The sequence below is a fragment of the Aegilops tauschii genome, chromosome 5, assembly GCF_002575655.3.
Source record: "Aegilops tauschii subsp. strangulata cultivar AL8/78 chromosome 5, Aet v6.0, whole genome shotgun sequence".
Classification (NCBI taxonomy): Eukaryota; Viridiplantae; Streptophyta; class Magnoliopsida; order Poales; family Poaceae; genus Aegilops; species Aegilops tauschii.
In genome coordinates, this window is record NC_053039.3 from 515,338,513 (window position 1) to 515,482,691 (window position 144,179).

The 144,179-nt window shown below is 47.2% G+C and overlaps 1 protein-coding gene, 1 long non-coding RNA gene and 3 pseudogenes across 5 annotated transcripts; 4 read left to right on the forward strand and 1 right to left on the reverse strand.

The window, feature by feature from the left end:
• Positions 1–15,639: 15,639 nt before the first annotated feature.
• On the forward strand, positions 15,640–93,098 carry LOC120964997 (DNA (cytosine-5)-methyltransferase 1A-like; annotated as a pseudogene).
• LOC109741606 (uncharacterized) lies at positions 44,701–45,297 on the forward strand. The gene has a single exon (XM_020300687.1). It carries the CDS (start codon positions 44,701–44,703, stop codon positions 45,295–45,297), a length of 597 nt encoding a protein of 198 aa, XP_020156276.1.
• LOC109741607 (uncharacterized) lies at positions 45,726–49,763 on the forward strand (annotated as a pseudogene).
• On the reverse strand, positions 51,834–53,404 carry LOC109741608 (BTB/POZ domain-containing protein At2g46260-like; annotated as a pseudogene).
• LOC109741610 (uncharacterized) lies at positions 63,369–65,383 on the forward strand. Of its 4 annotated transcripts, none has more exons than XR_005758203.3 (3): positions 63,370–63,876; positions 64,092–64,194; positions 64,569–65,383. It is a non-coding gene; the product is annotated as an uncharacterized lncRNA (long non-coding RNA). The 4 variants fall into 4 exon arrangements; XR_012183310.1 differs by having other exon boundaries at positions 63,370–63,676; positions 63,787–63,876; positions 64,092–65,383; XR_005758201.3 differs by having other exon boundaries at positions 63,375–63,876; positions 65,046–65,359.
• Positions 93,099–144,179: the final 51,081 nt, after the last annotated feature.

Consider the following 144,179-nt stretch of genomic DNA (forward strand, 5'->3'; position numbering starts at 1 on the left):
TACTACTGCTGGCACCAGCTCTTCGAAATCCCTGCCTGTATCAGTTCGGCTTCTTGAGTCTCAACTTCAAGTTGAAAGACATCGATCATATGTTATGCGACAGGAAGCCGAAGGACTGAGGAAGTCCCTGCAGAATTCAGATGCATACTTTCTGGTGCAACAACAAGTGTTGGAGGATTTAAGCGCCAAACAAGAGGAAGTTAATAAGCTTGCTAAGCATCTTTCCAGCATTATGGGTACCGAGGATATTGTTTCTTGAGCTCTTCTGAAGTGGTTTCAGTTCTGGACTTGTTTTGCTGCGGTGTTTATATGCTGCTTTGTTCCCTATATTTGCACTGGTGGCGAACTTCGATGCCCAGTGGATGTAATATGTGTAATAGCCGTGATAGCCTAGCGTAAGTTGCTTGCTTATTTATTTCCTTATTGTCTTGTTTATTTGTTTTCTTGTAGTCAGTGCAGTTCTTTTTCCGTGGTTTGCTAGTGGCCGCAATAACCTATTTTTTAAAACTAGGCCACATTAACCATGGGCTACATATTTACTGTAGTTAACATGGGCCTCTTACGGGCCGTAGAAACAATGGGCCTTCTAAGGGCCGTAGAAACAATGGGCCTTCTACGGGGCGTAGAAACAATGGGCCTTATACGGGCCGTAGACACAATGGGCCTTTTTCTACGGGCCGTATCATCAATGGGCCTTCTACCAGCCGTATGATCAGTTGGCCAAACATGGGCCAATAACAGGCCACATTATGGTTGTAAATGGGCTAGAGTTGAAATCGTCCGTCATGGGCCGACCATAACGGGCCGTCGTTAATCGGCCGTATTTGATGATGCTATGAAAACGGCCCAACGTATTAACAGGCCACAAACGGGCCGACTGTAACCACGGGCTGAATTTGGCCCACAAGCAGAAATTGATAGTAACGGGCCAAAAGTAAACGAATGCTGGAAATGAGCACAAGAATAAATGGGCCCTGAGAAGGCCGAAAGATAACATGGGCTGGAAACGGCCCAACAGAATAATGAGCCGTTAATGGGTATAAAGTGATACACTGTTCATTACGGGCCAGTTTTACCACGGGCCATTAATGGGTCGAGGGTTACTAAGGACCTCATATGGGCCAAAAGACGTCATGGGCCATACAAGGGCTGGAAGTTAAAATGGGCTGGAATTATATTGGACGACCCAGATGACGCTACTGGGCCTAATTCGGATAGGCTGTAAACGGGCCCTGGGTTAGCGGGCTGTAAATGGGCTATATGTGAATAGGCCGTTAATAGGCTTGCCATGGGCCGGCCCGCCACATTTTGACCAAGTCAAAAGGGCCGGCCTTTTCACAGGAATGGGCCTCTGTTGGGCCGTGCCACGTGTCGACGTATCATATGCGCTTTGGGTCTAATGAGTGGATGACATCTGTCCCAACGGCGAGCCGACACGTGTTTCCTCTAGCCAATGATGATTTTACACGTGGAAAATCCCCATTGGTCGGGGCTGTTAACGGGTTATCGGATCCAAAACCGGACCCGATAGCTTAAAGGAGTTCCGTTACGGTGGATGCAACGTGTCGGTCACCCTTGACGAAAGCACTTCTGTGACGCACGATTTATCGTCATGGAAGTGGACACTTCCGTGATGATAATTTTGGTTATGTCAAGGAACACTTCTACGACAGCACAGGTATGACTATCTTGATTCTGTCATAAAATTGTCATTGATGTACATGCATGACAGAAAACGTGACCTACTGTGACAAACACGTATCATCACGGAAGTGTATATTTTTGTAGTGGTGCTTCGATTTCTGTTGAATAGTCTTTCCACTTGAGTCGACTAGGTTGTGTCGATTGAATCTTCGAATTAGTGGGGGCACGCTGAGTGCACCCACTGGGTGTAGTCCCCGAGACCGCCGTCGAATGTTTGATTCGGCAGGGGTCTGTTATCAGAACTTTTCCACTCGGTCTCAGCAGATCATGTCGAGTGGAACCTGAACCAGTGGGGGCACGCTTAGTGCACCCACTGGGTGTATTCCCCGAGACCTTAGTCGATTGCGAGCGGTCGACTATGGTCTGAAAAAGAGCAATAACTTCCTTCTTATTCCTTTTTTTACTCGGCCTGGACGGACCATGTCGAGTGGAAACTGGACCGGTGGGGGCACGCTAAGTGCACCCACTGGGTGTAGTCCCCGAGACTACTGTTAGATGTTTGATTCGGCAATAGTCTTAGAACTTTTTGTATTTGTCACTCTATTTCTCGGAAGCAACCAATTTTCGCGTCTGTCGACTGACTATCCTCTGACCACAGAAATCTTGTGAACTTGGAGCTCGGTTTGCTGACTTGGAGCAGAAGCAGATCTAGCCCAATCTTGATCTGGAGTTAGCCAAGACAAACTTGCAAAAGACTAAGGATGAAGCCACTGGTATGAAAAACTTGTCGACTGATTCTTTCCTGAACCGAGTGTTATTTCCTTCCTCTGAAACAATCATTATTTCTTTCAGAAACAATGAACCAGGCTCTAGCGAAGAAGGATATGGACCTCGCAGCCGCGCAGAAAACAGCAGAAGAAAAAACTGCACTCGCCGACCAGAAGCTGGCCTCAGTCAGTAAACTGGAGGAAGAGTACACCAAGCTGAAGGCTGCCCTTGATGAAGCCAACAAGGAGGCGACTCGTCTGGAGAAGGACAAGAGGACCCTAACCGACAAAGTGGAAGACATCGCTCGCAAGAGAGATGAGCTGGAGAATTATCTGGAGGGCTTGCCAAGAAGTTATTTGTTATGCTTGAAGGTACTTTTCCTTGTCCAACTGACTTGATGTTGTCAACTCGTTATATAGCTGCTGACTCATCGTTTTATTGTGTGTGCAGAATTCTGCCAGAACTTCGAGGAAGAGACTGGGCGAATTGAGACAGGCTTGGACCCCATCCTTTCTCTTGTTAAGGACGAAGCTGCCATGAACGTGCTCCGACTGGAATCTCGTGTTGCTGGCGTTGTTGACTACCTGGCTCGGCTGAAAGTTGCGGTGTCGCGAATCGACATAGCGCTCTAGCCAAGGGCGACGCTCCAGAATGACCTCGAGTCTCTGATGACTCGACTCAACGAGATCCCCGGTCGAGTGCAGGAATGGAAGAAGTCTTCTGCCCGGTGCGGCGCTGATATGGCTCTGTCTCTGGTTCGCGTCCATTGCAAGGAAGCTAAAGAAGAGAAGCTGGCAGCGATCAAGGTTGCCAATACAAAGAGGCTTGACTTCCGGTCCTTTATGGAGACTTTTATTGCTGCTGCCACTCGAATTGCAGATGGAATCGACTTGGACGAGTTCGTCGAGCCTGCCAGTCCTCCTCCTGCGGAGTGAACAAACTTTTATCATCCGATTAAATTTGCCACGGTATGCCGAGTGGTTTTTGTAACCGTTAAACTCCTTCGGGTCTGATGCCCGAGTACTTTAATCAGTGGTCTGGAACCTCGTGGGATTTAACTTAAACTTAGCCTTTCTCTGAATATGCTTGTGTTTGCCTTCGAGTGGAACTTGTTTCTTCACTCGGAACAGTCTTTGTACTTGTGATGCAGCTCTGACGAGAAGGTCGCAGTCAACCTGCACCTCATCATCCTCACGGACTAGGATGGAGCGCACATTGTATTTATGGCACAGCTCTGAGGAGAAGGTCGCAGTCGACCTGTGCCTCGTCGTCCTTGCGGATCAGGATGGAGCGCACGTTGTACCTGTGGCGCAATTTTGAGGAGAAGGTCGCAGTCGACCTGCACCTCGTCGTCCTTGCGGATCAGCATGGAGCGCACATTGTATTTATGGCGTAGCTCTGAGGAGAAGGTCGAAATCAACCTGCACCTCGTCATCCTTGTGGATTAGGATGGAGCGTGTGGCCAAGTCCCCGAGCAAGAAGATCATTCTTCACTCGGAACGTGTTTTGAACTTAGGCGAGTACTAGACTGCAACTAAGCCCCCGAGTGAGAGGGTTGCACTTCACTTGGTGGGGTTTTTGAACTTAGGCGAGTACTGGACTGCAGCTAAGCCCCCGAGTGGCAGGGTTGCTCTGCACTCGGTGGGGTTTTTTGAACTTAGGCGAGTACTGGACTGCAGCTAAGCCCCCGAGTGAGAGGGTTGCTCTTCACTCGGTAGGATTTTTCAAAGTTAGGCGATTACGGAACTGCAGCTAAGCCTCCGAGTGAGAGGGTTGCTCTTCACTCGGTAGGATTTTTTCAAACTTCGGCAAGTACGGAACTGCAGCTAAGCCTCTAAGTGAGAGGGTTGCTCTTCACTCGGTAGGATTTTTTCAAACTTAGGCGAGTATGGAACTGCAGCTAAGCCTCCGAGTGAGAGGGTTGCTCTTCACTCGGTAGGGTTTCTTCAAACTTAGGCGAGTACAAAACTGCAGCTAAGCCTTCGAGTGAGTGGGATTTCAAACACATGTATAAGCGACAACAATCATTTAGAAGACTGTAAAACTATGTCTTTGAGAAACAAACTAAAAAGATACTTCTTATTACATCTCAATAGTCTGAGCGCTTAAGTATAAAAACGACGGAGCAACTCTGCATTCCAAGCGCGTGGCTCGTCTTTATTGTGCTCCACATTATAGAGGTGATACGCTACATTGTGGAGCACCTTGGTGATGATGAAGGGACCTTCCCACGCGGGAGCAAGCTTGTGCGGCCGTTGCTGATCCACTCGGAGAACCAGGTCTCCCTTTTGAAACGCTCGACCTCACATGTTTCTAGCATGAAATCGACGAAGGTCTTGCTGATAAATGGTCGACCGGATTAGGGCCATCTCCCTTTCCTCTTCCAGAAGATCAACAGCTTCTTGTAGAGCTTGTTTTGCTTCGGCTTCTGAGAAAAGTTCCACTCGGGGTGCATTATGAAGTAGATCACTCGGAAGTACAGCTTCAATCCCGTAGACTAGGAAGAACGGAGTTCGACCAGTCGACCGATTTGGAGTTGTTCTCAATCCCCAAAGTACTGATGGTAGCTCATCAACCCAAGCACCTGCTGCATGCTTGAGGTCGCGCATCAAACGGGGTTTCATCCCTTTGAGGATCAAACCGTTTGCCCTTTCTGCTTGCCCATTTGACTGAGGGTGGGCGACTGAAGCATAGTCAACTCGAGTGCCTTGAGAAGCGCAGAAAGCCCTGAACTCTTCTGAATCAAAGTTTGACCCATTATCTGTGATGATGCTGTGTGGAACTCCATATCTGAATGTTAAATCTCTGATGAAGCTGACAGCAGCACTTGCTTCGAGGTTTTTGATAGGTTTAGCTTCAATCCATTTAGTGAACTTGTCGACTGCTACAAGCACATGGGTGAAGCCACTCCTGCCAGTCCTCAGAGGCCCGATCATATCTAATCCCCAAACTGCAAATGGCCAGACGAGTGGAATGGTTTTCAAAGCTGAAGCGGGTTTATGGGACATGTTGGAGTAGGACTGAGAGCCCTCACACTTGTCGACTATTTCCTTTGCCATCTCATTAGCATGTGGCCAGTAAAACCCCGCTCGGTATGCTTTAGCCACGATGGTCCGAGAGGACGCATGGTGACCTTAGGTCCCCGAGTGGATATCATTGGGGAACATTCGGCCTTCTTCTGGCGTGATGCACTTCTGACTGACTCCAGTAACACTCTCTCTGTAAAGCTGTCCACCCATCACAGTAAAGGCTTTGGATCGACGGATGATCTGACGAGACTCTTCTTCATCCTCTGGGAGTTCTTTCCTGAGAATATATGCAATGTATGGAACCGTCCAATAAGTAATGACGACAAAAACTTCCATGATCATGTCGACTACGGCTGGGATTTCAACTTCAGTCGGATCAGTAGGGCTCTTAGGCTATGGGGGCTCTTCTGTGAAGGGATCCTCTTGAACGGATGGTGTATGAGCATGTTCCAAAAACACATTGCTGGGAATGGGTTCCCTCTTGGATCCTATCTTTGCCAGGTCATCGGCTGCCTGGTTCTTCAGTCGGGGTATATGGTGAAGCTCTAACCCTTCAAAAAAATTTCCAGTTTCCTTACTGCATTGCAATAACCAGTCATAGCTGGACTCCTCATGTCCCATTCCTTCATCACCTGATTGACCACCAAATCTAAGTCGCCGTAGACCATTAGGCGCCGGACGCCAAGTGAAATGGCCATACGCAACCCGTACAAAAGTGCCTCATATTCAGCTTCATTGTTGGAGGAGTCAAAGTGAATCTGGAGAACATAACTGAGCTTGTCGCCTCGCGGAGACACCAGGACTACCCCAGCACCTGAACCATTCAACATCTTGGACCCGTCGAAGAACATAGTCCAATGTTCCGACTGAATCTGAGTCGGCAGTTGTTGTTCAATCCATTCGACGAGAAAATCTACTATTGCCTGAGATTTGATTGCTTTCTTTGCCTCAAACTTGATATCCAGCGGGAGGAGTTCAATCGCCCATTTAGCCACTCGACCAGTTGCATCTCTGTTATTCAATATTTCTGACAATGGAGCGTCGCTGACGACTGTAATTGAATGATCTGAGAAGTAATGTGCAACCTTCTTTGTGAAAAAGTAAATCCCATAGATAAGTTTCTGATAATGCGGATATCTCTGCTTGGATGGGGTTAAAACTTCAGAAATATAGCACACTGGGCGTTGAACCTTGTAGGTCTTGCCTTCTTTTTCCCGCTCGACCGTGAGTACTGTACTGACAACCTGTCCAGTGGCTGCAATATAAATCAGTAAAGGCTCTTTGCTGATTGGAGCAGCGAGCACCGGCTGGGTGGAAAGCAGGGTTTTGACCTCTGCAAACGCTGCATCAGCTTCAGGAGTCCACACGAACTTGTCAGATTTCTTCATCAGTCGGAAAAGCGGCAATGCCTTTTCACCGAGACAAGAGATGAATCGACTCAAAGTGGCCAACTGGTGCACCGGTACTGGTCAGAAAAAACGGGCTGTGACTGCGGTGGCTCTAGCGCGGCTGTGGCGGCTCAGCAATGGGCCGGCAGGGGCGGAGCCTATGGCTGTAGAGACGGAGGCGGGTCATGCCGACGAAGGCGGTGACTCGGCGCGAACCCGCGGCAGGGGCGGCCATCTGCAGGTGCGGCAATAACAACCGGCGGCTCGGGCACGAAGCTGAGCTTGGGGCAACCTGAGAACGACGGCAGCTCGCGGTGACAGGGCCGATTCAGCAAAAAATCCGAGGCGAAAACCTGGTCGCGGCAACTTGAGGCGATCCATCAACGAGGCGGAGACGAAGGCGGCTCGATAGTAGAGACCAAGCGCGTGTTCCAATCCAGTTCGGCCGTCGATGTTGCCTCACCCGTACACATAGCAGTGGGTACCAAACCTTGTAACTTGACGTGACGAGTACTAATCGAAGTACTAGTACTTAAGCCGATGAGCTACTTTACTCCAGCCAAAAAAGGTTCTTGCTAATACGGGGATTGATACCCCTGACGACTGCTGGCTGCCTTCATTTTTTTTATGATTGTGGAAATCTGAGAACAGACATAGTGATGCACGGGTGTGGCGGCGTCGTACAACAGCTTGTAGTACAAACCAATCTCCGATCGAAAAAATACTGACGGCGGCGGCGCACGGATGAAACCCTAATTTCTCTTGATCTCAATATCTTATACGCCTGGTTATCCAGACAACTACTCCGCGCCGGCTCTTCTTCATTTATCCAATCGCAAGCTTCTTGGTCCCTGAAGGGCTCCCTCCAAGAACTCAACACCACCGTGCGCAGGCCCCACGGTGGGCGCCAACTGTCGTGGAATTGTCACGGCAGATGTCTTAGTGTGAGGACTTAGTCGTGAGGCCAACGCATCTATGTGGTAGCTTGAGAGGGGTTGATCGGAATCGAGAGACGCAACACAAGACAAGGGTTTAGACAGCTTCGGGCCCCGGGAAACATCATCCGGTAATAACCCTACATGATGATTGTGGCTAGGTCTCATTATCAGCACGAGGGAGTCGCCGTAAGCCGGCTCTCCTAGTTGTGTCTAACCTTAAGGTTATTTCTCTCTCTCTCCCTCTCTCTTGGGGTGCCCTGCCCCTCCTTATATAAGTTGGAGGGGTAGGTTACATGTGGAGTCCTAATAGGACTAGGACTAATCTATTACAAGTGGAATCCTAGTCTTGCTTCCTTTGTAAGGGAATATTCCTTATGCTTTCCTCTTAAGCCGGCCCACCATACATGATCCGGCCTTCTGAGCCTTGGGCCTTGTCGTCCGTCTAACCCGCCCACTGGGTCACCAGTGGGTCGCCATGCTCGTGAGTCGTCAAACCAGTGAGCCGCCAAACTTGTGAGTCGCCAATCCTCCGGCGGGTTGTCAGTGAGTCGCCAAGCTCCAGTCGGGTCATACATCCGGCGGGTTACAACGCGGGGTATATCCCCGACATGCGGGAAGCTCTCTGATGCGATACGACTTGCCTGAAATCTGGCATGACACGCGAGGTCAGTACATTGAATGTACTTGCAAGCTCACAACAAACATAAGCACGACGACAAACAATATCATGAAAATTATTCAGGTTAATGCAATGCAAGTAATGCTACTAATGCGGTGAAACCAACATGTGCACTGAGTCCCTCGGACTCGCTTACCAGACGGGTTACCTCGTAACCAAACGGTGATCATACCCGGATCACAACTGAAACCAATCACTCATGATCAGCACATGATCCCATGAATCATCACAAAGCCAGTGCCAACAATAATTATTCAGTGCACAAGATTAATTATAAATGTTGATCCATGGTGTGACCTACTCCCTAGTTGTGTCCATAACCGAGGACGCGGCTATCGATAGTTGAATACACTATGCAGAGGTAGTGCACTTTACCCACACCATGGAACCCATGGCCTCGCACTCCCATTCGGGTGGACCAACGGCGTTCTGACGAAACCCTCCCCTTGCCATGACACTCTCCCGGCCACTCCGACCAATTTCCTCCCCGGGCTAAGTCATGGGTGGCCCCGTGCCTACCAAAGGCATCAACGGCCACCGACGTGGAAAAAATGGTCCCAAACAGGGACAAGGTACCATAAAAACAAACGGGCACACAAGTTGATGTCTGCTTACCGGGCCATGGTACCGCGCGCCCATAACCTTCCCTCGTGAGGCACCGGCAAGAGGCACGACAAAGGACCGAATCAAGACCCCCCATAAAGGTAAATGTGGTCGCGCTGAGGAAAAACCCGATTCAGTGGCACCATGACTTGATCAATGTTATATTCAAGTTGGATTATTATCACGTTTAACTTGAAAATAAAAACTATTCCAAGTCATACGATGCCATGAGCATGCAACTAATCGATATGCAAAACATGCAACTCACAAGAACGGATCAACCTTATCTATATGACATTCTTGCACTAACCCATTATTAAACTTTACTGGTTCTACCTCACTATTTATTACCATGCAATATCTTGATTAACTCATAATTTATATGAAATTCTCATTTAGCAAAAAGAACTATCATTATTCATCATAGCAATATAACTAGTCAAACTCTATTCTACTAGACCAAACTAGTCCATGCATTCAACCAGTAACTTAAACAAACATTTCAAGCATGGCGAAGTAACTAGCATTCAACCGTATTTATTTAACAAATTTTAAATGCATAAAAGAACTAATATTTAAGTAAGAAAAATCATAGATATTTAAATGACACCATCCAAATGCTGGTGTGGCTTGCCTTAGTGCAGAGGAGGTTCAGACTCCTCCTGGTTATCTTCAAGACAAGTCTCTCCCTCTGAAAATATTTAAAAACCACAAAACAAAATATCAAGAACCAATCTGAAAATCACCAGAAATTCTAGACAGCAAGGAAAATTCCACTCTTTGGTGTGCTGCTAGAGCTTTCTGAAACAAACACAATGCAAAAAGAATCAACTCATTTGGACTTATAGGCTAAAAATTATCACTGGTCAAAGTTGTGGTCAAAATTTTGAATTAATTTGAATAAAACAGAAAACCTGGGGGGTGACGTTGATGGCGTAAAGGCGGAATACGCCTCCACTCGTACCACTTCGGATGCGAGTGGAGAGGCTGACACCGGGCCCCACCAGTTGGGAGAGAGAGGGGGAGAGAGGAAACATAGCACGGCGGTGCTCCGCCGGAGCTCACGCCGGTGATGAGGAGTTCTTGGGTGAAGCCAGAGGGATAAAAGTGGAGAGTGGGCCACGGAGCACCTGCCTATACCCGTGGCTTTTCGAGGGATGGCCGGAGCTGCTCGCAACCAAGCTCGCAAGTGGCGGTGGCGGTCGGGACTTGCCAGAGAGTAAGAAGGCGACGACAAGGGGCGACTCCAGTGGCACTGCTGCTTCCAGGCGACACCAGTGGACCTCCAATGATGTGCCTGAGGGGTTGGTTGAGCTCGAGGGGCTCAGGAGCAGGGTGGCTGGGCTGCGGGGATCGCCGAGGAACTCTGGTCGTGGTCGACGGCCAGAGGCCTTCCCGACTTGGCTACGGCTATGCTACGTGGTCGTGGTGTTTGAGAAGTGCGGTGTGAGGCTTCGGGGTGGAGGGAGGGGCTCTATATATAGCCGGAGTAGGAGGGGGGGTATGTGGCACCGCCGGAGCTCTCTGGAAGCCGGCGAGCGACGACGAAGGGCGTCTGTGAGAGGGGGAAGAGCTCAGCAATCACGCGGAAGCTGTCCACGCTCGCGGACGAGCACAGGAAGCAGGGGAGAAGAAGACAAGGGCACGAGCGCACTATGGCTTTTGGCCGCGACTTGCCTGTGCTCGCTACGGCGTCTCCGATGTTGGCAAGCGCCAGGGAGATGTCAAGGGTGAAGAGTCGAGGCTGGTGGCGTGGCGCGGCAGTCGTCGGCAAGCTCTGGCTCGAGCACGCGCCAAACAGAAGCATTGGTGCGACGCAGAGCGCGTCGACCACATGCCAGAACCCGTGTCCACACGCGGTCACCGCCCTGGCATGGTCAAAACGACGCCCATGCTCGGCCAAACCTTGGCTGGGCTGTAGTTCACGCGGTGTTAGGTCTAGGGAGGCTGAGAACTCACTTCCAAGCCGACCAGACGTGACTCAAGCTTCTTGGCAAGTTTCTGGCCAGAAACTTGGCCGCTAGTTTTGGAGGGCTTCTAGAAGGCCATTAGGGTTGATCTCCTGGGGTTAAGGTTTACTTAGGAGGGTAATGTGTGGCTCAAGAAAAACCAAGACCAAAGGATCAAGGAAAAATACACTTGCTGAACAATGTGCATTTTTGGGCCAGAAGAGAAATGATTTTCTGTAGCAAAAATATTACAAAAAGTCATGCAATATTTTTGCTTGGGGAGGTGGGCCATGGTTCAAAGAATATTCAGGAATTATTTCAAGAATTTTGGAGCAATAAAAATGAGGGTTGCTTTGGAGCACTAATTTCTGAAATGAGTTTCAGAAGAGAAAATGAATATTTTTCTTTTATGAAAATATTCATTTTACCATTTTGGGATTTTTCAGAGAAATGAGATTGAATGAAAGGTAGATGGGTCACTTAGGTGAAAGTCAAGGGCATGCCCAAGTGATAAGTCCATTTGAATTGATTCCAAATACTCAAATCTAAGGCAAAGGCAAAATCAAGTCCGGAAAAAGAGAGAAGGCAAAATCCAGGCTGTCACAGACGTGCAAGAGGGGGACGAAAGGCCACGTACACATACGGTTAATAAAAAAATGGTTTGCGATTCAATTACCTACTATACCCCGTCCTGGTTTATAAGTATGATTTAACTAATAAAATACAAATGCATGTTGCCAAAGATTATATAGTTGGATTCGTATTTGAACATAGTTTCCAATTATATAATTTTTATAACATGCATTAACATTTTGTTGGTTAAATTTGAGGGCAAAGTATGGCACAGAATATAAAGGGGACTATAGACTAGACGGAGGTGGTAGCACACGGCCGCTCTCTACGCAGCAACGCAACTGTCAGCCGGCTTGTAGGCGACCATTTCCTGCGTGTTCAACTGCTCTATACGTGTAGTTGCTTGCGGTTCACGCACGTTCATGCGCATGCGGTTGCGCCGGGCGCAGCGCAATGATGCAGTTACCCGCTACAAAAACTGCAATGCGGACGCGCAGAGAATCCAGGCCGCCCGGCCCCCATTTATTCCCGCGGCCATTTACCTTCATCTCTCGCGTCACATGACACAATATGCACACCCACGACGACACATACAGAGAGGACATCCAGCGATTCCAATGGCGATCCCCGTGGCTCCAATGGCACTCCCAGCGGCCGACGACGACAACAGCGGGCAGTTCACCACGCATCACGTAGTGAACACCCACGTGAGGTAGAAGGCCCTCGGTGGTGTACACGAACGATCCAGTCTCGGTGGAGTGCTCCATTCAAATTATGGAGCAGTTCCTTGCCGAGGACAAGTACCGAGTGGTCGGCTTCGACCTCGAGTACACCATCGGTCGGGTCGGGCACGATCAGAAGGTTGCCGTCGCCCAGTTGTGCATGCGACTTGACGTCCTCATCTACCACTAGCACCTTGCCACAAGGCCTTGCGAGCGTTTCTCCAGGTTTATTAGCAGCAATAACATGTTATTCTACTGTAGACAGAGCACATCACACGGCTTATTAGCAGCAATCGTCTATGTTATTATTGGTCTTCGCACACATTTCTGATTATGGACCTGTTTGTCGCGTATCACACACATCTTGTTCAGTTGAACCGTTTCCATTGTGTTGCCCAATCACACACAGTTCATCCTAGTGAACCGTATGTTGTATATCGCACACGCATTCATCTGGCTGCCCGTTTCTTTTGTTCCTCCTTATCCCAAACAGTTAATTGAATTGAACCATATGCCCTGCATTGCACACGCAACTAAAATATAAACCGTATTTGATGCATCAGTCATTGCAAACGTTTTGCACCTTTTATGACGTTTTTTACACCACTGTTTGCTATTATGGCATCACACACGGTTTCGTGGAAGGGTCTCTGATCGTGGTGTCGCGTTTGGACCATCCTGCATTAGTGATTTACAATTAAATATAAGTGATTTACAATGAAATCGTACTGACGTACCACCAAATCGATCCGATCTTCCCTAAATCAAACCCTACACAGAAACCTAAATGCACTCCCAAACGGACAACCATATCAAGCCCTATCAAACCATAAATCAAAGCTCGGAGTCTAAATTTACCCCTACAACAATCCCTAAATCAGTCAGAGGAAGGGCTTATTGCCTTTGACTAAGGGGTGATGAAGCCGGTGGTCGTTGTCTATATTCCCGCCGCCGGTGCTTGCCATCCAGATGTTCCAGCCGCGGATGCTTGCCAAGATGGTGGTGATAGAGAGTGGCAGTGGAGAGAGAGAGAGAGGGAGGGAGAATGAGTGGTGAGAGAGGGGTGAGTGGATTTATGGCGCCACTTCAGGAAATAACATGATGTCTCAAGCAAGTCCCCTGATACGTCTCCAACGTATCTATAATTTTTTATTGTTTCATGCTATTATATTATCAATCTTGGATGTTTTATATACATTTACAAGCAATTCTATATCATTTTTTGGGACTAACCTATTAACTTAGTGCCCATTGACGGGAAAGGCTCTCAGGGCCACCCACCACTGACCTCCGGCCATCGCTAACAGGGCATTCCAGTGGTAAAGCCATAGCAGTGGCGGACATTACCTAGCGCCTGCCACTAGTAATGACCAATGACAGCACTAACCGCACAGACTACCAATAGCGGGCGTCAATATTCACCTGCCACTGGTACAATTTTATAAAATAAAATAAAAAGAATGCGCCAGCCGGCAGCACAGCAGCGGTTCCACCTCCATTGCCTCATGCATGCCTGCCGGTTGCGCCGCCACGAGCCAACTAGATCTGTTGTCGCAAGTGTTGTGCCTGCTAGATCCGCCACCCCGCCGGATCCCCCGCTATATCTTCACGCTGTCTAGCTCAGCCATATATGTCCTTGTTTGAAAATGTGTTACCGAATTGTTGCTTTGCAGTGTAACCGCTAAACTCTTGATTTTGTAATTTGATTGCTATATTTATCTAAACTTCTAATTGAAACATCTACTTGATTCTAAACTTTACAGGGGAATTATGTCAAACTCTCCACATTCTGCTGGTACTACAGGTATATGTGCTTACCTTGCTATTTTGGTTCCTAAATTTTAGATAAACTTATTCCTGGGGACGCTATAGTTTCCGCAACATTGCACTTCTCCATATTAGCAAATTACACGGTCATATTATTATTATTTTTATAAGTTTGATGTGCGGTGTAGTATATGAAACTATGGATTGGGACACCATTGTTATTTATTGGTACATTTGCCATCTCATGCATTTAACTTAACATTCAACGATATATTTTATAAGGCCATTGTGTGTAGTAAGAGAGCATAATCATATTGGGTCGATCAAAGAATGAGTAGTTACTCCGCCATTTTAATATTTTATGTATGGGATTCATCTGATGCATACGTATTTGCACTGCATTAAGTTCTTTCAGTGTGTCCAACATTTTTGTTGAAAAATGTGTCTAGCATTTCAATCAAAAATATGTCCAACATTTTTGTCGCTTTCAGGAACAAAGAGGCGCCAAGCAAAGCATAAAACCGACAATGAGAATATAATTGAGGAGAGCAATGTTACCACCAACATTGGTCACGATGCCATTGGCTGTAGGAGACCAAAGAGAGATGTTGCATGTTCGAATTTCAGTGGGAAGGCATTTGACTTATCGAAAGAAGATTCACTTATCAGAACTACGGAAATCAGAACAAAGGAGGAAACAGAGGCTGTTAGGATGACAAGAACAGCACCTGAAGATGGGCAATGCTGCAGAAAACTCATCAATTTCATCTTGTGCATGGTAAAGATGGTAATTTGCATCCATTTGAAATGTCTCAGAGTGATGGTGTCTCCATGACAGCTCTTGTCATGCCATTTGATGCTCATATCGAAAAGGATAGGAAAAAAGGAATATGATGTGTCAGATTTCGGCGGTTCAAGGGATGGGCAATTTCCGGCTATAAGGAAGGCGTCGCGGTAATTTGGCTCTAAACAGAACTAGCTAACTATATATGTGTGAAGCCCACAAGAAGCTACAGGTCTCATTTTGATCTTTTTAGCCAGAAAGCTCATGTTTGTGTTCAAGTTTACATGAAGCTAGCTAGATTGGTCGGCGAAAACCCTTTGCTGAGCCTAGAAGAGCTGCTTGCCAATGTTGTCCGTTCCATTAATTTGAGCAATTGCTCCAATGGAACAGTGAGAAAGTACTTTGTGATATCCATCGATGAGTTCGTACATAATCAGCTCACTGCACTGGATCATGCAGCAAACAACAATGATGAGATGTTGTCGACGCTGCCTGCTCTTGTGGCACTAAGAAATGAGTGTAAATCTAGTGTGGGATTCAGCAAGCCGGCAGCTTTGGCCTCACATGGAACTTTGACGATCAAGGATGGACGCGGTGCAAGGAGGTGCAGGTGATCAAGAACGAGGATGAAGAGAGAAACTAGCAAGGTTCTTGCAAGAAGAGGAAGAGTGGAAAATGAAGAAGCCGAGAGCCAAGAGTGGAAGTTCACACAAAAAATGCCTACATCAAGGTCAGTGAAGCTGAGATTGCCAATGACAATCACTGCCAGCATACTATACACCATGCCATATAGAAATGGATCAGTACTTGTTTGACAGTGAGGATGGCAGGCTGCGAGAAAGAATACTCAACAATTGGGCTCTATATAATTCAGATTCCAAATTCATGTCTTTGGAGCTCGTCCCTACGAAACCAAGTGCTGAAAATGGTACTGTTATCTTTGGGTCTGGTTGTATGAGAGACAATGATGGTACTTTCTGTTCAACAGCTGAGCCAGTAGAGTTATCTTCTTCCTCGAGTAAATCTGACCAGGAAGATGAAGGGATTCGAGTTTAGTCCAATCAAGGAATGGCTTGTAGAATTTGGTGGCTTGATGATCTGCATATCTATTCGAAGCGAAATAGCTTGGTAAGTACTCCTGCAGCTCTAATCCATTATGTATACTATATGAACACATGTTAAAATTGCTTGCCTTGCATTTCCGATCATGTTTTGAAATTTGCATTTTCTTTATGCATGAAACCTTGCGATTCCTTGATATTAGACCTCCCTCTAACTTACATATGAATTTCAATTATGTCAGGTACAAGTTACTCCAGCCAACAAAGTAGTATGCGCCATGGTGTGACACTGTCCTTAAAACAGCAAGATTGACTATTAGTATCATGGCCATTTTAAAAGAACAAACTCGCGCTTCAAAACTTTGTTTCGTTGATGTTATCAAGAGAGTAGCAGAATTTGAGAGAGGGCGCCATGCATTCATTTCAACAGATGCAACACGTGTTGAAAGATATGTTGTGGTGCACGGACGGATAGTCCTTCAACAGTTCGCAAATTATCCAGATGAGTGCATTCGACGGTGCGCCTTTGTCACAGGCCTTGCCAATAAGATGGAAGAAAGAGGGCACACAAAGCTAGCAATGAATAAGAAATCTCAAGTGGCGAAAGGAGAGAATCTGAACCAAAGTGCAAAAATGGCCCCAATATCAAAACAAAATCCTATGCGTGCGACAACCACAAAGCTGGTCAGCAGGATATGGGGTGATTACTATGCAACCCATTTCCCAGAGGATTCGAGGGGGAGGATAATGATGAGCAAAAGGTATCTGAGGAGGAACATGAAGAAAATGAAGAAGATGATTTTGAGGGACAGGTTGAAGTTGGCGAGGAACATGTTTCAAGGACCTCGCCATCAACAAGGTCTAGAAATACATCTTCAGATGCTTGTGAAGAAATAGAATGGGAATGTCAAACAGTTGGGAAAACACCATCTGGAGAAGCTCTGTACAGAAGTGTGAGAGTTGGAGATCTTAGTGTTGCTGTTGGTGGGTCACTCACATTGGAAAGTGATTCAGGAGAAGCCATCATGTGTTTTGTTGAGTATATGTATGAGACACATGATGGCACACAGATGATCCATGGTAGAGTTATGAAAAATGGTTCATACACTGTCCTCGGCAATGCTGCAAATGAACGAGAGGTGTTGTTTACCAATGATTGATTGGAGTCCAAAGTAGGTGACATGAGAGAATCATTGAGTGTCAATATCCAGCTGATTCCATGGGGCCACAAGTGCGGAAAAGAGCAGTTGGAAGCTATTAGGGTGGAGAGGGCCAGGGCAGAGGACAGGAAGAAGAAGGGTTTTCCATTGGAGTACATTTGCAAAAGCTTGTACTGTCCGGAGAAAGGTGCCTTTTTCTCCCTCCCTTATGAGAAAATGGCACCGGAACCGGCGCTTGCAGTTCTTGTGAGGAGCGAGAAGTGGTCCGTGATGAGTTCAAAATTCTGTCAGAGACCAACTTTGTCCTCAAGAATGTCACATACAATGTTCACGACTTCCTGTATATAAGGCCTAAGTTTTCTCTCTCGTCAAGGGTCGTGGGACCTACAGGGCTGGAAGAAATGTGGGCATGAAGCCCTATGTGGTATGTCGTTTGCAGAGTGTCAATGTTGCTACTGGATCTCATAAAGCTAATTGGAAATCAACAAAAGTCAGTGTAAGAAGGCTATACAGGCCCAATGATATTTCATCAGATAAAGCTTACTCTTTAGATATGTCAGGGAAAATATACAGGGGTATGCATTTTCCCCTGACTCGTGCACGGACAGGCACAAGAACAAGATTGAAGCACCAGCTTGAGTCAGAGATTGAAGGACCAAGAGATTTGAGGAACCAACATGCAGCTCAGAAGGATCAAGACCAAGCCAGAGGTACAACATATCGGCAAGAGAAGGGCCTCCCTTGCCGGGCAGGCGAGCTCAGCAAGGGGCGAGGCCACCGCCAGAAGCAGACAACCAAAGTGCCCCGGCAGGCCCTGCCGGGACTCGCGAGGGGAAAACCACCCCGCCAACCACTCAAGCATGACCCACGTCGTCAATCAGTGCGGTGTCAAGCCGCAAGGTGATTAAGTGGCAGCCATTCGCCACATGGCGGCCATTTCCTACAGAGGAAACCCATAGATGACACCCGTCCTGCGACCTGTCAAGGGAGCAGGCACGAAGCTGGCAAGATAGCCCGGCAAGCCTTGCTGGGCAACCAGTGATGTGACACTAAGCGGTGCATTTAATGCACCCTCTCAGCCCGCAGAGTTAGGTATGATAGCACTGTTTGCTATCATATCAGTCGATAATGACTACTTTGCCCTTGTGGTGACCCCTTGATCTATAAAAGGAGTCCCATGGCACTCGTAGGAAGGGTTGGAAAGTTGACGAACCCACACCCCCATACCCGCGTAGTCGCTGCTGCCCTACGGCGACCCCTGCCGGGAAAGTGTACTGCGTTGCCCCTTCCACATTCCACCATCAATCCACCAAAGCAGGAGTAGGGTTTTACGCCTCGCGGCGGCCCGAACCTGGGTAAATTGCTTGTGTGATCTCTGCCGTGCTGCGATGCGCTGGTCTACTCTTTGTTCAACGCGACGTCCCCCTGCCAAACCAGCAAGGGGCCTCCTGGTCCCACAGGTGGCCGTGTATATACCACGACAAGATATCAGAGAGGTTTGGCACTCTGCCTTACGTTTACCACATTGTTTATGTGCATCATTACCATCATATTGTGCCTGTGTTTACACCTAACTTTATGTTTTTTACACTTGGACTTTAATCTAGTTTTCTTTGTTGTTTCATCCAGGTGTACTACAGTGAAAATATAGTTAGTGTGCCTGTTGCAATGATAGAGCGAAAATGTGAGGTTTACAGCAAATTGTAGGAGCTGATCGCCAGCTCCTCTTCTTCTTCCTCTAGCTTCCTCTCAAAGCTCAAGGAAGAACACAAGAACACAGATATTTGGTGGCCGCTGTATCACATAGCCATTTTCTCTTCTCTGTATTCTCTTTCTCAAAGCAAACATGGCGTACAGCTCTTAAATAAAACACATACGCACGCATACAGCCGGGGCAAACCCGGCCCGATTTTGTGGCACTAACCCATGCACCAACGCACCACTAACCAACTAACCCATGCAACTAATCTTCTTCCTGGATTCTCTCCAGGGTCCTGAAGACTCGGCATACAATACTAACAAACTCACCCGTCTACTCCTCAGGGCCTTGGCTTCAGCTTGCCGTTTCACACGGCGGCGTGCCGATTCACACGTCACCACGCATCTCACCATCTACATCGCTTCACACGATCTGGTATCTCGCCTTGCACACTTGCTGCTCCAAGACTCCTACCCACGACTTAACTAATGAACTACATACAATACAAATGCAAAAACACATGCAGATATGAAATCAAGATTAAACCTAACAAGGATGACCTTCCAAATTCAATTACCCTCAGTTACCCCGTGTCCTTCCCTCAATCGTACCTGGGCTTGCCCCTCTCTCCCTGTTAATTTTCCTGTCTATGCCTTTCGTCCTCTTATCAGTTGATTCGATCGTTACCTCTTATGTGGCACGATCTCATGCTATTCTACGGCTGTCGTTTAAAGTTGTAAAATTCCATGCTCAATAATCTCCTTGCATATTTTATGTGCTCATTAATTCATTCTTCATGATGGTGTGGTTGAGGCTATAAATATGTGGCAATGTCTTTCTCTCGGACCGAGAAGGACATTTGTTTCGCATGCTATTTAATTGCTCCACACAAAGCTTTGTTGTCTAATCATGAAAGAATCTTCGGCAGCGCGTGCTTGCTCGCCATCTTTTGTCTTGGTTTGGTTGCCTTGTGTCGGGTGGTAGGTGCGACATATGCCAACGGGTGGCTTATCATTGCGGGAGCCAGTAAGACGTCGCCGGTGCCTGGAAACGGGATGAGGCGAAGACATGCACGCCGGCGAATCTTACCCAGGTTCGGGGCTCTCCGTGGAGATAACACCCCTAGTCCTGCTCTGCGGGGTCTCCGCATGATCACTAGATCAGAACGAGTAGCTACAAATGCTCCTTGAGCTGTCGGGTTCCAGGGGAAGAAGGGCAAGGCTAGCTCTCACTCCCCTCTCTATATGGTGTATGTAACTATAAGAAGCCAACCCTTTGCATGGGTGCCCCGGGGGGTTTATATAGGCCTACCCCCCGGGGGTACAATTGTAATCCAGCTGGGCGTGGGTCTCAGTCGTCAGTGTCTGCGCTCGCCGGCTTCTCCGCCGGCCGTCGGGGCCCGCCGACTAGTGGGTCCCGCCGGCTGCCGCCCTCTTGGTCGACAGACCGGCCCCAGCGCCTGGGGGTCTTGTCGGCGGCTGTTTACTGTAGCCTCGCCTCTGATGATGAGGGCTTCGTCACGGTAAGCGTGGCCAGCGTGTGCCGCCTCGAGGGTTCTCACTGTAGCCTTACCTCGTCTCATCTCCTTAATGTGGCACATGCTTCGAGGGAGGGGGTAGCCGTCTTCTGGGGGCCGGCTACGCCCCTGGCCGACTGAGGGAGGCCGGGCCGCCTTCGTGCCTCTCTCTGGCTAACGGGGCCCGCCGCCCGTGAGCCGTTCTGGCGTCAGTCGTGGATGACGTTGAGGCCGGCATGGCTACAGTGCCGGGCCGGACGGGAGATGGCTGACCCGTACGGCGTCCTGTGGCCATGCCTGCCTCGGGCTTCGGGGATAGTGGGCCATACTGTGGCCACACCCCGTCGTGTCACCGTTATGTGGGCTTAGTTTCGGTAGGGGTGGTCTTGGCCGGCTTCTTGGAGTCGGCGCTCTCTACAGCCGGCTTTCTGGAGTCGGTCGTCTCGTAGCTATCTTGGGGGAGGTCGCTGAGGCTGGGTCGCCTTCTGAGAGTCGGCTTCTGGGGTAGCCGACCGAGGGAAGGCGGCCCAGAGCTTTGAATGCTTGAAGGATCAAATGGCCTGATATGGATCTGAAGAGCCAGGGGTAGTCGGTTAGGCTACCCGTGGCCATTTACTCCGACAGTAGTCCCCGAAGCTGATTGAGCATCGAGGTTGGGTGGGAGTCAAGAAGCTCGGTCAGCTTCCTATCTTGATGAGCCGGCAGCTGGGAGCCGACTTTGGTTGGGCCGCCTTATCGGCGAAAAATCTTTTGGAGTCGGAGGGCGGGAGCTTGCCAGCGCACGCACCGGGCCGCGAGCCGGCCACTTGCCGCCTTCGAACCACGTGGCATCCCTTGGCTAAAAAGCCTGCCAGCCCACGCGCGCGACGGGACGTCGCCACAGGACGGGGGCCCGCCACGCCCATGCCTGGGCCCAGGCGCGGATTCTCTGCGGCCCGAAGCCGCCCGCACGTCTTCCTGCGGCGGTTTCGGCACGCTTTGAGGGCGTAATAATCGCGAGGCGTGGGGGGAGTGGGTGCAGTTAATCCCACGTCTCACCCCACGCCCTGCCTCCCTGGCTTCACCGTGTGAAGCTATAAGTAGGGGGAGGGGGAGAGCGGCAGGCGCTCGCACGCCCCTTTCCTTTCCGCCATCTTCTTCCTTCTGCCCTTTCTTGCAACAGCACCTCGCCGCCGCGCTGCTCCACCACTCGATCCTCCGCCGCCGCGCTCGTTCTTGCCAGCCCCACGCCACGATGCAGTATGGCGGGGATTGGGACGGCTCCAACATCCATGAGGACCACGTCGAGTTCCTCCGCAAGACGCGGCGGCTGCCCGGCACGGAGGTGGAGGTCCGTCTTGCGCCGGCGAAGGAGATCACGCCGGAGCCGGAGGAAGGCGAGCGGGTAGTCTTCCGCTTGCACTTCTTGCGCGGCATTGGCTTGCCCGTGAGCGCCTTCTTCCGCTCCTTTCTTGAGTTCTACGAACTCCAGCCGCACCACCTCACCCCGAACACGGTGGTGCTGCTGTCCGCCTTCTTCACCTTGTGCGAAGGCTACCTCGGCGACCTCCCCACCCTCGAGCTCTGGGGGGAGTTCTCCAGTCCAAGCTGGGCACGCGCATGCAGGGCGTGCCGGCCAGAGTGGAGCCTTCATCGCGATGCGGAGGGTGGCTGCCGACAACCCCTTCCCCGTCATCACACTGATCCAGTCGGTGAAGCTATGGCAAAAGTCATACTTCTACGTGAAGAACGTCGCCCCGCAGGGCGACTACGTCAATCTGCCGGCTTACGTAGCCGGCCCACCGGCGGGCAGGCGGCCCCAATGGTCCTATCGGGCCGTGACGCTGACGCCGGCTGGAGCCGCAGCTATCGCCCGACTGCGGGTGATGATCCAGTCGGAGGGCTTGTCGGGGCCCGACCTGCTGGCCGCCTTCGTCACGCGCCGGGTGCTCCCGCTCCAGAGCCGCCCTCATCTGATCTGTCAGATGAGCGGCCAGCTTGATCCGAGTCGGGTGTGCACCAAAGACATGCCGCACGACGAGGTGGCCCATATGGTGAACTACCTTGCGAACTGCAAGCTCTCCGCCGAGTGGCAGTTCGGCAAGGAGCCATATTGCCGAGTTCCCTTTGGCCGACTCTGACTAGTCGGCTTGTCTTCGACAGAGCCCTCTTCTTCGTCCTGCAGGCGGGTCGGACGCGGAGCGCCGATTCGTCCCCGACCGGACGGAACACGATCTGAAGGACCCCGACTTGGGGGCTGCCGCTATGGACGACAACACCGAAGTGGGCGGTGGCCAAGCCGGCGGCGAGGCAGGCGGCTCCGGGCTCGGAGTCAGCTTCGACGACTGGCCGGACGATGCCGAGGCCGAAGTCGTCCCACGCCGCCAGCCGGCGCCTGGCCACGGCGCGGGTTCCTCCGCCGCGCCGTCTGCTCGGGGCGGCGGGCAAAAGCGTCGCGCCGCGCCAGGCTTGTTCGGCAGTCGGCCGAAGAAGCCCAGAGGCGGGGCAGCGGCGACCAGGTGGGAGGAGGCGGCCGCGAAGGCGGCCCGCTTCCGCAAGGCGGTGAAGCAGCTCCAGACGGTGTCAGTGTAAGTATACACTCCTTTGTGTACTCTTTTTTTTCTTTTCTCTGGTAGCTCCTGAGTCCTTGTCTTTTCTTCAAAAAATCAGGGCTCCATTGTCGCTCGAGCGGGCTGCTGCAGCCTCCGTTGTTGGGTCGCCAGGAGGATCTGGGAGCACTACTCGCCGCGTGGACCCCCGTGCCGATCTTCTGGCGGCGACGGAGTGGAACGCGCGGGAGGAGCGGGAGGCGCGGGAGGCGGAGGCATTGAGGGCGGCTGCCGCCAAGGCGGCACAGGAGGAGGAGGCAGCGAAGGCGCGCGCGGACACCGCGGCCAAGGCCCAAGCGGAGGCTGCGGCTGCGGCGACGGCAGAAGAGGCCTTCCTGGTCACCCCACTGCACGTTGCGGCGCCTGGGGCCCCAGAGCCCTCGCCAGAAGAAGCCGGCAGTGACCGGTCGGGGCTGGAGAGGGATGACGACGTTGTCATCCTGGAGAGGGCAGCGGCACCGGCCCCGCCGACTAGGGCGGCTCAAGGTGGCCGGCCTGATCTGCCGCCTGCGCAGCCAGCCGGGGGCGAGCCGGCCGCGAGGACTGATCTGGCGGTCCGGTCGTCGTCGCGCCGGCGCACGGGAAAGGCCGCCTCAGAGCCGCAGAAGGCTGCATCGGAGCCGCAGCCGGCCGCAGGCTCCAGCTCGTCGGCCCAAGATATGGAGGCGGCCAGCGCCAGCTCGGGGTGGACGCCAGGCGGAGGGACGGCCGTGATGAATGTGGCCGCGCAGGACGTCCGGACCCGGCTCCAAGCCCAGGCTGGGGCGCTGAGGAGATACAACGACGAGTTCCTTGCGACGCGGGCGGCCATCCGGGTTAGTCTTCTTATGCTGCTTCTTTTTTATCTTGGTTTCTTCCGTGGGGGCGCGTCCGCGCACCCACTGGGTGTAGTCCCCGAGTTCCGAGTCGGCTGCTGAGCAGGCGGCTTGGAACTTCTTAGTGGATCTAGTTTTGCTATTCTTGTTCTTACTTCGCTCTTCTGCCTGTCTTGCAGGACTACCATAATCTTCGCGCGGCTGCCTTCAACTCCCAGGCTCGGGAGTTGACCCAGAAGACCGCCGACCTAACTGAGAGCCGGGGTAAGTGCTTCGTCCTTTATCTCACGTGGGGGCGCGTCAGCGCACCCACTGGGTGTAGTCCCCGAGATTCGGGCCGACTGCTGAGCAGTCGGGTCGGATCTTCCTTGACGACTTCTTCTTATTGTTTCTTCTTTCTCTGCCGTCCCTGCAGCGGCCAATGCCAGTCTAAGGGCGCAGCTGGGAGGGTCTCAGGCTGCCCTTCGTGCCAAGGAGGCCGAGTTTGCCGCCTTGGTGCAGGAACGTGACCTCCTGGCCAAGAGGTTGGCCGACCAGGAAGAGAGCCACAAGGCAGCTCTGAAGGCGGTGCAGGACAGCGAAGCCGCCCTCCAGGCCGAGTACGAGACAGAGGGGGGCTGGCTGGGCCGAAGAAAAGCAGACGCTGATCAATGGCTATGGCCAGATCAAAGATTTGGTTGACGGTAAGCCGCCTACTTCTTCGTCCTTTCTTGCCGCCTGCCGCTTTTGGCTCGTTTTCTGACTTGGTGTTTTCTCTTCTTTCTCTTTCTTTCTTGCGCAGAGTACTTCCCTGGCTACTCTACCGCCGCCAACCAGATCATCGAGGCCCGCCGCGAGGCACGGAGGCAGGCTGGCGCTGAGATTGCGCCAAACGCTAGCCGGTCACTGGAGGAGCAGCTCTTGGCGATCCAGGCCCGCCTCCAGCCAGCTCATCGACTGCTCCGCCGTCTTCAACGTGCCGGGGCGCAGGTGCTGGCCGCCCTCTGGCCTGGCGAAGTGGTTCCCCGCACCCCCAGTCGGACTGCCGACTGGCTGGAGGTGGCGGTCGGCCGCTTTGAAGCCTGGAAGGCTTCGGCGGCTCGGTCCGGCGCCAGGCGGGCGCTGGAGTTCGTCGAGGCCTGGTATCCCGGCCTGAGTCTGGACCAGCTAGCTACCTGGCGGCAGCAGGCCGACACGGAGCTGGAGCCGGCGCGGCCGGCTATCATCCGGCGGGCTTCAGCGATCGCCGACTACACCGACACCAGCGCCTTCGCCCCTGAGGTAGATGACAACGGTGTTGCCCAGCCGGAGGACTGGTTCGGGCTGAACCCAGCAGACGGCGAAGACTCGGCGGAGGAGATCGACTCCAGTGACGAGGGTGAAGAAGAGGAGGAGGAAGCTGAAGACGCCGGGCCGGACGGTGGGGCGACCGACCAGCCTCAGCCTGACCGCGCCTCCAGCAACACGTCGCGTGCGGGTGCGTCGCCTGCCACCGGTGGTGATCAGGCTGAGACCCGCCAGCCGGCCACTCCTTCAGCCGGCGACGCCGTCTCCATCGACCAACCCGGCTCCCACGTCGCACCTTTAGTCTAGTCTGCTATCTTTTATTTTCCTGTCTTGTCATTTTTGGAACAATATTCAGTTAAGTTTACACAATTCCACCCACTGGGGGTGTATTCGAACTATGTCGATTGCCGGCCTGTTGGGGGCCTTATATGTATATATGACTATGCATGTGTTTGGCTTTTCCTTGTTCTTTGCTTTTCATCCTTCTGCTGTTTCCTTTGCCGCCCTCCCTTGGTTGTCGCCTCCCCAGACAGACAGCTGCTTTGCAATCTGTAGCTGGAGAAGTACTTGCCCAATTGGGAGGGCAAGTACTCTAGCTTTGTTGGATTATAGCTAAATGTTTAGGAAGCCGGCCAGCCGGCTGTTCTGACAGCCGGCAGGCGTGGTTGGAGGCCATCTTTTCGCCATATAAGTTCCTTAGTCCTTAGCCGTTTTTCGTGTAGGCATCCTTTCTGCCTTGGCTCTTGCTAGTCGGACAGTCGGTTCTTCGAGCTGCGACTTTCAACAAGAGGGGACTCGGGAGCCGGCACACTACTTGTCTGACTTCAGGTAGAACTTTAATATAGCTTAAGGCGGCCAGTCCCCGGGCCGACTAGTCGAACCCGGTGCCAGACAGGAAATCAAATGTAGTAATACATTCATGGATATGACACTTGTCACTCATAGATAAATAAAGGCAGTCCCCGAGTGCTCCTCGGGGAGCCTGTTGTTTCATACTTAATACAAAAGGGTAGCATGATACATACTGCTTTCAACTGTAAAATCTTCTCAGGAGGTTCACGTTCCATGGTCGCTCCGACTCCTTGCCGGAGTCATCCCCCTTGCGTGCTCTTGGTTTTTGCGCGTCGATCAAGTAGTAGGAGTCGTTGCCTAGTGCCTTGCTGATGACGAAGGGGCCTTCCCAAGGGGCCGAGAGCTTGTGCTGACCGGCTGTTCGCTGGATCAGCCGAAGCACAAGGTCGCCCTCTTGGAAAATCTTGGCTTGACCTTGCAGTTGTGGTAACGGCGCAACCCCTGCTGGTAGATGGCAGACCAGCTGAGTGCTAACAGCCGGCCTTCTTCCAGTAGGTCGACACCGTCTTCTCTAGCTTCCTTGGCCTCCGCCTCCGTGTACATGGTGACCCGAGGCGAGTCGAACTCGATGTCGGTTGGGATGACAGCCTCGGCGCCATATACAAGGAAGAACGGATGAAGCCGATTGACTTGTTGGGGGTAGTACGCAGACTCCAGAGGACAGACGGCAGCTCATCGAGCCAGCAGCCGGCCGATCGCTCCAGTGGTACAACCAGTCGGGGCTTGATGCTGGAGAGGATGAGTCCATTTGCTCGCTCGACTTGGCCGTTTGACTGCGGGTGGGCAACGGACGCTAAGTCCAGTCGGATACCCTGCGTCGCGCAGAAACATGCCAGTGCTCCTTTGGCAAAGTTTGTGCCGTTGTCGGTGATGATGCTGTGCGGTACGCCGTACCGAGTAGTGATGTCGATGATGAATGTTACGGCAGTCGGCCCGTTCAGCTTCTTGATTGGCTTCGCTTCGATCCACTTTGTGAACTTGTCCACGGCGACAAGCAGATGTGTCAAGCCGCCGCGGGCTGTCTTGAAAGGACCCACCATGTCCAGTCCCCAGACGGCGAAGGGCCAGGTGAGGGGAATGGTTTTGAGTGCAGAAGCCGGCAGGTGTTGCTTGGAACTGAAGACTTGGCATCCTCTGCAGCTCTTGACTATCTCTTTGGCATCTTCCAAAGCAGTCGGCCAGAAGAAACCATGGCGAAAAGCTTTGGCCACAAGTGATCTTGAGGCTGCGTGGTGGCCGCATTCGCCTTGGTGGATATCCTTGAGGATTGCCACTCCTTTTTCTGGCTCGACACAGCGCTGGAAGACTCCAGTGACGCTGCGCTTGACAAGCTCTCTGTTGATTATTGCATATGCTCCGGCTCGTCGTTGCACTAGTCTTGCTGTGATCTCATCAGCCGGCAGCTCTCTGTTGACTAGGAATTTGAGGATGGGCTGGGCCCATGACGGAGCCCTGACTTCTTCTTCTGTTAGTGCGGCCACCATGACTCGGGTGGGTGGGTCGGGTGGCGTGGAATTGGGGTCGGCCACCGCTTCTTGTGTTGCTGCAGTCCCCGGGCCGACTGCTGCAGTCCCCGGGCCGGGCTCTGAAGTCCCCGGGCCGGGTGCGACTACGGCAGTCGGCGGGCCAGTTGTCGAAGTCCCCGTGCCGCCTGCGGGGTTCTTCCAGTCGGATCCGGCTGCCTCGGGGGCAGGCGGTACGAAGATAGAGTCCGACTCTGGAGACGGCTTCATGGACGGCTTGAGGAGGCGCTGGAGGGAGACGCCGGTCGGTATAGCCTGTCGGGTGGAGCCGATCCGTGCCAGGGCATCTGCTTGGTCGTTGTCGGCCCTTGGCACGTGAAGGAACTCGCACCCTTCGAAGTACCCACTGATCTGCTGGACGAGGAATCGATAGCTCGCCATGTTTGCGTCCTTGGCGTCCCAGTCGCCAGACGACTGCTGGACCACCAAGTCTGAGTTGCCATAACACAGGATCCGGCGTATGCCGAGCTCTTTGGCTAGCTGGAGCCCATGTATGAGTGCCTCGTACTCGGCGATGTTGTTGGAGGCGGCGAAGTGGATTTGCAGCGTGTATCTGAGTTTGTCACCTTTGGGAGAGGTGAGGACGATGCCGGCTCCCAAGCCGGTGCGCATCTTGGACCCGTCGAAGTGCATCCGCCAATGGGTAGAGTCGAGAGCCGGCGGTAGGTACTGGGTCTCCGCCCAGTCGACGAGGAAGTCGGCCAATGCTTGGGACTTGATGGCGGTGCGGGGCTGGTAGAAGATTGTGTATGGTGCCAACGCAATGGCCCATTTAGCTACCCGGCCGGATGCATCCCGGCTGCCTATGATCTCGGCCAGCGGGGCGGTGCACACGACCGTGATGGGATGCTCTTGGAAGTAGGGCTTCAGCTTCTTGGCGGCGAAGTATACCCCATAGCACATCTTCTGGTAGTGCGGGTAGTTTTGCTTTGAGTTGGATAGTACTTCGCTTAGATAATACACCGGCCTCTGGACTAGCTGGGCTCGGCCTTCTTTCGGGCGCTGGACCACGACAACTGTACTGACCACTCGGTTAGTCGCGGCAATGTAAAAGAGCATGGGCTCCTTCTCAGTCGGTGCCGCCAGGACAGGTGGAGTGGTCAGCATCTTATTCAGCTCATGGAAGGCTTGGCCGGCTTGGTCATTCCACTCGAAGTGAGCGGACTTCTTCATGAGTCCGTACAGGGGGAGAGCCTTCTCTCCTAGCCGGCTGATAAAGCGGTTTAGGGAGGCCAAGCACCCGGTGAACTTCTGCACATCCCGCAATTTGGTGGGAATTTCCATCCTCTCGATGGCCTTGATCTTCACAGGGTTGCACTCGATGCCGCGTTCGGAGACCAGAAAGCCTAGCAGCTGGCCGGCTGGTACTCCGAACACGCATTTCTCGGGGTTGAGCTTGATTTGGAATCGGCGCAAGTTGGCGAATGTTTCTTTGAGGTCTTCCAGCAGGGTGCCGCGCTTCTCTGTCTTCACCACAATGTCGTCTACATAGACATGGGCATTTCTGCCGAGTTGCTTGAGGAGGCATTTCTGCATGCAACGCTGAAAAGTGGCACCGGCATTCCTTAAGCCGAATGTCATAGTCAGGTAACAGAAAGCTCCGAATGGTGTGATGAAGGCAGTCTTCAGGCGGTCCGCTGGGTCCAACTTGATTTGATGGTACCCTGAGTAGGCGTCCAAAAAGCTCAACAGCTCGCATCCGGTTGTGGAGTCTATCACTTGGTCAATCCGTGGCAAGGCAAACGGATCCTTGGGGCAGGCCTTGTTAAGGCTAGTGTAGTCTATACACATGCGCCACTTGTTGTTCTTCTTCAATACCAAGACTGGGTTGGCAAGCCACTCTGGAAAAAATACTTCCATGATAAAGCCAGCGGCGGGGAGCTGGGCTATCTCTTCTCCTACGATTCTTCGCTTCTCTTCTGACAGTCGGCGAAGGGGTTGCTTGACTGGCTTCGCGTCGGCTCGGACGTGTAATTTGTGCTCGGCAAAATCCTTCGGGACACCTGGCATGTCCTTTGGGGACCATGCGAAGACATCTCGATTCTCACGGAGGAAGTCGACGAGCTCGCCTTCCTATTTACTGTCCAAGTTTGCCCCAATGACGGCAAACCTTTCCGGGTTCTCTGGGTCCAGGGGTATCTTCTTCGTTTCCTTGGCCGGCTGGAAGGAGCCCTGCGCATCATAATCTTTGGGGTTGGGGGACAAAGCCGGCTGCTTGCCGGCCATGGCCACAACCCGCTCCAGCATCTTCTTCTCTTCGGCCACTATGAGGGACTCGGCCAGCCGGCTGCTGGCCATGGCGCACTCAATGGACTTCTTGTAGTCGCCGGCTACAGTGATGATCCCCTTCGAGCTCGGCATCTTCATCTTCAGGTAGGTGTAGTGGGGCACAGCCATGAACTTGGCCAGAGCAGGTCGGCCAAGCAAAGCGTGGTAGGGGCTCTCCAGATCCACTACCTCAAACCAGATCGCTTCTCGGCGAAAATGATCCTTGTCTCCGAAGACAACATCCATCTTGATCTTGCCGATCGGGGAGCAAGACAAGCCGGGGACGATACCATGGAACACGGTCCGGCTTGGCATGAGCTGCTTCGCCTTGATGTTCAGCTTCTCCATGGTATCGCGGTACAGTATATTGATACTGCTTCCGCCATCTATCAGGACGCGGGAGAATCTGGCAGCTCGCCTCTCCGTCGCGACGGTGACGTCCAAGACTAGTGCATAGGAGCCAGGGGATGGCATCACCTCTGGGTGGTCGGCCTGGCTCTAGTTGATGGGCTTCTCGGACCAGTGCATGAACTCGGGGGCGCTAGAGGCGACTGCGTTGACCTCTTGATGCTGACGGCGCCAACTACGCTTGTCTTCGACTTGGCTTGTGAAGACGACGTAGGCGGCGTGCTCTTCGGGGAACTCATCTTGAATGGCTCCGACTGCCGGCCGAGCCGCCGGCTACTGGGGGGCTAGAGGCGGCGGGCCGGTAGGCGGAGGCGGCACCAGCCCCTCGCCCTTGGAGATTCGCGTGAGCCAGTGGCATTTTCGGGTCGTGTGGTTGGACGGCTTCGCGCCGCTGTGGAACTTGCAGGGGGCGTCGAGAGTCTGTTCGTACGAGAAAGCCGGCTGCCAAGCCGGCCTGCCACCCTTCTTCTTGGGAGCAGGCCGTTCTTCGGGTTGCTCATCTTCAACTGTGGCCACCTGTCGACTGGTGGAAGGCGGCATGGGAGCCTTGCGCTTGTGATCGTTCTGGTAGGGGCGCCAATTGGAGTCGCCTGCCGGCGTCTTGGGAGCCGGAGCGATCACCTTCCCAGAGGCGTCCACTCGAAGCTCGGTCTTCATCGAGGAGTCAGCCGTGGCGTACTTGTCCGCGATGATCAGCAGTTTCGAGGGTAGCTGGCTCATCGCAGAGGAGTCGGTGCTTGAGGAGGGTGCCCTCTCGGCACCCGGCGGTGAAGTACTCGATGGCCTGAACCTCGTGTACCCCCTCGCAGGAGTTGCGGAGCTCGGCCCACCGCATGAGGTAGTCGCGGGTCGACTCGTTGGGCCCTTGGACGCATAGGGAAAGCTGGCGAGGCTTGGGAGGCCGCTTGTACGTGCTAGTGAAGTTGCGGACGGAGACTTCCGTGAAGTCCAGCCAGCTGTTGATGCTGTAGGGCTTGAGGCTGTTGAGCCAGGTGCGCGCCGTGCCTTGCAGCATGAGGGGGACGTATTTCACGGCTACGCGTCGGTTGCCGTTGGCCATGCTGACCATAGTAGAATAGTCGATGAGCCAATCTTCCGGCTTCACAGAGCCGTTGTACTTGGGCGTGTCTCTGGGGAGCGAGAACCCTTTGGGGAAGGGCTCGTCGCGGATGCGAGGGCCAAAGCATGGTGGGCCGACATCGGCTTCTTCTTCCAGCGCCAGGGATCGAGCTAGGCGGTCGATCCGGTGGCGGGCGTCGTTCTCGCCGACTCCTTCGCGGCGGCCTAGTTGGCCACCAAGGGTCGGACGCGTGACAGGCGGCGGGGATGGACGTCTCTCCCCTCGAGGCGGGGGAGGAGGCGGATTTCCTTGGCGCTCTACCGCTCGAGGGCGGCCTTCCGCGTCGCGCTCGATGGTGATACGGGTCCGGCTGCGGCTAGCAGCCGGCTCCTTGTCTTTCCTCTGGCGGGCACCGCTCGTAGTCGGCGAGCGGGACGCCGCGGCGTGCTCCCGGCGCGGGGGATGACTATCAGCGCGGGCGCCGGCTTCGTGCCGTTCTGCAGCCGCGTCAATCAGCTGCTGGATCCGCCTTGTCATGTAGGGGAGCTCATCGGCTCCCAACCCATTTAGCTCTTCAGCAGCCGCCTGGGCGGCTCGTATATTCTCGAGCGGGGTGGCGTAGACGGGGCGATCTGCCCCCAGCATGCTGGCAATAGCCGCGCCGCGCTTCTAGACGAAGCCGGCTCGGCTCGGCCCGCTAGGCGGCGGCGTACCGAAGGCAGCGCGGTCGACTTCGCGCTGGTGGGCCTCGGTGAGGCGTCTCATGGAGGCTATCTTCTGGCCTTCCGCGATGAGGGCGAGGCGGCGTGACTCCAAGGTCTCAGCATCGGCATCGGCCGGGATGGGGACGGATAAGTCGTGCATCGCTGCTTGCAGGGCGTCGTGGGCGTTCTCGCCCGAGTTGGCGACGTGCTGATGACCAGCACTTCGGTGACGGCACTGCTGCCGCTGTCAGCTCGAGAAAGGGGGTCGTCGAAGACCACCACGTCGGAGGGGTAGGCGTCGAGCGATGCCGTGTCGGAATCGACAAGCATCGGGTCGGTGGAGCCGACCGACTCCAAGTCTACGGCAGGCTCGCTGGAGACCTGGAGTTGGTCGAGGAGGCTGACGAGGCGGCTCTCGGGGTAGTCCGTGCCTGCGTCGGACGCGGGCTCGTCGGAGATGCGAGCCTCGCCGAGCAGATTGGCGAGGCAGCTCGCTGCGCAGGCGTCGTCGACGCCTTGCAGCGCGTCGGGGCAAACGCCATCGGGCGCAGCAGGCTGGCTGCGCTCGCGGGGGAGGAAAAGGGTTCCCGTCCAGAACAGGTCTCCGGACGACGGTGCACCTGGCCCCATGGTGGGCGCCAAATGTCGGGTGGTAGGTGCGACATATGCCAACGGGTGGCTTATCATTGCGGGAGCCAGTAAGACGTCGCCGGTGCCTGGAAACGGGATGAGGCGAAGACATGCACGCCGGCGAATCTTACCCAGGTTCGGGGCTCTCCGTGGAGATAACACCCCTAGTCCTGCTCTGCGGGGTCTCCGCATGATCACTAGATCAGAACGAGTAGCTACAAATGCTCCTTGAGCTGTCGGGTTCCAGGGGGAAGAAGGGCAAGGCTAGCTCTCACTCCCCTCTCTATATGGTGTATGTAACTCTAAGAAGCCAACCCTTTGCATGGGTGCCCCGCGGGGTTTATATAGGCCTACCCCCCGGGGGTACAACTGTAATCCGGCTGGGCGTGGGTCTCAGTCGTCAATGTCTGCGCTCGCCGGCTTCTCCGCCGGCCGTCGGGGCCCGCCGACTGGTGGGTCCCGCCGGCTGCCGCCCTCTTGGTCGAAATGACCGGCCCCACCGCCTGGGGGTCTTGCCGGCGGCTGTTTACTGTAGCCTCGCCTCTGATGACGAGGGCTTCGTCGCGGTAAGCGTGGCCACAGTGTGCCGCCTCGAGGGTTCTCACTGTAGCCTTACCTCGTCTCGTCTCCTTAATGTGGCACATGCTTCGAGGGAGGGGGTAGCCAGCTTTTGGGGGCCGGCTACGCCCCTGGCCGACTGAGGGAGGCCGGGCCACCTTCGTGCCTCTCTCTGGCTAACGGGGCCCGCCGCCCGTGAGCCGTTCTGGCGTCGGTCGTGGATGACGTTGAGGCCGGCATGGCTACAGTGCCGGGCCGGACGGGAGATGGCTGACCCGTACGGCGTCCTGTGGCCATGCCTGCCTCGGGCTTCGGGGATAGTGGGCCATACTATGGCCACACCCCGTCGTGTCACCGTTATGTGGGTGTAGTTTCGGTAGGGGTGGTCTTGGCCGGCTTCTTGGAGTCGGCGCTCTCTACAGCCGGCTTTCTGGAGTCGGCCGTCTCGTAGCTATCTTGGGGGAGGTCGCTGAGGCTGGGTCGCCTTCTGAGAGTCGGCTTCTGGGGTAGCCGACCGAGGGAAGGCGGCCCAGAGCTTTGAATGCTTGAAGGATCAAATGGCCTGATATGGATCTGAAGAGCCAGGGGTAGTCGGTTAGGCTACCCGTGGCCATTTACTCCGAAACTTTGCCATGTTGTTTGGTTTTCGTTTTGGTTTTCGGACGAGGGATCGATTTGGACGTTTCGCTGAGGATTTGGTTTCTGGTTTGCTTTGCCGATCACGTCGGCGTGTAGTCCTTTGACGCCACGCGATTTCTCCAAATCTTTCCGGTGGGTTCGCAACTCTTGATCGTGGATCTTGCGGTCTTGGCTGCCTACATGGTGTGCGCGTAGCCAGCCGGTCAGTGGATCGTTTTGCCGATGATCTATGTGAGGCTCGACTAGGTGCTTCATCCGCGTCCTCTATCGGCCACCGGTGTTTTGTACCTTGCTCATGTGCTCCCAACCCGACACCGTGCTTTTTCCGTCCGGATCTTTGCTTTGGATGAATGATATAGATAGCCAAGACCAGGCAGGGGAGGCTGGAATCACGTTTTGTGTCTAGTTTTCTTCGATCTTTCTTTCCGTGAGTTTTGGTCGAGGATCTCGCGTGCGTTCTCGCCTCCATGGTGGGTGTCGATGGGATTCGTCCGCGTCCTGCTGAGGTTCTTCACACCCCGGTTTTACATGTGGTTCTCTACCTCCTTTACGTGCATGTGCCATATTTTTGTCCTTGCCTTGGATGGATCATGATCGCCAACCGACCGACCAGTCCTAGGATCATGTTTATATCTTGTGTTTTTTTCTTTTGGCTTGATCTTGCTTTGTTCTGTGGAGCCGTGTCACCGGCCGCCTACTCATAGGTTCCAATCACTCTCCGTACTTGCATCTATAAATGGTGGCATCGCTGTTTGTGTTTGTGTATTTTGTTTGGTTTGAATCCGGGTGACCGTGCTTCTGCGGGTTGATTTATAAATGCTGGCATCGTTGTTTGTGTTTGTGTATTTGAAACCATATGAACTTGCTTATATGTCCAATTCGTGGTTACATCTTTTTGTATTTGCATAGATCCATGTTTCGACCTTGATTAGGATGCTTCTGTAAGGTCTATTCCATAGTTTGTTGTGCAAGAGTTTCGACCTTGGTGGTGGATCTGTGGTCTGCCCTTGGTGGAGATGTAGATTGCACCACCGAGGTAATGAACGCCATCACTCCGTGGATGGTTGATATGGATACTTCTTGCAGATCTGTAGAACTTGCTTTCTTGTGTGGAGCATGTGTGCCCAATTGCCCATAGCTAGGTTGCATCGGCGCCTCTCTCCATTTTTCTCCATCTCCTCTTGGTTGCTTTATTTCTTCTGATCGCTTTGTGTACTTGGCATTTCATCACCCCTTTTGGTTTGAATCCGGCTTACTGTGATTCTATATTTGATTTATACATGGTGACGTCTCGTCACCTATTTGGTTCGAATCTGGGTGAAGCTTCTACGCTCAATTTATGGTGACATTTCTAGTTGTATTTGCGTAGTTTGAAGTTGGGTGGTCGTGCTTCTATTTGATTTATGGTGGCATCTAGTTATGTTTGCATAGATCTGTGTTTTCACATCTGAACTTCGAATTAGGATGTTTTTCTAATAGTCTAATCATTATGTTGTGCAGGAGTCTTGGTTTTGGTGGTGGTGAATCGTGATCTGACCTTGCTGGAGATTTGTAGATTGTACCGGGCAGGTAAGTTTTTTGCCCCCTCTCCACCCCATCATTTTTTGCGTTCACCATGTCTAGCTCTGCCATATATGTCCTTGTTTGAAAATGTGTTAACAAATTGTTGCTTTGCGGTGTAACCGCTAAACTCTTGATTTTGTAATTTGATTAATATATTTATCTAAACTTATAATTTACACATCTACTTGATTCTAAACTTTACAGGGGAATTATGTCGAACTCTCCACATTCTGCTGGTACTGCTGATATATGTGCTTACCTTGCTATTTGGGTTCCCAAATTGTAGATAAACTTATTCCTAGAAATGCTATAGTTTTGCAACATTGCACTTCTCCATATCAGAAAATTAAACGGTCATAATATTATTATTTTTATAAGTTTGATGTGTGGTGTAGTATATGAAACTATGGATTGGGACACCATTATTATTTATTGGTAGATTTGCGACTCATGCATTAACTAATCATTCAACAATATATTTTACAAGGCCACTATGTGTAGTAAGCGAGCATAATCATATTGGGCCAATCAAAGAATGAGTAGTTAAACCGCCATTTTAATATTTTATGTATGGGATTCATCTGATGCATGCCTACTTGCACTACATTCAGATTTTTCAGCGTGTCCAATATTTGTTGAAAAATGTGTCTAACATTTGTATCAAAAATGTGTCCAACATTTTTTGTCGCTTTCAGGAACAAAGAGGTGCCAAGCAAAGCCTAAAAGCGGAAATGAGAATATAATTGAGGAGAGCAATGTTACAACCGATATTGGTCACGATGCCATTTGCTGCAAGAGACCAAAAAGAGAAGTTGCCCGTTCGAATTTCAGTGAGAAGGCATTTGACTTGTCTGAATAAGATTCACTTGTCACACCCAAGGAAATCAGAATTGAGGAGTAAACAGAGGCGGTTATGTTGACAAGAACAGGAATCAATTCTGTACTCCACGCACACATGTTCAATCAATAGCTTGTCATGCAATTACGATCTTATGTCTTTTGCATTTTACTTAGGATCTTGCATTCCCTCACAACTAAACCTTCCTCTTAACTTGCATAAAAAATTAAATTATTCCAGGTAGAAGTTGCGCCAACCAATGAAGCAGTATGCGCCATGGTGTGACACTATCCTTAAAACAACAAGACTGGCTGTTAGTGTCATTGCCAATTTAAAAGAACAAACTCGCACGTCAAAAGTTTCTTTCACTGACGTTACCAAGAGAGTAGAAGAATTTAAGAGAGGGCACCATGCATTCATTTCAAAAGATGCAACACTTGTTGAAAGATATGTTGTGGTGCATGGACAGATAATCCTTCAACGGTTCCAAATTATCCAGATGAGTACATTTGACGGTGCGCCTTCGTCACAGGCCTTGTCAAGAAGATGGAAGAAAGAGGTCACACGAAGCTAGCAATGAAGAAGAAATCGTAAGTGGCGAGAGGAGGGAATCTGAACCCAAGTGCAAAAATGACCCCAATATCAAAACAAAATCTTATGCGTGCGACAACCACAAAGTCGGCCAGCAGGATATGGGTGATTACTATGCAAACCATTTCCCAGAGAATTCAAAGGAAGGGGGTGAGAATGATGAGCAAAAGGTATTTGAGGAGGAACATGAAGAAAATGAAGAAGATGATGCTGAAGGGGAGGTTGAAGTTGGCGAGGAACATGTTTCGAGGACCTTGCCACCAACAAGGTCTAGAGTGACATCATTAGATGTTTGTGGAGAAATAAAATGGGAAGGTCAAATGGTTGGAAAAACACCCGCTGGAGAAGCTCTGTACAGAAGTGTTAGGGTTGGAGATCTAAGTATTGCTGTTGGTGGGGCAGCCACATTGGAAGGTGATTCAGGAGAAGCCATTATGTGTTTTCTTGAGTATATGTATGAGACACATGATGGCACACAAATGATTCATGGAAGAGTTCTGCAAAATGGTTCACACACTATCCTCGCCAACGCTACAAACGAAAGATAGGTGTTCTTTACCAATGGTTGTTTACAGTTCAAAGTAGGTGACATGAGAGAATCAGTTAGTGTCAACTTCCAGCTAATTCCCTGGGGTCACAAGTGCAGAAAAGACCAGATGGAAGCTATTAGGGTGGAGAAGGCCAATACAGAGGATAGGAAGAAGAAAGGTTTGTCGGTGGAGTATATTTGCAAAAGCCTACACTGTCCTGAGAAAGGTGCCTTTTTCTCCCTCCCTTATGAGAAAATGGGTAATGGAACTGGCACTTGTAGTTCCTGTGAGGAGTGAGTAGCGGTTGGTAATGAATTCAAAATACTGTCAGAGACCAACTTTGTCCTCAAAAATGTCACATACAATGTTCATGACTTCCTGTATCAAGCCCAAGTTTTCCCTCGAGTCGAGGGTCGTGGGACCTACCGGGCTGGAAGAAATGTTGGCCTGAAGCCCTATGTGGTATGTTGTTTGCAGAGTGTTAATGCTGCTGCTGGATCTCATAAAGCTAATCGGAAATCAACAAAAGTCTGTGTAAGAAGGCTATACAGGCCCAATGATATTTCTTTGGATAAAGCTTACTCTTCAGATATCAGAGAGGTTTGGCACTCTCCCTTAAGTTTACCACATTTTTTATGTGCATCATTACCATCATATTGTGCCTGTGTTTCCACCTAACTTTATGTTTTTCACACATGGACTTTAATCTAGTTTTCTTTGTTGTTTGATCCAGGTGTACTACAGTGAAAGTATAGTTAGTGTGCCTGTTGCGATGATAGAGGGAAAATGTGAGGTTTACAGCAAATTGTTGGAGCTGATCGCCAGCTCCTCTTCTTCTTCCTCTAGCTCCCTCTCAAAGCTCAAGGAAGAACTCAAGAACACAGATATTTTGTGGCCGCTGTATCACATAACCATTTTCTCTTCTCTGTATTCTCTTTCTCACAGCAAACATGGCGTACAACTCTTAAATAAAACACATACGCATGCATGCAGCCGGGGCAAACCTGCCCCGATTTTGTGGCACTAACCCACGCACCAATGCACCACTAACCAACTAACCCATGCGGCTAATCTTCTTCCTCGATTCTCTCCAGGGTCCTATAGACCTGGCATGCAATACTAATAAACTCACTTGTCTACTCCTCAGGGCCTTGGCTTCAGCTTGCCGTTTCACGCGACAGCGTGCCGATTCACACGACACCAGGCATCTCACCATCTACATCGCTTCACACGATCTGGCATCTCGCCTTGCACACTTGCTGCTCCAAGACTCCTACCCACGACTTACCTAATGAACTACATGAAATACAAAAGCAAAAACACATGCAAATATGAAATCAAGAATAAACCCAACAAGGATGACCTTCCAAATTCAAATCTTCCAGTAGTAGTTGAGCACACCTTTTACTATAAACATTTATATGATCCTGGCACTGGAGCTCTCCAGCAGGTCAGAATGATATCGCCAAATTTAATTTTGTGTTCATCTCATCTTGTTGACAAACTTCTTCATATACTTGATTGAGTTTGCCTTGTCTATGAACCAGCTACCGACCAATGTTAAGCTCACCCTGGCAAGGAAGGCGCCTACTTCGAGAAAGAATAAAGGGAAGCAGATTTGTGACGATGAGCAAGCTGGTTCGGATAAACACAAAGATGAAACACCTGAGAACTGTCTTGCAAGCCTCATTATAAGTGTTACGGACAAGCAAAGCAACAAGGTTATGATAGTGTACTTGGTGACAATGTTACCCTCAGTTACCCTGTGTCCTTCCCTCAATCGTACGTAGGCTTGCCCCCCTCTCCCTGTTAATTTTCCTGTCTATGCCTTCGGTCCTCTTATCAGTTGATTCGGTCGTTACCTCTTATGAGGCATGATCTCATGCTATTCTTCGGTTGTTGTTGAAAGTTGTAAAATGCCATGCTCAATAAGCTCCTTGCATATTTTATGTGCTCATTCATTCATTCTTCATGATGGTGTGGTTAAGGCTGTAAATATGTGGCAATGTCTTTCCCACGGACCGCGAAGGACATTTGTTTCGCATGCTATTTAATTGCTCCACACAAAGCTTTATTGTCAAATTATGAAAGAATCTTCGGCGGCGCGTGCTTGCTCGCCGTCTTTTGTCTCGGTTTGGTTGCTTCGCAGTGTTGTTTGGTTTTGGTTTTGGTTTTCGGGCAAGGGATCAATTTGGAAGTTTCGCTGAGGATTTGGTTTCTGGTTTGCTTTGCCGATCGCGTCGGCGTGTACTCCTTTGACGCCACGCAATTTCTCCAAATCTTTCTGGTGGGTTCGCAAGTCTTGACCGTGGATCTTGCGGTCTTGGCTGCCTGCATGGTGTTCGTGTAGCCAGCCGGTGAGTGGATCGTTTTGCCGATGATCTATGTGAGGCTCGACCAGGTGCTTCATCCGCGTCCTCTACCGGCCATCGGTGTTTTCTACCTTGCTCACGTGCTCCCAACCCGACGCCGTGCTTTTTCCGTCCGGATCTTTTCTTTGGATGAATGATATAGATAGCCGAGACCAGGCAGGGGAGGCTGGAATCATGTCTTGTGTCTGGTTTTCTCCGATCTTTCTTTCCGTGAGTTTTGGTCGAGGATCTCGCGTGCGTTCTCGCCTCCATGGTGGGTGTAGATGGGATTCGTCTGCGTCCTGCTGAGGTTCTTCACACCCCAGTTTTACATGTGGTTCTCTACCTCCTTTACGTGCATGTGCCATACTTTTCTCCTAGCCTTGGATGGATCGTGATCGCCAACCGACCGACCAGTGCTAGGATCATGTTTATATCATGTGTTTTTTTTCTTTTGGCTTGATCTTGCTTTGTTCTGTGGAGCCGTGTCACCAGCCGCCTACTCATAGGTTCCAATCACTCTCCGTACTTGCATCTATAAATGGTGGCATCGCTTTTTGTGTTTGTGTAATTTTTTTTGTTTGAATCCGGGTGACCGTGCTTCTGCGGCTTGATTTATAAATGGTGGCATTGTTGTTTGTGTTTGTGTATTTGAACCCAGATGAACTTGCTTATATGTCCAATTCGTGGTTACATCTTTTTGTATTTGCATAGATCCATGTTTCGACCTCGATTAGGATGCTTCTGTAAGGTCTATTCCATAGTTTGTTGTGCAAGAGTTTCGACCTTGGTGGTGGATCTGTGGTCTGCCCTTGGTGGAGATGTAGATTGCACCACCGAGGTAATTAACACCATCACTCCGTGGATGGTTGATATGGATACTTCTTGCAGATCTGTAGATCTTGCTTTCTTGTGTGGAGCATGTGTGCCCAATTGCCCATAGCTAGGTTGCATCGGCGCCTCTCTCCATTTTTCTCCATCTGCTCTTGGTTGCTTTATTTCTTCTGATCGCTTTGTGTACTTGGCATTTCATCGCCCCTTTTGGTTTGAATCTGGCTTACTGTGATTCTATTTCCGATTTATACATGGTGACGTCTCGTCACCTATTTGGTTCGAATCTGGGTGAAGCTTCTACGCTCGATTTATGGTGACATCGCTAGTTGTATTTGCGTAGTTTGAATTTGGGTGGACATGCTTCTATTTGATTTATGGTGGCATCTAGTTATGTTTGCATAGATCTGTGTTTTCACATCTGAACTTCGAATTAGTATGTTTTCTAATAGTCTAATCGTTATGTTGTGCAGGAGTCTTGGTTTCGGTGGTGGTGAATCGTGATCTGGCCTTGCTGGAGATTTGTAGATTGAACCGGGCAGGTAAGTTTTTTGCCCCCCTCTCCACCACATCATTTTTTGCGTCCACCATGTCTAGCTCTGCCATATATGTCCTTGTTTGAAAATGTGTTAACAAATTGTTGCTTTGCGGTGTAACCGCTAAACTCTTGATTTTGTAATTTGATTGTTATATTTATCTAAACTTCTAATTGACACATCTAGTTGATTCTAAACTTTACAGGGGAATTATGTCGAACTCTCCACATTCTGCTGGTACTGCTGATATATGTGCTTACCTTGCTATTTTGGTTCCGAAATTGTAGATAAACTTATTCCTGGAAATGCTATAGTTTCGCAACATTGCACTTCTCCATATTAGAAAATTAAACGGTCATAATATTATTATTTTTATAAGTTTGATGTGCGGTGTAGTATATGAAACTATGGATTGGGACACCATTGTTATTTATTGGTACATTTGCGACTCATGCATTTAACTAATCATTCAACAATATATTTTACAAGGCCACTATGTGTAGTAAGCGAGCATAATCATATTGGGTCGATCAAAGAATGAGTAGTTAAACCGCCATTTTAATATTTTATGGATGGGATTCATCTGATGCATGCATACTTGCACTACATTCAGATTTTTCAGCGTGTCCAATATTTGTTGAAAAATGTGTAACATTTCTATGAAAAATGTGTCCAACATTTTTGTCGCTTTCAGGAACAAAGAGGCGCCAAGCAAAACCTAAAAGCGGAAATGAGAATATAATTGAGGAGAGCAATGTTACCACCAATATTGGTCACGATGCCATTGTCTGCAAGAGACCAAAAAGAGAAGTTGCCCGTTCGAATTTCAGTGAGAAGGCATTTGACTTATCTGAAGAAGATTCACTTGTCACACCCAAGGAAATCAGAATTGAGTAGTAAACAGAGGCAGTTATGTTGACAAGAACAGGAATCAATTTTGTACTCCACGCACACATGTTCAATCAATAGCTTGTCATGCAATTACGATCTTATGTCTTTTCCATTTTACTTAGGATCTTGCATTCCCTCGCAACTAAACCTTCCTCTTAACTTACATAAAAAATTTAAATTATTCCAGGTACAAGTTACGCCAACCAATGAAGCAGTATGCGCCATGGTGTGACACTGTCCTTAAAACAGCAAGACTGGCTGTTAGTGTCATTGCCATTTTAAAAGAACAAACTCGCGCATCAAAACTTTCTTTCGCTGATGTTACCAAGAGAGTAGCAGAATTTAAGAGAGGGCACCATGCATTCATTTCAAAAGATGCAACACTTGTTGAAAGATATGTTGTGGTGCATGGACAAATAATCCTTCGACGGTTTGCAAATTATCCAGATGAGTACATTCGATGGTGCGCCTTCGTCACAGGCCTTGTCAAGAAGATGGAAGAAAGAGGTCACACAAAGCTAGCAATGAAGAAGAAATCTTAAGTGGCGAGAGGAGGGAATCTGAACCCAAGTGCAAAAATGACCCCAATATCAAAACGAAATCTTATGTGCGACAACCACAAAGTCGGTCAGCAGGATATGGGGTGATTACTATGCAACCCATTTCCAAGAGGATTCAAAGGAAGGGGGTGAGAATGATGAGCAAAAGGTATTTGAGGAGGAACAGGAAGAAAATGAAGAAGATGATGCTGAAGGGGAGGTTGAAGTTGGCGAGGAACATGTTTCGAGGACCTTGCCACCAACAAGGTCTAGAGTGACATCATTAGATGTTTGTGAAGAAATAAAATGGGAAGGTCAAATGGTTGGAAAAACACCCGCTGGAGAAGCTCTGTACAGAAGTGTGAGAGTTGGAGATCTAAGTATTGCTGTTGGTGGGGCAGTCACATTGGAAGGTTAATCAGGAGAAGCCATTATGTGTTTTGTTGAGTATATGTATGAGACACATGATGGCACACAAATGATTCATGGAAGAGTTCTGCAAAATGGTTCACACACTGTCCTCGGCAACGCTGCAAACAAAAGAGAGGTGTTCTTTACCCATGGTTGTTTACAATTCAAAGTACGTGACATGAGAGAACCAGTTACTGTCAACTTCCAGCTAATTCCCTGGGGTCACAAGTGCAGGAAAGACCAGTTGGAAGCAATTAGGGTGGAGAAGGCCAATACAGAGGATAGGAAGAAGAAAGGTTTGCCGGTGGAGTATATTTGCAAAGGCCTACACTGTCCTGAGAAAGGTGCCTTTTTCTCCCTCCCTTATGAGAAAATGGGTAATGGAACTGGCACTTGTAGTTCCTATGAGGAGCGAGTAGCGGTTGGTAATGAATTCAAAATACTGTCAGAGACCAGCTTTGTCCTAAAAAAATCACATACAATGTTCATGACTTCCTGTATATCAAGCCCGAGTTTTTCCCTCGAGTCGAGGGCCGTGGGACCTACCGGGCTGGAAGAAATGTGGGCCTGAAGCCGTATGTGGTATGTCATTGGTAGAGTGCCAATGCTGCTGCTGGATCTCATAAAGCTAATCGGAAATCAACAAAAATCAGTGTAAGAAGGCTACCGAACAAAAATCAACAAAAATCAGCCAAATTTAATTTTGTGTTCATGTCATCTTGTTGACAAACTTCTTCATATAGTTGATTGAGTTTGCCTTGTCTATGAACCAGCTACCGACCAATGTTAAGCTCACCCTGGCAAGGAAGGCGCCTGCTTCGAGAAATAATAAAGGGAAGCAGATTTGTGACGATGAGCAAGCTGGTTCAGATAAACACAAGGATGAAACACCAGAGAACTGTCTTGCAAGCCTCATTATAAGTGTTACGGACAAGCAAAGCAACAAGGTTATGATAGTGTACTTGGTGACAACGCTACCCTCAGTTGCCCAGTATCCTTCCCTCAATCGTACCTCGGCTTCCCCCTCTCTCCCTGTTAATTTTTCTGTCTATGCCATTGGTCCTCCTATCAGTTGATTCGATCGTTACCTCTTATGAGGCATGATCTCATGCTATTCTCCGGTTGTTGTTTAAAGTTGTAAAATGCCATGCTCAATAATCTCCTTGCATATTTTATGTGCTCATTAATTCGTTCTTCATGATGGTGTGGTTGAGGCTATAAATATGTGGCAATGTCTTTCTCTCGGACCGTGAAGGACATTTGTTTCGCATGCTATTTAATTGCTTCACACAAAGCTTTGTTGTCTAATCATGAAAGAATCTTCGGCCTTAGAGACCTATTTGGTGGCAAAATAAATGCCTCCTCAGTTTTATTCACAAGCTTCACCAACAAAATAGTGTTGGGCAGTACACCGTGGAAAGAATGGTTTTGGTGCCACAACTCTAGGGATGTCGCTGACACCCCTTCGACACACCATCACTCCTCAACAAAATAGTGTTGCAATGTATCCTGCCCAACCGTGCCTTCACTAGGTGCTATGTTCAGTATGGGGCGTCCACCGTGTTGTGGATGGTTTTGGGGCCACAAATCTAGGAATCTGCGCTCCGACATCAACTTGTGTAAGCTACACTTTGGAGGAAACAAGCTAGCTCTTGTTCTTCGTCTGCAGCGTTTCCACCATGGTCTAGTCCTCTCGCACGTCTCAATTCTAGCTGAGTGTTTCTCGATCTAGGACCTAAGAGCATCTCCAACAGTCGCGCCAAAAGGCGCGCGCGGGGTAAATTTGGTTTTTAGCGCGTGCTGGACGGTTTCGCGCGCTCTAACGGTGGCTGGAAACAAGTGCGCGCGGGAAAGGGCGGCAGCTCGCGCGCTATTTTTGACGCGCTGCTTCTGGTGCGCCTATAAATTGCGGCGCTCGCCACGCGCCTATCCACACTGCCACGCGCGCCTCGTAGCTTCTTCGCCACTCCAGCGCCTCCACCGCTTCCTTTCCTCGCCGCTCCAGTGCCCCGCCACCGACGCGCAACAATGCCGCCGCGCCGCCGAGGAGCGTCGGGCTACCGCGGCGTCCGCCAGCGCCCCAACGGCTGGTACTCCGCCGAGATTCGGTCCGGCGACGTCCGGCTCGGCCTCGGTACGTTCGAGACCTCGCATGAGGCCGCACGCGCCTACGACGCGGCGGCGTGGCGCCTGAACAGGCCGCGCCGGCAGATGAACTTCCAGGATGTCCACACGTGCCAGCAGGCGCAGGACGTCGCCCCTCCACCTTGTCTTATCACGGACCAGGACCGTGCGGAGCACGCTCGGCGGCAGCGCCGCCTCCTCGTCGCCGAGGAGGAGGAGCGGGCCATGGCGGAGTGGCGCCGGCGCCACCCGGAGGACGTCGCCAACGAGGAAGCCTTCTGGGCAAGGCGCCGCGAGGAGCAGACGGCAAAGCGCCGCGCGGAGCGGTTGGACAGGCTTCGGCGGAAGGCCCTGGCGTTACCGCAGTGCGAAATCGTTCAAAATGGTGGGCAGACGATCTTTTCGTCTGATGATGACCGTTGGGAGGACATGTGGCTCGATACTTCGGACCAGACCAGTGAGGATGGCGATGATGATCATGACGACGACGACTGGGAGTAGGCTATAGTTGCAATATCTAGTAGTTTTTTATGCCGTTGCACCGTAGTTTTTTAATCTATCTATTATATGGAACTATGTAAAATATCTATATATCATTTTTATCTATGAATTTTATTTATCGTTTTTTTTAAATAAGCAATGTTTAGCACACGCTGCATTTTAGCGCGGCTGCTGGAGCCAGCACTGCCGGCCACGTCAAATCAGACGAAGGGCGTGCGTTGCGCGGCTGTTGGAGATGCTCTTAGCCCAACCAATCTGGAGTTCCAGACAACCCTGGTTCCCGGCCGCCGTGACCGTAAATGGTAGGTGGACCGCGCTACGAGTGAGGACATCGCTTACTCAGGACGGCTTTTTCCGAAGAGGAAATTCGCCCAGCAGCCTAGGATCGCCCCCCTCCCTGCTCAAGCCCTAGGGCCACCGTTCCCAGAATGGATCCACCGACGGGCGCCACCGCCATGCGGTGCTGGGAGAATCTCCAAGAAGACCTCGTCGGTTGCGTCGGCGACGGGGTCGAGGACCTCAAGTGCTACGCCAGCGCGCGTGGCGCCGGGCGCTCAAGTCGCCGTCCCCGCTCCTTCTCATCGGCCAGAACAGCGCCGCTGCTGCCGCCTCGCTCCCCACGCGCGCCGCTCCTTCGGCCTCAGGGCCATCCCCGGGCCCTGCTTCGGCTCCAACTCCAACGATGGATGGGTCGCCTACCTCTCCGATTGCTGGCCCTGGCCGTGGCCCGCCTCCTGCGTGTTCAGCCTCTTCAACCCCATGACCGTCGTCGATATCTCCCTGCTGCTGCTCGGGTGGGAGAGCAGGCTCGTCACCAAGGTCTTCTTCGCACCCAGCCCCGCCAAGGACGACTTCACCGCCGCCGCCATTTGTTGGGTCAATAGGCTTGGTTACATCGTGGCAGGGGACAAGGAGTGGACCATCCTCGATCCCCTCCGCCTTCACGCAAGATATCAGCTCACCGACGTCCTCTTCCATGGCAAAGGTACGGTATACTGCCTCACCTGGTGTGGAGATGTCCACGTGCTCCGCTGCTGGAGCACCACCGGATTGAACCGGCACCGGCGACCATGGTCGAGCCTTTGTTGTCTGCCAACAACTTTCCGTTTGACCCCGCCACCAGTTTTCCACCGTTCCACGGCAAACCGGCGGGTTTCACTAGCGTCAAGCACCTTGTCTTCTGCGAAGGCAACCTCTACCAAATCTGGAGGAACGCGAGCTGCAGGGTCAATTTGCGGCTGCCATCGGGCAGTGGTCGCCGCTGGGTAGAGCAGAATGAAATATTTGTTGAGAGGAACAACGCGGTGTCAATTTATGCCCAAGGTGTCCCCGGACTGAAGGGTAATTGGGTGTACTAGATCAGCGGGTTTAGAGGTCAAAGGCATGGTCTTCGATATGGGAACCGGGTGGTCTACACCCTGCCTTCCCATGACAGCTGGTGTTGTTTCATGGCCTCCACAAAGCTCAATTTGCTGGTACATTCTGCGCGACATAGAACATGTACAAGACATGGAACTGTGATCGCGATTGCGACATATGGTGAGCTGTGAGCAAGAGCCTGATATGAAGGCACTCAAAGTCTTGCACAATGTAATTGCTTGTCGTAGACAATATATACTTCGCTTTGATTTATCTGTTCCCTAAATTTTTTACTTTGCTATGTTGTTGGTTTGTAGTCCGAATCAACTTTTTATGTTTGTGTTGTGTATGGAAGCTAGACTTATGACTACTGCTTATGTTTCCTAGATGATTTGCTTCATTCTGGATATCCATGACTATATATGCTTGGTTGTGCTCATTTGGTTTAACTGGAAGGCAGGCTCTTGGTTTGGTTAACACCTTACACTAGCTAGTGTGTGATGGACACAATTGGGCAGGGAGTTGGACTACTACCTCTATACCAAAATATAATTAAGACCTTTCTCTAGGCTCGTAATACTATGCAAGTTCTAGGTTCTAGCTAGTTGTTGCTAGTATTCCATGGTGTACAGTTCATTTGGTTCATGGTCTCATGGATGGTTTGTGGGTATTTCTTGGAGATATGCAGATCTTGCTTGCTTCTGTAGAGTTGTGTGCCCATATGTTGCATTGGCGCCTGTCCCCATTTTTGTCCATATGCTATTTGGTTATCCTATCTGATCGCTTTGTGTACTTTTTTTCTTCTTTTTTTGCGGGTTGATCGCTTTGTGTACTTGGCTTATTCCGGTGGTCTGCAGGTGTTGATACCGGCCACCCGCATGAGTTCGAGTGTCCCTGCTCGCATTTTCATTTCGTACACACCATCCGCCATAAGCAAACGTCGTGCGATATGATTTTTCTTGGCATTTCGTCACTCGTTTTGGTTTGAATCCGGCTTACTGTGATTTTATGTTTGATTTATGCATGTTGGTGTCTCGTCACACCTTTGGTTTGAATCCAGGTGAAGCTTCTGCCCTCGATGTGTATATGATGACATTTCTAGATGTATTGAGTAGTTTGAATATGGTGTGGATGTGTTCCTATTTGATTTATGGTGGCATCTAGTTGTGTTTGCATAATATGTATTTTTGCATATAAACTTCTGATTTGGATGTTTCTCTAATGGTCTAATTTATGGTTCTGTTGTGCAGGACTCTTGGTTTCTGTGGTGGTGAATTTTTGATCTGTCCTTGGTAGAGATTTGTAGGTTGCACCGGCGAGGTAAGTTTTTTGCCCCCCCCCCCCCCGGCCCACCCCTCCCCATCATTTTCTATGTTCACCCGCCTAGCTCCGCCATGGGAACTAGGTCCATGAATGAAAATGCGTTAACAATTTTTGTTTTGCGGTGTAACCGCTAAACTCTTGATTCTGCAATTTGATTGCTACATTTATCTTTACTTCTAATTAACATATCTACTTGATTCTAAACTGTACAGGGGAATTATGCCAAACTCTCCACATTCTGCTGGTACTGCAGGTATGTATGCTTACCTTGCTATTTTTGTTCCTAAATTTTAGATATTAATAACTTATTCATGGAAATGCTTTAGTTTATGCAACATTGCATTTTCCACGTTATCAAATTACACGGTCATAATATTATTATTTTTATAAGTTTGATGTGCGGTGTCGTATTTTTTTTTTGCGGAAAAACTTCGGACCTATTCATCTTCAATTATGGTAGTACAACGAACACTAAAGAATAATAAAAATTACACCAGATCCGTAGACCACCTACCGACGACTACAAGCACTGAAGCGAGCCGAAGGCTCGCCGCTGTCATCGCCCATCTCTCGCCAGAGCCAAGCAAAAAAATTTGTAGTAGACAGTCGGGAAGTCGTCGTGCTACGGCCCCATAGGACCACCGCAACAGAACAACAACCACCGCCGTTGAAGAGTAGAGTTGATCAGAAGAATCCAACATGAAGACACAAGAACATAGCCAAATGACGACCAAATCCGAGCAAATCCACCAAATACAGATCTGCCGGAGACACACCTCCACACGCGCACCGGTGATGCTAGAAGTACCGCCGGAATGGGACCTAGGCGGGGAGAACCATATTTCATCTTCAGGGAGCCGCCGCCATTTCTCCTTCCTGAGCAGGACACAAACCCTAACAAAACTCAGAGAAATGTCAAAAAACGGAGCCCTCCCGCCGGCAAGGGTCAGGATCCACTCCGCTCCCATGGCCCTAAGGCCACCGGACACGAGGCGTACCAACGGCGGCGGCGGGAGGCAAAGGAGCCCTAGCTTTTTGTGCGGTGTAGTATATGAGGCTGTTGATTGTGACATCACTGTTATTTATTGATAAGTTTGCCATCTCATGCATTTAATAATCATTCAGCAATATATTTTACAAGGCCACTATGTGTAGTAAGCGAGCATAATTAGAATGGGTGGATCAAAGAATGAATAGTTAACCGTGTTAATATTTTTTATGTATGGGATTCATCTTATGCATACATATTTGCATTACATTCACTTCTTTCAATGTGTCCAACATTTCTTGTTGCAAAAAATGTGTCCGGCATTTTTTGTCAAAAAATGTGTCCAACATTTTTCTGGTTTTCAGGAACAAAGAGGAACCAAGCAAAACCTCATAAGAGGGATGATGAGATCGTTGAGGAGAGCAATGTTACCACCAACATTACTCATGGGGACATTGCCAACAAGAGACCAAAGAGAGCAGTTGCCCGTTCGAATTTCAAAGAGAATGTGTTTGACTTATAGGAAGAAGATTCACTTGTCACAACCAAGGAAATCCGAACTGAGGAGGAAATAGAGGCTGTTAGGTTGACAAGAACAGGACCTGAAGATAAGAAATGCCGCAAGAAACTCCTCCATTTCATCCTGCATGGTAAAGATGGTAATCTACAGCCGTTTGAAATGTCTCACGGTGATGGTGTCTCCATGAAAGCCTTAATCATGCCCTTAGATGATGATGTGGAAAAGGACAGGAAAAAGGGCATACACTTTGTTAGATTTGAGTGCGTCATGGGCTAGTCAATTTCTGGCTATAAAGAAGGCATTACAATAATTTAGCTCACAACTAAACTAGCTGACTACGAATGTGTGAATCCCACAAGAAATCATAGGTCTCATTTTGACCTTTTCAGCCAGAAAGCTCATGTGTGTATTGAAGTTTACAGCAAACTGGCTAGGTCGGTCGGCGGAAATCTTTTGCTGAGCATGGAAGATTAGTTCGCTAGCATTGTCCGTTCCATGAATTCAAGCAGAAGCTTCAATGGAATGGAACAGTGAGCAAGGACTTTTGATCTCCATCGGCGAGTTCATTCATAACCAGCTCACTACACTGGATCATACAGCAAACAACGATGACGAGATGTTTTCCATGCTGCCCGTTCTTGTGGCCCTAAGAAATGAGTGTAAATCTAAAGTGAGTTCAGCAAGTCGGTAGCTTTGGTCTCAGGTGGAGTTCTTGAGGTGACATCTGATCATGCCGCGAGGGGTGCCTGGCACAACAACGCCAAAGGGCCATTTCATGCACTGGTGTAGCGTCGGCAGGACCAAGGAGGGTCCCCACTTCCCTGTGAAATATTGCAAGGCTAAGCTTGTCCTAATGCTACACACCCTGCTGGTCTTCCGTCTTCTCTAATCTCCCTAGCACTTCTTTCCCCATAGATTTGGTTCACCCTTCGACATTGATTTCATGCAAGGAGGCGGCAGCTCTAAGGTCGGTGGTAGTGGTAGGTGGGGAGCCAATCGACCTAAGGAAGAAGAGAGGATCCAGATGTTCACATGACAGCGCGTGAATGAAACAGTCAATTTCATATTGCCATAATTGTTTTCCAAATATACCATATATATACTTTTCCTAATATAAATGCGCACCAAGTGGCACACCTTTTTGTGTTCGAGCGACGGGCAGCTTGGCACATTTGAACGGAGAGGGAGGATGGTCGCCAACAAGAATGGAAAGAAACCAGCAGTGTCACAACAAAATGGAAAAGGAGTTACTCCTCCGCGAGGTCGGTGCCGAGCGCGAGCCCAAGCCCTTCCCGGAGGAAATCGCCCTCCCGCCCAACGGACTCGCCCCAAAAATCCAAACCCGCGCCCTGTGCCCTCGGACGGACGGACGGACGGACATCTTTCCACTTCTCTCTCTCTCTCTCTCTCGCGTTAGACCGCGCCCGCCTCTATTTATACCCCTGCCCCGCCTCCATTCCAATCCTCACTCCCCCATACGCGTCTCCTCTCTCCTCTCACTCGTCGCTTCGTTCCGAACCTGCAAGGCTAGCTAGCTGACGAGACGCACCCTCCCTCCTCCCCCGCTCACGCACACACTTCCTTCTGTCACCACCGGAGGCCGGAGGGACCAGCCGACCAGCTCCTTCCTTGCCTGCCCCGGTAAGACATACATATGACCGTGTGGCGTGCGTGCGGCGCATGCTTGCTCTTCGTCTTTTTTCTCGATTTGGTTGCTTCGCCGTGTTGTTTTGGTTTTTGGGCAGGGATTTGGACGTTTTGCCGAGGATCGGATCTGGTTTCTGCTTTTTCTGTTTGCTTTGCCAATCATGTCGGCGTGTACTCCTTTGACGCCACGCAATTTCTCCAATTTTTTGGCGGGTTCTGAACATTTGATCATGGACCTTTGTGGTCTTTCCTAGATGGTGTGGGTCTAGCCAGCTTGTCGAAGCGTGTGTGTGCTCCCGGATCTTTGTTGGGGCATCGTAACCTTGGATGAATGATAGTCGATCGGGCAGCTGGCTGGAATCACATGTTGTGTGTGCTTTTGACTGTTCTTTCGGTGTGTTTTGGTCGAGGATCTTGCGGTCTCCTCTCCATGGTTGGCCGCTTCGCCCATGATCTGTCCTTGTTTGAAAATGTGTTAACAAACTATTGCTTTGCGGTGTAACCAGTAGACTCTTGATTTCGCAGTTTGATTGCTACATTATCTGAACTCCTAATTGACATATCTACTTGATTCCAAACTTTATAGGGGAATTAAGCCAAACTCTGCACATTCTGCGGGTACTGCAGGTACGTATGTTTACCTTGCTATTTTTGTTCTCAAATTTTAGACATTAACTTATTATTTTTATTAGTTTGATGTGCAGTGTAGTATATGAGGATATGGATCGAGACACCATTGTTATTTATTGGTATATTATCCATCTCATGCATCAACTAATTGAGCATAGTTAGATTGGCTGGATAAAAGAATGAGTAATTAAACATCAGCCATGTTAATATTTTTTATGTGTGGGTTTCATCTCATGCATACATACTTGCATTGCATTCAGTTCTTTCAATGCATCCAACATTTTTCTCCAAAAAATGTGTCCAACATTCCTATTATCAAAAAGTGTAGCCAACATTTTTTTGGTTTTCAGGAACAAAGAGGTGCCAAGCAATGTAGAACTGCACGCAAAAGCTCAAGTTGATGGGGAAATACGAGTTATGCATTTATACGTCCAACACTCCCCCTCACGTGTGGCTCCCTCGGGCCTAAATGCGGACCGAAAGTGGGCTGCAATTTTTATTTTAAAATTGCGCCAGCCAGATCTTAAACTCAAGACCTTTTGGTTCTAATGCCATGTAAACTGTAACATGTGGGCAGGGTCGACTGAACGCAACAACTTTCATGGTCCTCAACTCGTAAGTTTGCTCAGAAAATTGTGATGGGTTGCTACTTCTGCTGCAGGAGTACCTTCCATCTGTGTTGGATAAGCTTTGTATAGAAGTACCTCAGCAATACGTTGAGCTACTTGCTCATGGTCTATATCATCATCAGTGCATGCTAGGACATTCTGAAGTGACAAACCTGTCATATGACTGAAGCGTACCAGTGGAAGTAAACGACAACTCTAGATCTTCCGTCTTTCCTCAAATTCTGGGTATCGGAGACTGGCCCACTTGAGAAAGAAGTAATATGCCTCATCTTCAGATAGTAATATCAGGTCAGTACTCGAAAAAATGGCCTCGATCCCAACAAGAGTGATGTTCATCACTTCAGCTTCGAACTTACGAAAATCCTTGTATTTGTCAGCAAGGAATTCCTTGGCTACACGTACTACACTCTAAACTTCAGCAACCATTAAAGAGGATCATGGATGGTCTAGGTATAGAAATGCAAATTATGTGGTCATAGGCAGGCTTGTGAGAAACTGACTGTGCCTCATGCAAGCAAGAACCTCAAATTTATCAGCAGCCATCAAGATGTCGAGCAGAAGAGTGGGCTCAATTGTTGTCAACTTTCCACTATACATGAATCTTAGAAGCTCCATAAGGGCATTTTCCTCTGAATCAACAATCCTAATTCTTGGATGCGTCTCATCGGATTCCTTCATGCCATTAGTGACAAGCTTTACAAAGAAAGGACTTCTTCCAGTGAGAATAAGCAAATTCATAAGAATGCTCTTTAGGGTTAAAACAGGCCTGCCTGCCATTGTTGAGGAAGAGTCAATTGTATGTCCTTTATCAGCTTTCTCGTCGTTATTGCTCACGAAGTCGGGGACAGATCCTCCTCCGGCGAGGACCTCTATTTGCAACATCAAGTTGGAGAATTTCTCGGAGTCGAACGCGCACCCGATGTGAGGCCTGAAGCCAGGCATCCATGCCTCCGCCGGCACAGCCGCGGTCATCATCACTTCCATGTTGTCCATGTGCTCTGGCTCTGCCATCTCCAGAATAGGATGGATGCGCAGGGAGGGCGTAAAACCTGAGCTTGCCGAGGTTGAGGCGAGAGCGACCAGATCTGAATTTTTTTTCTACACCCGCATATATGCATTTATACGTCAACAAGCAAAGCCTCATAAGAGGGATGATGCGTTCATTGAGGAGAGAAATGCTACCCAAACATTGGTCATGAGGAAATTGCCAGCAAGAGACCAAGAAGAGCTGTTGTTTGCCCGAATTTCAAAGAGAAGGCAATTGACTTATCTGAAGAAGCTTCATGTGTCAAAATCAAGGAAATTCAGACTAAAGAAGAAATAGATGCTATTAGGTTGACAAGAACGTGAACTAAAGATAAGATATGCCGCAAGAAACTCCTCGATTTCATCCTACATGGTAGAGATGGTAATGTGCAACCATTTGATATGTCCCAGAGTGATGGTGTATCCATGACAGCTCTTGTCATGCCCTTTGATGATGAGATGGAAAAGCACAGGAAAAATGTAATACAAAGTGTGAGGTTTGGGCAGATGAAGGGTTGGGCAATTTCTGGGTACAAAGAAGGCACTTCGATAAGATGAGGAATGCAGTTTTTCATAGACCGAGCTACCTGGTACCCCATATCTGTACTGTTCAGTCTTGGATTACATACATGGGGATATGTGCAGACTTTTGAACAAGTGCAGCTGCGTCAGGGCGATTAAAGGTAATACCGCTACTGTGCATGACATGATGTGACATGCATGTGTCCTGACTTCTTAGACGAGACATGGTGGAGCCTTTTGTCTACAAGCTCTCTCACATGCGCTCTCTCTATCTGACAGAACACGTTATTTTTCTCTCTCTATCTCCTCGCTCTCACAGCACTAGTGCAGAATAGGCCTTTATCACTGGTTCGTAAGGGCCTTTAGTGCCGGTTCTGCAACCGGCACTATGGAGTGGAGACTAAAGCCCCCCCCCCCCTTTAGTACCGGTTTGGCACGAACCGGCGCTAACGTGCCACCACGTGGCACGAGCCAGGCCCGGGTGCGTGTAGGACATTAGTACCGGTTGGTAACACCAACCGGTACTAAATGTTTGGGTGTGTTTTGGTTTTAATTTTTATTTTTCCTTTAGTTTTGTGTTTTCAATTTAATTTAGTGATTGTTTTACATTATAATGAGTTGTTAAATCATTAGGTGAAAGTACCGCAGATTAGTTTCGACTGGATGCATGTGGATCCTAGCTAAGTGATCAAGTATATGCCATATCCATATTACTTGATCACTTAGTGATCAAGTAATATGGATATGGCATATACTTGATCACTACTTGATCACTTAGCTAGGATCCATCCAGTTGAAACTAATATGCGGTTTTCTTTCATAAATGATATAATAACTCATCATCATCATCACCATCATATTAATATAAAAACTCTTGCATCATATCATCACCAACAACAGTATATACTAGCTAGCAAAGATATCATCGAGTTCAACATGGTCATGATATTATAAGCGTTCATAACACCACAAAAGCAAATCACTCTTTGAGATTAAGTTCAGGACGAAGAACACGGACACGCATGAGAGGACAACAAGTACTAAGAGCATGGTAACTAGCTAAATCACTCCTGCTGCTCTCTCTCGGGTAAAATAGCATAGAACATGTATAGCTCTCCTGATTCATCATATTGGAGCATGCAGATGAACATGTCTCCTAATCATGGGCTGCGCTTCTGATTGCTGCCCCCTAGTACTTCTCTGCGATCGTTAACAATTTTGCTCCAATCTTTCACTATTAAGCATTCATCGCTTTCAGAAATCCTGAATGCACTCATGTGCACTGTAGGATATCTTGGCCGTAAGCTAACAATTGACATGCGACCTTTAGTCTCGATCCACTGAGGCACAACTGTCATCAGGAGTCCTTGTTGAAGAACATCGTATAGTAATTAATATACTTAGCAATGAAAGTTTAGCTTGAAAAATAATGTATGCAAAAGATGCACTGAGGACTAATAGTAAAAATCTTACCATCTTTCCTAAATACATGTGACCGTAGTTCAATACGATAACTATTGGTCGCACGTTTTGAGTACTAAGATTTTCAAATTCAGGAAAATGATTTCTCTTAACAGCATCAAGATCCTCAAGCCATGAAACATAATGACTTATCTCCTCACAGTTTAGTTCAGCTCCGGGACAGTAGTAGGTCCTGTCTACCAAGCGCCGGACATGTTTGCTTGAATGGAAATAAGCTGTCAATAGAAATTAGTTGTCAACTATTTTTGAATAAACAATATCAAAGACATAAATATGGTTGAGAAACTCACATAATGGTAGAACTGGAGGCGTCTGCACATCGACCCAGATGTCCCTATTACCTTCAATATCATCTTCCGGAAGAATATCAAAGGTGATAACCATATCAGGCTCAAATGCAAAAGCCTTGCATAGTGCTTGCCAAGTTTTGCATTCAAAATAGGTGTACGTGTCTGCATTGTATAATTTGACGTTGAAAGTATAACCAGCATGCTCGGTCTTCAGGTAAACTCTCTTTACCTCCATAGTTTCCATAGCACTGAAACCTATCTTATCCAAGACAAAAATTCTTGCATGGCAGGGGATGCGCTAGTAGAATAGTGAAAATTTAAAATTATAAGTTGAAGCAAATGAAGCATATATAAGTCATGCTTAATTACGAAAAAAGACTTGTCGTTGTGACTTACTGTATCAACTTCGAAGGTCTCATCCAGCTTGATGCTGAAGCGCCTATCATCAACAAGGAAATTTCTGTCGCACAAGCCGCGCTGGTCTTCACAGAATTCGCACTTAATGAAATCTTTTTCGTCGTCAGACGACATTTCCTATGTTCATATAGGTGAAACATTAAACACTTACTAGTTCTATTAATTCAACTACTTCTATTAGTTCAACTAGTTCTATTAATTCAACTAATTCAACTAAGCATTTAATAAAAATAAATGTGTTCTATTAATTTTCTTACTAAAATAAAGTAGCTAGTTCCATATAGTAATATTTTAATTAGATCATCAAATCTCAGATATCTAAATTTTGTTACTAAAAATAAACTAGTTCTATTAATTCAACTAATTCAACTAAGAATTTACTAAAAATAAACTAGTTCTATTAATTTTCTTACTAAAATATATAAAGTAGCTATATTATAGTAATATTTTAATTAGATCATCAAATCTCATATACCTAAATTTTCTTACTAAAAATAAACTAGTTCTACTAATTCAACTAGTTCAACTAAGCATTTACTAAAAATAAACTAGTTATATTAATTCAACTAGTTTAAATAATCTCATATACCTAAATTTTCTTACTAAAAATAAACTTGTTCTATTAATTTTCATACTAAAAATAAACTAGTTATATTAATTCAACTAGTTCAAATCTCATATATATACCTAATTAATATCTAGCTAATTCATCTAAAATTGACATTAATATTTAACATCTTTTCCATATAATTCATCTAACGTTAACATTCTAACATTCTTATCTACGTAATTTATCTAACATTAATCTAAACAACAGAAAACAAAAAATAAGTAAAAACAATATGTGTGTGTGTGTCTGTGTGTGTGTGTGTGTGTACGAGCGGGGGCGGCGGCATACGGGCGGCGGCGCGAGACGGCGATGCGACGGGGACGGCGCGACGACGAGCGGCAGGCCGGGGGCGACGGCGCGATCGAGACGGCGACGTGGTACGGGGCGGCGGCGAGAGGCGGCGGGGGCGACGGCGGTGACGGCGACGACGGGCGGTGAGGGCGACGGCGGTGACGGCGACGACGGGCGGCGAGGGCGACGGCGCGCGGCGGGGGCGGCGAGGGCGGCGGCGATGTCGCGCGAAGTACTTGGAGAAGAAGTGGTGGTCGATGAAACTGAATTTTTCGTAAGTGTCATATATATAGGAGGGGCCTTTAGTACCGGTTGGAGCCACCAACCGGTACTAAAGGCCAATTTTCGCCTGGCCAAGGGGCGGGAAACTGCCCCTTTAGTACCGGTCCGTGGCTCCAACCGGTACTAAAGGCCCCCCTTTAGTACCGGTTGGAGCCACGACCCGGTACTAAAGGTGTGCGCTGGCGCAGGTGCGGTGCGGGCAAGTTTAGTCCCACCTCGCTAGCCGAGGGGCGCCCGCACCAGTTTAAAAGCCCCGGCGCGGCTGCTGTCTCGAACTCCTCTCTATAGCAGGCTTCTGGGCCTAACTTTGGCGCGCTACCCGTTGAGCCTTCTAGCCCTTCTGGGCCTGTATTTGCAAACCCTAGGGTTGGCAGGCCCAGCGGGCAGCGCCCCAACAATTTTTTATATAATTTTCTTCTATTTATTTTCGAGTAATTTTTTTTGCTGTATTTAATTTCTTTGTGAATATAAAAAAAATTATATAGTTTTTTTTCTTTTCTGCATTATTTATTTTCTGCTATTCATTTTGTAGTGATTTTCAATTTCCCGTCATTTAGCTCTCTAAACAAATTGGTAAATAACTGAAAAACAGCAAATGATGTCAGAACGTGTTGGAAATTGATGACGTCGCTTTGAATGATGCATACTAAACGCAAAAATAGGCTGGAGTTCAAATAAGTTTAAAAAACATTGAAGTGCCCGTATAAGAGATGAGTTCTCGTCCGAAACCCTGATACTCCGAAAGAGATTGTCCAGTTTGTACACGAGGTGCGTCCAGTTTTCGCCGTGACCCTCTCTACTCTTTTGCACATGCTATGCGGGCGAAATGATGATACCATGCCAAGTTCCAACATTTTCAGAGTTCATTTTGTAGTGATTTTCAGTTTCACCGTCATTTAGCTCTCTAAACAAATCGGTAAATGACTTAAAAACAGCAAATGATGTTAGAACGTGTTGGAAATTGATGACGTCGCTTTGAATGATGCATACTGAACGCAAAAATAGGCTGGAGTTCAAATAAGTTTAAAAAACATTGAAGTGCCCGTGTAACAGATGAGTTCTCGTCCGAAACTCTGATACTCCGAAAGAGATTGTCCAGTGTGTACACGAGGTGCGTCCAGTTTTCGCCGTGACCGTCTCTACTCTTTTGCACATGCTATGCGGGCGAAATGATGATACCATGCCAAGTTCCAACATTTTCAGAGTTCATTTTGTAGTGATTTTCAATTTCCCCGTCATTTAGCTCCCTAAACAAATCGGTAAATGACTGAAAAACAGCAAATGATGTCCGAACGTGTTGGAAATTGATGACGTCGCTTTGAATGATGCATACTGAACGCAAAAATAGGCTGGAGTTCACATAAGTTTAAAAAACATTGAAGTGCCCGTGTAACAGATGAGTTCTCGTCCGAAACCCTGATACTCCGAAAGAGATTGTCCAGTTTGTACACGAGGTGCGTCCAGTTTTCGCCGTGACCGTCTCTACTCTTTTGCACATGCTATGCGGGCGAAATGATGATACCATGCAAGGTTCCAACATTTTCAGAGTTCATTTTGTAGTGATTTTCAATTTCACCGTCATTTAGCTCTCTAAACAAATCGGTAAATGACTGAAAAACAGCAAATGATGTCAGAACGTGTTGGAAATTGATGACGTCGCTTTGAATGATGCATACTGAACGCAAAAATAGGCTGGAGTTCAAATAAGTTTAAAAAACATTGAAGTGCCCGTGTAACAGATGAGTTCTCGTCCGAAACCCTGATACTCCGAAAGAGATTGTCCAGTTTGTACACGAGGTGCGTCCAGTTTTCGTCGTGACCCTCTCTACTCTTTTGCACATGCTATGCGGGCGAAATGATGATACCATGCCAAGTTCCAACATTTTCAGAGTTCATTTTGTAGTGATTTTCAATTTCCCCGTCATTTAGGTCCCTAAACAAATCGGTAAATGACTGAAAAACAGCAAATGATGTCGGAACGTGTTGGAAATTGATGACGTCGCTTTGAATGATGCATACTGAACGCAAAAATAGGCTGGAGTTCAAATAAGTTTAAAATACATTGAAGTGCCCGTATAAGAGATGAGTTCTCGTCCGAAACCCTGATACTCCGAAAGAGATTGTCCAGTTTGTACACGAGGTGCGTCCAGTTTTCGCCGTGACCCTCTCTACTCTTTTGCACATGCTATGCGGGCGAAATGATGATACCATGCCAAGTTCCAACATTTTCAGAGTTCATTTTGTAGTGATTTTCAGTTTCACCGTCATTTAGCTCTCTAAACAAATCGGTAAATGACTGAAAAACAGCAAATGATGTTAGAACGTGTTGGAAATTGATGACGTCACTTTGAATGATGCATACTGAACGCAAAAATAGGCTGGAGTTCAAATAAGTTTAAAAAACATTGAAGTGCCCGTGTAACAGATGAGTTCTCGTCCGAAACCCTGATACTCCGAAAGAGATTGTCCAGTGTGTACACGAGGTGCGTCCAGTTTTCGCCGTGACCGTCTCTACTCTTTTGCACATGCTATGCGGGCGAAATGATGATACCATGCCAAGTTCCAACATTTTCAGAGTTCATTTTGTAGTGATTTTCAATTTCCCCGTCATTTAGCTCCCTAAACAAATCGGTAAATGACTGAAAAACAGCAAATGATGTCCGAACGTGTTGGAAATTGATGACGTCGCTTTGAATGATGCATACTGAACGCAAAAATAGGCTGGAGTTCACATAAGTTTAAAAAACATTGAAGTGCCCGTGTAACAGATGAGTTCTCGTCCGAAACCCTGATACTCCGAAAGAGATTGTCCAGTTTGTACACGAGGTGCGTCCAGTTTTCGCCGTGACCGTCTCTACTCTTTTGCACATGCTATGCGGGCGAAATGATGATACCATGCAAGGTTCCAACATTTTCAGAGTTCATTTTGTAGTGATTTTCAATTTCACCGTCATTTAGCTCTCTAAACAAATCGGTAAATGACTGAAAAACAGCAAATGATGTCAGAACGTGTTGGAAATTAATGACGTCGCTTTGAATGATGCATACTGAACGCAAAAATAGGCTGGAGTTCAAATAAGTTTAAAAAACATTGAAGTGCCCGTGTAACAGATGAGTTCTCGTCCGAAACCCTGATACTCCGAAATAGATTGTCCAGTTTGTACACGAGGTGCGTCCAGTTTTCGTCGTGACCCTCTCTACTCTTTTGCACATGCTATGCGGGCGAAATGATGATACCATGCAAAGTTCCAACATTTTCAGAGTTCATTTTGTAGTGATTTTCAATTTCCCCGTCATTTAGGTCCCTAAACAAATCGGTAAATGACTGAAAAACAGCAAATGATGTCGGAACGTGTTGGAAATTGATGACGTCGCTTTGAATGATGCATACTGAACGCAAAAATAGGCTGGAGTTCATATAAGTTTAAAAAACATTGAAGTGCCCCTGTAACAGATGAGTTCTCGTCCGAAACCCTGATACTCCGAAAGAGATTGTCCAGTTTGTACACGAGGTGCGTCCAGTTTTCGCCGGGACCGTCTCTACTCTTTTGCACATGCTATGGGGGCGAAATGATGATACCATGCAAGGTTCCAACATTTTCAGAGTTCATTTTGTAGTGATTTTCAATTTCGCTGTCATTTAGCTCTCTAAACAAATCGCTAAATGACTGAAAAACAGCAAATGATGTCAGAACGTGTTCGAAATTGATGACGTCGCTTTGAATGATGCATACTGAACGCAAAAATAGGCTGGAGTTCAAATAAGTTTAAAAAACATTGAAGTGCCCGTGTAACAGATGAGTTCTCGTCCGAAACCCTGATACTCCGAAAGAGATTGTCCAGTTTGTACACGAGGTGCGTCCAGTTTTCGCCGTGACCCTCTCTACTCTTTTGCACATGCTATGCTGGCAAAATGATGATACCATGCCAAGTTCCAACATTTTCAGAGTTCATTTTGTAGTGATTTTCAATTTCGCCGTCATTTAGCTCCCTAAACAAATCGGTAAATGACTGAAAAACAGCAAATGATGTCAGAACGTGTTGGAAATTGATGACGTCGCGTTGAATGATGCATACTGAACGCAAAAATAGGCTGAAGTTCAAATAAGTTTAAAAAAGATTGAAGTGCCCGTGTAACAGATGAGTTCTTGTCCGAAACCCTGATACTCCGAAAGAGATTGTCCAGTTTGTACACGAGGTGCGTCCAGTTTTCGCCGTGACCGTCTCTACTCTTTTGCACATGCTATGCGGGCGAAATGATGATACCATGCAAGGTTCCAACATTTTCAGAGTTCATTTTGTAGTGATTTTCAATTTCAATTGCTCAGGATACCCTCTTTGAGCTGCTAGGTCTATTTCTTAGTTCAAGATCCCTCTTATTAACTGGAATAAAAGAATTAGTAGATCTGTTCCGCCCAAAATGGGAATGGGCCGTCATTTAGCTCTCTAAACAAATTGGTAAATGACTGAAAAACAGCAAATGATGTCAGAACGTGTTGGAAATTGATGACGTCGCTTTGAATGATGCATACTGAACGCAAAAATAGGCTGGAGTTCAAATAAGTTTAAAAAACATTGAAGTGCCCGTGTAACAAATGAGTTCTCGTCCGAAACCCTGATACTCCGAAAGAGATTGTCCAGTTTGTACACGAGGTTCGTCCAGTTTTCGCCGTGATCCTCTCTACTCTTTTGCACATGCTATGCGGGCGAAATGATGATACCATGCCAAGTTCCAACATTTTTAGAGTTCATTTTGTAGTGATTTTCAATTTCACCGTCATTTAGCTCTCTAAACAAATCGATAAATGACTGAAAAACAGCAAATGATGTCAGAACGTGTTGGAAATTGATGACGTCGCTTTGAATGATGCATACTGAATGCAAAAATTGGCTGGAGTTCAAATGACTGAAAAACAGCAATGATGTCAGAACGTGTTGGAAATTGATGACGTCGCTTTGAATGGTGTGTACGGAACGCAAAAAAGTCTGGAGTTGTAATAAGTTTAAAAAAATGAAGTGCTCATGTAACAGATGAGTTCTCGTCAGAAACCCTGATACTTCAAAAGAGATTGTCCAGTTTGTACATGAAGTGCGTCCAGTTTTTGCCGTAACACAAGAAGTCCGGAGTTGTAATAAGTTATTAAAGATAAAAAAGAGGCACAATGCTCGTTAATTAGCTTCAAGCCTTTCGGAATAGTGCAAACTGCACTGCACATAGCTCCGTGCAGTCTACACTATTCCTCAAGGCTTAAAGCCAAGCAACATGCAGATGAGCATTGCGCCTCTCCTTCATCGTCTCTGCACTCAGGGCTTATAAACCGCTCCTAGTGCCTCTCTCTTCGCGAGGTGGGACTAAAAAACAGCTTACTAAGAAACTATAGTACCGGTTCATGGCACGAACCGGTACTAAAGGTGCCCGTGGGGCCACAACCTGACCACAGCCTGACGCAGCATCATTAGTACCGGTTCGTGACACGAACCGGTACAAAAGGTTGCTCACGAACCGGTACTAATGATCTCCGCCCGCCTAGCCATTGAAACCGGCACTAATGGACACATTAGTGCCGGCTCAAAATCAAACCGGCACTAATGTGCTTCACATTTGACCCTTTTTCTACTAGTGCAGCCTCTCTCTCCTCCCATGATTTTCCCATCCGCTTTCTCTAATGGAACACAGTAGCTGTTTTTTTCCTATCTCTCTTGCATCTCTCACGTGGCAGGGAGAGAGAGGCTGTGAGAGAGGAGCGACAAATTGTTGTTTGTTTGTTTCTTAAAAAAATGTTGTGTTTACGCGATAGGAGAGAAAAATTGTTGTGTTCCATATATGAGAGAGAGAGCAGCACGAGAGGCAGTGATGTGACCTGTGACTGTGAGGAGACAGAGAAAATTGTTTCTTCCAATTAGAGAGGGGAGCAACTACAATAGAAAACAACCTTGTGGTAGAAGAATAGAAAAATCCATCCTGGACCGTCAGATCGAAGATGGATGGCCCATATTCTAGTGGTGGATCTGTCCGCTCTTTTTTGCAGAATAGTCCCTTACTTCTGGTTTTTTTTTTTTTTGCTTCGATCTCCTCTCTTCGTTTGATTTGTCATCTCCTTCTTCCTTCCGATGCGAGCAGCGGCGGCCGAGGCTCGAAAAAAAAAATCCCCAATCCTAAAGGCAAGCCCATCTCCCTCTAGCTTGCCAATGATGACGGGGGTGTAGATCCTGTACCTAGATCGGCGACCTTGGCCACTGTAGGCACCGTTCCATCTCCGCCCCAACGAATCCAGGTCGTCTCGTTGGCGGCGGTCGCCGGTCGGGCTGCCCGGGCGGACCTCTTCTGTGCTGCGCTGCGACGTTGGGCGAGCAAATCTCCAGGTATCGTTCTCCGACGTCTAGAGGACAACCTCGACCTACCATTGTCTTACCCCATCCAGTCATTGTCCACATGTGGCTTCTCGATCTACTATTTTTCTTGCCCCATCCAGCCATTCTCCACAGGTAGCCCGCCTACCCCCATGCCTAGCTCGGACATCTGCTGATGGCAAAGAACAGACCTCGGGTCTTCAGGAATGCAGGTTTGCCATGCGCCAAAATGGTTCTTTCAATTGAGATGAAATTAGGAAAACAGTACAATCAGCCACATTGCCCTTTTTCTTGTTCAATCATATAAGTATCTTGAGCTTTGGTGCGCACCTTATTAAACATGATCCATTATATGAAGTTGTAGAAAATGTTATTACTGACCCATTCTAGTTGTTGCGATAAGAAAATCACACTTGATTATTTTCAGGACCTCTGGAGACCCCTGGCACATGTGATCGAATGTAGATGAAAAGAGCGTAAAAACTAATAGAATGGAGTACCATTTCTGGGAATAAATGATCATTCAATGGGTAAGTATCTTCTAGTTGGATCTATGGTTATTTTTTCTTATTCCCAGAAAGCTATCTATATTTTGAGTTAAGTTTTCGTCATACATGAACAAACAGGGAGAAAATATTTTCTGTTTGCTTGAACCAAAAGATGCTGATGCATGTTCTTTCTTCTATCGCCTGTAGCCGAGGACAGTACAACGATTGTACCGCAACCTCACTCCTCAAACTCGCTGACTTGTTTTGTAGCTAGCCCTGACCTCTGTAGTTTAACTAGCAGCAGAACACCTGGCCTGTGTAGCAGCCATTCAAATATTCTGCTATCACTTGTTGCGTGCCTGCCCCAACAACATAACAGAAGCAAGTATATATCCTCTTTGTTAACATGTATACAGGTCAGATCGTTTGATGTATTGCTGTTGTTGTACAAAAGAAATATGTTGCCGATCCATTGCGAGAAGATTAACAGGTGAGTGAGCAGAGGGACAAGAAGGTGCCGTCGTGGTCGGGCATCGTTTTGTTTTAGTGAAACAATTTTGTTAGCTCTTTGCTCTTTCCTCATTTGGTTGTAATAACACTGATTGTAAAATAAAGGCAAAATTTTTACATTTTTGTATGCAAAAAATAAGCTCTCCCCTGTATGGCAGAATTTATACCTGACCAAATTGTTATTGCAAGTTTAGTGATGATATTAAGTGAAGTGTACAAATGACTATGCAGCGTACAGTTCTCTTCCTGCTAGTCAAATGATATTATTAATGCATACTCATTAGATTAGCTCAGGAGCAAATATTTTTAAGTACGGATGTGATATACATACATGGTCTCTTGTGCTCAAACTGATTCCTATATGTTTGGTGTCATCTTTCCAGCACATAAACCTTGATGAGCAAGAAGCACGAGCACTGGAGGCAAGGGCTACAACTTTTCTGTTCTCTGCATTCAAGATAGCACAACACTAGAAATGTCCATGCCATGTTATGTATTGCATGTCTCTTGTGTATCTTCTGCTGCTCCAGATTGATAATGTACTCGACATTAGTGAGTGAGATGGTCCAGACTCTAGAGTGACATGTACTCAAATATTTGTGCCTGAGATGGTTTCACATGTACTCAGATCTTTATGCCTGGGATGGTCTAACTAGACGTGTGCTCAACTATTTATGTGTGGGATGGTCCAGTTTCACATCTACTCAGATCTTCATGCCTAGGATGGTCTAACTTGACGTGTGCTCAACTATTTGTCTGGGATGGTTCAGTTTGACATACACTTGAATGAGATGGCATAAATTTAATGTGTTTACAAATATTGTGATGGATATTGGCAAAAAAATTAGGGGCCAATATGTTCAATTTTTGCTTGTAGAAGCCACTATTTGTACTCAAGTATACATGCAACAGATATGTGCAAAGATGGGGCCTCAACGTTGAGAGGATTTGAAAATTAGTCTTATTTACCGAGGACAAAACGATTAAATATGAGAAAGTTGAGGTGATTACTGTAAAAAATGTGTTTTATATCTACATATTAGCAGGGGGTTTTCCATAAAATGTCCATGAAGTGGACTGGGATGTCTCCACTAGAATATGGGCCATCCATCTTCAATCTGACAGTCCAGGATGGATTTTTCTATTCTTCTACCACAAGGCTGTTTTCTATTGTAGTTGCTCCCATTAGAGAGGGCGCCTGTGAGAATTGAGTGGGAAACCCACATGCGTGAAGAAACATGAGGCAGACAGCGCATGGTCCATGTCAGAAGGCTACAGTGGCAGAATCAGCAAAAAGTGACAGGATCTATAGGTGCAGAAAGAATACTGAAGTCAAAAACCTCATTTGAACGGTACGCATGCTAAAAATCTTCTGCCACAAGTCAGATGCAGTGCATGTGATCCTCTCAGCTGCACATATCACGAAGCAAATGGACGGTGTTGATAGCAGGTACCGGGTAGCTCGTCCTAGCAAAGAACTTACTGTGAAGTCCTTGAGGTCTTTATTAATTGAATTAATTTTAAAGTGTCTGCACCACACTTGAAATTGGCCAGGTTTTTTTCGTATTAACATATAGAAGACGTCGTAACTTTTACTCTTCTACATTTTCTGAGCATCAAGGTGCATACATTATTTATATATGTATGCAATATTTTTTAAGGAATGTATTGATCCTTCCCCCTTCGACAATTCTCTTTGAAACATTGCTTTCCAATATTTCCTTGCAATTGCATGTAGAGGTGGTCTAACCCCCATCCTATTATATGTTAGAAGACACTGTAGTGGTGCATGACATTTGTAAGTTTTCTTACTTTCTAAAGATAAATATTTAACTCTATATGTTTTTGCAGGAAACCTCTCTATATATTACTATACTTTGAATATAATTAACATCATTCTCTAAAGAAGCATATCTGATGCTATTACATCTGGTAGCCGAGACATAATCATGATGGCTAGCTTTCATGGCCTTTTATTCACAAGAAGGAATAAAGTCCTTCATCCCGGTAATCTCCGCCATGGGAATACTTATATTAGTTAAAGGGAAATTTTCATAATGGCAATACATACACTAATTAATGGTATTCTTATCCGATGGATGATTTTTGTGTAATCCTTTGATGCATGTGCCTTTTCAGGCTAGAGTAACCACACATTACATCTTCCCTTTGACTACACTTCAATCTGAATTTAGGGATGATGTGAACGACTACTTTTTCAGTTATTTAAGACTCCACTTCTCCTGTAATCAACAAACGAATTAGTTGCTTTTGGGGTCCTTAGTGTGTGGAATTGATTTGGATGTTTAAATGTGTATCTACCGAATATGAAGTATAAATTTGTGATTATCATCATGGTATATCTAAGTCATAAATCTACTGATTGGGTGTGTACATATTTACTTGACAGTATATAGACCATTGTCAATCTGCAAAACTCGCTTCTATTTATTATGCACAATAGTTAAAAGGGCCCTTGATAGATGATATTTGAAAAATACATTACTATATTGTTGCCTACAGGTCTGAATTCCAACTGTTCGAAATATTTAGAATACTTTAGGGAAAACGGATTATTCAGTTAGATAACAATTTTGTTTTATACTGAAGAAATCGTTATATGTAGCCAATCTTTTGTACAACATAGTACTCTAGATAGCAATCTTTATTTTTGCATAGGCTGCGACATTATTACAACCTAACAGACATATCTACCATGATATATTATAAACTATTAAACATATGGTCTAAAGAAATACGAGAAAAATTTATGCTATGTGAAATATTAAGGAAATATTTAATGTTAGACAAGATTACATAATCAGAAATATATATACATTGCCATTAAATTTACTTATTGAAACCACTGTTTGTGCTGAAGCTTCAGAAAAACGTAGCAAAAAACTTCTATGCCTATGGGTGATGACATATATTCTAAATTATTCATATAGTACCCGTGAAGCCTTTAGAATGTCCATGCATATGTGTATAACACAATTATGTCTAGCGGCCAGTTTGGTCCAAACTATTGATGGAGCTGAAAATGTTTTTTTGTCTTGCAGATTCTACTTGAGTATAGACTTATGTAGATTTGTAGGTAACTGATTTATCAATATGTATGTATCATTCTTATATAATAGAAAGATATCTATAGGTTAATGGAAATTATAAATGAAGATCATTTGTGTTTATGTATAAGATATAAATAAATCATGTTTGATTTTCAGAAGAGTATTGATTAAACTCATTTGGGGTATAGTTTCCTATCTGCAAATGGACATGTTTTCAAATGTGTTGTAATCATTCTTCTATTATTCCCATACTAGATCTGGATAACTAGAGTACTGGAATTTTGATTTCTCTTCACTTCGTATAGCACATAGTATGTCAATGTTGTCACTACGTATAACACATAGTATGTCAATGTTGTCACATAATTATTTTTTCTAAATGAATGTTGTTTTTGTTGGTTATATTGTCCAACTAAAACAATATATCAGACCAAGCTTCTGTTTGGTATATAATTTTGACTTAATAACTAAAAAATCCCATATTTTCAATCCCCACAGAACACTATACTAATGTGCAAAAGTAAATGTTCCTTGATGTAATGATTTCTTGATGTTCAATTACATACCAATAACACATACGTAAAAAAAATCTAGCGGCGCAACTGTGCGGTTAACACTGCTAGTTCAAGCCAAGGTGACGATGGACGCGCTGGGAACTGAAACTGAAGATTTCTCTTTGACTCTTTATTGACCGCTGGATCTAGGTTGGAGGGCAGATAAGTCCCCAGAGTCATTTCATTTCAACCCGAGCCATTCTCAGATCTTTCTCTCTCAAAAAAAGAAAAAAGGACATTGCCAGATCTCAGTTACTGGTAGCCTGTTTTATTTCCCCCCGACGCAGCCTCCTCTCGCTCGTCCGGTCGTCCCCTTTCTTTCTAGAGCGCCGTCGCCCCACCGCCGCACCGTCCGACGCGGCGTCGGTGCCCCCAGGACTCCCTCCCATCGCCGCAGTCTCCGGCCCTTCCTCCGACGTCCGACGACCCGGCGTCACTGCCTCCTCTGGTCACCGCATCCGGACTCCCGACCCGCCCTCGCTCCCTCCGTTGCTCGCCGCCGGATCCACGCCTGGTAACATGGAATTTCTTATTTGGTTGGTAAGGACGCTGCCTGTTGCTGCCCAAGAAGCCTGACGTTGAGAGCAGTTCGTCAATAAACAGGTACTACCCCGAAACCCGGCGAGACCAAGACAGAGCGCACTGACGGACGACCCCTGTTGCTACCGCCTCTCACCCTCGGTCCTCGACCCTCGCCGCGCGCGACCGACTCCCACAGCGTTAGCATGGTGACCGCCGAGGCCGCGATGGCGGTCCCGAGGGCTGTGCGCCCCTTCTTCCGTGGTGCCCATGACGGCCTCGCGTTCGCCGCAAATGCCGCGTTCCTCGCCGACGGATACTCCTTCTGCGCCGTCGGTCCTTCCGCGCTCAACGCCCCACTGCCCGCAGGTGCGTTCCGCCTTAGGCCCTTAGCCCTAGGGAGTATGTGTTTTCTAGTGTGAGCGTAAAGTAGCCTGCTAGTTAGGATTAGACGGACCCCATGTTTAGGACTCCTGTTGCATATCTGATGATGATTCTCGGGTTGAGTTCCCGAGTGGATAGATGTAGATCAATGGTTGGCGCAAGGTCAGTACGAGTTTCTTCTATTTGAGGCGTGGTTGATTTGGGAGATGTGTTCCTGAGTCAAACAGTTTAAAGGCTTAATTGTCAATTTAATTAAGTGAATCAGTCCCTTCCCTAGATTTATCATCTATGATTTGATCTGGACTTAATAATTTATAGTGAAAAAATTCCTATTTCGGACTTCGTAATTTAAATTTGCCTGTGTGACTGAACTTAATAATGCACTGTATGTTACTATGCTAAATTTCGTTATCTGTATTGAACCTCTGAATTCAGACTTGGATCACTGGATTATTATTCAATTCTTTGTATGCTACGGAGCTACATAAGTATTACTTGATCATTGCAGTGTCATATGTGTTCTATGTATAATAACATCAATCTCTATTACTATAATAAATACACCAGTTTTGAATTTCGAGTTACCACCCCACCTTCTGTTTTTCCGCCTAAAGATATAGCGTGTCAATCATAGTTTTAAGTAGCGCGTTATCTCGGTGCTATTGTGTTTGCAGGGGCCTCGCGCTAAAGCTATGATCTTAATATCCACCATTGAATTTACAACCTCTGTTTATCTCTACCCTACATAAATCACATAGCCGCCGAATCGGACGGCCAAAGTCAGCTGGATTCACTCGGCTTTCCTGGTAGCATCTAGTTGTGTTTGCATAGATATGCATTTTCACATATGAACTTCTGATTAGAATGTTTCTCTAATGGTCTAATTTATGGTTCTGTTGCGCAGGACTCTTGGTTTCTGTGGCGGTGAATTTTTTATCTGTCCTTGGTAGAGATTTGTAGGATGAACCGGCCAGGTAAGTTTTTTTGCCCCCACCCCTCCCCATCATTTTCTATGTTCACCCGTCTAGCTCCGCCATTGGAACTAGGTCCATGTATGAAAATACGTTAACAATTGTTGTTTTGCAGTGTAACCGCTAAACTCTTGAATCTGCAATTTGATTGCTACATTTATCTTTACTTCTAATTAATATATCTACTTTATTCTAAACTGTACAGGGGAATTATGCCAAAAACTCTCCACATTCTGCTGGTACTCCAAGTATGTACGTTTAACTTGCATTTTTTGTTCCTAAATTTTAGATATAAATAACTTATTCATGGAAATGCTTTAGTTTATGCAACATTGCATTTTCCATGTTATCAAATTACACGGTCATAATATTATTATTTTTATAAGTTTGATGTGCAGTGTCATACTTTTTTGCGGAAAAACTTCCGATCTATTCATCTTCAATTATGGTAGTACAACGAACACTATAAATAATAGAAATTACATCCAGATCCGTAGACCACCTAGAGACGACTACAAGCACTGAAGCGAGCCGAAGGCGCGCCGCTGTCATCGTCCCTCCCTCGTCGGAGCCGAGCAGAACTTTTTGTAGTAGGCAGTCGGGAAGTCTTCGTGCTATGGCCCCATAGGACCATCGCAATAGAACATCAACCGCCACCGATGAAGAGTATCGTTGATGAGAATAACCCAACCTGGAGACATAAGAAACATAGACAAACAAAGACTAGATCCGAGCAAATCCACCAAATAGAGATCTGCCGGAGACACACCTCCACACGCCCACCGGTGATGCTAAAAGTACCACCGGAACGGGGCCTAGGCGGGGAGAACCTTATTCCATCTTCAGGGAGCCGCCGCCATCTCGCCTTCCTAAGCAGGACACAAACCCTAACAAAACTAAAAGAAATATGAAAAACGGATCCCTCCCACCGGCAAGGGTCGGGATCCACTCCACTCCCATGGCCCTAAGGCCACCGGAGACAAGGCGGACCAACTGCAGCACCGGCGGGAGGCAAAGGAACCCTAGCTCTTTTGTTTGGTGTAGTATACGAGGCTATTGATTGTGACATCATTGTTATTTATTGATAAGTTTGCCATCTCATGCATTTAACTAATCATTCAGCAATATATTTTACAAGGCCATTATGTGCAGTAAGCGAGCATAATTAGATTGGGTGGATCAAAGAATGAGTAGTTAAACGTCAACCATGTTGATAGTTTTATGTATGGGATTCATTTGATGCATACATACTTGCATTACATTCACTTCTTTCAATCTGTCCAACAATTGTTTTTGCAAAAAATATGTCCAACATTTTTTATCGAAAAGTGTGTCCAACATTTTTCTGGCTTTCAGGAACAAAGAGGCACCAAGCAAATCCTCATAAGAGGGATGATGAGATGCATGGACAGATAATCCTTCAACAGTTCGCAAATTATCTAGATGAGTATATTCGACGGTGCGCCTTCGTCACAGGCCTTGTCAAGAAGATGGAAGAAAGAGGTCACACGAAGCTAGCAATGAAGAAGAAATCTCAAGTGGCGAGAGGAGGGAATCTGAACCCAAGTGCAAAAATGACCCCAATATTAAAACAAAATCTTATGCGTGCGACAACCACAAAGTTGGTCAGCAGGATATGGCGTGATTACTATGCAACCCATTTCCCAGAGGATTCAAAGGAGGGGGTGATGAAGGAAATATGCCCTAGAGGCAATAATAAAGTTGTTATTTATATTTCCTTATAGCATGATAAATGTTTATTATTCATGCTAGAATTGTATTAACCAGAAACTCAGAAAATAGAGTGTCCCTAGTATGCCTCTACTTGACTAGCTCGTTCATCAAAGATGCTTAAGTTTCCTGACCATAGACATGTGTTGTCATTTGATGAACGGGATCACATCATTAGGAGAATGATGTGATGGACAAGACCCATCCGTTAGCTTAGCATGTTGATCGTTCAGTTTTATTGTTATTGCTTTCTTCATGACTTATACATGCTCCTCTGACTATGAGATTATGCAGCTCCCGAATACCGGAGGAACACCTTGTGTGCTATCAAACGTCACAATGTAACTGGGTGATTATATAGATGCTCTACAGGTGTCTCCGATGGTGTTTGTTGAGTTGACATAGATCGAGATTAGGATTGGTCACTCCGTGTATCGGAGAGGTATCTCTGGGACCTCTCGGTAATACACATCACTATGAGCCTAATGAGTTAGTTACGGGATGATGCATTACCGAATGAGTAAAGAGACTTGCCGGTAACGAGATTGAACTAGGTATGATGATACCGACGATCGAATCTCGGGCAAGTAACATACCGATGACAAAGGGAACAACGTATGTTGTTATGCAGTTTGACCGATAAAGATCTTCGTAGAATAGGTAGGAGCCAATATGAGCATCCAGATTCCACTATTGGTTATTGACCGGAGATGTGTCTCGTTCATGCGTACATAGTTCTCGAACCCGTAGGGTCCGCACGCTTAACGTTCGATGATGATTTGTATTATGAGTTATGTGATTTGATGACCGAAGTTTGTTCGGAGTCCCGGATGAGATCACAGACATGACAAGGAGTCTCGAAATGGTCGAGAGGTAAAGATTCATATATTGGAAGGCTATATTCGGACATCGGAAAGGTTTCGAGTGATTCGGGTATTTTTCGGAGTACCGGGGAGTTACGGGAATTCACCGGGAGAAGTAATGGGCCTTATTGGGCAATACGGGAAAAGAGGAGGCAGGCCAAGGGGAGGTGGTGCGCCCCCCCTATGGGTCCGAATTGGAGTACAGGAAGGGAGCGGCGCCCCCCTTGCCTTTTCCTGTTCCCTCTCTCTTTCCCTCTTTCCTTCTCTCCTACTCCGAAACGGAAAGGGATTCCTACTAGGACTTGGAAGTCCTAGTAGGACTCCCTGCACTTGGCGAGCCCCTAGGAGGGCCTGCCTCTCTCCCTCCCTCCTTTATATACGTGGGCAGGGGGCACCCCAAAGGCACTCCAAGATTTGTCTTAGCCGTGTGCGGTGCCCCCTCCACAGTTACACACCTCGATCATATCGTCGTAGTGCTTAGGCGAAGCCCTGCGCCGTTAACTTCATCATCACCGTCACCACGCCATCGTGCTGACGGAACTCTCCCTCGTCCTCAACTGGATCACGAGCTCGAGGGACGTCATCGAGCTGAACGTGTGCTGAACGCGGAGGTGTCATACGTTCGGTGCTTGGATCTCGAAGACGTTCGACTACATCAACCGCGTTACTAAACGCTTCCGCTTTCGGTCTACGAGGGTATGTAGACACACTCTCCCCTATCGTTGCTATGCATCTCCTAGATAGATCTTGCGTGATCGTAGGAAATTTTTGAAATATTGCGTTCCCCAACAGTGGCATCCGAGCTAGGTCTATGCGTAGATGTTATATGCACGAGTAGAACACGAAGAGTTGTGGGCGATAATAGTCATACTGCTTACCAGCAACGTCTTACTTTGATTCGGCGGTATTATTGGATGAAGCGGCCCAGACCGACATCACATGACCGCGTTCATGAGACTGGTTCTACCGACGTGCTTTGCACACAGGTGGCTGGCGGGTGTCTGTTTCTCCAACTTTAGTTGAATCGAGTTTGACTACGCCCGGTCCTTGTTGAAGGTTAAAACATCACACTTGACGAAAAATCATTGTGGTTTTGATGCGTAGGTAAGAACAGTTCTTGCTAGAAGCCCGTAGCAGCCACGTAAAACTTACAACAACACAGTAGAGGACGTCTAACTTGTTTTTGCAGGGCATGTTGTGATGTCATATGGTCAAGAGATGATGTGATATAATTTGTTGTATGAGATGATCATGTTTTGTAAAAGTTGTCAGCAACTGGCAGGAGCCTTATGGTTGTCTCTTTATTGCATAAGATGCAAGCGCCATACAATTGCTTTACTTTATCGCTATGTGATAGCAATAGTTGCAAAAGCAATAGTTGGCAAGACGACCATGTGACGACACGATGATAGAGATCAAGATGATGGAGATCATGGTGTCAGGCTGGTGACGATGGAGATCATGACGGTACTTTGGAGATGGAGATCAAAGGCACAAGATGATAATGGCCATATCATGTCACATATTTTGATTGCATGTGATGTTTATCTTTTATGCATCTTATTGCTTAGTACGGCGGTAGCATTATAAGATGATCCCTCACTAAATTTCAAGGTATAAGTGTTCTCCCAGAGTATGCACCGTTTCTACAGTTCGTCGTGCCGAGACACCACGTGATGATCGGGTGTGATAAGCTCTACGTTCACATACAACGGGTGTAAGCCAGTTTTGCACGTGTAGAATACTCGGGGTAAACTTGACGAGCCTAGCATATGCAGATATGGCCTCGGGACACTGAGACCGAAAGGTCGAACGTGAATTATATAGTAGATATGATCAACATAGAGATGTTCACCATTGAAAACTACTCCATCTCACGTGACGATCGGACATGGTTTAGTTGATATGGATCACGTGATCATTTAGATGACTAGAGGGATGTCTATCTAAGTGGGAGTTCTTAAGTAATATGATTAAATTGAACTTTAATTTATCATGAACTTAGGCCTGATAGTATTAGCATATCTATGTTGTAGATCAATACCTCGCTTATAGCTTCCCTGTTTTATTTTTAATATGTTCCTAGAGAAAACTAAGTTGAAATATGATAGTAGCAATTATGCGGACTAGGTCTGTGATCTGAGGAGTATCCTCATTGCTGCAGAGAAGAATTATGTCCTTGATGCACTGCTAGGTGATTGACCTATTGCAGGAGCAGATACAGACGTTATGAACATTTGGCAAGCTTGGTATGATGACTACTTGATAGTTTAGTGCGCCATGCATTACGGCTTACAACCGGGACTTCAAAAATGTTTTGAACGCCAAGGAGCATATAAGATGTTCCAAGAGCTGAAATTGGTATTTCAGACTCATGCCCGAGTCGAGAGGTATGAGACCTCTGACAAGTATTTTGCCTACAAGATGGAGGAGAATAACTCAACCAGTGAGCATGTGCTCAGAATGTCTGAGTACTACAATCGCTCGAATCAAGTGGGAGTTAATCTTCCAGATAAGATAGTGATTGAAAGAGTTCTCCAGTCACTATCACCAAGTTACTGGAACTTTACTAGTGTTCATAGTAGCCCCTGGGTATTTGATACTGGTTCAGTTGCTATGATTAGTAACTTTAAACAGGAGTTACAAAATGAACAGAGACTAGTTGAGGGCGAGGTGACGATGTGTGTTGGAAGTGATTCCAAGGACATAATATTTTTTTTATAAGTTTGATGTGCGGTCTAGTATATGAAACTATGGATTGGGACACCATTGTTATTTATTGGTACATTTGTGACTCATGCATTTGAATCATTCAACAATATATTTTACAAGGCCACTATGTGTAGTAAGCGAGCATAATCATATTGGGTCAATCAAAGAATGAGTAGTTAAACCGCCATTTTAATATTTTATGTATGGGATTCATCTAATGCATACATACTTGCACTACATTCAGTTCTTTCAGCGTTTCCAATATTTGTTGAAAAATGTGTCTAACATTTCTATGAAAAATGTGTCCAACATTTTTGTTGCTTTCAAGAACAAAGAGGCGCCAAGCTAAGCCTAAAAGCGGAAATGAGAATATAATTGAGGAGAGCAATGTTACCACCAATATTGGTCACGATGCCATTGGCTATAAGAGACCAAAAAGAGAAGTTGCCCATTCGAATTTCAGTGAGAAGGCATTTGACTTATCTGAAGAAGATTCACTTGTCACACCCAAGGAAGCCAGAATTGAGGAGGAAACAGAGGCAATTAGGTTGACAAGAACATGAATCAATTATGTACTCCAGGCACACATGTTCAATCAATAGCTTGTCATGCAATTACGATCTTATGTCTTTTGCATTTTACTTAGGATCTTGCATTCCCTCACAATTAAACCTTCCTCTTAACTTTCATAAAATTTTAAATTATTCCAGGTACAAGTTACGCCAACCAACGAAGCAGTATACGCTATGGTGTGACACTGTCCTTAAAACAGCAAGACTGGCTGTTAGTGTCATTGCCCTTTTAAAAGAACAAACTCGCGCTTCAAAACTTTCTTTCGCTGATGTTACCAAGAGAGTAGCAGAATTTGAGAGAGGGCACCATGCATTCATTTCAAAAGATGCAACACTTGTTGAAAGATATGTTGTGGTGCATGGACAGATAATCCTTCAACAGATCGCAAATTATCCAGACGAGTATATTCGACGGTGCGCCTTCGTCACAGGCCTTGTCAAGAAGATGGAAGAAAGAGGTCACACAAAGCTAGCAATGAAGAAGAAATATCAAGTGGCGAGAGGAGGGAATCTGAACCCAAGTGCAAAAGTGACCCCAATATCAAAACGAAATCTTATGCGTGCGACAACCACAAAGTTGGTCAGCAGGATATGGGGTGATTACTATGCAACCCATTTCCTGGAGGATTCAAAGGAGGGGGTGAGAATGATGAGCACAAGGTATTTGACGAGGAACAGGAAGAAAATGAAGAAGATGATGCTGAAGGGGAGGTTGAAGTTGGCGAGGAACATGTTTCGAGGACCTTGCCACCAACAAGGTCTAGAGTGACATCATTAGATGTTTGTGAAGAGATAAAATGGGAAGGTCAAATGGTTGGAAAAACACCTGCTGGAGAAGCTCTGTACAGAAGTGTTAGAGTTGGAGATCTAAGTATTGTTGTTGGTGGGGTAGTCACATTGGAAGGTGATTCAGGAGAAGCCATTATGTGCTTTGTTGAGTATATATTTGAGACACATGATGGCACACGAATGATTCACGGAAGAGTTCTGCAAAATGGTTCGCACACTGTCCTCGGCAACGGCGCAAACGAAAGAGAGGTGTTCTTTACCAATGACTGTTTACAGTTCAAAGTAGGTGACATGAGAGAATCAGTTACTGTCAGCTTCCAGCTAATTCCCTGGGGTCACAAGTGCAGAAAAGACCACTTGGAAGCTATTAGGGTGGAGAGGGCCAATGCAGAGGATAGGAAGAAGAAACGTTTGCCAGTGGAGTATATCTGCAAAAGCTTATACTGTCCTGAGATAGGTGCCTTTTTCTCCCTCCCTTATAAGAAAATGGCTAATGGACCTGGCACTTGTAGTTCCTGTGAGGAGCGAGTAGAGGAAGGTGACGAATTCAAAATACTGTCAGAGACCAGCTTTGTCCTCAGAATTGTCACATACAATATTCATGACTTCCTGTATATCAAGCCCGAGTTTTTCCCTCGAGTCGAGGGTCGTGGGACCTACCGGGCTGGAAGAAATGTGGGCCTGAAGCCCTATGTGGTATGTCGTTTGCAGAGTGTCAATGGTGCCTCTAGGTCTCATAAAGCTAATCTGAAATCAACAAAAGTCAGTGTAAGAAGGCTATACAGGTGTGATGATATATCATCGGATAAAGCTTACTCTTCAGATATCAGAGAGGTTTGGCACTCTGCCTTATGTTTACCACATTTTTTTATGTGCATCATTACCATCATATTGTGCCTGTGATTCCACCTAACTTTATGATTTTTTACACTTGGACTTTAATCTAGTTTTCTTTGTTGTTTGATCTAGGTGTACTACAGTGAAGATATAGTTAGTGTGCCTGTTGGGATGATAGAGGGAAAATATGAGGTTACAGCAAAGGATGACCTTCCAAATTCAAATCTTCCAGTAGTAGTTGAGCACGCCTTTTACTGTGAACATTTATATGATCCTGGCACTGGAGCTCTCAAGCAGGTCAGAATGATATTGCCAAATTTAATTTTGTGTTCATCTCATCTTTTTTTTCTTTTTTTTGCGGGAGTGTTCATCTCATCTTGTTGACGAACTTCTTCATATAGTTGATTGAGTTTGCCTTGTCTATGAACCAGCTATCGACCAATGTTAAGTTCACCCTGGAAAGGAAGGCGCCTGCTTCGAGAAAGAATAAAGGGAAGCAGATTTGTGACGATGAGCAAGCCGGTTCGGATAAACACAAGGATGAAACACCAGAGAACTGTCTTGCAACCCTTGATATTTTTGCTGGCTGTGGAGGTTTGTCTGAAGGGCTACACCTAGCCGGTAATGTGTTTTCCATTTGCATGTTCATCTTATGTCAGGCGAAGTTGAATTCATCAATGGTGGCCCTCCATGCCAGGTCAGATGCCTCACCTATACACCAGGAGAATGCTCAACGTTTTGTCAATCCTCTGCGTTGTTACTTCACACTCTATGTGCATCTTTTCTCAGGGGTTCTCCTGGATGAACAGATTCAAGTAGAGCCCATGGAGCAAGGTTCAGTGCGAGATGATTCCGGCATTCCTGTCCTTTGCAGAGTATTTCCGGCCTAGGTTCTTCCTTTTGGAAAACGTCAGGAACTTTGTTTCGTTTAACAAGGGCCGGACCTTCAGACTGACACTAGCATTGCTCCTGGAGATGGGGCGCCAAGTGAGTGCTTGGCGCTTGCTCTTCTCTGTTTATCCTATGGCCTTCCTTGACTTCCATATGTTCTGAACTCGTCTGCATGTTCATAGGTTCGATTCGGTATTTTAGAGGAAGGTGCTTATGACATCTCGTAGTCTAGAAAAAGTTCGTTCATCTGGGCCTTCGCGCCTGGGGAGACTCTTCCTAACTGGCCTAAACCAATGCATGTCTTCGCTAGCCCTGAGCTGAAAATAAACCTGCCAGGGGGTAAATACTATGCTGCTGCCAGGAGCACAACTGGAGGAGCTCCTTTCCGCTCTATAACAGTCAGGGATACAATCGGTGATCTACCACTAGTGGTGTTGAGGATATAGACCTTAGAGTCACCCGCCAGGAGGGGCCGGGTTACTCGTAGGGTCGTTGCCAGAAGCCCGGAGTCAAGTTTCAAGATAATGGGCCAGAGATGGGCCGAGACCCGGATATGGCTTAAGGCCTGTAGCACAATCATTATTGTTATAGTAGAACTTGTAGTGTAAGGCAAGTATTGTTTAGAGTCCGAGCCGGACACTCTTATGAGCCGCCCGGGACTATAAGGGCTGCTGGGCGTCAGCCTCCCTATATAAAGGGATGACCCGGCAGTGGTTTAAGGGCAACAACAATCTCATCGAGAGCCGGGCATAGCTGTTTAGCTCCCTGGCGATCGTAACCATAATCAATAACATCTCAAACTGGACGTAGGCTTTTACCTTCACCGTAAGGGGCCGAACCAGTATAAACCCTCGTGTTCCTTGTCCCGCATAACCCCTTCAAGCTTCCTAGTTGCGATGGCTCCACAACTAAGTCCTAGCTCAAGGACATATGCCGTGACAATTCCACGACAGTTGGCGCCCACCGTGGGGCTCGCGCACGGTGGATTTGAGTTCTTGAAGGGCAGCTTCGAAGGGCTCAAGGGATACGCTGTGGGCCGGATGACCAAGAGTCGTCGCGGCAAGCTCTACATCGACGACGCGGACTGGGGCCCCGACGCCGGCTCAATTGAGTACGGGTACCGAGTCCCCTTTGGCGGAATTCATGTCTTCATTGGCAAGATTGGTGAGCCGGGCCCCGAGCCGGACCTCTGCGCCGATCTCATCGAAACGGCTCAGTGCGCACGACCCGCCCGGGCCCGGCCTACCTTAAGGCGCGCTTTTGTGGGATGCATCCATGGAGGGCCCTCTGATCCGTCGGGGTCTGGTGATGAGGCGGCCGCCGGCTCTGACGGCGAGTCGGCCACTGATGAATCAAACTCGTTGTACCAACTCCAAGATAGCAGGCTCATGGGTTGTTCCGATGGCGACAGTATTCCGGACCTTTTTGAGCCGCCAAGTCAGGTTGGAGTTTTTATGGCTGGTGCGCAGCCTGTTCAGAACCCCGCGGCCGGATCGGGAAACCCGGTGCCTTCCCCGGCTCAGGTGCTGATGGATCTCACGGACAGGATGACGGCCCTGTTAACCGCCGCAGTTGACCCGGCGGATCAAGTTCAGCATGATGCGGAGGTGGCACAGTTAAAATTGGATCTGATAAAAGCTAAAGAGGATCTTGCAGCGGAAGGGATCAGGCTGGCTGCGGAGCGGGCGGCTCTCGACGCCCGGACTCAGCTGATTCAGGCGCAGTCCTTCCAACTCACGATGGATCAGAACGCGGCCAACGAGGTCATGAGAAGGAGGCATCAGAAGGCCCAGTCTCGACTCCCACCGGTTTACGATCCACGCAATCTCTTCAACACGCCGGGTGCAGGGTCTAGTAACCCGCCAGGGGTCGTTGCGCCCGGGTCAGGACCCCTTGTTCAGCCACGAGTGATGGGGCCTCCCCAGGTGCCCCCTGCCCCGCCTCAGTATGTGCCCCCGGGTCATTACGACAACCCGCTGGAGAACATGGTGGCTGCGGCAGCACGACTGGCGGCTCTCCCCGTGGACAGCGACTCTCCGGCGACCATCGAAACCCGCCGGGTCAGGGAACTCCTGCAGACGGCTCTGGCACAGCAAGAGGCGTACTCCTACAGCCGGGACAGGATCCACTCGACTCCTCGTCCAGGCCAGAGCCCGAGTTACAACCGGCACATGGTTTCAGCAACCGGCTCAAGTAATGTCCGACGCCATGACCCGCCCCCTGGCCATGGCCCGGCTCATATTGGAGCCTTCTACGCAGCAGACCAAGCGCGGCAAGAGGCGGAGCAGGTGCCTCAATTGACGGCTTACCAGACCCCCCCGGCTTATCCGACGGCATCCATTGATGTGGGTGTTTCTACCAGGACCGGGGGTGTCCCTTGTTTGGTGCCAGCTATCCGTAATGAACGTCTACCTAAGGACTTCAAGGGCCCTAGGAAGGTGCCTAACTACACAGCAGACTTACAACCTGCAGCTTGGATTGAGAGTTATGAGATGGCTATGGAATTGCTAGAGGTCAGTGAGGCGGCCATGGCCAAATATTTCACCATGATGTTACATGGAACTGCCCGCACGTGGTTGAAAGGGCTGCCACCGAACTCCGTTGGGTCTTGGGCTGAGCTGAAAGCCCGGTTCATTCAAAACTTCAAAGATACCTGTAGGCAGTCTATGTCAATTGTGGATTTGACTAACTGTAAGCAGCAGGAGGGTGAATCCACGACCCATTGGGTTCGCCGGGTCAAGGAGATCATACATTCATCAGATAAGATGGATGCCGGCTCTGCAGTCTTAATGTTGGAACAAAACTGTCGCTTTGTGCCCCTAAAGATGAAACTTGGGCGGCTTAAACGGGACTGCACTGATATGGGTATACTAATGGCGGCTCTTGTCAAGTACGCCGATTCTGATGGTACCAAGGATCCCCCTTCAGATGATGAAAGGGCAGGGAAGGGAAAGAAGAACGGCAATGGCAAGGGTCCTCAGTTTAACCCGGGGAATCAAGGAGGAGGCAAGCGCAAGGCCGATGGCAGCCTGGAGTTCGTAGCCAACACCCAAGGTAACAACCAGCGACGCAAGGGGAGGCCCCCTCCCCGAGGCGGCGGGTCAGGACCTTCTCTGGAGCAGCTGTTGAATGAACCTTGTCCGAGACACGGCTCTAGAGAGAAGCCAGCGACTCATCTGTGGAAGGATTGTGCTATCATGAAGGCCTTTAAAAACTACAATGGCCTGGGTGGCGGCTCAGGTGCCGGCGGCTCAGGCGCCGGTGGCTTTCATGGCCCGGGCGGCGGCTCAAATTCCGGTCCTCAGAACGGTCAAGGGGGATTTAATCAACAGTCTGGTCAAGGTCACCAACAGCAGCAGGGGGTTATCAGACCAACCCAAAGCAGCTTAGCGGTGGACAGTATCATGTGTTCACCACCAGTTTGTGCAAACGAGATCAGAAGCTTCACAAGAGGGCTGTTAATGCCATTGAACCGGCAGTTCCACGCTACTTGCGGTGGTCTGAGCAGCCTATAGTGTGGAGCAGGGAGGATCACCCTCCCCGGGTGGATAACCCGGGCCACTTGGCCTTAGTGGTGGCTCCTCAGGTGGGAGGTTACAAGTTCACAAAGGTACTCATGGATGGAGGCAGCAGCATCAACATCCTCTATTATGAGACTTTTCGCCGTATGGGGCTGGTTGATAAGAACCTCAGCCAGTCAAACACTATTTTCCATGGCGTGGTACCTGGTAAGTCGGCTTATCCAGTCGGCAAGATCGAGTTGGAAGTGGCTTTTGGTGATGAGAACAACTACAGGGTGGAGAACCTGACCTTTGAGGTGGTTAAGATAAGAAGTCCATACCATGCTATATTTGGACGGCCGGCTTATGCCAAGTTCATGGCACGGCCGTGCTACGTGTACTTACAGCTCAAAATGCCGGGTCACAACGGGACTATTACGGTTCACGGCAGCCGAAAGGTGGCTCTGGAGTGCGAGGAAGGCGACGCGGCTTATGCAGAGTCTGTTTGTGCTACAGAGGAGTTGAAGTTTTACAAAGACAATGTTGACCCAACAGATATGACCTCTCTGAAAAAGCCAACCACGGAGAATGAACCAGCAATGAAATTTAAATCAGCTGATGAGACTAAACTTGTTGATTTTGTTCCAGGTGACTCGTCTCAGCAGTTTAGCATCAGTGCAAATCTGGACCCGAAATAGGAAAGCGCGCTCATCGAGTTCATCCGTGAGAATAGGGACATCTTCGCGTGGAAACCTTCTGACATGCCAGGTGTACCTAGAGAACTCGCTGAGCACATTCTCAATGTTGATCCAAAATTTAAGCCGGTTAAACAGTTCCTTCGACGGTTTAACGAAGAGAGGCGGAAAGCCATTGGTGAAGAAGTGGCCCGGCTCCTGGCGGCCAGGTTCATTGTTGAGGTTTTTCACCCGGAGTGGTTGGCCAACCCGGTGCTCGTACTCAAGAAGAACGGCACCTGGCGGATGTGTGTGGACTACACGGACTTGAACAAGGCGTGTCCGACTGATCCTTTTGCTCTCCCCCGTATTGATCAAATCATTGATGCTACGGCAGGTTGTGCACGCTTAAGTTTCTTGGATGCTTATTCCGGGTATCATCAGATTACGATGGCAGTTAAGGACCAGGAGAAGACGGCGTTCATCACTCCCTTTGGAGCCTTCTGCTATGTGTCTATGCCCTTTGGACTCAAGTGTGCACAGGCGACTTACCAGCGTTGTGTACAGAATTGTCTTCATAAACAGATCGGGCGCAATGTTCACGCTTACGTGGACGATATTGTGGTTAAATCCATCAAGGAGGAAACCCTGATAGATGACTTAAGGGAAACCTTCGACAATCTCCGGGTCTACAAGATGATGCTTAACCCGGCCAAGTGTGTTTTTGGTGTTCGTGCAGGCAAACTATTGGGCTTCTTGGTTTCTGACAGAGGCATTGAGGCTAACCCGGAGAAGATCAAGGCCATCACTTCCCTGGCTAAGCCGGCGTGTGTAAATGACGTTCAGCGTTTGGCGGGTCGCATCGCTGCTTTAAGCTGGTTTATAAGCCGTTTGGGTGAGAAGGCTATGCCCTTATATCAGTTGATGAAGAAAACTGACAACTTTGTCTGGAATGATGCAGCTAATACCGCTTTTGAGGATTTGAAAAAGCAACTGGCAGAGCCCCCCGTCCTTGCTGCTCCGGTTGATAAGGAGCCCTTGCTACTGTATGTGGCGGCAAACGCACGAGCCGTCAGCGTGGCTATTGTGGTGGAGCGCAAGGAGGCGGGTAAGGAGCATCCGGTTCAGCGGCCGGTTTATTATGTCAGCGAGGTGCTCATTGAGTCCAAGCAGCGGTACCCGCATTGGCAGAAGCTCGTATATGGGGTGTTCATGGCGAGCCGGAAGCTTAAGCATTATTTTCAGGGTCATCCCATCACTGTGGTCAGTTCCGCCCCTCTTGGTGATATTATCCAAAACAGAGAGGCTACAGGGAGAATTGCTAAGTGGGCTATAGAACTTGGACCTCATGGCCTTAAATATGTGCCACGCACTGCTGTTAAGTCTCAGGCCTTGGTGGATTTCATCAATGATTGGACAGAGTCACAAGTGCCCGAGCAAAAGCCGGATAACACTTATTGGACTATTCACTTTGATGGGTCCAGGCAGCTGGAGGGCTCGGGGGCTGGTGTTGTCTTGGCTTCCCCTAAAGGTGACAAATTCCATTATGTGCTACGGTTGATGTTTCCTTGCACTAACAATGCGGCTGAATACGAGGCTTTGCTCCACGGTCTTCGGGTGGCTAAGGAGATGAGCTTAAGCCGGGTGAGGTGCTTTGGTGACTCAGACTTGGTGGCTCAACAAGTATCAGGCACCTGGGATTCTAAGGATCCTCTAATGGCGGCTTATCGCCGCGAGGTTGATGCCATTGCTGGGCACTTCCAGGGATACCAAGTGGAGCATATTGATCGCAGGAGGAACGAGGCGGCTGATGCGTTAAGCCGGCTAGGCTCTCAGCGAAAGCTGGTGCCGCCTAACACTTTCCTGGATGTCCTGTATAACCCTTCGGTCAAATTGCCTACAGAGGAGGACTTGGCTATCCCTGACCCGGAGGCGCGACTGGTGGCGGCTCTTCATGTCATACCAGACTGGACAATGCCATATCTGGCTTATATAACCCGGGGAGAATTGCCTGAGGATGAAACTCTGGCCAGGCAAATAACCCGGCGGGCTAAGTCAATGATTGTTATCAACGGCGAGTTGCATCATCGCAGTGTTTCAGGGGCATTTCAGCATTGTATCTCCCCTGAGGAAGGTCAAGAGATCTTGCGCGAGATCCATGAAGGGGATTGTGGCCATCATGCCGGTTCAAAATCTCTTGTGGCCAAGGCTTTCCGTCATGGTTTTTATTGGCTGACGGCTCACGCGGATGCAGAGGACTTGGTCAGTAAATGTGTTGGCTGCCAAAGGTTATCACGACGGGCTCATGTGCCGGCTCAGGAGTTGAGGATGATCCCAATCACTTGTCCCTTTGCGGTCTGGGGGCTTGATATGGTTGGGCCTTTTAAACGGTCCAAGGATAAGAAGACCCACCTCTTGGTGGCAGTTGACAAATTCACGAAGTGGGTGGAGGCTGAGCCAGTTAGCAAGTGCGATGCAGCCACGGCGGTTCAATTTATGAAAAAGGTGATTTTCCGCTTCGGCTTTCCGCACAGCATCATAACTGACAATGGCACCAATCTATCCAAGGGCGCTATGGAAGAGTTTTATCAACGAGCGCATATCCGACTTGATGTTTCCTCAGTGGCTCATCCCCAATCCAATGGTCAAGCTGAGAGAGCTAACCAGGAGATTCTGAAGGGCATCAAACCCCGGCTTTTGGTCCCTTTACAACGGACGCCGGGTTGTTGGGTGGAGGAGTTGCCCTTCGTCTTATGGAGCATCAACACTACTCCTAACAGGTCTACAGGCTTCACGCCTTTCTTCATGGTTTATGGAGCAGAAGCAGTCCTCCCCAGCGACATCCGTCACGATTCACCTCGTGTGGCGGCTTATGTTGAGACGGATAATGAACAGGCGCGCCAAGATGCTCTGGACTTGTTGGATGAACAACGTGATGTGGCAGCAGCCCGTTCAGTGATTTACCAACAAGACCTGCGCCGTTATCATAGCCGCCGGGTCAAGTCCCGGGTCTTCCAGGAAGGCGACCTTGTGCTCCGGCTCATCCAGGATCAAACAGATGCACACAAGTTATCCCCACCTTGGGAAGGGCCCTTTGTGGTCAGTAAGAACTTGCACAACGGGTCATATTACCTCATTGATATTCGGGAACATAAAGATTCGTGTAAGTCTGAGGAGGAGACCCGTCGGCCGTGGAACATAGCTCAGCTTCGGCCTTACTACACTTGAGCTACCGGCTCTCGTGGTGTACATATTTATCTCAGACATGTATATATTATGATAAGCAATCAAGCAGGACCTCTGTCCTTTTCTCTCCTCCAAATATATGTGTGTTGTTTTTTACATGCTGACTTAAAGAGGATCCGGCTTATGATCGCATTCGAATCTAGCCGTAAGCAGTAAAGTCACTTGGGGGCTTCCTGTTCAAACATGGGTCATATTCGAACCAAAGAGAGCATAGCTGTCGATACCCATTTGATTGGCAAAGTGCCGAGCTCATTGGGAGGTTACCTTTGGTCATATTTGAATCATAGCGTAACCCCTCTGAGAACCGACGTGGATCGTATCCGAATCAGCGTCGTTAAACAATTTTAAGAATCACTTGGGGGCTTCCTGTTCAAACATGGGTCGTATTCGAACCAAAGAGAACATAGCTGTCGGTACCCTCTTGATTGGCATCGCCACACCCACTGGGGGCTATATGATCGTATCTGAATCTTGGCTTAACCCCTTTGGGCCGGGTCTCTGGTCGTATTCGAACTAGAAGCCCCTAAGTTCTGATTTATCACAAGTTTGCTCTGATTATGACAAAGTGTGCATGGCCGGGTCTCATTTGCCGGTTTAATTTTGGTTTATCTTGTTAATTGAACATCGTGGATGTCATCAAGGCAAGTAAATTAGAGTTAAGGTACCAACCGTGCTACCCGGGTTATTTAATCCGGAGGTATGCTTATAGGCCGTTAAGTGTGTTATCACGGCTATGTTCAGAGTATAACTAAGGACCAGTCTGTTTTGATTCATATTCCAGGTTATCCATCTCAAACACCTGATTCTCAGGGTGGTAAGCCGCCTTGAGACTTGTGATTTGCCTTTCTATGCAGATACTTAAAGGCACCTTTTAAGGTTGAGAAGGACAAAGGGATAATTATGACCCGGAGAAACACCAAAAGGATAACTTCAAGGGATTTCAGCATTCATTACGTGCACGATGGCACGACAGAGATAAATTGTTGCACCTATTCTATTACAAAATTCATCAAGTCTCAAGGATGGAGCGTTGCTCGATGAACCGCCAGCTTCTTTATGATGCCTGCTGAGTTGAAGTCCCCGGCTCGTTCCCGTCTTCTGCTCCGGCTGATCCCAAGACCTCGAAGGTTGTCGACTTCCAGTTGATGCCGCTAAGAGCTTCAAACTAGGCTTCTTCGTCAATTAACCCGGCCGGGTCAATCTCCGAGGCGAAGGTGTGCTGACGAGCTGGAGGAATCAGATTGAGAGCTTCATAGCGAGGGGTTGGAATCCTCTGATTCTCCGCATTGTACCCCGGCTGATACTTGTTTAAGTCGGTGTCATTCCCGATGAGGGTGGCCACCGGGCGTACAGCCTTCACACATGCCGCGAAGTCCTTCTGGTCGAAGGCTGAGCCGTCTTCCTTCAGGCTTGGGTAACCCAGGGCGATGTCTGCCGGGTCTAGCTCCGGCAGGAATGCTTTGGCCCGGCTCAGTGCGGCAATTGCTCCGGCTCTTGCGGAAGCCCGGCGTAGCTCCTGGATCCGCTGCGGCAGAACAGCGAGCCGGCGCAGGACTTCGGCCAGATGGGTTGTCACCTCGTTGGATAGGGCCACCACAGCTAAGGCACGCTGTGACCCGGTGTAGAGCTGTTCCACCAGGGTATACACGGCCTTTAACTTGGTGACCACGCTCTGGTTGAGGTTGGCACTCCTGGGACCTGTTTAACAAGATCAGATAAGTCGGTGACAAGGATGAATCATGACATATACAGACTTGATGAAAGCCGGTGAGGCGACTTACCGAAGATGGCGGCTGCCATTTGGGAAACCTGGCGCTTTAGGCCGGAGAGCTGGGCGGTCTTCTCAGAGAGCGCCTTCTCCGCCTGTTCCACCCGGGTCACCAGTGCGGCCTTCTCCTCAGCCCAGGCCTTCCGCTCAGCATCGTATTCGGTTTTCAGCTTCTCTTGAGCGGCGATGCTGGAGACAAACTTGGCGTTTGCCTTCCGGGTCTCCATCTCTTGTGCCTTCAGCCGGCTCTTAAGATCCGTAAGGTCCGACTCTAATTTCTTGCCAACAGCCTGCATATATTTCTGGGTTATTGACAGTTATTATATAAGTCCCAAGCGCTTTCCAAGCAAAGACACTTGGCACTTGGGGGCTAATGCATATTGAACGTATCTATCTATGTACTGCCGGCTCAGTTGAGTAAGCCGGAATCTAAGTCTACAACATATTCAAGTATAAGTCCTAGACTTGGGGGCTAGCATGACAAGGGTCACTATGCAGAAAGTAAAAAGACAGCAGAAGGATACCTCAGATTTTTGTTGGATCTGGTTGACCATGGTGATCTCGGCGTCCCGGCTCTTGTGAACTTGGCTGATGTAGCCAGAGACGAGCTCTCCAATGCTCAAGTCGGTGTACCTGGAGAGGTCCAGATTCACCCGGTGGGGCTGCAGCAACTCCCCCTTCGCGGAGCATTTGGCCAGCACGGTCGGTCTCCCCGGCTCAACATACTCCGTCCGGGTAATTACCACGTCCGGGTTGTCAGCTGGTGGGGCTGAGCCGGAGGCCTCCGGGTTAACCGACGCTTCGGTCGTTGTCTTGGTAGTCGGGGCAGGGGCTTCAGGCGCCGTGTCCATGGGAATAGTGGCCTCGGGGGCGGAGGCAGCTGGCGGCTCTTGAGCCGTCGCCTCCGGCTCAGGCAAGTCTGGCACTCCGGCTGACCTGGTCTTCTTTGCTCTTTTGGTGAGCTTTGCCTGGGCACTGAAAAGGCAGAAGTGTTAGGCATACAAAGAGTAAGTACAGATAGATAATGTAAGGAGATTGTTATTACCCGGGTGCAGTCTTGAAGGCCGGCAAACTTGACTGCATGGAATCACCCGAAGAGGGGGAGGTCTCCTGATAATTGGAGTCAGAAGAGTTGAGTGGCTGACGGATAACACCCGCCAACGGATGAAAAGGGTACAGATGAGAAAAAACCTCAGTGCGACGCTTCCGGGTTGCGTCGGGTAACCCGGCGGAGAGGTCGGTGTCCTTGTGGGCCCGGGTGTGACGCCGGCTTTCGTGAACCTACTGCTTCAAAAGAAATTGAGGGTCTTGATGAGCTAATGGATGAGAAAAGCTTACTTTCCGGGTTACTCTTCGGACTTTCAGCTGTGGCAAAGGCTCCGAGTCGGAGGAAAGTGACATTACCTCTTCAACCACCGGGTTACTGGCGCCGGTGTCATCTTGTCGATGAGCAAATGTTGATAAGGCGGACAGCAACAAACAACAAATATGGCAAGAATTTAAAGGTTTAAGGGTTACCTCTGACTCGGAGCTGTCGCTTAATTGCAGTAGCTCCGAAGCAGTGGGTCTGCTTCCCTTTTTGCGAGGGGCGGCTTTCTTGGCAGCTTTCTTCGCCTTTCTGGCCTTCTTGGCCGCCTCATGGTCATACTTGACCCGCCAGAATTTATCATCAGCCTGAGAAATACAGCAAGGAATTCTTAAAATGGTTCAGATCGAGGTGACATGCAAAAGAAGTTGAAAGGTTAAAGTCAGCGGCTTACCGCTGGGGCTGGATTGACTTTGCAGAAGGGGGCTAGCCCGGTCCTTCCGCAATCTGCCAAGCTCTCGTTTAGAAGAGCCTTGGTCTCTTCCTCAGCAACGTCTTCTGGAAGATCATTGTGACTGTGCCTCTGCGGGTCATCCTTTCGCCCGGTGTACTCACACATTAAGCCGGGGCGGCGGCTTAATGGGATCACCCGCCATGAGATCCAGACCCGGACCAGATCAATTCCGTTCAGACCGTTGCCTAGCAGGGCCTTGATCTTATTGATTGTTGGAAGCAGAGGCTGGCGTTCCGTGGCAGTCAGTTTGTCGGATAGCGGATGAGTCGGCTCTAGGCGCGTTGGGCGAAAGCCGGGCAGCGGGTTCTCATCAGCCGGGGACGTATCTTGGCAGTAGAACCAAGTCATATTCCAGTCCTTAGGGTGGCTCGGCGGCTCTGCGTAAGGGAACAGACAGTCCCTACGCCGCTGGATGGAGATGCCGCCTAATTCCAGACTTGGCCCGTTGGCACACTCATTTTGGCGGTTTAAATAAAACAGCTCTCTGAAGAGCAGCAGACTCGGCTCTTCTCCAAGATACACTTCGCAAAAGACTTGGAAGTTGCAGATGTTGGATACGGAGTTGGGTCCTATATCCTGAGGCTGAAGGTCAAAGAAGTTGAGCACGTCCCGGAAGAATTTTGAGCCGGGCGGTGCGAAGCCCCGGCTCATATGGTCCGCAAAGATCACTACCTCCCCGTCCCTCGGCTGTGGTCTTTCTTCTGACGGATCAGGGGCACGGTAGGACATCACTTCCTTTTTGGGCAGATATCTGGACTTAACGAAGTTGTCCAGGGTCTCGTCCGTGACGTTGGATCTCATCCAGTTGCAAGTGATGGGAGCCTTGGGAGGCATGGTGAAGGTTGGTGGTCTATGATAAGGAGAAAAGTATCCGGGTTAATTATAAGCCGGAGATCTATCGTTCAAACTAAGGTGGCAGCTTATGAAGGGGACTAATGATATATATATATATATATTCAGATACGGTGGGTTATTTAAGCCGTAGGGGCATTCAGAATAAGTTGGTCATCTACGGCTTACCACAGTTAAGCCGGAGGATTCTACAGAGCATGGTTCTCTTTAAACCGGAAAGTTCTACGGCGCATGTTTTCTTTAAGTCAGAAATATAAGCTGCCAAGATTCAAGGACTGCAGTTTTTACTAAGTATGGTAAAACAGGTTTCACATATTGCAGTAACTTTTTTTGATCAAAATGGTCGGGTGAAATGAAAATTTTCTAGACCTAAAAAACAGAGGCAGAAGAAGTTCTTGAGGTTGAACACAGTTCTTATGCAATAAAAAGAGGGTTTCTTGCAGATGAAATGGGTCTCAAACATCTACCGCAGTGGTTCTACGCAAGGTTAAAGATCAACCAAGTACAGTGGCAACAAGGACTACCGAAGCTTGTGGCTATGATGATGAACATGAAGAACACAGACGAACTCTACCATAGATCTGTTCTAGCAAGGCAGAGGAGACTCACCGGAGTTGGGGAAGAGCGGAAGTCGCTGCCGTTATCTGGTCCGAATCAGGGTGATGCAGCAGCCGGGTTGATGAAGATCAAGGGCGCGATGGCGGCGGCAGTGGCAGAGCTCGGGCAGAAGAGCGACGGCGCGAGGAGGAAGAAAGAGAGCGTGGGAAGAGCACGTTGGGCCGGCCTATTTATAAGGCGAAGTCATAAGTGGGCGCGAGATTCAAGGAGACCACGGCGTGGTTATCTCCCCCTCACGACGCCTCGATTTTCGGAAGGACAGTAAAAGCAAAGATCCGTTGCGGATCTGGCGGAGTAAAAAACGGACTTAATGGAGGATGACGTCACGGCGGATTATCCGGAGTCTAGAGGATGACGTCACTCCGGGTTATGGCCTTCACACGAATGGTAAGCCGGAGATTTTTTCTGTCGGCAGAGTTGAAGATTGACACGAGCTGGCTCAAATCAATCTGGGGCCTAATGTTGAGGATATAGACCTTAGAGTCACCCGCCAGGAGGGGCCGGGTTACTCGTAGGGTCGTTGCCAGAAGCCCGGAGTCAAGTTTCAAGATAATGGGCCAGAGATGGGCTGAGACCCGGATATGGCTTAAGGCCTGTAGCACAATCATTATTGTTATAGTAGAACTTGTAGTGTAAGGCAAGTATTGTTTAGAGTCCGAGCCGGACACTCTTATGAGCCGGCCGGGACTCTAAGGGCTGCTGGGCGTCAGCCTCCCTATATAAAGGGACGACCCGGCAGCGGTTTAAGGGCGACAACAATCTCATCGAGAGCCGGGCATAGCTGTTTAGCTCCCTGGCGATCGTAACCCTAATCAATAACATCTCGAACTGGACGTAGGCTTTTACCTTCACCGTAAGGGGCCGAACCAGTATAAACCCTCGTGTTCCTTGTCCCGCATAACCCCTTCAAGCTTCCTAGTTGCGATGGCTCCACGACTAAGTCCTAGCTCAAGGACATCTGCCGTGACAATTCCATGACAAGTGGAGAATGGCGCCAGCAACCCAACAAATAGAGGTGTTACAATCTGAATTTCTTGTGTCAGTCAATGCTCTTGATCAGTTCAAGCTGAATTTTCTTTCTCCCTTGTGTGCTGTAGTATGGAGGCGAGCCCATCTCCTGGTCCAGAAGAAGATTCGAGGCGATACGCTTTCGTCGAGTGACCACATATCCAAAAAGATGAACGAGTTAAAGCACATCCCAAAACGCCCTGGCTGTGACTGGCATGACCTGCCAGATGAGAAGGTAGCATTCAGTTTCAGCCATCTTATTCACATTCTCTGCTGCTCTCTACATTCTTGGTAAGCAACCATGTGATGTACTAGCAGCTAATTTTCATCATGTGAATACTACAGGTGAAGCTATCCACAGGGAAAACGGTGGATCTGATCCCTAGGTACTTGCTCAACACAGCCAAGAGGAACAATCAGTGGAAAGGCCTGTATGGGAGGCTGGACTGGGAGGCAACTTCCCCACATCAGTGACAGGTCCCCAGCCAATGGGGAGGGTCGGCATGTGCTTCCACCCTGATCAGGATAGGATCATCACTGTTCGTGAATGTGCGCGATCCCAGGTAAGCAAGTACTCTTGCAGATATCCCTATCAACACTCTCGAAATTGCTCCTATATAGTGGGTAGTATATTGTAATGCATCCACTTGTGCCTCGGTAACTACACTTGGCTAAAATGAAGCATAGTTGACAGTAGATTTTGTTCCCACCAATGCTACTAGAGTAGATTGAGCTATTTTATCAGAATCAGATCATAGTTCTATGCTCGTGCAAGAGCAATTGCCTCGTTTGCCGTCTGGCTTAACCTCCAGGGCAGGCACAGGCAGATCAGAATCCAATGCACATTGCCATGAATCGGATCTGCTGCTATCTTTTTGAATATCTTTGATCTGATCCCACGGCATGACATGAATGCAGGGCCTCCCTGATGGCTACCGTTTTGCTGGCAACATCCGGAGCAAGCACAAGCAGATCGGGAATGCGGCACCACCTCCCCTTGCATACGCGCTAGGGAGGAAGCTTCTAACCGAAACACCCCCCTCCAAAGCGAAATAAGTTAAGCCCAAGCCCATAACTCAAAAACGACTTATTTAAATCTTTTATGGCTTATTTTGACAATAAGCTCTGAAAAGGCTTCATAGAACTAGCCCTTAACCTGCAATTCAATTGTGCGTGCAATGATGAATCACTCCTGCATGCTATAGTTGACATTTAGGCATCATCATACATGGCATAACCTAATACATGTGCATTCCATTGTAGAATCTGGAATATGCAATGTTTATGGTAGTTCATACGTTGCACATGATGTTTAAGTGCCCCTTAAATCTGATCAGTCATGTGATGGTCTTTAAGCCTCCTTCTTTGCTTCTTTTCTTGATATGTAAGATTTGTTCACACATCTGTTCAATTGCTTGTTTGTATCCGCCAGCCATACTAGGACTGTTTGCTTTGATTACTTCTTGTTTTTGACCTAACACTCTAACAGAGCTTGACAACGATTTAAACACTAAGGGCTGCTGTAGTGGGGGCTTGTCTAAGCCATAGGTGACATAAAGGTTTGGCTGTCCACTAAAGTAGGCTCTCCAAGAGTACCTGGAAATCCAGTTCAAAGGTATACCTAGTTTTTAAATAGTGCACACATAGTAAATGCTCATTTCATTGTGTGCAAGAGATGTGGCATGTTTCATTATGTGGTGTTGTTTTGTTATAATCTCATCCTTTTGTGTTGTTCACAGACTAGAAAGTATGCATATTTATCTTCCAAGGAGACGAGTAACTAGTTTGTGTCACCTTGCAGAGGGGGTACAATGAACATAAGATTGATTATTTCAAAGTACAAGATGTTAGGAAGGAGCCTTGCAAGAGAAGGAGGAGCAGCGCTGAGCCTGTTCAACCAGTTAAGGTAAGTCACTGTATCCAACTCAATAGTTCAATTGCTTGTTTATTTCAGGCATAGTTAAATTGCTCTTTTCAATTGCTTTATTTATCTTCAGTTAATGAGATGCCCAAACAATGATGCCTGATGTTGGGTACTTGTATAACTATTAGTTGACATAATTAAAGGCCTTACCATTTAATTACTCTGGCGAAGTGTGCCTGAAGCTTTGAAGTCTATTAACCAACTATTACTGCATGAGGCTCACAATCTAGTTTATACTAGGCTAATGATTGCATAGTTTTGCTTGCTGTAGTAGGTTTGTACGAATCCCTTTACTATTCATTATGCTCCCTAAGACTTTAATTGAGCTACAGAATGGCCAACTGTTTGCTTACTTATATGCAACGTGTTGTCTAAATTTGTAACATGCCTGTGTTTTGGATTTGGCCCCAACATCATGCTCCTCTGGTGAGCTAAGAGAGATTTCTGTATGCGGGCTGCATAGACTACCATTTTTATAATTTTTACAATATCACCTGCTTATGCTGCATGACGTGTAACATTATTGTTAGTCCTGTTTTTCCATGTACAAAATAGTTTGTCTTGCTCCCTTCATTGTTGTAACTATATTTTTGCCCTAGTCATGTGTACTTACAAAAATATTTCAGGATGAAGTGACATCAACACAAAGATCTGCGAGCAGTGCGGTATGGTCGTTACCAAATGATTATGGATTGCAATTGGAATGTGCTAATGTTCTTGAGCATCAACTAGAGGTGGCAAGACAATGTGTACATGATTCTCAACGTGCAATCAACAAGTTGAGACTAGACTTGCAGGTATTAGATGCAGGAGTCAAAAAAATAAAACGAGACACTGAGGTAACCACGAAGGAATTGGAGATTTTGCAGACTAAAATTTGTGCTATCTGAATCCGGCCAATCCTATTTTCTGAAGAGATTATAGTTCAAATGGTAAGTTCTGTTGATGCGTGTCCATGATGTATGAGCTTTATTTGTCCAGTGTATGTAATTTGATGTTTGTGTACGCTTTATTATCACTGGTGCCGAACTATAATGCCCAGGGGGTATATTCGGCTGTAATTTCTTTATTGTATAGTGTAGGATTATTCTATGTTTCTATGCCTTAGTCTTTTAATTGTATAGTGTATGTTTTTTAGAGGCGGTAGTATAGAGTAGGATAATTCTTTGAATATGCTATATCGTTGAAATGGGGGCCAACACGCCCAAACATTTCTTGGACGCCATACAAACGAACAAACATGTGTAGTCAAAATGGGCCTTAATTGGGCTGGTCAAAATAATATTTAGTGGATCACAAATGATGTGGCCCACCGTAACAACGACTCTTAGCAGGCCGTTAACAGGCCAAAAGCTTGATAGGGCTGTATAAATGGAAATGGCCCACGGGCCTCTAGCAGGCCGAAATAAATGTCAATTTTGTCTCGGCCCTTTTACTTTACGGGCCGGTAAGAGGCCGAAAGGGTTATGGGCCAGAAGAGGCCCAATTTGCAAACTAGGCTTTTAACAGGCCGAAAGTCGCGTCGGGCTGAAATTTTGCCATGCAGAACATAGGCCCCTAATGGACCCAATGTCAAAGGCCCAACTATTGTGCGGGCCGTTAACAGGCCGAAAGACAAAATGGGCTAGCAATTGGCCCATTTGCCGAATGGGCCAAGGACAGGCCTAAAGACACAACGGGCTTGAATTGGCCCAACTGCAGAATGGGCCGGGAAAAGGCCGAAAGACGTTCCGGGCCGTTAACGGGCTGGAACTAACGATGGGCTGCTAACAGGCCGAAAGAAGCTCGGGCCGTAATTGGGCCCAAAGACGTAGCATGTCGTTAACGGGCTGAAACTGATGATGGGCTGGAAATTTTCAAATCTATAATGAGCCTTTGATGGGCCGATTCAGTGTAACTTGTATGGGCCATGCTTGTGAATGGGCCTGACTCAAGTAGGCCGCTAATGGGTCGGCCCGCTTATTTTGATAGGCCCGGCCTTTTAACCTGAATGGGCCACTGTTGGGCCGAGACACGTGTCGACGTATCATAGGCGCGTTCCGTCCATTCGCTGGATGACAACTGTCCGAACGCCGGGCCGACACGTGGATCTGCTGGCGAATGAGAATTTTACACGTGGAAAATTCCCATTGGTTCGGGCTGTTAACGGTTTATCGGATCCAAACCGGAACCCGATAGCTTAATGGCGACCCGTTACGGTGGATGCCACGTGTCGGTTACCCTTGACGAAAGCACTTCTATGACGTGCGATTTATCATCATGGAAGTGGACACTTCTGTGATGATAATTTAGGTAATATCATGGAACACTTCTACGAAAGCACAGGTATGACTATCTTGATTCTGTCATAATATTGTCATGGATGTACATGCATGACAAAAAACATGACCTACTGTGACAAACATGTATCATCACAGAAGTGTATTTTTTTGTAGTGTGATGTAAGATCCGACAGACCTATATAGCATCGAATGCGACTTATAGCAAGACTGATGAATATAAGGACGATGACAGTGCATAATAATTGTCTTACATAATTAGGAAGATAATTAACAAAGCCACATGCGGCTATGCCCGAAATACACAAGGGAAAAAGAAGAAGGAAGACGCATAAAACGATCCGGCTCGCTGATATCTACTTTCTTGATGCACTGCAGGTCGCGGAGACTAGTTCCTGTGGCGAGCGGCGATGATCTCTTTCATCAGTTTCATGTCCTTAACACGCTGCTTGGCAGCATCCACGGATTCCTTCACCAGCCTTTCGCGCTTGATGCGGAGCAAGGCATTCTCGTCCATAAGTTTCTTAACGATGACGCCCGTCCTCTTCAACAAGGCAGCGGTCTCCTCCGCCTGCTTCGCCCTTCTGGCCCGGAGCTTTGCATTGCCATCCCGTAGTTGCCGGATGACGCCGGTAGCTTGTTCAAACGAGGCTTTCATGTCGTCCTACACCCTCGCCCAGCCGGAGATCTGATCCATCCGGCTATGGACGATCACATGCATGCGCCTGTAAGAGTCGTCGCCTACCCGCGAGACATTTTCCCAGGCCGACACGGCGCGGCGGGACATCTCTGCTGCATTCGCGGTGCGGCGGACATCTCTTTTACTTCCGCGGCGCGGTCGGACCAGTCTGCTGCATTGACAGCGCGACGGGACCTCCATGCTGCTTCGGTGGCGCGGCGGGACCTCTGTGCTACTACGGCCGTGCGGTGGGACATGACGGTTGCTTTCGCGGTGAGGCGGGACATCTCTCATGCTTCCGCTTCCATGCTCGCCTCTCCCTGGTGGGAATCTCTCGACCCAGAACTCATGCTGGCCATGGCAGACGCAAGGGAACGATGATGAATGACTTGTTTGTTTTTGTGGATGAGGAGTTGAGGAGGAATGTGCAGTCATCTTGGAGTAGTAGTATTTATAACCGAGTACTAATACGCTACTAAGTGGGAAACCGTTTAGGTTTTGATCGGTGTGAACAGGTTTGCAATTAAATATAGCATGGTAGTAATTTGGAATATGACGGGATGCAGGCTCAAAATTTATTGACGGTTCTAAGTGCGGCAGTATTCCCGGAAGGCGTAACGTGGGCACGTTTTATCGGTCGCGTACATGGCGTTTGGACCATAGGGTGCACCGCAATAGGCAATGTCAGCACATGTCTTGTTCCAACAACCGTGCGCGCTTGTTATTACCATCAGGCACTCTTCTTTTAATTAGCATGTGTGCCCGTCTAGCGCACACATGTTGATCTGTCTAACTGTTTCTGTTTGTTGTGGCTAATCGCAAACGGTTCATCCGCGTGAAGTGTATGCCATGAATCATAGACACTTTGATCTGGCTAGCCGTTTCTGTTCTGTTGCCTAATCGCAAACAGTTAATCCTTCTGAAGCGTATGCCCTCAATCGCACACACCTTTATCTAGCTGCCCGTTTTTGTTGTTACTCCTCATCACAAACAGTTCATCCGAGTGAACCGTATGCTATATATCGCACACACCTTCATCTGGCTGCCCATTTCTTTTGTTCCTCCTCATCGCAAACAGTTAATTGAACTGAACCATATGCCCTACATCGCACACGCAACTAAAATCTGAATGGTGTTTGATGCATTCGTCATCATAAACGTTCTGCACCTTTTTTGACGGGGTTTTTACACCACCGTTTGCGATTATTGCATCACACATAGTTTCGTCGAAGGGTCTCTGATCGTAGTGTCGCGTTAGCAGCATCCTGCAGTAGTGATGGATCCAAATCAGTCCCTTACGGAATATCACATAAACTAGGGTTTAAGCTTCTGTCACTCTAGCAATCCATCATCTAATAACTACTCCACAATGCATTCCGTTAGACCCAAAGACGATGAAGTGTCATGTAGTGGACGTTCACATAACACCACTAAGGGAATCACAACATACTCCCTCGGTCTCAAAATAAGTGTCTCGACTTTGTACTAACTTTAGTACAAAGTTGTACTAATGCTAAGACAGTTATTTTGGGACGAAGGGAGTACATATCATCAAAATATCAAACAAATATCAAATTCACATGATTACTTGCAACATGACTTCTCCCGTGGCCTCAAGAAAAAGGGCAACTACTCACAAATAATATTCATGCTCAAGATCAGAGGGATATTAAATAGCATAATGGATCTGAACATATAATCTTGCACCAAATAAACCATATAGCATCAACTAGAAGATGCAATCAACACTACTAGTCACCCACAGGTACCAATCTGAGGTTCCGGTACAAAGATTGCACACAAGAGATGAACTAGGGTTTGAGATGAGATGGTGTTGTTGAAGATGTTGATGAATATTGGCCTCCCAAAGATGAGAGGGTTGTTCGTGATAACAATGGCTTCAATTTCCCCCTCCGAGAGGGAAGTTCCCTCGGTGAAATCGCTCCACCGGAGGGCAAAAATGCTCCTGCCTAAGTTCCGCCTCGAGAAAGGCACTCCGTCCCAAAAGTCCTCTCCTTATTATTTTTTCTAGGTCAAAAGACGTTATATACGAGAAGATGGGCACCAAAGGTGGTCCAGGGTGCCCACTACCCACCAGGGTGTGCCTGGAGGGTCTGGAGCGCCCTGGTGTCTTGTGGCCACCTGGTTGCCCCCCTCTGGTAGTTCTTCTCTCCAATATTTCTTACATATTCCAAAATAATTCTCTGTAAAATTTTAGCTCATTTGAAGATGTGCAGAATAGGTATCTCTGACATAGCTTTTTCAGGTCCAGAATTCCAACTACCAGTATTCTCCCTCTTTGTGTAAACCTTGGATATTATGAGAGAAAAGGCATTAGAATTACTCCATAAAGTGTTATAAAGCATAAAAACATTATAAATAACAGTAGGAAAACATGATGCAAAATGGATGTATCAAGGCCCGATGAAATTTCATCAGAGAAAGCATACTTTTCAGACATCAGAGAGGTTTGTCACTTTGACATATGTTTAATACATTTGTTCATCTTTATCGATGCCATCATACGCCTTTGATTCCACATTTTGTGTTTTATACATTTTGTCTTTCATCTTTTTTTTTTTCCTTTTTTTGTTCCAATCCCAGTATACTACATTGAAGATATAGTGAGCGTGCCTGTTGCAATAATAGAGGGAAATTGTGAGGTTACTGTCGGTGTCAAAACCGGCAGATCTCGGGTAGGGGGTCCCGAACTGTGCGCCTAAGGATCAAAGGTAATAGGAGACAGGGGACACGGTGTTTACCCAGGTTCGGGCCCTCTTAACGAAGGTAATACCCTACGTCCTGCTTGATTGACTTTGATGAGTATAGGGGTTACAAGAGTTGATCTACCACGAGATCGTAATGGCTAAACCCTAATTGTCTAGCCGGTATGATTATGATCGCCTCTATGGACTAAACCCTCTGGTTTATATAGGCACCGGAAGGGGCTAGGGTTGTACAGGGTCGGTTTACAGAGAAAGGAATATTCATATCCGCATGCCAAGCTTGCCTTCCACGCAAAGGAGAGTCCCATCAGGACATGGGGGGGAGGTCTTCTATCTTGTATCTTCTCGGCCCATTAGTCCGGCCCATGTTGCATAGCCCGGACGCCCGAGGACCCCGTAATCCAGGACTCCCTCAGTAGCCCCCGAACCAGTCTTCAATGACGATGTGTCCGGCGCGCAAATCATCTTCGGCATTGCAAGGCGGGTTCCTCCTTCACAGATCTCCAAGCATCTGAACCAAAGGACTGTATTCGGATTCACATCTTCGGTCTTCGGCTTTACATTAAATGTTATATCCTTCGGCTTCTGCGCCATCGCCGCTCCAGCTCCCACCTGTCAGACGAATACGAAGGGTCCAAGCATTTTTACACATAACACCTGGGCCGTGTAAGGAAGGCGTCTATTTAAGGAGATTGAATCTCAGATGTCATTCCACACCAGGCGGAAAATCCTTAGAGCTTGTCACAAAAACCCACGCAAACCTGGCCAGCGCTCCCAGTTCTTCTTCCCGCCCCCACGGTCCGCAAAAGGGCGATTGGGAGAGCTGTTCTATATCCCACGCCCAGCTGACCAAGCTCCAGATGCAGGGATATCTCCCCCCTGTGGATCTAGTCCCCATTCGGGCGGGATTAACCTCTTTTACTACCGAAGCCTTGGCAGAAAATTTCCCTAATCCTTCAGGAGGGGAGCGAATGTGCTTCGTTTCCTTTTTATTAAGAGGCGTTGGATTTCCAATCCATCCTTTCCTTTGAGGTCTCCTGGAGTACTATGGCCTCCAACTGCACAACCTCACGCCAGGCTCCATTCTGCACATCGCGGGCTTCGTCGCTCTTTGCGAGCTGTTCCTAAGCCGTGAGGCCCATTTTGAATTATGGAGGAAGCTTTTCTGCCTTGTCCCTCGCTCCCAAAAGGGATCCATATTCGAGGTGGGCGGCGCCGAAGTGTGGCGTATAGCCGGGACAGGATACCTATCCGGCACTCCAAAGAAGGCATCCGAAGAGTGGCCCTCGGAGTGGTTTTATATTGAAGATGTCGTTCTATCTAACCCAATCCGACGAGGCCTACCTGCCTTTTCCAATGCTCCGTTAAAGAAGCGCCATAGCTGGCGCCCCCGAAGCCTCGAGGAGGAAGACAGTGCGGAGGTTCAGAGGCTAATGGACAAGATAAAGACACTCGCCCAATCCGGACTGTCCATTATTGAGGTAATGGCGATTTCAATAACGCGGGGCGTTCAGCGACTCCAATCCAGAGGACTCTCCATGTGGCATTACAACGGAGAAGACGACGCATCACGATGCGGACGTAAGGGTCCAGACAACTTCACCGCCTTGGCTGCCATGTTGGCTGATCTTTTAAAGGGGGATAAAGAGGAATTCACTCGCCTTAAGTGCCGAGATGGCTTTTCCATGTACAATCCTCCCAGCTGGGTAAGCCTTCACTCAGTAATTTTACTTAATACTCCTCCTAGGTCATACCCAGCTGAACTTAACCCCACCATTTCTTGACAGGAATGGAGGAAAGTTGTCGCGGAGATCTATAGCCCCGCCCCGCAGCAGGAGGACCATAATCGGGACCTGGATCCTGGATTCGAAGAGGATCCGGATATATCCATAGAGATCAAAGAGGGCGTTTTCTATCAAGCGAGTTATGATGGCACGGAAGTGGCCATTATAGCCGATTACCCCGGCCTTCTCCCTTCCTCCCACGTAAGTACCCTGAAGATGTCTCCTCAAAAAGAGTTTTCTCACTGCGCTTCACCCACTGCAATGTCTTGTGTTTTAAAAGGGGCGGCGCTCGTCTCGCCACACCGCATCGGGGTCATCCCTTAAGAAGGGTATGCCAACACAAGGCGGATCTTCAAAAAGAAAGGCGGACAGCGATTCTTCCAAGCTCCGACCTTCATCAAAAAGGTACAGCTTTTGATACGCCCTACGGCAAACATGCCGAACTGTGATGTTTTTCTCCTCCCCCCTATTCCAGGAAGAGCACTCACCGGACTATATCCAGAGACCTCGCTGGACATACGTCCATCAATCCGACCCCGGACCCTGCCTCTAGGGCGAGAGTCGATATGGGTGCCAAGTCGGATTTTCCTCTCTCCGATGATTCAGATAATGTATCCGTTACCAACTCCGAGGTGGAGAGTGCCATGAACCATCGACGTCGGAGGGCGGCTATGCGCGATCCTAATTTTACTAAAGAGGCATTCAATGCATTCAGTTCGGCGGATGCATATCTCCGAGCTGCTCGAGATGGGCTTGCTGGGGCCACTCGCCAGCTTTCAAAGGATATGCGGGTAAGATCATTTTGTGTAGATTTAATAGCCATATACCAGTAGCCCCCGGGACTTAAAAATAGTTGAAGCAACTGATTTTAAGGATCGATGTATAATCAGATACTTACGGAGAAGAACAGCATGCTATATCGGGAGCTGGAGTAGTGTCGGACCCAGCTGACTGCTGTTACTGCCGAACTGGAGAAGTCCAAGGAGGCACCAACCGATAATGTTTCCTTCTGTCCGGAAAAATAATCATGTGCTAGTCATGTTTACGCAAATGAACACTGTTGCGTTTTACAATGGCAGGATCGGTGGCACAACTGGAAGAGAAACTTAAGGCCGCGCAGGCAGACAAAGAACATGCCGAAAGGCAAGAGGCCACTGGTCATCATGTACTGACACGGACCAGGGACGAGAAGAACAAGCTGCAGGGCGCCAACACCCAGCTCGGCGAAGAACTGAAAGATGTGCAAGCCCAACTAGCGGACGCCTTGAAGGAGAACAAAAAGCTGAGAGGCGGCATATTCAGTATGCCTTTTAACTTATTGTCCTTATAGTTCACTGATGCGAAGCCTAACAAGTTTATGTCTGTAGGTGTGTTGACTGGGCGGCCCGAAGAAGAGGTGTACGGATTTCAGGGCGACCTGCTACAAGAGCTGTCCAAGGTGCATGAGCGAGCGCGGAAGGCAATGAGGAACATCGCTAAGGATTTATGGCCAGCCGATTCTCCTCCAGGAAGTATGGAGGAGCTGGCGAATTTATTCAAGGGAGCTCGGCGCCATTTTGGGCTATGGAAGATATTGGCATGCCGAGAAGGTGCTCGGGAAGCCTGGGCCATGGTAAAAACACGATACACCGGACATGATCCCAATCATATGGCCCGGGTTGTACCTTGAGGATCCGACAGACAGGAAATTCCGGTCAGCCTGGTGTACGACCAAGTGAAGGTGGCCGCCAAGTTCTTCCAACAAGATTGTGAACTAGACAGCCTGTTAGAGGGTCTAGAGGAAGAAGAAGTTTTTTAGTCTAAGTAGCAATGTACTTTTGTCAACAACCTTGTCTCCAGACGAATTTGTAAAACGATTGTCATGGCAGACTTTCTGCTTCGACCTCCGAAAACCCTAGGTTAGGAGTGTTTCCGAATACTATACCATAGGTAAACACCAAAGTATGTTTGGAAACCAGGCAGTCCGGTCATCGTTGCTTGAACAGACAAGTTGTATTCGAGGAGTTATGTTATATTACATTTGATTGTAAGAAACATCTTCCAGAGAGAATAGTTCCGTTAAGGGTTCCTTTCCCTGGGCTAGTATGCGGTTCTTTGTGCATACCAAAGTTGTGACGCTGAAAAATCACAATACGCGTTTATACTCTGGGGTTTTGTAGTGCCACGAGGGCAGTTCGTCTTTTTCTCACCGACCAATTATTCCCTTAAGAACACTAGCTTTCGGCTTCACCCGTCTGAGGTACATGTCCGGATGACCCGGCTGTAACAATCGCAGAGGTGCTCCCTTTATGCCCTAGCCGAACAAGCGGGAACGTAGAGCATAAGCACAGGAGCCAGGCAACCCAGCTTGGCAAAAACTTAAATCATAAAGGTGCATATAATGGTGAAGAAAAGACATATATGGATAGATGACACATATATACGGTGAGCTTGATGCTCGGAAAATAATAACAAGAATAAGCTTCTTGTGAAAAGAGCCCCCAGGTATTGTGGGGTATGTACATTTGAGGATGTCTACCCTTCAGGTGTGCGGTTTATCCGAACACGAGCTAGAAATCGTATAGAAACGAGGCAAAATAAGGAAAATTTGTAAGAGGGAGAAAACAAAGAACGAGAAAAAAGGTATATGTGCGGACTTAGGCGTAGAATCTTCGGAGCCTTGCAGCATTCCATGGGTTTGGCTCCAAGCGATTGTCCGAAGCATTGCGAAGACAATAGGCTCCTCCAGTGAGAACTTCATCTATAATGAAGGGACCCTCCCATTTGGGCTTGAGCTTGTCCTTTTTCTTTTCTGGTAGGCATAAAACTAGTTCATCGACATTGTAGGTCTGTGCCCGTTGATGTCTACTATACAACCTTCTTCTTGTAGACGTTGTTGGGCCTCCAAGTGCAGAGGTTTGTAGGACAGTAGCAAATTCCCCTCAAGTGGATGACTTAAGGTTTATCAATCCGTGGGAGGCGTAGGATGAAGATGGTCTCTCTCAAGCAACCCTGCGACCAAATAACAAAGAGTCTCTTGTGTCCCCAACACACCCAATACAATGGTAAACTGTATAGGTGCACTAGTTCGCCAAAGAGATGGTGATACAAGTGCAATATGGATGGTGATATAGGTTTTTATAATCTGAAAATATAAAAATAGCAAGGTAACTAATGATAAAAGTGAGCACAAACGGTATTGCAATGCTTTGAAACAAGGCCTAGGGTTCATACTTTCACTAGTGCAAGTTATCTCAACAATAATAACATAATTGGATCATATAACTATCCCTCAACATGCAACAAAGAGTCACTCCAAAGTCAATAATAGCAGAGAACAAACAAAGAGATTATTGTAGGGTACGAAACCACCTCAAAGTTATCCTTTCTGATCGATCTATTCAAGAGTCCGTAGTAAAATAACACGAAGCTATTCTTTCCGTTCGATCTATCATAGAGTTCGTACTAGAATAACACCTTAAGACACAAATCAACCAAAACCCTAATGTCACCTAGATACTCCAATGTCACCTCAAGTATCCATGGGTATGATTATACGATATGCATCACACAATCTCAGATTCATCTATTCAACCAATACATAGAACCTCAAAGAGTGCCCCAAAGTTTCTACCGGAGAGTCAAGACGAAAACGTGTGCCAACCCCTATGCATAGATTCCCAAGGTCACGGAACCCGAAAGTTGATCACGAAAACATACATCAAGTGGATCAGTAGAATACCTCATTGTCACCACGGGTATCCCACGCAAGGCATACATCAAGTGTTCTCAAATCCTTAAAGACTCAATCCGATAAGATAACTTCGAAGGGAAAACTCAATCCATTACAAGAGATTAGAGGGAGAGAAACATCATAAGATCCAACTATAATAGCAAAGCTCGCGATACATCAAGATCGTGCCGAATCAAGAACATGAGAGAGAGAGAGAGATCAAACACATAGCTACTGGTACATACCCTCAGCACTGAGGGTGAACTACTCCCTCCTCGTCATGGAGAGCGCCGGGATGATGAAGATGGCCACCGGTGAGGGTTCCCCCCTCCGGTAGGGTGCCGGAACGGGTCTAGATGGGTTTTCGGTGGCTACAGAGGCTTGCGGCGGCGGAACTCCCAATCTAGGTTATGTTCTGGGGGTTTCTGTATATATAAGAGGTTTTGGCGTCGGGAACAAGTCAGGGGGTCTCCGAGGCGGCCACGAGGTAGGGGGCGCGCCCAGGGGATAGGGCGCTCCCCTCACCCTCGTGGGTGCCTCGAGACTCCTCTGGCCCATCTCCGGTGCTCCGTGGGCTTCTTCTGGTCCAAAAATAATCTCCGTCAATTTTCAGGTCAATTGGACTCCGTTTGGTTTTCCTTTTCTGCGATACTCAAAAACAAGGAAAAAAACAGAAACTGGCACTGGGCTCTAGTTTAATAGGTTAGTCCCAAAAATCATATAAAATAGCATATAAATGCATATAAAACATCCTAGATGGATAATATAATAGGATGGAACAATCAAAAATTATAGATACATTGGAGACGTATCAAGCATCCCCAAGCTTAATTCGTGCTCGTCCTCGAGTAGGTAAATGATAAAAACAGAATTTTTGATGTGGAATGCTACCTAACATATTTATCAATGTAATCTTCTTTATTGTGGCAAGAATATTCAGATCCATAAGATTCAAGACAAAAGTTTAATATTGACATAAAAATAATAATACTTCAAGCATACTAAGCAAGCAATTATGTCTTATCAAAATAACATGGCCAAAGAAAGCTCATCCCTACAAAATCATATAGTTTGGCCATGCTCCATCTTCGTCACACAAAGTGCTCTCATCATGCACAACCCCGATGACAAGCCAAGCAATTGCTTCATACTTTAGTGTTCTCAAACTTTTTTCAACTTTCACGCAATACATGAGCGTGAGCCATGGACATAGCACTATGGGTGGAATAGAATATGATGATGGGGGTTGTGTGGAGAAGACAAAAAAGGAGAAAGTCTCACATTGACGCGGCTAATCAATGGGCTATGGAGATGCCCATCAATTGATGTCAATGCAAGGAGTAGGGATTGCCATGCGACGGATGCACTAGAGCTATAAATGTATGAAAGCTCAACAAAAGAAACTAAGTGGGTGTGCATCCAACTTGCTTGCTCACGAAGACCTAGGGCATTTGAGGAAGCCCATTGTTGGAATATACAAGCCAAGTTCTATAATGAAAAATTCCCACTAGTATATGAAAGTGACAACATAAGAGACTCTCTATCATGAAGATCATGGTGCTACTTTGAAGCACAAGTGTGGAAAAAGGATAGTAGCATTGTCCCTTTTATCTTTTTTTAATTTTTTTATTTGGCCTTTCTCTTTTTTTCCTTTTTTATTTGGCCTTTCCTTTTTTGGCCTTTCTCTTTTTTTATGGGACAATGCTCTATTAATGATGATCATCACACTTCTATTTATTTACAACTCAAAGATTACAACTCGATACTAGAACAAAATATGACTCTATATGAGTGCCTCCGGCGGTGTACCGAGATGGGAAATGAATCAAGAGTGACATGTATGATAAATTATGCATGGTGGCTTTGCCACAAATACGATGTCAACTACATGATCATACAAGGCAATATGACAATGATGAAGCGTGTCATAATAAACGGAACGGTGGAAAGTTGCATGGCAATATATCTCGGAATGGCTATGGAAATGCCATAATAGGTAGGTATGGTCGCTGTTTTGAGGAAGATATAAGGAGGTTTATGTGTGATAGAGCGTATCATATCACGGGGTTTGGATGTACCGGCGAAGTTTGCACCAACTCTCAAGGTGAGAAAGGGCAATGCACGGTACCGAAGAGGCTAGCAATGATGGAAGGTGAGAGTGCGTATAATCCATGGACTCAACATTAGTCATAAAGAACTCACATACTTATTGCAAATTTCTACAAGTCATCAAAAACCAAGCACTACGCGCATGCTCCTAGGGGGATAGATTGCTAGGAAAAGACCATCGCTCGTCCCCGACCGCCACTCATAAGGAGGACAATCAAAGAAACACCTCATGCTTCAAATTTGTCACACAACGGTTACCATACGTGCATGCTACGGGACTTGCAAACCTCAACACAAGTATTTCTCAAATTCACAATTACTCCACTAGCACAACTTTAATATTACCATCTTCATATCTCAAAACAATCATCAAGTATCAAACTTCTCATAGTATTCAATGCGCTTTATATGAAAGTTTTTATTATATCCCTCTTGGATGCCCATCATATTAGGACAAAATTCATAAACAAAGGAAATTACCATGTTGTTTAAGACTCTCAAAATAATACAAGTGAAGCATGAGAGTTCATCTATTTCTTAAAAATAAAACCACCGTCCTGCTCTAAAAGATATAAGTGAAGCACTAGAGCAAATGACAAACTACTCCAAAAGATATAAGTGAAGATCAGTGAGTAGTTGAATAATAATTTAACTATGTGAAGACTCACTAACATTTAAGAATGTCAGATCTTGGTATTTTATTCAAACAGCCAGAAAAACAAAAGAAAATAAAATGACGCTCCAAGCAAAGCACATATCATGTGGTGAATAAAAATATAGCTCCAAGTAAAGTTACCGATGAACGAAGACGAAAGAGGGGATGCCTTCCGGGGCATCCCCAAGCTTAGGCTTTTGGTTGTCCTTTAATATTACCTTGGGGTTCCTTCGGCATCCCCAAGCTTAGGCTCTTTCCACTCCTTATTCCATAGTTCATCGAATCTTTACCCAAAACTTAAAAACTTCACAACACAGAACTTAACAGAAAACTCGTAAGCTCCGTTAGTATAAGAAAATAAATCACCACTTAGGTACTGTTGTGAACTCATTCTAAATTCATATTGGTGTAATATCTACTGTATTTCAACTTCTATATGGTTCATACCCTCCGATACTACTCATAGATTCATCAAAATAAGCAAACAACACAATGAAAACAGAATCTGTCAAAAACAGAACAGTCTGTAGTAATCTGTATCAAACGTATACTTCTGGAACTCCAAAAATTCTGAAATAAATTGGTGAACCTGAGGAATTTGTCTAATAATCATCTTCAAAAATAATCAACCTAAAAGCACTCTCCAGTAAAAAATGGCAGCTGATCTCATGAGCGCTAAAGTTTCTGTTTTTTACAGCAAGATCGCAAAGACTTCGCCCAAGTCTTCCCAAAGGTTCTACTTGGCACAAAAACTAACTAAAACATAAATCCACATCTAACCAGAGGCTAGATAGATATTTATTACTAAACAGGAGCAAAAGTAAAAGAACAAAAATAAAATTGGGTTGCCTCCCAACAAGCGCTAATGTTTAACGCCCCTAGCTAGGCATGATGATTTCAATGATGCTCACATAAAAGGTAAGAATTGAAACATAAAAGAGCATCATGAAAAATATGACCAGCACATTTAAGTCTAACCCACTTCCTATGCATAGGGATTTTGCGAGAAAACAACTTATGGGAACAATAATCAACTAGCATAGGAAGGCAAAACAAGCATAACTTCAAGATTTTCAACACATAGAGAGGAAACTTGATATTATTGCAATTCCTACAAGCATATGTTTGATGACCCACAAGTATAGGGGATCTATCATAGTCCTTTCGATAAGTAATAGTGTCAAACCCAACGAGGAGCAGAAGGAAATGATAAGCGGTTTTCAGCAAGGTATTCTCTGCAAGCACTGAAATAATAGGTAACAGATAGTTTTGTGATAAGATAATTTGTAACGAGCAACAAGTAACAAAAGTAAATAAAGTGCAGCAAGATGGCCCAATCCTTTTTGTAGCAAAGGACAAGCCTGGACAAACTCTTATATGAAGGAAAACGCTCCCGAGGACACATGGGAATTATCGTCAAGCTAGCTTTCATCACGTTCATATGATTCGCGTTCGGTACTTTGATAATTTGATATGTGGGTGGACCGGTGCTTGGGTGCTGTTCTTACTTGAACAAGCATCCCACTTATGATTAACCCCTATTGCAAGCATCCACAACTACAAAAGAAGTATTAAGGTAAACCTAACCATAGCATGAAACATATGGATCCAAATCAGCCCCTTACGAAGCAACACATAAACTAGGGTTTAAGCTTCTGTCACTCTAGCAACCCATCATCTACTTATTACTTCCCAATGCCTTCCTCTAGGACCAAATAATGGTGAAGTGTCATGTAGTCGACGTTCACATAACACCACTAGAGGAAAGACAACATACATCTCATCAAAATATCGAACGAATACCAAATTCACATGACTACTAATAGCAAGACTTCTCCCATGTCCTCAGGAACAAACATAACTGCTAACAAAGAATATTCATGTTCATAATCAGAGGAGTATTAATATGCATATAGGATCTAAACATATGATCTTCCACCAAATAAACCAACTAGCATCAACTACAAGGAGTAATCAACACTACTAGCAACCTACAGGTACCAATCCCAGACTTAGAGACAAGAATTGGATACAAGAGATGAACTAGGGTTTGAGAGGAGATGGTGCTGGTGAAGATGTTGATGGAGATTGGCCCTCTCCCGATGAGAGGAGCATTGGTGATGATGATGGCGATGATTTCCCCCTCCCGGAGGGAAGTGTCCCCGGCAGAACAGCTCCGCCGGAGCCCTAGATTGGTTCCGCCAAGGTTCCGCCTCGTGGCGGCGGAGTCTCGTCCCGAAAGCTTGCTTCTGATTTTTCTTCACACGAAAGACTTCATATAGCAGAAGATGGGCACCGGAGGGCCAACAGGGGGGCCACGAGGCAGGGGGCGCGCCTAGGGGGGTAGGGCGCGCCCCCCACCCTCGTGGCCAGGGATTGGGCCCCCTCTGGTATTTCTTTCGCTCAGTATTTTTTATTATTTCCAAAAACAACTTTCGTGGAGTTTCAGGACTTTTGGAGTTGTGCAGAATAGGTCTCTAATATTTGCTCCTTTTCCAGCCCAGAATTCCAGCTGCCGGCATTCTCCCTCCTTATGTAAACCTTGTAAAATAAGAGAGAATAGGCATAAGTATTGTGACATAATGTGTAATAACAACCCATAATGCCATAAATATCGATATAAAAGCATGATGCAAAATGGACGTATCAACTCCCCCAAGCTTAGACCTCGCTTGTCCTCAAGCGAAAGCCGATAACGATAAATATGTCCACATGTTTAGAGGTAGAGGTGTCGATAAAATAAAATACGGACATGAGGGCATCATGATTAAACTCATAACAGCAACATATATGGATATTGTCATATGATTTCTTATGCTCAAGTAATAATCTATTCACAGTGCAAAGTATGAATCAGAAACTTCATTGAGAACTAACAAACTATAATCTCAGTCATTGAGGCAATTGCAATTTATCATAACATCAGAAAGAGTCTATGTCAGAGCTTTTTAGCAAGTCCACATACTCAACTATCATTTAGTCTTTCACAATTGCTAACACTCACACAATACTTGTGGTTACGAAGTTTTAATCGGACACAGAGAAAGATAGGGGCTTATAGTTTTGCCTCCCAACCTTTTACCTCAAGGGTAATGTCAACAATAATAGATCATGCTAACTTACATCCAATTAGATATATATATATCAAGATCTTTCCAACACACTGTGCTTGCCAAAGGATAAAATATAAAAAGGAAAGGTGAAGATCACCATGACTCTTGCATAAGGTAGAAGGTAATAATAAAAGATAGGCCCTTCGCAGTGGGAAGCAGAGGTTGCCATGCGCTTTCAGGGTTGGATGCACAAAATCTTAATGCGAAAGAACGTCACTTTATATTGCCACTTGTGATATGAACCTTTATTATGCAGTCCATCGCTTTTATTTCTTCCATATCACAAGGTCGTATAAAGCTTATTTCCTCCACACTAATCAATCATACATTTTTAGAGAGCAATTTTTATTGCTTGCACCGATGACAACTTACTTGAAGGATCTTACTCAATCCATAGGTAGATATGGTGGACTCTCATGGCAAAAATGGGTTTAAGGGTATTTGGAAGCACAAGTAGTATCTCTACTTGGTGCAAAGAATTTGGCTAGCATGAGGGGGAAAGGCAAGCCCAACATGTTGGATGATCCATGACAATATACTTTATCTCAGATATAAGAAAACATAACCCATTACGTTGTCTTCCTTGTCCAACATCAACTCTTTAGCATGTCATATTTTTAATGAGTGCTCCCAACCATAAAAGATGTCCAAGATAGTATATTTATATGTGAAACCTCTCTTTCTTTATTACTTCCTATTAATTGCAACGATGACCAAAACTATGTTTGTCAACTCTCAACAATTTTTAATCATCATACCCTTTCTATGTGAAGTCATTACTCTTCATAAGATCAATATGATCTCTTTGTTTCCTTTTGTTCTTTTTCTTTTATTTTATTCACTCAAGATCATAGCAAGATAATCAAGCCCTTGACTCAACACTAAACTTTATTATATAGCTCATGGACTCAATTACATAAAGGGATCATAAAGCAAAACTCAAAGCTAGATCATACTAAAACTTTATTCTACTAGATCAAGATACTATTAAAAGGATCGAACTAAGAAAAACGGTAAAGATAGAGATGCGATGGTGATACAATACCGGGGCACCTCCCCCAAGCTTGGCAGTTGCCAAGGGGAGTACCCATACCCATATGATTATGTCTCCTTCTTTGGTGGTGGTGATGGTGGGGTTGTTGATGAAGTAAATTGTGCTTTCAGCTTCTTCATATTGTAATTGAGGAGAGCAATTTCCTCCTTTAAATCATCAACCTCCGATTCCAGCTTCAAGATCTTGTCACATAAATCTCCTTTGCTTTTCTGTCGAAAACGATAAGGAATAGATCGGTTGTTAGATACTTTAGCCCTCTTAGGGAGACTAGATTTCTTGAACTTCACGTGCATATCCCCAGGTTGAGGTAGAGGGACATCCTCCTCTTCCGAACTTGAGTCATTGATCCTCATCAAATGAGCATCCTCCTCCTCATCTGTAGTTCGACCACAAGGAGATAGATCCCCATAGGTCTTTGGGTCAGCAATGAGGTGTGAGACATAGCTCTCTCCGTCGGAATCCTGAGGTGACATCTTGCTCCAAATCTGCTACAGAAATAGCTCAAAACAAGAACAGAGGATATTTGCGTGATACAGGAATCAAAACCTTCGGGAGATTATACAATGAATTTTTACCGACCAAAATACGTATCGTGCAAGAAAACGGAGTCCGGAGAGCACATGAGGTGCCCACGAGGTAGGGGCGCGCCCTCCACCCTCGTGGAGGCCTCGTGTCCTTCCCGGACTGCTTCTCATTTTTCTATTTTTCTAAAAATATTCCAAAACAGAGAAAAAATTGCCATTAGAACTATTTTGGAGTCGGTTTACTTACCGTACCACATACCTATTCCTTTTCGGAGTCTGAAACGTTCCGGAAAGTGTCTCTTATGTATTCCTCCGGTGTTACGGTTTCAATAACATTGGTTTCAACATTTATAGGAATACCTGAGATATAATGTTTGATTCTTTGACCGTTCACCACCTTCGGATTTGTGCCTTCGAAGTTGTTGATTTTTATGGCACCAGAACGATAGACCTCCTCGATAACGTAAGGACCTTCCCATTTAGAGAGAAGTTTTCCTGCAAAAAATCTTAAACGAGAGTTTATAGCAATACATAATCACCTACATTAAACTCACGCTTTTGTATTCTTTTGTCATGCCATCTTTTAACTTTTTCTTTAAACAACTTGGCATTTTCATAGGCTTGGGTTTTCCATTCATCAAGTGAGCTAATGTCAAATAACCTCTTCTCACCGGCAAGTTTGAAATCATAGTTGAGCTCTTTAATATCCCAATAAGCCTTATGTTCTAGTTCGAGAGGTAAGTGACATGCTTTTCCATAAACCATTTTATACGGAGACATACCCATAGGATTTTTATGTGCAGTTCTATAGGCCAATAATGCATCATCAAGTTTCTTGGACCAATTCTTCCTAGATCTATTAACAGTCTTTTGCAAAATTAATTTAAGCTCTCATTACTCGATTCTACTTGACCACTAGACTGTGGGTGATAAGGAGATGCAATTCTATGATTAACATCATACTTAGCAAGCATTTTACGGAAAGCACCATGAATAAAATGTGAACCACCATCAGTCATTAAATATCTAGGGACTCCAAACCTCGGAAAAATAACTTCTTTAAGCATCTTAATAGAGGCGTTATGATCAGCACTACTAGTTAGAATAGCTTCTACCCACTTAGTAACGTAATCAACAGCAACTAAAATATGTGTATATCCATTAGAGGCAGGAAACAGTCCCATATAATCAAAGCCCCAAACATCAAATGGTTCAATAACAAGTGAATAATTCATAGGCATTTCTTGACGTCTACTAATATTACCAATTCTTTGGCATTCATCACAAGATAAGACAAACTTACGAGCATCCTTGAAGAGAGTAGGCCAATAAAAGCCGGATTGCAATACCTTATGTGCGGTTCTATCTCCAGCGTGGTGTCCTCCATAAGCTTCGGAGTGACACTTGCGTAGGATCTGTTCCTGTTCATGCTCAGGTAAATAACACCATCTACTCCTTCTTTATAAAGACGTGGGTCATCCCAAAAGTAAGGTCTTAAATCATAGAAAAACTTTTTCTTTTGCTGGTATGTGAAACTAGGTGGTATGAATTTAGCAACAATATAATTACCATAATCAGCATACCATGGAGCAGTACGAGAAGCATTTATGACATTTAATTGTTCATCAGGAAAGCTATCATCATTAGGTAGTGGGTCATCAAGCACATTCTCTAACCTAGACAAGTTGTGTGCAACGGGGTTCTCAGCTCCCTTTCTATCAATAATATGCAAATCAAATTCTTGTAGCTAGAGAACCCATCTAATAAGTCTAGGTTTAGCATCTTTCTTTTCCATAAGATATTTAATAGCAGTGTGATCAGTGTGAATAGTTACTTTAGAATGAACAATATAAGGTCTGAACTTATCACAAGCAAATACAACTGCTAAAAATTCTTTTTCAGTAGTAGCATAATTTCTCTGGGCATTGTCTAGAGTTTTACTAGCATATTGAATAACATTTAATTTCTTATCAACTCTTTGCCCTAGAACAGCACCTACAGCATAATCACTAGCATCACACATAATTTCAAAGGGTAAATTCCAATCAGGTGGCTAAACAATAGGTGTAGAGATCAATGCTTTCTTAAGTATTTCAAATGCTTCTACACAATCATCATCAAAGACAAATGGTATATCTTTTTGTAATAAATTAGTCAGAGGCCGTGAAATTTTTGAGAAGTCCTTAATGAACCTCCTATAAAATCCGACATGTCCAAGGAAACCTCTTATACCTTTGATGTCCTTGGGACATGGCATCTTTTCAATAGCATCAACTTTAGCTTTATCAACTTCAATACCTCTTTCAGAAATTTTATGCCCCAAGACAATACCTTCATTAACCATAAAGTGGCACTTCTCCCAGTTCAAGACAAGGTTAGTTTCTTCACATCTCTGCAAAACTCGGTCAAGGTTGCTTAAGAAATCATCAAAAGAGGATCCATAGACAGAGAAATCGTCCATGAAAACCTCACAAATCTTTTCACAAAAATCAGAGAATATAGCCATCATGCATCTTTGAAAGGTAGCAGGTGCATTACATAAACCAAAAGGCATGCGTCTATAAGCAAAAGTACCGAAAGGGCAAGTAAATGTGGTCTTTGATTGATCATCAGCTGACACAGGTATTTGAGAGAAACCAGAGTAACCATCTAGAAAGCAAAAATGTGTATGTTTGGATAATCTTTCTAGCATTTGATCAATAAAAGGTAAGGGGTAATGATCTTTTTAGTAGCTTCATTTAATTTGCGGAAATCAATTACCATCCTATAACCTGTAATAATTCTTTGCGGAATCAATTCATCTTTATCATTAGGAACGACAGTAATACCTCCCTTCTTAGGAACACAATGGACAGGACTTACCCACTGACTATCGGCAACGGGATAAATAATACATGCCTCAAGGAGCTTTAGTATTTCCTTTCTTACCACTTCTTTCATTTTAGGATTCAGCCGTCGTTGATGATCAATAACTGGTTTGGCATCTTTCTCCAAATTTATTTTGTGTTGACATAGAGTGGGACTAATGCCCTTAAGATCATCAAGAGTATATCCAATAGCAGCACGGTGCTTCTTCAGAGTTTTCAATAATTTTTCTTCCTCCTTCTCTGAAAGATTAGCACTAATAATAACAGGATATATCTTCTTTTCATCAAGATAAGCATATTTAAGAGTATCAGGCAAAGGTTTAAGCTCAAACACGAGATCACCCTTGGGTGGAGGAGGATCCCCTAGGATTTCAACAGGCAAGTTATGTTTCAGAATAGGTCTCTGTTTAAAGAACACTTCATATATTTCCCGTCTTTCATTCATAAACATATCATTTTCATGGTCTAGCAAATATTGTTCTAAAGGATCACTAGGAGGTACGGCAATAGAAGCAAGACCAATAATTTCATCTTTACTAGGCAATTCCTCTTCACGGTGTTGTCTACGAAATTTAGAGAAGTTAAACTCATGAGACATATCACCTAGACCAATGGTAACAACATCATTTTTGCAGTCTATCCTAGCATTAACAGTGTTTAAGAAGGGTCTACCAAATATAATGGGACATAAGCTATCTTGTGGGGAACCAAGAACAAGAAAATCAGCAGGATATTTAGTTTTCCCACACAAGACTTCAGCATCTCTAACAATCCCAATTGGTGATATCGTATCTCTATTGGCAAGTTTAATTGTGACATCAATATCTTCTAACTCAGCAGGTGCAATATCATGCATAATTTCTTTGTATAAGTCAAGAGGTATTGCACTAGCACTAGCACCCATATCACATAAGCCATGATAACAATGATCTCCTATTTTAACAGAAATAACAGGCATGCCTACCACAGGTCTATGTTTATCTTTAGCACAAGGTTTAGCAATTCTAGCAGTCTCATTACAGAAATAGATAACATGCCCATCAATATTATCAGCCAAGAGATCTTTAACTATAGCAATGTTAGGTTCAACTTTAACTTGCTCAGGAGGTGTATAAGTTCTAATATTGCTTTTACGAACCACAGTTAAAGCTTTAGCATGATCCTTTATTCTAACAAGGAAAGGTGGTTTCTCAACATAAGCAGTAGGAACAATAGGATCATTATAAATGATAATATTTTCTTCAACTTTAATAGGTGCAGCTACTTTTACTTCTATGGGAGGATGATATTTAAACCACTTCTCTTTAGGGAGATCAACATGAGCAGCAAAAGATTCACAGAAAGAAGCTACTATCTCAGAGTCAAGTCCATATTTAGTGCTAAATTTACGGAAAACATCGGTATCCATAAAAGATTTAACACAATCAAACTTAGGTGTCATACCTGACTCCTTACCTTCGTCGACGTCCCAATCTTCAGAGTTGCGTTTAATTCTTTCCAATAAATCCCATTTGAATTCAATAGTCTTCATCATAAAGGAGCCAACACAAGAAGTATCGAGCATGGTGCGATTGTTATAAGAAAGCCGAGCATAAAAATTTTGAATAATCATTTCTCTTGAGAGCTCATGATTGGGGCATGAATATAACATTGATTTAAGCCTCCCCCAAGCTTGAGCGATGCTTTCTCCTTCGCGAGGCCAAAAATTATATATATAACTGCGATCACGATGAACAAGATGCATAGGATAAAACTTCTGATGAAATTCCAATTTCAATCGTTTGTAGTTCCATGATCCCATATCATCACATAGCCTATACCATGTCAATGCATCTCCCTTCAAAGATAAAGGGAAGACCTTCTTCTTGATAACATCATCGGGCATACCTACAAGCTTAAATAATCCACAAACTTCATCCACATATATTAAGTGCTCATCAGGATGTAATGTTCCATCTCCGAAGGAATTTCAAAGTAGACATTTTCATTTTCAGTAGGTTCAGTAGGTTGGGGAGCAACTCTTTGCTCTACTAGTCGGGGTGAAGATACCCCGAACAAGCCCCTCAGAGGATTACTTTCCATAGTAACAAGTGACAGTAAATTTCAGCACACTATATAAATTTTTTCCTTACCAAATTCCACCTACCAAAGGCGCTTCACTCCCCGGCAACGGCGCCAGAAAAGAGTCTTGATGACCCACAAGTATAGGGGATCTATCGTAGTCCTTTCGATAAGTAAGAGTGTCAAACCCAACGAGGAGCAGAAGGACATGATAAGCGGTTTTCAGCAAGGTATTCTCTGCAAGCACTGAAATAATAGGTAACAGATAGTTTTGTGATAAGATAATTTGTAACGAGCAACAAGTAACAAAAGTAAATAAAGTGCAGCAAGATGGCCCAATCCTTTTTGTAGCAAAGGACAAGCCTGGACAAACTCTTATATGAAGGAAAACGCTCCCGAGGACACATGGGAATTATCGTCAAGCTAGGTTTCATCACGTTCATATGATTCGCGTTCGGTACTTTGATAATTTGATATGTGGGTGGACCGGTGCTTGGGTGCTGTTCTTACTTGAACAAGCATCCCACTTATGATTAACCCCTATTGCAAGCATCCGCAACTACAAAATAAGTATTAAGGTAAACCTAACCATAGCATGAAACATATGGATCCAAATCAGCCCCTTACGAAGCAACGCATAAACTAGGGTTTAAGCTTCTGTCACTCTAGCAACCCATCATCTACTTCTTACTTCCCAATGCCTTCCTATAGGCCCAAATAATGGTGAAGTGTCATGTAGTCGACGTTCACATAACACCACTAGAGGAAAGACAACATACATCTCATCAAAATATCGAACGAATACCAAATTCACATGACTACTAATAGCAAGACTTATCCCATGTCCTCAGGAAGAAACGTAACTACTCACAAAGAATATGCATGTTCATAATCAGAGGAGTATTAATAGGCATATAGGATCCGAACATATGATCTTCCACCAAATAAACCAACTAGCATCAACTACAAGGAGTAATCAACACTACTAGCAACCTACAGGTACCAATCCTAGACTTAGAGACAAGAATTGGATACAAGAGATGAACTAGGGTTTGAGAGTAGATGGTGCTGGTGAAAATGTTGATGGAGATTGGCCCTCTCCCGGTGAGAGGGGCGTTGGTGATGATGATGGCGATGATTTCCCCCTCCCGGAGGGAAGTGTCCCCGGAAGAACAGCTCCATCGGAGCCCTAGATTGGTTCCGCCAAGGTTCCGCCTCGTGGAGGGCGCGCCCAGGGGGGTAGGGCGCGCCCCCCACCCTCGTGGCCAGGGTGTGGGCCCCCTCTGGTATTTCTTCCGCTTAGTATTTTTTATTATTTCCAAAAACAACTTTTGTGGAGTTTCAGGACTTTTGGAGTTGTGCAGAATAGGTCTCTAATATTTGCTCCTTTTCCAGCCCAGAATTCCAGCTGCCGGCATTCTCCCTCCTTATGTAAACCTTGTAAAATAAGAGAGAATAGGCATAAGTATTGTGACATAATGTGTAATAACAGCCCATAATGCCATAAATATCGATATAAAAGCATGATGCAAAATGGACGTATCAATGTTCCTCCCTCATAATAATTTTCAGTAGCATCATGAATGAATTCAACAATATAACCATCACATAAAGCATTCTTTTTATGATCTACCAGCATAGAAAATTTACTACTCTCCACATAAGCAAAATTCTTCTCATTCGGAATAGTGGGAGTATCATAAGAAACTCGAATAGTATAAATTGTTTCCATATTAAAAGAGTAATGTCGAGAAAAAGGGTAATCATAATCATGACAAGTTTTATAAATATAATCATCACTACTTTTTATAGCATAAGTGTCATCACAATAATCATCATAAGTAGCAGCTTTGTTCTCATCATAATTAACTAAAACCTCTTCCAAGATTGTGGAATCATTACTAAATAAAGTCATGACCTCTCCAAATCCACTTTCATCAATATAATCATCATAAATAGGAGGCATGCTATCATCATAATAGATTTGCATATCAAAACTTGGGAGGTTAAAAATATCATCGTAATAAAACATAGCATCCCCAAGCTTGGGACAAACATTAATTGCAGCAAATAAATTCTCAAACATGTCATTCTCATCAAACATAGCATCCCCAAGCTTGGGTCTTTTCATATCATAAGCATAATCACTCTCATCATTAATAGTATGGATAGCACCAATGAAGGAAATATGCCCTAGAGGCAATAATAAAGTTATTATTTATTTCCTTATATCATGATAAATGTTTATTATTCATGCTAGAATTGTATTAACCGGAAACATAATACATGTGTGAATACATAGACAAACAGAGTGTCACTAGTATGCCTCTACTTGACTAGCTCGTTGATCAAAGATGGTTATGTTTCCTAGCCATAGACATGAGTTGTCATTTGATTAACGGGATCACATCATTAGGAGAATGATGTGATTGACTTGACCCATTCCGTTAGATTAGCACTCGATCGTTTAGTATGTTGCTATTGCTTTCGTCATGACTTATACATGTTCCTATGACTATGAGATTATGCAACTCCCGTTTACCGGAGGAACACTTTGTGTGCTACCAAACGTCACAACGTAACTGGGTGATTATAAAGGTGCTCTACAGGTGTCTCCAAAGGTACTTGTTGGTTTGGCGTATTTCGAGATTAGGATTTGTCACTCCGATTATCGGAGAGGTATCTCTGGGCCCACTCAGTAATACACATCACTATAAGCCTTGCAAGCATTGTGACTAATGAGTTAGTTGCGGGGTGATGTATTACGGAACGAGTAAAGAGACTTGCCGGTAACGAGATTGAACTAGGTATCGAGATACCGACGATCGAATCTCGGGCAAGTAACATACCGATGACAAAGGGAACAACGTATGTTGTTATGCGGTCTGACCGATAAAGATCTTCGTAGAATATGTGGGAACCAATATGAGCATCCAGGTTCCGCTATTGGTTATTGACCAAAGAGGTGTCTCGGTCATGTCTACATAGTTCTCGAATCCGTAGGGTCCGCACACTTAACGTTACGATGACAGTTATATTATGAGTTTATATGTTTTGATGTACCGAAGGTTGTTCGGAGTCCCGGATGTGATCACGGACATGACGAGGAGTCTCGAAATGGTCGAGACATAAAGATTGATATATTGGAAGCCTATATTTGGACATCGGAAGTGTTCCGGGTGAAATCGGGATTTTTCCGGAGTACCGGGAGGTTACCGGAACACCCCGGTAACTTAATGGGCCTTAGTGGGCCTAGGTGGAAGAGAGGAGAGGAGGCCAGGGCAGGGCCGCACGCCCCTCCTGTAACGCCCACGATGCGGCTATATCTCCCACGTGTCGAGGCGCGACTTAGAGGCATAACCGCATAGTGGTTTTGTCGCAAGAAGGGTCATCTTCACACAATCCCATGTAATGAAGAAGAATGGGATAAAGAGTTGCCTTACAATCGCCACTTCACAGAATACATAAATATAATTCATACATCATCCAAAATACAAACATATAGACCGACTACGGTCAAAATCCAGAAGAAAATAAGACAACCCCAAATGCTAGATCCCCGATCGTCCCAACTGGGCTCCACTACTGATCATCAGGAAAAGACACATAATAACGACCACGTTCCTCGTCGAACTCCCACTTGAGATCGACCCCATCATCTGCACTGGCATCGTCGGCACCTGCAACTGTTTTGGTAGAATCTCTGAGTCACGGGGACTCAGCAATCTCACACCCGCAAGATCAAGACTATTTAAGCTTATAGGAAAGGGAGGTGAAAAGGGATGGAGCTGCAGCGGCAATAAGCATATATGGTGGCTAACTTGCGCAAATGAGAGCGAGAAGAGAAGCAACGGAGCGGTCGTCAACTAGCAATGACCAAGAAGTGATCCTGAACTCCTACTTACGTCATACATAACACAGACCGTGTTCACTTCCCGGACACCGCCGAGAAGAGACCATCACGGCTACACACGCAGTTGATGTATTTTAACTGGGTCAAGTGACAAGTTCTCTACAACCGGACATTAACAAATTCCCATCTGCCTCATAACCGCGGGCACGGCTTTCGAAAGATAATACCCTGCAGGGGTGTCCCAACTTAGCCCATCATAAGCTCTCACAGTCAACGAAGGATAAACCTTCTCCCGGAAAGACCCGATCAGTCTCGGAATCCCGGTTTACAAGACATTTCGACAATGGTAAAACAAGACCAGCAAAGCCGCCCGAATGTGCCGACAAATCCCGATAGGAGCTGCACATATCTCGTTCTCAGGGCACACCGGATGAACACTACGTATAGCTAAAACCAATCCTCGAGTTTCCCCAAGGTGGCGCTGCAAGTGGCTCTAGTTTGGACCAGCACTCAGAGGAACACTGGCCCGGGGGTTTAAATAAAGATGACCCTCGGGCTCGCGAAAACCCGGGGGAAAAGGCTTAGGCGGCAAATGGTAAAACCAAAGTTGGGCCTTGCTAGAGGAGTTTTATTCAAGGCGAACTGTCAAGGGGGTCCCATAAATCACCCGACCGCGTAAGGAACGCAAACTCAAGGAACATAATCCCGGTATCTCAGAAACTAGGGCGGCAAGAGTGGAACAAAACACCAGGCATAAGGCCGAGCCTTCCACCCTTTACCAAATATATAGATGCATTAATTAAATAAAAGATATTGAGATATCCCAAATATCCATGTTCCGACATGGAACAAACTTCAACTTCACCTGCAACTAGCAACGCTATAAGAGGGGCTGAGCCAAAGCGGTAACTTAGCCAAACAACGGTTTGCTAGGAAAGGATGGTTAGGGGCTGACATGGCAAATGGGAGACATGATATAGCAAGTGATAGGTAGCGCAGCATGGCAATAGAACGAACAACTAGCAAAGCAAAGATAGAAGTGATTTCGAGGGGTGGTCATCTTGCCTGCAAGGTTCTCAGAGTTGTCGAAAGCTTGATCCTCGTAAGCTACTCAACAGGTTCCTCGTTCACGAACTCGTCTCCCGGCTCTACCCAACACAAGAACACAAGCAAATGGAACCACAATCAACCACGAGAACTGCACAAGCAACATGATGCAAAACATGTATGATATGCAAGATATGATATGCGATGCATATGCGTGCTCCGGAAGGAAAATGATGAACATGGCAGTAACTTGACAAACCAAGCATGCCACTGGAAAGGTGAGATGATTTCGGTCGAAATCGATATAAAGATCACCGGAATCGGATGCACGGTTTGCAAATGGCAAGCAAAACAAGAATGACACGAATCTGCGATTAATAGCAAGATAGCACTTAAAATGCAACAAGCAACTATGCTACAGCACTCCAACATAGCAACAAAGCATATTGCAGTAATCTACAGGAGATGCTTGACAAAAAATGAACACTTAGCTACGGCTAGATCACAACATATCAAGCTCAAACAAGCATGGCAAAAGTGCAAAAGATAACAGGATCACAGACAGTGAAAAACTGGACATGGCAGTAAACAGCATCAGGTAGCAATGTTCAGAGCACGATATCAACATGCTACAGGAACTTATCATAGCAAAACAAGGCATGGAAGTGTTCTACTAAATGCACATGACAAAAGTCCCTTACTGACCATAAGCCAAAAAGTACCAGAAGATATGATGGCAAGCTGGTAAACATAGCAAGTTTCGTTATCAGGTTTCAGACCTAGCAGAAAACAGAGCATGGCAGAAATAATAATATGAGGGCATCTTTGTGAGCTTGATGCACTCAATACAGAGAAATGCATGACAAAACAATCATACCTACAGCAAGATGGCATGTTTATGAAGCTATCCATGGCAAGAACAAGAGCATAGCATGTATGGATCAACTACAATAAGCTTGGCAAAAATGCATAGCATGTTAAAGAATCTGCCAGAAATATTTTATAGCAATAGTAGAGCAAGATTGAGTCATGCTATGGTACTCCATAATTGCAAACAATTGCAGGAATAGATCAATTACAACAATAGCTACAAACCATTCTTACTGAAGATCTCCAAAATATGCATGGATCTCTCTGTAGCATCAAGTTTACATGGCAACAAAATAACAGCAGACAGACTTGGAGAAATCACGAAGTCCCTGAAATCAGAAACATTACGGAGCCTACTTTGCATTCTTGTCCTAGTCACCACAGAGATCACAAAAATACATGGACTACACCACTAGAAAGATGGCATGGCATACTTCAAAACACATGTAGAGCTCATGCCCATAAGATGCACAGATTTAAAGATACAAAAATGACAAATCTCCAAGTTCTGATAAGAACCAGAGAATAACAGCAACTAGCCCTCTTCCAACAGAGATTTGGGCATCAAGATGACCTCTAATGAACATGGTGCAATTGAACAAAATGTAGAGCATCACGAGACGAACAATTTAACATATTACACGCGCAAATCGGAGCTTCATGCAAGAAGTTATAGAGCTGTGAACAGAGGCATATGCTGTAGAAGAAAAATACTTGGAAGAATTTCGAGCTTCGGGAAAAGTCAACGTACAGAGCCTCTCGATCGGGTCTGGCTCCTCGAGGGCAGTTGCCGGCGACGGGAGGAAGAAGGAGGCGGTGGCCGGCCGGAGGGGAGGCGAGGACGGCGGGTCAGAGAGGCGGCGCCGGCGACGGGAGGCGGAGGCGGCGGCCGCGGGCGGCGGGGCCGAGGTCGGCGGGGCCGGCCGGCGAGCACGGCGGCGGCGCGGCGAGGCGGAGCTCCGCGCCGGCAATGGCGACGGGCGGCGGCTGGGTCGGGCGACGGAGGCGCGCGGGGGCGCGCGGGCTCGGGCGGTGGCGGATCTAGGCCGGGAGGGCCCCGTACGGGCTCTCCGGGCCGGCGGCGGGAAGGAGGCGGCGGCGACACGTGTCGCTTCCCGATTGGGCGCGGGCGGCGGCGGAGATTTGTCCGGCCGGAGCGGACGCGTCCGGCGCGGCGCGGAGGGATTTTAGGGTTACGGGAGACTGCGAATGTAATTTCGGGATGCTCACATATTTATAGGTAGAGGGAGCTAGGAGACTCCAAATGAGGTGCGGTTTTCGCCCACACGATCGTGATCGAACGACCTAGAGCATGGAGATAACTTGGAGGGGTTTTGGGCTGGTCTTTAGGGGGGTTTTGCTGCACACACAAATAAACTTTGCGGATGCCCGGTAACCGTTGGAGTACCAAACGACCTCCAAATGGAACGAAACTTGACCGGTGGTGTCGTGGAATTGTCACGGCAGATGTCCTTGGGTTAGGACTTAGCCGTGGAGTCATCGCAACTAGGAAGCTTGAAGGGGTTATGCGGGACAAGGAACACGAGGGTTTATACTGGTTCGGCCCCTTACGGTGAAGGTAAAAGCCTACGTCCAGCTCGAGATGTTATTGATTAGGGTTACGATCGCCAGGTAGCTAAACAGCTATGCCCGGCTCTCGATCAGATTGTTGTCGCCCTTGAGCCGCTGCCGGGTCCTTCTTTATATAGGGAGGCTGATGCCCAGCAGCCCTTAGAGTCCCTGGCCGGCTCATAAGAGCGTCCGGCTCGGACTCTAAACAATACTTGTCTTACACTACAAGTCTACTATAACAATGATGATAACTACGGGCTTTAAGCCATATCCGGGTCTCAGCCCATCTCTGGCCCATTATCTTGAAACTTGGCTCCGGGCTTCTGGCAACGACCCTACGAGTAACCCGGCCCCTCCTGGCGGGTGACTCTAAGGTCTATATCCTCAACATTAGGCCCCAGATTGATTTGAGCCGGCTCGTGTCAATCTTCAGCTCTGCAGACAGAAAAAATCTCCGGCTTACCATTCATGTGAAGGCCATAACCCGGAGTGACGTCATCCTCCGGACTCCGGATAATCCGCCGTGACGTCATGCTCCATTAAGTCCGTTTTTTACTCCGCCAGATCCGCAACGGATCTTTGCTTTTACTGTCATTCCGAAAATCGAGGCGCCGTGAGGGGGAGATAACCACGCCGTGGCCTCCTTGAATCCCGCGCCCACTTATGACTCTGCCTTATAAATAGGCCGGCCCAACGCCCTCTTCTCACACTCTCCTTCTTCTTCCTCGCGCTGTCGCTCCTCTGCCCGAGCTTCTGCCACTGCCGCCGCCGTCGCGCCCCTGATCTTCATCGACCCGGCCGCTGCATCACCCTGACTCGGACCAGATAACGGCGGCGACCCCCTCTCTTCCTTAACTCCGGTGAGTCTTCTCTGCCTTGCTAGAACAGATCTGCGGTAGGGTTCCTTCAGTTCTTCGTGTTCGTCACCATTGCCCACAAACTCGGTAGTCCTTGTTGCCACCGTAGTTGGTTGATCCTTAACCTCGCGTAGAACCACTGCGGTAGAGGTTTGAGACCCGTTTCATCTGTAAGAAACCCTCTTTTTACTGCATAAGAACTGTGTTCAACCTCAAGAACTTCTCCTGCCTCTGTTTTTTAGGTCTAGAAAATTTTCACCTCGCCCGACCATTTTGATCCGAAAAAGTTACTGCAATATGTGAAATCTGTTTTACCACACTTAATAAAAACTGCAACCCTTGAATCTTGGCGGCTTATACTTCCGAGTTAAAGAAAACACGCGCCGTAGAACTTTCCGGTTTAAAGAGAACCATGCTCTGTAGAATCCTCCGACTTAACTGCAGTAAGCCGTAGATGACCAACTCATCCTGAAAGCCCCGACGGCTTAGATAACCCACCGTATCAATATATATCATTAGTCCCCTTCATAAGCCGTCACTGTAGTTTGAATGATAATCCCCGGCTTATAATTAACCCGGACACTTTTCTCTTCCTCATAGACCACCAACCGTCACCATGCCTCCCAAGGCTCCCATCACTTGCAACTGGATGAGATCCAACGTCACTGATGAGACCCTGGCCAACTTTGTTAAGTCCGGATATCTGCCCAAGAAGGAAGTGATGTCCTACCGTGCCCCTGACCCGTCAGAAGAAAGACCACAGCCGAGGGACGGGGAGGTAGTGATCTTTGCAGACCATATGAGCCGAGGCTTCGCACCGCCCGGCTCAAAATTCTTCCGGGACGTGCTCAACTTCTTTGACCTTCGGCCTCAGGATATAGGACCCAATTCCATATCCAACATCTGCAACTTCCAAGTCTTTTGTGAAGTATATCTTGGAGAAGAGCCGAGTCTGCTGCTCTTCAGAGAGCTGTTTTATTTGAACCGCCAAAATGAGTGCGCAAACGGTCCAAGTCTAGAGTTAGGCGACATCTCCATCCAACGGCGCAGGGACTGTCTATTCCCTTACGCAGAGCCGCCAAGTCACCCCAAGGACTGGAATATGACTTGGTTCTACTGCCAAGACACGTCCCCGGCTGATGAGAGCCCGCTGCCCGGTTTTCGCCCAACGCGCCTGGAGCCGACTCATCCATTATCCAACAAACTGACTGCCGTGGAACGCCAGCCCCTGCTTCCAACGATCAACAAGATCAAGGCCCTGCTAGGCAACGGTCTGAACAGAATTTATCTAGTCCGGGTCTGGATCTCATGGCGGGTGATCCCATTGAGCCGCCGCCCCGGCTTAATGTGTGAGTACACCGGGCGAAAGGATGACCCGCAGAGGCACAGTCGCAATGATCTTCCAGAAGACGTTGCTGAAGAAGAGACCAAGGCTCTGTTAAACGAGAGCCTGGCAGACTGTGGAAGAACCGGCCTAGCCCCGTTCTGCAAGACCAATCCAGCCCCAGCGGTAAGCCGCTGACTTTAACCTTTCCATTTTTTTTACATGTCACCGTACTCTGAACCTTTTTAAGAGTTCATTACTGTATTTCTCAGGCTGATGACAAATTCTGGCGGGTCAAGTATGACCATGAGGCGGCCAAGAAGGCGAGGAAGGCGAAGAAAGCCGCCAAGAAAGCTGCCCCTCGCAAAAAGGGAAGCAGACCCACTGCTTCGGAGTTGCTGCAATTAAGCGACAGCTCCGAGTCAGAGGTAACCCTTAACCCTTTAAAACTCTTGCCATATTTGTCGTTTGCTGCTGTCCATCTTATCAACATTTTGCTTACTGACAGGATGACACCGGCGCCAGTAACCCGGTGATTGAAGAGGTAACATCACTTTCCTCCGACTCGGAGCCTTTGCCACAGCTGAAAGTCCGAAGAGTAACCCGGAAAGTAAGCTTTTCTCATCCATTAGCTCATCAAGACCCTCAATTTCTTTTGAAGCAACAGGTTCATGAAAACCGGCGTCACACCCGGGCCCGCAAGGACACCGAACTCTCCGCCGGGTTACCCGACGCAACAAGGAAACGTCGTACTGAGGTTTTTTCTCACCTGTACCCTTTTCATCCATTGGCGGGTGTCATCCGTCAGCCACTCAACTCTTCTGACTCCAATTACCAGGAGACCTCCCCCTCTTCGGGTGACTCCATGCAGTCAAGTCTGCCAGCCTTCAAAACTGCACCCGGGTAATAACAATCTCCTTACATTATCTGTCTGTATTTACTCTTTGTATGCCTAACACTTCTGTCTTTTCAGTGCCCAGGCAAAGCTCACCAAAAGAGCAAAGAAGACCAGGTCGGCCGGAGTGCCAGACTTGCCTGAGCCGGAGACGACGGCTCAAGAGCCGCGAGCCGCCTCCGAAGCCACCATTCCCATGGACACGGCGCCTGAAGCCCCTGCCCCGACCACCAAGACATCGACCGAAGCGTCAGCTAACCCGGAGGCCTCCGGCTCAGCCCCACCGGCTAACGACCCGGACGTGGTAATTACCCGGACGGAGTATGTTGAGCCGGGAGGCCGACCGCGCTGGCCAAATGCTCCGCGAAGGGGGAGTTGCTGCAACCCCACCAGGTGAATCTGGATCTCTCCAGCTACACCGACTTGAGCATTGGAGAGCTCGTCTCTGGCTACATCAGCCAGGTTCACAAGTGCCGGGACGCCGAGATCGCCATGGTCAACCAGATCCAACAAAAATCTGAGGTAACCTTCTGCTGTCTTCTTACTTTCCGCATAGTGATCCTTGTCATGCTAGCCCCCAAGTCTATGACTTATACTTGAATATGTTGTAGACTTAGAGTCCGGCTTACTTAACTGAACCGGCAGTACGTAGATAGATACGTTCAATATGCATTAGCCCCCAAGTGCCAAGTGTCTTTGCTTGGAAAGTGCTTGGGACTTATAGAACGACTGTTAATAACCCGGAAATACATGCAGGCTGTTGGCAAGAAATTAGAGTCGGACCTTGCGGAACTCAAGAGCCGGCTAAAAACACAAGAGATGGAGACCCGGAAGGCCAACGCCAAGTTCGTCTCCAGCATCGCCGCTCAAGAGAAGCTGAAGACCGAGTTCGATGCTGAGCGGAAAGCCTGGGCTGAGGAGAAAGCCGCACTAGTGACTCGGGCAGAACAGGCGGAGAAAGCCCTCACTGAGAAGACTGCTGAGCTCTCCGGCCTAAAGCGCCAGGTTTCCCAAATGGTGGCTGCTATCTTTGGTAAGTTGCCTCGCCGGCTTTCATCAAATCTATATATGTTATGATTCATCCTTGTCATCGGCTTACCTGATCTTTATTTAAACAGGTCCCAGGAGTGCCAACCTCAACCAGAGCGTGGTCACCAAGCTAAAGGCCGTGTACACCCTGGTGGAACAACTCTACACCGGGTCACAGCGCGCCTTAGCCGTGGTGGCCCTATCCAACGAGGTGCCAACCCATCTAGCCGAAGTCCTGCGCCGGCTCGCTGTTCTGCCACAGCGGATCCAGGAGCTACGCCGAGCCTCCGCAAGATCCGGAGCAATTGCCGCGCTGAGCCGGGCCAAAGCATTCCTGCCGGAGCTAGACCCGGCAGACATCGCTCTGGGTTACCCAAGCCTGAAGGAAGACGGCTCCGCCTTCGACCAGAAGGACTTCGCGGCATGTGTGAAGGCTGTACGCCCGGTGGCCACCATCATTGGGAACGACACCGACTTAACCAAGTATCAGCCGGGATACAACGCGGAGAATCAGAGGATTCCAACCCCTCGCTATGAAGCTCTTAGTCTGATTCCTCCGGCTCGCCAGCACACCTTCGCCCCCGAGATTGACCCGGCCGGGTTAATCGACGAAGAAGCCCAGTTCGAAGCTCTCAGCGGTAGCAACTGGAAGTCGTCAACCTTCGAGGTCTTGGGATCAGCCGGAGCAGAAGACGAGCCGGGAACTTCAACTCAGCAGGCGTCATAAAGTGGCTGGCGGCTCACCGAACAACGCTCCACCCTTGAGACTTTTGAAGGATTTTTGTAATAGAATAAGTGCAACAATTTATCTCTGTCGTGCCATCGTGCACGTAATGAATGCTGAAACCCCTTGAAGTTATTCTGTTAATGCTCCTCCGGGTCATGATTATCCCCTTGCCCTTCTCAACCTTAAAAAGTATCTTCCAGCATCTGCATAGAAAGGCAAATCACAAGTCTCAAGGCGGCTTACCGCCCTGAGAAGCAGGTGTTTGAGATGGATAACCCGGAATACTAACCAAAAAAGACTGGTCATTAACTATATTCTGAACATAGCCGTGATAACACACTTAACAGCCTGTAAGCATACTTCCGGGTTAAATAACCCAGGTAGCTTGGTTGGTACCTTAGCTCGAATTCGCCTGTTTTGATGACATCCATGATGTTCAACTAACAAGATAAACCAAAATTAAGCCGGCAAGCGAGACCCGGCAGTACATACTTTGACATGATCAGAGCAGACTTGTAATAAAATATAAAAACTTGGGCTTCCGGTTCGAATACGACCAGAAACCCGGTCCAAAGGGGGTAAGCTAAGATTCGGATACGATCATACAGCCCCCAGTGGGTGTGGCGATGCCAATCAAAAGGGTATCGACAGCTATGTTCTCTTTGGTTCGAATACGACCCATGTTTGAACAGGAAGCCCCCAAGTGACTCTGAAAATTGTTTAACGACGCTGATTCGAATACGATCCACGTCGGTTCTCAGAGGGGTTACACTATGATTCAAATATGATCAAAGGCAACCTCCCAATGAGCTCGGCACTTTGCCAATCAAAACGGGTACCGACAGCTATGTTCTCTTTGGTTCGAATACGACCCATGTTTGAACAGGAAGCCCCCAGGTGATCTTACTACTTACGGCTAGACTCGAATACGATCATAAGCCGGATCCTCCTTTCAAATTAGTATGTAAAAAATGACACACACATAATTGGAGGAGGAAAAAGGACAGAGGTCCCGCTTTATTGCTTATCATAATATATACATGTCTGAGATAAATATGTACACCACGAGAGCTGGTAGCTCAAGTGTAGTAAGGCCGAAGCTGAGCTATGTTCCACGGCCGACGGGTCTCCTCCTCAGACTTACGCGAATCTTTATGTTCCCGAATATCAATGAGGTAATATGACCCGTTGTGCAAGTTCTTACTAACCACAAAGGGCCCTTCCCAGGGTGGGGATAACTTGTGTGCATCTGTTTGATCCTGGATGAGCCGGAGCACAAGGTCGCCTTCCTGGAAGACCCGGGACTTGACCCGACGACTGTGATAACGGCGCAGGTCTTGTTGGTAAATCGCTGAACGGGCTGCTGCCACATCACGTTGTTCGTCCAACAAGTCCAGAGCATCTTGGCGCGCCTGTTCATTATCCGTCTCAACATAAGCCGCCACCCGAGGCGAATCGTGACGGATGTCGCTGGGGAGGACTGCTTCTGCTCCATAAACCATGAAGAAAGGCGTGAAGCCAGTAGACCTGTTAGGAGTAGTGTTTATGCTCCATAAGACGGTGGGCAGCTCCTCCACCCAACAACCCGGCGTCCGTTGCAAAGGGACCAAAAGCCGGGGTTTGATGCCGTTCAGAATCTCCTGGTTAGCTCTCTCAGCTTGACCATTGGATTGGGGGTGAGCCACTGAGGAAACATCAAGTCGGATATGCTCCCGTTGACAAAATTCTTCCATAGCGCCCTTGGATAAATTGGTGCCATTGTCAGTTATGATGCTGTGCGGAAAGCCGAAGCGGAAAATCACCTTTTTCATAAATTGAACTGCCGTGGCTGCATCGCACTTGCTAACTGGCTCAGCCTCCACCCACTTTGTGAATTTGTCAACTGCCACCAAGAGGTGGGTCTTCTTATCCTTGGATCGTTTAAAAGGCCCAACCATATCAGGCCCCCAGACCGCAAAGGGCCAAGTGATTGGGATCATCCTCAACTCCTGAGCCGACACATGAGCCCGTCGTGAGAACCTTTGGCAACCATCACATTTACTGACCAAGTCCTCTGCATCAGCGTGAGCCGTCAGCCAATAAAAACCATGACGGAAAGCCTTGGCTACAAGAGATTTTGAACCGGCATGATGGCCACAATCCCCTTCATGGATCTCGCGCAAGATCTCTTGACCTTCCTCAGGGGAGATACAATGCTGAAACGCCCCTGAAACACTGCGATGATGCAACTCGCCATCAATGACAACCATTGACTTAGCCCGCCGGGTTACTTGCCCGGCCAGAGTTTCATCCTCAGGCAACTCTCCCTGGGTTATATAAGCCAGATATGGCATTGTCCAGTCTGGTATGACATGAAGAGCCCCACCAGTCGTGCCTCCGGGTCAGGGATAGCCAAGTCCTCCTCTGTAGGCAACTTGACCGAAGGGTTATACAGGACATCCAGGAAAGTGTTAGGCGGCACCGGCTTTCGCTGAGAGCCTAGCCGGCTTAACGCATCAGCCGCCTCGTTCCTCCTGCGATCAATATGCTCCACTTGGTATCCCTGGAAGTGCCCAGCAATGGCATCGACCTCGCGGCGATAAGCCGCCATTAGAGGATCCTTAGAATCCCAGGTGCCTGATACTTGTTGAGCCACCAAATCTGAGTCACCAAAGCACCTCACCCGGCTTAAGCTCATCTCCCTAGCCACCCGAAGACTGTGGAGCAAAGCCTCGTATTCAGCCGCATTGTTAGTGCAAGGAAACATCAACCGTAGCACATAATGGAATTTGTCACCTTTGGGGGAAGCCAAGACAACACCAGCCCCCGAGCCCTCCAGCTGCCTGGACCCATCAAAGTGAATAGTCCAATAAGTGTTATCCGGCTTTTGCTCGGGCACTTGTGACTCTGTCCAATCATTGATGAAATCCACCAAGGCCTGAGACTTAACAGCAGTGCGTGGCACATATTTAAGGCCATGAGGTCCAAGTTCTATAGCCCACTTGGCAATTCTCCCCGTAGCCTCTCTGTTTTGGATAATATCACCAAGAGGGGCGGAACTGACCACAGTGATGGGATGACCCTGAAAATAATGCTTAAGCTTCCGGCTCGCCATAAACACCCCATATACGAGCTTCTGCCAATGCGGGTACCGCTGCTTGGACTCAATGAGTACCTCGCTGACATAATAAACCGGCCGCTGAACCAGATGCTCCTTACCCGCCTCCCTGCGCTCCACCACAATAGCCACGCTGACGGCTCGTGCGTTTGCCGCCACATACAGTAGCAGGGGCTCTTTATCCACCGGAGCAGCAAGGACGGGGGGCTCTGCCAGTTGCTTTTTCAAATCCTCAAAAGCAGTGTTAGCTGCATCATTCCAGACAAAGTTGTCAGTTTTCTTCATCAACTGATATAAGGGCATAGCCTTCTCACCCAAACGGCTTATAAACCGGCTTAAAGCAGCGATGCGACCCGCCAAACGCTGAACGTCATTTACACACGCCGGCTTAGCCAGGGAAGTGATGGCCTTGATCTTCTCCGGGTTAGCCTCAATGCCTCTGTCAGAAACCAAGAAGCCCAATAGTTTGCCTGCAGGAACACCAAAAACACACTTGGCCGGATTAAGCATCATCTTATGGACCCGGAGATTATCGAAGGTTTCCCTTAAGTCATCTATCAGGGTTTCCTCCTTGATGGATTTAACCACAATATCATCCACGTAGGCGTGAACATTACGCCCGATCTGTTTGTGAAGACAATTCTGCACACAACGCTGGTAAGTCGCCTGCGCACACTTGAGTCCAAAAGGCATAGACACATAGCAGAAGGCTCCGAAGGGAGTGATGAACGCCGTCTTCTCCTGGTCCTTAACTGCCATTTTAATCTGATGATACCCGGAATAGGCATCCAAGAAACTTAAGCGTGCACAACCTGCCGTAGCATCAATGATTTGATCAATACGGGGGAGAGCAAAAGGATCAGCCGGACATGCCTTGTTCAAGTCCGTGTAATCCACACACATCCGCCAGGTGCCGTTCTTCTTGAGTACAAGCACCGGGTTAGCCAACCACTCCGGGTGAAAAACCTCAACAATGAACCCAGCCGCCAAGAGCCGGGCCACTTCTTCACCGATAGCTTTCCGCCTCTCTTCGTTAAACCGTCGAAGGAACTGTCTGACCAGCTTAAATTTTGGATCAATATTGAGAGTGTGCTCAGCGAGTTCCCTAGGTACACCTGGCATGTCAGAAGGTTTCCACGCGAAGATGTCCCTATTCTCACGGATGAACTCGATGAGCGCGCTTTCCTATTTCGGGTCCAGATTTGCACTGATGCTAAACTGCTGAGACGAGTCACCTGGAAGAAAGTCAACTAGTCTCATCAGCTGATTTAAATTTCATTGCTGGTTCATTCTCTGTGGTTGGCTTCTTCAGAGAGGTCATATCTGTTGGGTCAACATTGTCTTTATAAAATTTCAACTCTTCCGTGGCACAAACAGACTCTGCATAAGCCGCGTCATCTTCCTCACACTCCAGAGCCACTTTCCGGCTGCCGTGAACCGTAATGGTCCCGTTGTGACCCGGCATCTTGAGCTGTAAGTACACATAACACGGTCGTACCATGAACTTGGCGTAAGCCGGCCGTCCAAATATAGCGTGGTATGGACTTCTTATCTTGACCACCTCAAAGGTCAACTTCTCCACCCTGTAGTTGTTCTCATCACCAAAAGCCACTTCTAGTTCGATCTTGCCGACTGGATAAGCCGACTTACCAGGTACCACACCATGGAAGATAGTATTTGACTGGCTGAGGTTCTTATCGACCAGCCCCATACGACGGAAAGTCTCATAATAGAGGATGTTGATGTTGCTGCCTCCATCCATGAGTACTTTTGTGAACTTATAACCTCCCACCTGAGGAGCCACCACTAAGGCCAGGTGGCCCGGGTTATCCACCCGGGGGGTGATCCTCCCTACTCCACACTATGGGCTACTCAGACCATCGTAAGTAGCGTGGAACCGCCGGCTCAACAGCATTAACAGCCCTCTTGTGAAGCTTCTGATCTCGCCGCCTCGGGAAGGGGGCCTCCCCTTGCGTCGCTGGTTATTACTTTGAGAGTTGGTGTTGGCCACAAACTCTAGGCTGCCATCGGCCTTACGCTTGCCTCCTCCTTGGTTCCCCGGGTTAAACGGAGGACCCTTGCCGTTGCCATTCTTCTTTCCCTTCCCTGCCCTTTCATCATCTGAAGGGGGATCCTTGGTACCATCGGAATCGGCGTATTTGACAAGAGCCGCCATTAGGGTACCCATATCGGTGCAGTCGCGCTTAAGCCGCCCAAGTTTCATCTTTAGGGGCACAAAGCGACAGTTTTGTTCCAACATTAAGACTGCTGAGCCGGCATCCATTTTATCTGATGAATGTATGATCTCCTTGACCCGGCGAACCCAATGGGTCGTGGACTCGCCCTCCTGCTGCTTACAGTTAGTCAAATCCACAATTGACATAGATTGCCTGCAGGTATCTTTGAAGTTTTGAATAAACCGGGCTTTCAGCTCAGCCCAAGACCCAATGGAGTTTGGTGGTAACCCTTTCAACCACGTGCGGGCAATTCCATCTAACATCATGGTAAAATATTTGGCCATGGCCGCCTCGCTGACCTCTAGTAATTCCATAGCCATCTCATAGCTCTCAATCCAGGCTGCAGGCTGTAAGTCCGCTGTGTAGTTAGGCACTTTCCTAGGGCCCTTGAAGTCCTTAGGTAGACGTTCATTACGGATGGCTGGCACCAAACAAGGGACTCCCCCGGTCCTGGTAGAAATTCCCACATCAACGGACGTCGCCGGATAAGCCGGGGGGGTCTGGTAGGCCGTCAATTGAGGCGCCTGCTCTGCCTCTTGGCGTGCTTAGTCTGCTACGTAGAAGGCTCCATTATGAGCCAGGCCATGACCAGGGGGCGGGTCGTGGCGTCGGACATTACTTGAGCCGGTCGCTGAGACCATGTGCCGGCTGTAACTCGGGCTCTGGCCTGGACGAGGGGTTGAGTGGATCCTGTCCCGGCTGTAGGAGTACGCCTCTTGCTGTGGTAGCGCCGTCTGCAGGAGTTCCCTGACCCGGCGGGTTTCAATGGCCGCCGGAGAATCGCCATCAACGGGGAGAGGCGCCAGCCGTGCTGCTGCAGCCACCATGTTCTCTAGCGGGTTATCATAATGACCCGGGGGTATTGGCACATACTGAGGCGGGGCAGGGGGCACCTGGGGAGGCCCCATCATTCGTGGCTGAATAAGGGGTCCAGACCCGGGCGCAATGACTCCTGGCGGGTTACTAGACCTTGCACCCGGCGTGTTAAAGAGATTGCGTGGATCGTAGACCGGCGGGAGTCGAGACTGGGCCTTCTGATGCCTCCTTCTCATAACCTCGTTGGCCGCGTTCTGGTCCATCGTGAGTTGGAAGGACTGTGCCTGAATGAGCTGAGTCCAGGCATCGAGGGCCGCCCGCTCCGCAGCCAGCCTGATTCCTTCCGCTGCGAGATCCTCTTTAGCCTTTATCAGATCTAATTTTAACTGCGCCACCTCCGCATCATGCTGAGCTTGATCCGCCGGGTCGACCGTGGCGGTTAACAGGGCCGTCATCTTGTCCGTGAGATCCATCAGCACCTGGGCCGGAGAAGGCACCGGGTTTCCCGCTCCAGCAGCGGGGTTCTGAATAGGCTGCGCACCGGCCATAAAAACTCCAACCTGACTTGGCGGCTCAAAGAGGTCCGGAATGCTGTCGCCATCGGAACAACCCATGAGCCTGCTATCTTGGAGTTGGTACAATGAGTTTGATTCATCGGTGGCCGACTCGCCGTCAGAGCCGGCGGCCGCCTCATCACGAGACCCGGAAGGATCAGAGGGCCCTCCATGGATACATCCCACAAAGGCGCGCCTTAAGGCAGGCCGGGCCCGAGCGGGTCGTGCGCGCTGAGCCGTTTCGATGAGATCGGCGCAGAGATCCGGCTCGGGGCCCGGCTCACCAATCTTGCCAATGAAGACACGAATTCCACCAAAGGGGACCCGGTACCCGTACTCAATTGAGCCGGCGTCAGGGCCCCAGTCCTCGTCGTCGATGTAGAGCTTGCCGCGACGACTCTTGGTCATCCGGCCTACGGCGTATCCCTTGAGCCCTTCGAAGCTGCCCTTCAAGAACTCAAATCCACCGTGCGCCAGCCCCACGGTGGGCGCCAACTGTCGTGGAATTGTCACGGCAGATGTCCTTGGGTTAGGACTTAGCCGTGGAGCCATCGCAACTAGGAAGCTTGAAGGGGTTATGCGGGACAAGGAACACGAGGGTTTATACTGGTTCGGCCCCTTACGGTGAAGGTAAAAGCCTACGTCTAGCTCGAGATGTTATTGATTAGGGTTACGATCGCCAGGGAGCTAAACAGCTATGCCCGGCTCTCGATCAGATTGTTGTCGCCCTTGAGCCGCTGCCGGGTCCTCCCTTTATATAGGGAGGCTGACGCCCAGCAGCCCTTAGAGTCCCTGGCCGGCTCATAAGAGCGTCCGGCTCGGACTCTAAACAATACTTGCCTTACACTACAAGTCTACTATAACAATGATGATAACTACGGGCTTTAAGCCATATCCAGGTCTCAGCCCATCTCTGGCCCATTATCTTGAAACTTGGCTCCGGGCTTCTGGCAACGACCCTACGAGTAACCCGGCCCCTCCTGGCGGGTGACTCTAAGGTCTATATCCTCAACAGGTGGCCTACCGGTGGTATACTAAGGCCACTTGACAAGCCTCGGTCCATTCCGAGAACGTTAGACACCCGCTCACGAAAGAAAACAAGAGGGGTGCGCCGGAGGAGATAGGAGCGCCGGATTGCGAAACGGACAACGGGGAAAATGCTCGGATGCATGAGACGAACACGTATGCAAATGCAATGCGCATGATGACATGATATGAAATGCATGACATGAACAAAATACAAAACGAAAGACAAAACCCGACCACGGAGGGAATATCATAGCACATAGCCGAAAATGGCAAGAGTCGGAGTTACAAATATGGCAAGTTACATGCGGGGTGTTACACCTCCCCCCCCAGTCCGAATAGGACAAGGAGAGGGGGGCGCCCCCCTTCCTTCCTCCCCTCCACCTCTTCCCCCTTTCTCTCCTAGTCCAACATGGAAAAGTGGGGGAGTCCTACTCCCGGTAGGAGTAGGACTCCTCCTGGCGCGCCTCTCCTCTAGGCCGGCCGAACCCCCCCCCCCCTTGCTCCTTTATATACGGGGGCAGAGGGGCACCTCTAGACACACAATTGATCATTGATCTCTTAGCCGTGTGCGGTGCCCCACTCCACCATATTACACCTCGATAATATCGTAGCGGTGCTTAGGCGTCGGTAGAACATCATCATTGTCACCACGCCGTCGTGCTGACGAAACTCTCCCTCAACACTCGGCCGGATCGGAGTTCGAGGGACGTCATCGAGCTGAACGTGTGCTGAACTCGGAGGTGCCGTGCGTTCGGTCCTTGATCGGTCGGATCGTGAAGACGTACGACTACATCAACCGCGTTGTGTTAAACGCTTCCGCTTTCGGTCTACGAGGGTACGTGGACAACACTCTCCCCTCTCGTTGCTATGCATCACCATGATCTTGCGTGTTCGTAGGAAATTTTTTGAAATTACTACGTTCCCCAACAGTGGCATCCGAGCCTGGTTTTATGCGTTGATGTTATGCACGAGTAGAACACAAGTGAGTTGTGGGCGATATAAGTCATACTGCTTACCAGCATGTCATACTTTGGTTCAGCGGTATTGTGAGATGAAACGGCCCGGACCGACATTACGCGTACGCTTACGCGAGACAGGTTTCACCGTTGCGAGCACTCGTTGCTTAAAGGTGACTGGCGGGTGTCTGTCTCTCTCAATTTAGTTGAACCGAGTGTGGCTACGCCCGGTCCTTGCGAAGGTTAAAACAGCACCAACTTGACAAACTATCGTTGTGGTTTTGATGCATAGGTAAGAACGGTTCTTGCTAAGCCCGTAGCAGCCACGTAAAACTTGCAACAACAAAGTAGAGGACGTCTAACTTGTTTTTGCAGGGCATGTTGTGATGTGATATGGTCAAGACATGATGCTATATTTTATTGTATGAGATGATCATGTTTTGTAACTGAGTTATCGGCAACTGGCAGGAGCCATATGGTTGTCGCTTTATTGTATGCAATGCAATCGCCATGTAATTGTTTTACATTATCACTAAGCGGTAGCGATAGTCGTAGAAGCATAAGATTGGTGAGAAGACAACGATGCTACGATGGAGATCAAGGTGTCGTGCCGTTGACGATGGTGATCATGGCGGTGCTTCAGAGATGGAGATCACAAGCACAAGATGATGATGGCCATATCCTATCACTTATATTGATTGCATGTGATGTTTATCTTTTATGCATCTTATCTTGCTTTGATTGACGGTAGCATTATAAGATGATCTCTCACTAAAATTTCAAAATAAAAGTGTTCTCCATGAGTATGCACCGTTGCCAAAGTTCGTCGTGCCCAGACACCACGTGATGATCGGGTGTGATAAGCTCTATGTCCATCTACAACGGGTGCAAGCCAGTTTTGCACACGCAGAATACTCAGGTTAAACTTGACGAGCCTAGCATATGCAGATATGGCCTCGGAACACTGAGACCGAAAGGTCGAGCATGAATCATATAGTAGATATGATCAACATAGTGATGTTCACATTGAAAACTACTCCATTTCACGTGATGATCGGTTATGGTTTAGTTGATTTGGATCACGTAATCACTTAGATGATTAGAGGGATGTCTATCTAAGTGGGAGTTCTTAAGTAATATGATTAATAGAACTTAAATTTATCATGAACTTAGTACCTGATAGTATCTTGCTTGTCTATGTTAATTGTAGATAGATGGCCCGTGCTGTTGTTCCGTTGAATTTTAATGCGTTCCTTGAGAAAGCAAAGTTGAAAGATGATGGTAGCAATTACACGGACTGGGTCCGTAACTTGAGGATTATCCTCATTGCTGCACAGAAGAATTACGTCCTGGAAGCACCGCTGGGTGCCAGGCCTGTTGCAAGAGCAACACCAGAAGTTATGAACGTCTGGCAGAGCAAAGCTGATGACTACTCGATAGTTCAGTGTGCCATGCTTTACGGCTTAGAACCGGGTCTTCAACGATGTTTTGAACGTCATGGAGCATATGAGATGTTCCAGGAGTTGAAGTTAATATTTCAAGCAAATGCCCGGATTGAGAGATATGAAGTCTCCAATAAAGTTCTACAGCTGCAAGATGGAAGAGAATAGTTCTGTCTGTGAGCATATACTCAAAATGTCTGGGTATAATAATCGCTTGATTCAACTGGGAGTTAATCTTCCGGATGATAGCGTCATTGACAGAATTCTTCAATCACTGCCACCAAGCTACAAGAGCTTCGTGATGAACTATAACATGCAAGGGATGAACAAGACAATTCCCGAGCTCTTCGCAATGCTAAAGGCAGCGGAGGTAGAAATCAAAAAGGAGCGTCAAGTGTTGATGGTCAATAAAGACCACTAGTTTCAAGAAAAGGGGCAAAGGGAAGAAGAAGGGGAACTTCAAGAAGAACAGCAAGTAAGTTGCTGTTCAGGAGAAGAAACCCAAATCTGGACCTAAGCCTGAGAATGAGTGCTTCTACTGCAAGCAGACTAGTCACTGGAAGCGGAACTGCCCCAAGTATTTGGCGGTTAAAAAGGATGGCAAGGTGAACAAAGGTATATATGATATACATGTTATTGATGTGTACCTTACCAGAGCTCGCAGTAGCACCTGGGTATTTGATACTGGTTCTGTTGCTAATATTTGCAACTCAAAACAGGGACTACGGATTAAGCGAACACTGGCCAAGGATGAGGTGACGATGCGCGTGGGAAACGGTTCCAAAGTCGATGTGATCGCCGTCAGCACGCTACTTCTACATCTACCTTCGGGATAAGTATTAGACCTAAATAATTGTTATTTGGTGCCAGCGTTGAGCATGAACATTATATCTGGATCTTGTTTGATGTGAGACGGTTATTCATTTAAATCAGAGAATAATGGTTGTTCTATTTATATGAGTAATATCTTTTATGGTCATGCACCCTTGAAGAGTGGTTTATTTTTAATGAATCTCGGTAGTAGTGACACACATATTCATAATGTCGAAGCCAAAAGATGCAGAGTTGATAATGATAGTGCAACTTATTTGTGGCACTGCCGTTTAGGTCATATCGGTGTAAAGCGCCTGAAGAAACTCCATAATGATGGACTTTTGGAATCACTTGATTATGAATCACTTGGTACTTGCGAACCGTGTCTCATGGGCAAGATGACTAAAAACCGTTCTCCGGAACTATGGAGAGAGCAACTGATTTGTTGGAAATCATACATACAGATGTATGTGGTCCGATGAATATTGAGGCTCGTGGCGGATATCGTTATTTTCTCACCTTCACAGATGATTTGAGCAGATATGGGTATATCTACTTAATGAAACATAAGTCTGAAACATTTGAAAAGTTCAAAGAATTTCAGAGCGAAGGTGAAACTCATCGTAACAAGAATAAAGTTTCTACGATCAGATCGTGGAGGAGAATATTTGAGTTACGAGTTTGGCCTACATTTGAAACAATGCGGAATAGTTTCGCAACTCACGCCACCCGGAACACCACAGCGTAATGGTGTGTCCGAACGTCGTAATCATACTTTACTAGATATGGTGCAATCTATGATGTCTCTTACTGATTTACCGCTATCATTTTGGGGTTATGCTTTAGAGACGGCTGCATTCACTCTAAATAGGGCACCATCAAAATCCGTTGAGACGACGCCTTATGAACTATTGTTTGGCAAGAAACCAAAGTTGTCGTTTCTTAAAATTTGGGGTTGCGATGCTTATGTGAAGAAACTTCAACCTGATAAGCTCGAACCTAAATCGGAGAAATGTGTCTTCATAGGATACCCAAAGGAGACTGTTGGGTACACCTTCTATCACAGATCCGAAGGCAAGACATTCGTTGCTAAGAATGGATCCTTTCTAGAGAAGGGGTTTCTCTCGAAAGAAGTGAGTGGGAGGAAAGTAGAACTTGATGAGGTAACTATACCTGCTCCCTTATTGGAAAGTAGATCATCACAGAAACCAGTTTCTGCGAAACCTACACCAATTAGTGAGGAAGTTAATGATAATGATCATGAAACTTCAGATCAAGTTATTACTGAACCTCGTAGGTCAACCAGATTAAGATCCGCACCAGAGTGGTACGGTAATCCTGTTCTGGAGGTTATGTTATTAGACCATGACGAACCTATGAACTATGAAGAAGCGATGGTGAGCCCAGATTCCGCAAAATGGCTTGAGGCCATGAAATCCGAGATGGGATCCATGTATGAGAACAAAGTATGGACTTTGGTTGACTTGCCCGATGATCAGCAAGCCATTGAAAATAAATGGATCTTCAAGAAGAAGACTGACGCTGACGGTAATGTTACTGTCTATAAAGCTCGACTTGTTGCGAAAGGTTTTCGACAAGTTCAAGGGATTGACTACGATGAGACCTTCTCACCCGTAGCGATGCTTAAGTCTGTCCGAATCATGTTAGCAATTGCTGCATTTTATGATTATGAAATTTGGCAAATGGATGTCAAAACTGCATTCCTGAATGGATTTCTTGAAGAAGAGTTGTATATGATGCAACTGGAAGGTTTTGTCGATCCAAAAGGAGCTAACAAAGTGTGCAAGCTCCAGCGATCCATTTATGGACTGGTGCAAGCCTCTCGGAGTTGGAATAAACGCTTTGATAGTGTGATCAAAGCATTTGGTTTTATACAGACTTTTGGAGAAGCCTGTATTTACAAGAAAGTGAGTGGGAGCTCAGTAGCATTTCTGATATTATATGTGGATGACATATTGCTAATTGGAAATGATATAGAATTTCTGGATAGCATAAAGGGATACTTGAATAAGAGTTTTTCAATGAAAGACCTCGGTGAAGCTGCATATATATTAGGCATCAAGATCTAGAGAGATAGATCAAGACGCTTAATTGGACTTTCACAAAGCACATAGCTTGACAAAGATTTGAAGAAGTTCAAAATGGATCAAGCAAATAAAGGGTTCTTGCCTGTACTACAAGGTGTGAGATTGAGTAAGACTCAATGCCCAACCACTGCAAAAGATAGAGAGAAGATGAAAGATGTTCCCTATGCTTCAGCCATAGGCTCTATCATGTATGCAATGCTGTGTACCAGACCTGATGTGTGCCTTGCTATAAGTTTAGCAGGGAGGTACCAAAGTAATCTAGGAGTGGATCACTAGACAGCGGTCAAGAACATCCTGAAATACCTGAAAAGGACTAAGGATATGTTTCTCGTTTATGGAGGTGACAAAGAGCTCATCGTAAATGGTTACGTTGATGCAAGCTTTGACACTAATCCGGACGATTCTAAATCGCAAACCGGATACGTGTTTACATTGAACGGTGGAGCTGTCAGTTGGTGCAGTTCTAAGCAAAGTGTCGTGGCGGGATCTACGTGTGAAGCGGAGTACATAGCTGCTTTGGAAGCAGCAAATGAAGGAGTCTGGATGAAGGAGTTCATATCCGATCTAGGTGTCATACCTAGTGCATCGGGACCAATGAAAATCTTTTGTGACAATGCTGGTGAAATTGCCTTAGCAAAGGAATCCACATTTCACAAGAGAACCAAGCACATCAAAAGACGCTTCAATTCCATCCAGGATTTAGTCCAGGTGGGAGACATAGAAATTTGCAAGATACACACGGATCTGAATGTTGCTGACCCGTTGACTAAGCCTCTTCCACGAGCAAAACATGATCAGCACCAAGACTCCATGGGTGTAAGAATCATTACTGTGTAATCTAGATTATTGACTCTAGTGCAAGTGGGAGACTGAAGGAAATATGCCCTAGAGGAAATAATAAAGTTATTATTTATTTCCTTATATCATGATAAATGTTTATTATTCATGCTAGAATTGTATTAACCGGAAACATAATACATGTGTGAATACATAGACAAACAGAGTGTCACTAGTATGCCTCTACTTGACTAGCTCGTTGATCAAAGATGGTTATGTTTCCTAGCCATAGACATGAGTTGTCATTTGATTAACGGGATCACATCATTAGGAGAATGATGTGATTGACTTGACCCATTCCGTTAGATTAGCACTCGATCGTTTAGTATGTTGCTATTGCTTTCTTCATGACTTATACATGTTCCTATGACTATGAGATTATGCAACTCCCGTTTACCGGAGGAACACTTTGTGTGCTACCAAACGTCACAACGTAACTGGGTGATTATAAAGGTGCTCTACAGGTGTCTCCAAAGGTACTTGTTGGGTTGGCGTATTTTGAGATTAGGATTTGTCACTCCGATTGTCGGAGAGGTATCTCTGGGCCCACTCAGTAATACACATCACTATAAACCTTGCAAGCATTG

What these genes read in the sequence shown, in the direction of transcription:
- LOC109741606 (XM_020300687.1), top strand. Translation starts at nt 44,701, where the DNA reads ATGCCGCCGCGCCGCCGAGGAGCGTCGGGCTACCGCGGCGTCCGCCAG.